This window comes from Schistocerca americana, chromosome 6, assembly GCF_021461395.2.
Source record: "Schistocerca americana isolate TAMUIC-IGC-003095 chromosome 6, iqSchAmer2.1, whole genome shotgun sequence".
Classification (NCBI taxonomy): Eukaryota; Metazoa; Arthropoda; class Insecta; order Orthoptera; family Acrididae; genus Schistocerca; species Schistocerca americana.
Window position 1 is genome coordinate 256,773,528 of NC_060124.1, and position 144,179 is coordinate 256,917,706.

Genomic DNA, 144,179 nt, shown 5'->3' on the forward strand with positions numbered 1-144,179 from the left:
AATGCAATCCAAAAACAAAGGAAGTACGTTACAGTACACTTGCTCGCACACTGCTTGAATACTGCTCAGCAGTGTGGGATCCGAACCATATATGGTTGATAGAAGAGATAGAGAAGATCCAACGGAGAGCAGCGCGTTCCGTTGCAGGGATCTACATCTACATCTACATCTATACTCCGCGAGCCACCTTACGGTGTGTGGCGGAGGGTACTTATTGTACCACTATCTGATCCCCCCTTCCCTGTTCCATTCACGAATTGTGCGTGGAAAGAACGACTGCTTGTAAGTCTCCGTATTTGCTCTAATTTCTCGGATCTTTTCGTTGTGATCATTACGCGAGATATATGTGGGCGGTAGTAATATGTTGCCCATCTCTTCCCGGAATGTGCTCTCTCGTAATTTCGATAATAAACCTCTCCGTATTGCGTAACGCCTTTCTTGAAGTGTCCGCCACTGGAGCTTGTTCAGCATCTCCGTAACGCTCTCGCGCTGACTAAATGTCCCCATGACGAATCGCGCTGCTTTTCGCTGGATCATGTCTATCTCTTCTATTAATCCAACCTGGTAAGGGTCCCATACTGATGAGCAGTACTCAAGAATCGGACGAACAAGCGTTTTGTAAGCTACTTCTTTCGTCGATGAGTCACATTTTCTTAGAATTCTTCCTATGAATCTCAACCTGGCGCCTGCTTTTCCCACTATTTGTTTTATGTGATCATTCCACTTCAGATCGCTCCGGATAGTAACTCCTAAGTATTTTACGGTCGTTACCGCTTCCAATGATTTACCACCTATGGCATAATCGTACTGGAATGGATTTCTGCCCCTATGTATGCGCATTATATTAAATTTATCTACGTTTAGGGAAAGCTGCCAGCTGTCGCACCATGCATTAATCCTCTGCAGGTCCTCCTGGAGTACGTACGAGTCTTCTGCTGTTGCTACTTTCTTGTAGACAACCGTGTCATCTGCAAATAGCCTCACGGAGCTACCGATGTTGTCAACTAAGTCATTTATGTATATTGTAAACAATAAAGGTCCTATCACGCTTCCCTGCGGTACTCCCGAAATTACCTCTACATCTGCAGATTTTGAACCGTTAAGAATGACATGTTGTGTTCTTTCCTCTAGGAAATCCTGAATCCAATCACAAACCTGGTCCGATATTCCGTAAGCTCGTATTTTTTTCACTAAACGTAAGTGCGGAACCGTATCAAATGCCTTCCTGAAGTCCAGGAATACGGCATCAATCTGCTCGCCAGTGTCTACGGCACTGTGAATTTCTTGGACAAATAGGGCGAGCTGAGTTTCACAAGATCTCTGTTTGCGGAATCCATGTTGGTTATGATGAAGGAGATTTGTATTATCTAAGAACGTCATAATACGAGAACACAAAACATGTTCCATTATTCTACAACAGATTGACGTAAGCGAAATAGGCCTATAATTATTCGCATCTGATTTATGACCCTTCTTGAAAATGGGAACGACCTGCGCTTTCTTCCAGTCGCTAGGTACTTTACGTTCTTCCAGCGATCTACGATAAATTGCTGATAGAAAGGGGGCAAGTTCTTTAGCATAATCACTGTAGAATCTTAAGGGTATCTCGTCTGGTCCGGATGCTTTTCCGCTACTAAGTGATAGCAGTTGTTTTTCAATTCCGATATCGTTTATTTCAATATTTTCCATTTTGGCGTCCGTGCGACGGCTGAAGTCAGGAACCGTGTTACGATTTTCCGCAGTGAAACAGTTTCGGAACACTGAATTCAGTATTTCTGCCTTTCTTCGGTCGTCCTCTGTTTCGGTGCCATCGTGGTCAACGAGTGACTGAATAGGGGATTTAGATCCGCTTACCGATTTTACATATGACCAAAACTTTTTAGGGTTCTTGTTTAGATTGTTTGCCAATGTTTTATGTTCGAATTCGTTGAATGCTTCTCTCATTGCTCTCTTTACGCTCTTTTTCGCTTCGTTCAGCTTTTCCTTATCAGCTATGATTCGACTACTCTTAAACCTATGATGAAGCTTTCTTTGTTTCCGTAGTACCTTTCGTACATGATTGTTATACCACGGCGGATCTTTCCCCTCGCTTTGGACCTTAGTCGGTACGAACTTATCTAAGGCGTACTGGACGATGTTTCTGAATTTTTTCCATTTTTGTTCCACATCCTCTTCCTCAGAAATGAACGTTTGATGGTGGTCACTCAGATATTCTGCGATTTGTGCCCTATCACTCTTGTTAAGCAAATATATTTTCCTTCCTTTCTTGGCATTTCTTATTACACTTGTAGTCATTGATGCAACCACTGACTTATGATCACTGATACCCTCTTCTACATTCACGGAGTCGAATAGTTCCGGTCTATTTGTTGCTATGAGGTCTAAAACGTTAGCTTCACGAGTTGGTTCTCTAACTATCTGCTCGAAGTAATTCTCGGACAAGGCAGTCAGGATAATGTCACAAGAGTCTCTGTCCCTGGCTCCAGTTCTGATTGTGTGACTATCCCATTCTATACCTGGTAGATTGAAGTCTCCCCCTATTACAATAGTATGATCACGAAACTTCTTCACGACGTTCTGCAGGTTCTCTCTGAGGCGCTCAACTACTACGGTTGCTGATGCAGGTGGTCTATAGAAGCATCCGACTATCATATCTGACCCACCTTTGATACTTAACTTAACCCAGATTATTTCACATTCGCATTCGCTAATAACTTCACTGGATATTATTGAATTCTTTACTGCTATAAATACTCCTCCACCATTGGCGTTTATCCTATCCTTGCGGTATATATTCCATTCTGTGTCTAGGATTTCGTTACTGTTCACTTCCGGTTTTAACCAACTTTCCGTTCCTAATACTATATGCGCACTATTTCCTTCAATAAGAGATACTAATTCAGGAACCTTGCCCTGGATACTCCTGCAGTTTACCAATATTACGTTGACTTTTCCTGTTTTTGGTCTCTGAGGACGGACGTTCTTTATCATCGATGATAATGTCCTCTCTGGTAAGCCGTCAGGTATTTTATCGTTTCGCCCAAGGGGGGGTCCCTCTAACCTAAAAAACCCCCGTGTGCACGCCACACGTACTCTGCTACCCTAGTAGCTGCTTCCGGTGTGTAGTGCACGCCTGACCTGTCTAGGGGGGCCCTACAGTTCTCCACCCAATAACGGAGGTCGATGAATTTGCAACCATTATAGTCGCAGAGTCGTCTGAGCCTCTGGTTTAGACCCTCCACACGGCTCCAAACCAGAGGACCGCGATCGACTCTGGGCACTATGCTGCAGATATTAAGCTCAGCTTGCACTCCGTGTGCGATGCTGGTTGTCTTCACCAAATCAGCCAGCCGCCGGAAGGAACCAAGGATGGCCTCAGAACCCAAGCGGCAGGCGTCATTCGTTCCGACATGTGCTACTATCTGCAGCCGGTCACACCCAGTGCGTTCAATAGCTGCCGGAAGGGCCTCCTCCACATTACGGACGAGACCCCCCGGCAAGCACACCGAGTGCACACTGGCATTCTTCCCCGACCTACCCGCTATTTTCCTAAGGGGCTCCATAACCCGCCTAACGTTGGAGCTCCCTATAACTAATAGGCCCGCCCTCTGTGACTGTCGGGACCTTGCCGGAGAATCGGCCACTGGCCCAACAGGCGAGGCATCCTGTGGTGGCTCGGAAACGATGTCATCACCACTAGGAAGCACCCCGTACCTGTTGGAAAGGGGTAAGGCAGCTGCCACGCGGCCAGATCCCACCTTCGCCTTTCGGCCAGGCACGCGCGAGCCCACCACTGTCCGCCATTCACCCTGGAGTGATGGCTGACCGGTAAGATGCTCACTGCCGGAAGACGCAGCGACATCAGGGGTTCCATGTGATTCCAAGGCCACCGAAGTAGGCATAGGTCTCACCACAGTTGCCCCAACGCCACTACGAGCCGACGCCTGCGCCTCGAGCTCGATGAGCCTAACAGACAAAGCCTCCACCTGCCCCCGAAGAGTGGCCAATTCTCCTTGCGTCCGCTCACAACAACCACAGTCCCTACACATGGCTATGTTTACCCTACAAGCGAACGGTGTACTCGCCTTATTAGTAGCAGGAAATCGAAGTGCTCGCTCACTGACGGTCTAACCGACACTGAGCTGTTCTAACCAAACAAACAAAAGCCTGTACGATACGAGGGTCGATAGCAACGGCGATACTGTACACTACACTGTTATTAAAATAAACGGTTGTGTCTAGTAGGCACTCAAACACGCAAGAAATTACAAAAATAAAATAGTAACTACCCAGATAACTGAAAAAATAAGTTGTACCTGTTTGAAGCTCGCAAAAATGTGTAACAAGCGAACGGTGTACTCGCCTTATTAGCAGCAGGAAATCGAAGTGCTCGCTCACTGACGGTCTAACTGATAGATAAACTCCAGTGGAAGGCTCTGCAAGTGAGACGCTCAGTAGCTCGGCATGGGATTTTGTTGAAGTTTCTAGAACATACCTTCACCGAGGAGTCAAGCGGTATATTGCTCCTTCCTACGTATATCTCGCGAAGAGACCATGAGGATAAAATCAGAGACATTGGAGCCCACACAGAGCCATACTGACAATCTTTCTTTCCATGAACAATACGAGACTGGAATAGAAGGGAGAACCGATAGAGGTACTCAAAGTACCCACCGCCACACGCTGTTAGGTGGCCTGCGGAGTATGGATGATGTAGATGTAGATGTAGATGTACGGGTTTTTGTTGAACTTTCGAGAGCATACCTTCACCGAGGAGTCAAGCAGAATATTGCTCCCTCCTACGTATGTCTCGCGAAGAGACCATGAGGATAAAATCAGAGAGATTAGAGCTCACACAGAGGCGTATCGACAATCCTTCTTTACACGAAGAATACGAGACTGGAATAGAAGGGAGAACCGATAGAGGTACTCAAGGTACCCTCCGCCACACACAGCCAGGTGGCCTGCGGAGTATGGATGTGGATGACAATATGCCATGTCACCGGCTCACAGTTGTTCACTAATGGTTTGATGGACATTCTGAACAATTCGAGAGCGTGATGTGACCACCTAGATAGCTCGGCGTGAGTCCCATCTATCAATTATGGAGTATAATCGAGAGGTGAGTTGGTGCACAAAATCCTGCACCAGCAACACTGTCGAAATGATGGATGGTTGTTGAGGCAGCGTAATTCAATACACAGGGGACTTCCAACGAGTTCCTGTACTACGCCGGCAAAAGAAGGTCTGACCCGATACTGGGAGGTACCCCAAGACGTTTGTCATCTCAGTCAGTGTATAGCAGTTATGTTAGTCCGGTAACGAACTGCCGCTTTACGCTGCAAGAACACAGTGTGTCCTCTGATATCAGGCGACTGAGCTGACACGCAGGTTGCTGTAGTGTAACGATTGATAACAGCCGGGCGCGCCGTTCATTACCTGGAGCGTAGCTGCGTGACACGGATTACGCCTCGGGGATAACGAGCGCCGAGCTGGCGCACCGCAGGCCCCAACGCCTTTGTCAGACGCGGCGACGGCCATGCCGACACCGACGTCGACGGCGCTTATCGTTAACGAGCGCGACGACCGGCCGCAAGCCGCAGGCCGCCATTAAGGAATTTGGCCCGAGCCAGGAGCTTACGGCAACTACCAGCCCCGTCAGCTGTGGTCCGGCTCACGGCAGCGTAATGTGGTGGGGCGAGATGCGTTACAAACCTCGGGTGGGTCCGTACTTTCCATAGACTCCACTTCCGTTTTATTACGTGTACGACCTGGCGTAGGAATAAGACCGACAGCACACAAAAAAGGACAGTACTAATAATTACTCGACAACAAATCCGATAGACAGAACATAGAATATACACTACTGGCCATTAAAATTGCTACACGACGAAGATGACGTGCTACAGATGCGAAATTTAAAATGCAGGAAGAAGATGCTGTGAAATGCAAATGATTAACTTATCAGAGCATTCACACAAGGCTGGTGCCGGTGGCGACACCTACATCGTGCTGACATGAGGAAAGTTTCCAACCGATTTCTCATACACAAACAACAGTTACCCGGCGTTGCCCGGTGAAACGTTATTGTGATGCCTCGTGTAAGGAGGAGAAATGCGTACCATCAAGTTTCCGACTTTGATAGAGATCAGATTGTACCCAGTCGCGGACCGGTTTATCGTATCACGACATTGCTGCTCGCGTTGGTCGAGATCCAATGACTGTTAGCAGAATTTGGAGTCGGTGGGTTCAGGAGGGTAATACGGAACGCCGTGCTGGATCCCAACGGCCTAGTACACTAGCATTCGAGATGACAGGCATCTTATCCGCGTGGCTGTAACGGATCGTGCAGCCACGTCTTGATCCGCGAGTCAACAGATGGGAACATTTGCAAGACAGCAACCGTCTGCACGAACAGTTCGACGACGTTTGCAGCAGCATGGACTATCAGCTCGGAGACCATGGCTGCGGTTACCCTTGACGCTGCATCGCAGACAGGAGCGCCTGCGATGGTGTACTGAACGACGAACCTGGGAGCACGAATGGCAAAACGTCATATTTTCGGATGAATCCAGGTCCTGTTTACAGCATCATGATAGTCGCATCCGTGTTTGGCGACATTGCGGTGAACGCACATTGGAAGCGTGTGTTCGTCATCGCCATACTGGCGTATCACCCGGTGTGATGGTATGGGGTGCCATTGGTTACACATCTCGGTCACCTCTTGTTCGCATTGACGGCACTTTGAACAGTGGACGTTACATTTCAGATGTGTTACGACCCGTGGCTCTACCCTTCATTCGATCCCCGCAAAACCCTACATTTCCGCAGGATAACGCACGACCGCGTGTTGCAGGTCCTGTACGGGCCTTTCTTGATACAGAAAATGGTCGACTGCTGCCCTGGCTACATTCTCCAGATCTCTCACCAATTGAAAACGTTTGGTCGATGGTGGCCGAGCAACTGGCTCGTCATAATACGCCAGTCACTAATCTTAATGAACTGTGGTATCGTGTTGAAGCTGCATGGGTAGCTGTACCTGTACACGCCATCCAAGCTCTGTTTGACTCAATGCCCAGGCGTATCAAGATCGTTATTACGGCCATATGTGGTTGTCCTGGGTACTGATTGCTCCGGATCTATGCACCCAAATTGCGTGAAAATGTAATCACATGTCAGTTATAGTATAAGATATTTGTCCAATAAATACCCGTTTATCATCAGCATTTCTTCTTGGTACAGCAGTTTTAATGGCCAGTAGTGTACTATATTGTCGGTTATTAAACTTGAATGTCGGTAATTAAAACTGAAACTGTGAAGTATAGTAGATAATCAAATGTTTGTGCGCGTAATTATGCAGTACAACAGGGTGAATATATGAGAAAATTTGTAAGAAATTTGGGAGTATACAGGCTGCGAAATGCAGTACACACAGCCGTCACTTCTGCCAGGAACAACTGCTCTGACTCGTTTGTTCCTTAAACTGATGGTGGAGGGGGGAGCGAAAGGGAACGAATTATTCATAGTAGCTGTAAGAGGACTTCATGCGGAATCAGAAGCGACGAGTGAAAATGTGTAATAGACCTGATTTTTATTTTTATTCTTTCACTTTATGTCTATATTTTTTTAGGGAGCTGGAGAGGCGAAACGACGATTGTCAGGGGGTATGGGGGCGAAATGGGCAGGGGTCGCAACCAGAGGCGTGGCCACAAAGACCCCACCACCTGTGGCGACCGCTGTGTCAAGGTACGAAATGTACAGAGCTTCTGTTGTTACTTTTATTTCTTCTTCTTTCTTCATTTTGGTTATCTAAGAACCACACACCAATTTCTATGCTTCCTTCTTTGTTGTTGTTTCCTTTTCCTCCAGTATTCTTTCATCTTTTCACTATGTATCCTTTTCCTCTCCAATGACCACTTTGACCCTGTCTTCTCCCTCCTCCCTTTCAATCCTTCCATTTTTATCACTTTCTTCCTGAAAATCTCTCTTTCTGTAGCATCTTTTTCACTTATGTTGTTTCTTCCGAAATCTTCAATCCAGGCTATTGTTGACTTCTTGTCACAAAGATATTTAAAAATCTGTTTGGTTAACCTGTTACTGTTCATTCTGTATAAGTTTCCAAAAAGTTGCAGTAGCCTTTTTTGTAGTGTTTCATTTGTGTTGCGATAAACTTCTTCATTGCTTTTTAATTTCCATACCTCTGTATTTTTAGGTGATCCAAGTATTTTTCGAATGATTTTTCTTCTTTTTAAAATTGTTGTATTCTTTATTGTTATTAGCATAGGCATCTCTTTTTTCTCCCAACTGTGTTCAGTTAGGATATAACTTCCCAACCGCTCAAAGCTCGCAAAACATTGGGGTCATTACAAGAAACAGACAATGAAAATGAAAGAATAAAGGAGAAAACAAAGAAAGTTTAGGTGGGAGTTGTAGCACGATCTTCTTCAAGTGCTACTCCCGCACACTGGTCGGAGCTGGGCTGTTACACCGAATCATTTCGAAAAAGGGTGTCGTGAGGTGTCAGGCATATCGAATGTCGGGTACGCTCCAACTGAAAGGGGAGTCGTAAACTACACTGTGTAAGTAATTAGCAAATTGACGGCTGTAGTATGGTGTCAGTTCAAGTGCGATGTCAGCATCAAAAACATGGCACCTAAAATCAGGCTTGTATGGCGTCATGTCTCTGAAGAGGTAAGCAGACGTGAGGTCCTTGAGCCAAGTTATAGCGTGGTGCTTGTTAAGTGGAAAATGTATGTCATTCGGAATGAGAACGAGTTGCGAGCTGACAGTCATCGGCTGGGCACCGAGGTAACATGCCAATACCTGTTGCATGAGTTGCCAGACATCATGCGTCGACGGAGATGTGAGACCAATCTCACTGTGGCAGCGAGTACATAACGGTGATTCCACCAGTCTGTTACGGTGAAGTTGCCGGTTGTCAGGAATTTACCATTAATGAAGCAGATTCGAACCCGGGATCTCCTGCTTGCTCGGCAATTGCATTAACTACTGCGCCATCGCGACACAGTGTTCATCGCAACTGCGCCGACTATCGGTGCGCACGTCTCAGCCAACCCACATTCCCACCGCCTGCCCCCCCCCCCCCCCCTCTCCAACGCATCCGCAGAACCCTTTCACGTACTCCATGCTCGATACTTTGCGATTCTAGCAGGAGGTCGAACATAATTCTGCATCCGCACTTAAGATGGTTGATTCATGATCCATCGAGATGTAGTGCTTAACACAACTGCCTGGTAAGTGGGAGACGCATGTTCGAATCCCAATTCGGCACACATTTCACACATCGCCCCTGATTCTGCATTAAGTCCCGATGCAGCTGAGATCCATGATCCCTTTGATATGCTTTCCTTTCTTCCCCCTCCACCTTTAATGTACGTAATATGTATCGCACCTGCGGTTTCCAAGTGGTGTCTACTTCTTCAGACGTGTTTAAAACAACAGACACCACGCATTCATATAAGTTGTATGAACAGTGAGGTGAAGGGAACTTACATGACTGATAGGAGGTTGTAGTACCCATAACGTCTTTGACTAGTAATCAAAACAACTGGAACTTTGGATTTGAAGGCAGTAACGCTTAATTTTTGAATAAAAATCGTCAGCAATAACACCCAAAGACTTTCTACATGAGAACTCACCGTTGTTCTCCCAACGGCGTTCTCAGAGAGTACGAAGGAGCCGGCAGAGGTCTTGCCCTTGAGGTGTAAAACTGCCCTTAAAAGACGGAAGAATCAGCAGAGATCAACGGCACGAGGGTGTAAAAGGCAATAGAAACCACTGCATTCGAGACACAAAATGTGTATTCATAGGAATGTGGCCTCAAATTGAAAATAATGTCGTGATGATAATTGCCAAATTATTCCAGATTAATCCCCCAATACGATCTCTTGGAGAGGAATGTCAACTGAGAGTTGACCATGAGAACGTGGAATAACGAAAGAAAGGATAACAATCTACGAGTCGGAACATGCAATGTCATAGCTATGAACCCTCTAAGAAAGCCAGAAAATCTGAACTAGGAAACGCATATGCTCAGTCTAGATATAATTTGGGGTCAGAGAAGTAAAATGAAATGAACGTAATGATTTCTGGTCAGATGAATATAGAGTAATATCAAAAGGAGCAGAGTTGCTATAACGATAGGGCGCAAGGTTACTGTGAACAGTTCAGAGATAGGACTAATCTCTTCGGAATTGACAGCAAACCAACGCTGACAATATCGTTTCAAGTGTATATACTGACGTCAAAGCAGAAGATGAACTCATACAAATAATATGGCAGCATGCTGAACTAGTAATTCAATATGTAAAGGAAGTTTTACGGGAAGGAGTAGGAGAAAGTGTGACAGAAGGCTATATGATTTGTGCTAGGAATGAGAGAGGAGAAAGACTAATTGAATTACGCAATAAATTTCTGATCTAGTATCTCAAGATGATGAGATATATGTGGAAAAGGCTAGGAAACAGAGCGAGATTCAAGGTGGATTAAGCTATGCTCAGAAAGACATTATGAAATCAGATAATTGATTGAAAGACGTACTCAAAAGCAGATCACTATTAAGTAATGTTGAAGGGTAGACTGAAGATTAAGAGAACCGTATAGAAGAATCAGTTTGGAAGGAAGTTGGATATTAAAGTACCGACGAGCGATGACACGCTGTTGAAGTTACTTGAAGACGTGGATACTGCGGCAAGGAACACGACAACAGGCAATTCAGTTGAAGAGGATTGTATATCTCTAAAAAGTGCAGTCACACATGTTAGACAAACGTAGGTACAATTGAAAGCAGTACCAAATGTTCATAGAAAGGCAGGAATACAACACGATGAGTCGTAAAAAAATCCTGAAAGAGAAGATCGTCGGAGGTGCCAGAGTCAGCATACAGAAAAGTCAAAATAACCTCCAGTGAAATTAAAAGCGTGGGTGGTATCAATGGAAATTACGCTGTTAAAAACTGAAGAGAGTGTGGATAGGAGGGCAGAGTACATTAAACGCCTCTCTGATGGGGCGGAATTATCTGATGACGTGACAGAAGAAAAAATTGGTGTGATAAGAAAAACATAGGGAATGTAGTATTAGAGTCAGAATGAAGAACTGTTGTGGAGGACAGTTCAATAAGAAGGGAAAAATAACATTGTATAGAAATTTCTAAAATTATTGGGGGAAGTGACAATCAAACGACTGTTCAAACTGGTGCACAGACTGTCTCAGTTTGAATACGTACCACGAGACTTACAGGAAATATCATCCACACAATTCCGAAGACAGAAAGCACGTATAGGTGCCAGAAATATCGCACAATCAACGTAACATCTCATGCCTACAAACTGATGAAATTATTATTGTATAGAAGAATGGAAAAGAAAACTGAGCATATTTTAGATGACGAGCCATTCGACTTAAGTAAAGATAAAGCCACGAGATTGGTAGTTTTGACGTTGCACTTGACATTGAAAGCAAGACTAAAGAAAAGTAAGACACGTTCATTGGATTTGTAGATCTAGAAAAAAATCTTTCGACAGTGCAAAATGGTACAATATTATCGAAATTCATGGAGAAGTAGGAGTAAGTTATAGGAAAAGACGGGTAATGTACGACATGTACAAGATCCAAAAGAGAACAACAAGACAGGAGGACCAAGAACTAAGTATTAGGATTAAAAACAGGAAAAGACACGGCGTAATCATTCGTCTACTTCTACGCCACAGCGTAGAAACAATGGGGGAAATACACACCTGGCCTTTAAAATTGCTACACCACGAAGATGACGTGCTACAGACGCGAAATTTAACCGACAGTAAGAAGAGGGTGTGATACGAAAGTGATTAGCTTTTCAGAGCATTCACACAAGGTTGGCGCCGGTGGCGACACCTACAACGTGCTGACATGAGGAAAATTTCCAACCGATTTCTCATACACAAACAGCGATTCCTTGGTGAAACGTTGTGGCGATGCCTCGTGTAAGGAGGAGAAATGCGTACCATCACGATTCTGACTCTGATAAAGGTGGGATTGCAGCCTATAGCGATTGCGGTTTATGGTATCGCGACATTGCTGCTCGCGTTGGTCGAGATCCAATGACTGTTAGCAGAATATGGAATCGGTGGGTTCAGGAGGGTAATACGGAACGCGTGCTGGATCCCAACGGCCTCGTGTCACTAGCAGTCGAGATGACAGGCATCTTATCCGCATGACTGTAACGGATCGTGCAGCCACATCTCGATCCGTGAGTCAACAGATGGGGACGTTTGCAAGACAACAATCATCTGCACGAACAGTTCGACGACGTTTGCAGCAGCATGGACTATCAGTTCGGAGACCATGGCTGCGGTTACCCTTGACGCTGCATCGCAGACAGGAGCGCCTGCGGTGGTGTACTCAACGACGAACCTGGGTGCACGAATGGCAAAACGTCATTTTTTCGGATGAATCCTGGTTCCGTTTACACCACCATGTTGGTCGCATCCGTGTTTGGCGACATCGCAGTGAACGCACATTGGAAGCGTGTATTCGTCATCGCCATACTGGTGTATCACCCGGCGTCATGGTATAGAGTGCCTTTGGTTACACGTCTCGGTCACCTCTTCTACGAATTAACGGCACTTTGAACAGCGGACGTTACATTTCAGATGTGTTACGACCTGTGGCTCTACCCTTCATTCGATCCCCGCTAAACCCTACATTGCAGCAGGTTAATGCACGACCGCATGTTCACGTCCAGTACGGGCCTTTCTGGATACAACCGGCCGGGGTGGCCGAGCGGTTCTAGGCGCTACAGTCTGGAACCGCGCGACCGCTACGATCGCTAGTTCGAATCCTGCCTTGGGCATGGATGTGTGTGATGTCCTTAGGTTAGTTAGGTTTCAATAGTTCTAAGTCTAGGGGTACTGATGACCTCAGATGTTAAATCCCATAGTGCTTAGAGCCATTTGAACCTAGTACGTCAGAAATGTAGCACCTGTTGTTGAAAATTCCGGCTATGCGAATCAGAAGTGACTGCGTTGTGAGCCATTACCATCGGTGGCATGTGCTGGACCCATGACAGTGACATATGGAATCTGTCAATGCCTGATCTCCTCCGAACCTTGACCTAGGGATGCGTCTATCGTGACTCTGAAGGCAGAACAGAGACTCACCTGAAAAGACGACCCGACCAAATCCTGTGTCCAGTGTTGCTGGTTGTACCAATGTCGGCGCATGTGTCCTTTTTCTGCGTCAAGGGAAGCTGCAATAATGGCCGACATGTTAACAGTCCGTAATGATCTGGGCGTCATCACACTGTCTGTGTGGATACATGTCTTACTGTAAACTGTCTCTCGACTCAACTTACGAGACGTGGCTTTACGATTCTACACGGTAAAGTGGACAATGTGTCTGCCATATCGGGCGCTAATCGCGCGGGGCAGTTACACTGCATGGAGCTGTACCCTTCTGAACCACCGACTTGTAATCATCTGACGACCAACATGAGCAGCAATATTGGTGAATGGGAAACTCCAGCCACGGTAGGCCACGTTCCTATTGCTGTTGAATTCCGACACTTGGTGGTATACATTTCCAGTTATTCCACAGGGAATAACATGATGTTATAGCAAACAAACAACATTCAAATACGAGCTCTGAATGAGAAATTCATTCTCCACAAAATGTAGATGGCGTAATTCCTACCTACGCTCTCCATTTACCCTGAAACGACAAGCATTTGCATATTCAAGCTTTTCATACATTTTATGCTATTATGTCGCTTATCTGCATGTCATCTACATAACGTTTAAATGACAACAGTATACAAGGTGAATATTAAGTACGACGCCCAACTTCATGAGCTGATTACGATCAGGAAAAAAGACAAAAAAGTTATTGCCACAGTTTGTCTGGAGCGGAGTCTAGAACAAATGCTTCAGATGGCTCTAAGCACAATGGGACTTAATATCTGAGGTCATCACTACCCTAGACTTAGATCTACTTAAACCTAACTAACCTAAGGACATCACACACATCCATGCCCGAGACAAGATTCGAACCTGCGACCGTAGCAGCAGCGCGGTTTCAGACTGAAGCGCCTAGAACTGCTCGGTCACAGCGGCCGGCTAGTCTAGAACAAAGCAATTAGTACCGATTCATTACATTACAGTTACATGCTACTCATTTATTATTGAAAAACTCCAAATTTCCAATCTAGATGGCACTGACGAACATTATGATTCTTTCTATCACCAATTGTTAGAATTATGCTAAGTTGAAGTTCAGTGGTCCGTTATTCATTCAGCGAACAAACAAAGATGGTTTTCGTCTAGCGTGAAGCGCGTGGAAACGGTTGAAATGCCACATGGATTTATCTAGCCGCTTACCTCTCTTATCATATCTGGAAATCTACTAATATGGAGTCTGCCTATTGGGCTATATCTGCGGTTCGCAGGATGTCGTGCGAGAAAAAGACACGTGAACAATGAAGTTACAAATCGAGGAATATACCACAGCCACCAATGTATCGTTCCCGTTGGGACAGTGAAAGCATGGTTAAACTAATTACAGCGCATACAGAAGGATTTAAGCAGTGATTCATTCCGTGGTCTACATACATTCTCAAGCTTTCGATGATTTGGACTGTCGTCATCGTCACCAGTTATCTGCAAGCCATTTCGTACTTCGTTTAATAGACCGGTTTATGTCATGGACACCTCAAGAAGTCACCAAATTTCCGCATGGTACCAGAGATTGTGTCCATTATGGTGAAGGCGGGAGGGCATTGTCAGCAATGCTGATTCCCTTAGTTGCAGGATAACTCAAATTATTTCTGTGCAGCCTTTCAGCATCCAACGCCCATGCGTCGCTAAGGGAGTTTCCGCTTTGATGATACAATATTTGTAGGTAGTTTCATGGATTATATTCCACCTGGCACACACACACACGATATATTGTATTCGGCAACAGCAGATTTGTCGAAATCCAGTGTCTGTGCGGTGTTTGGTGGGATCAATCGCACTGAAATCTTTCATATTCACTGAAAAATGCAAGTTCCATCACTTCGACAATGAGCTTTATAAATTCCAGGAACCAGTACCCTGCGCCTTTTATTGCACGCAGCGTCTCTTTCATTTTACTAGGTTGTCGGAAAATGGATGAAATACCGTGTCTGTCCAAACGTTTTAGCTACAAAGAAAGCTATAGGTCAGCCGTGTTGTGATGATAATCTCAATGTATTCGTTTCTTACAGATGGCTCACTTAATATAACCAGTGCGCTGTAGCTCCTATTCCGGAGAACTCTTTCTCCAGAATCTGCAACAAAAACTTTAACTGGAACATCGGCTGCATCCTTCGTGGTGTATGGAAATGGGCACTTGATACTGAAAGGCTGTAATAAGCTGAGTTATCCATCATCCAACGAAATAAGATTCACTGCCATCTTCATCTACCACAAACCTCGACATAATCTCCGGTGGCATGGTGACGTATCGAATTTCGCAATTTCAGATATCTCTGTGACAACTTGGCCAACTAAATAAAATGCCATACAGTCAACGTATAACGATTGACTATGACTACAGAGCTAGTCATCAAAAGCTTGAGATTACATAAAATCTGACAAGGCAATAAGTCAGATAATTTGTCAAAACTCATGGCGCAGTGGTTAGCACACTGGACTCGCATTCGGGAGGACGACGGTTCAATCCCGTCCCCGGCCATCCTGATTTAAGTTTTCCGTGATTTCCCTAAATCGCTTCAGGCAAATGCCGGGATGGTTCCTTTGAAAGGGCACGGCCGATTTCCTTCCCCATCCTTCCCTCACCCGAGCTTGTGCTCCGTCTCTAATGACCTCGTTGTCGACGGGACGTTAAACACTAATCTCCTCCTCCTCCTCCTCAAAAATCATGTTGTACTCTGTGTTCTAGTAGGCACTCGTTTTGGGCTGTGAACCCCTTTGCAGCAAAAATGTTTCTAATGCAAATAAGTTTTGTTAACTGCTTTTCCTCGTTAACTGGGATTTTCGTGACTTAGACACTCAGAGCTCTCCATTTGCGTAAGGAAAGTGACGCAATTCTCTTATAAATCTAAAATATACCGATAGCTATTAAGGATGCCGTTTATCATTGTGCCAAACAAAGTTTCTGACAACTTACTCTGCAGATCGTAGTGCGTTTATGAAAATTAAAGGTTCGTTCTTATATTCCGTATCGTAAGTCACGTGGCGCCTCTATCTGCTTTAACGAAAATTCCATTCAGTACAGGTTGCGAAATATATGGGAGTTTCTAATTGCTTCCTGCGGTCAGAGATAAACGGTAAAATATGTTGCAGTAGCTTTTGCACCTGTCTAAAAAAGAATAAAACATTAGAGTAGTAAATTACGAACTACAACATTTTGTAACAAATCTGTCGGGGTTAAAAAATAGACCAACTGCAATTGCGATTTCGTTGTTTAAATTATGTTACGGGGCAGTCGATTTATTTAATTGGATTCATGGTCATTATGCACATTAAAACTGAGATTGTTTTCCATTCCGTTTTATGATGCGGCTAAGACAAACTCTCAGTGCTGTGAGTAATCACTAAAATCAGCCGTTCTATTTCCATTTTATAATTGCAAAGAACTGATTGCGACCGACGAACACATGAGGAATGAGGTACGTATTGACAAAACAAAAGTGCGTATTTGTGTACGATGAAAGTCAAGTGGTATCACGTATACAATAAATAATAATTGGTAGACCTGGAAAACAGGTAAACCACACTGAAGAGCCAAAGAAAATGGTACATCTGCCTAATATAGTGTAGGACCCCCGCGAGCACGCAGAAGTGCCGCAACACGACGTCGCAAGGACTCCACTAATGTCTGAAGTAATGGTGGAGGGAAATGACCCTATGAATCCTGCTGGGCTGTCCATAAATCCGTAAGAGTACGAGAGGGTGGAAATCTCTTCTGAACAGCTCGTTGCAAGGCATCCCAGATATACTCAATAATGATCATGTCTCCGGGGATTGGTGGCCAGATGGAGTGTTTAAACTCAGAAGAGTGTTCCTAAAGCCACTATGTAGCAATTCTGGGCGTGTAGGGTGTCGCATTGTACTACTGAAATTGTCCAAGTCCGTCGGAATCCACAACTCACATGAATGGATGCAGGTGATCAGACAGGATGCTTACGTACGTGTCACCTGCCAGAGACATATCAGGAATCTCCCACTCCACCTGCTGACCAGCAGGGCCCATAGATTCATGAGGTTGTCTCCATATCCGTACACGTCCATCTGTTCGATACGATTTGAAACGAGACTCGTCCGACCAGGCAACATGTTTCCAGTCATCAAGAGCCCAATGTCCGTGTTGACGGGCCCAGGCGAGGCCTAAATCTTTGTGTCATGCTGTCATCGAGGGTACACGAGTGGGCCTTCGACTCCGAAAGCCCATACTGATGATGTGTCGTTGAATGAATCGCACCCTGAATTTTTTTGGTGGCCCAGCATTGAAATCTGCAGGATTTTGCGCAAGGGTTGCACTTCTGTTACTGTGAACGATTCTCTTCAGTCGTCGTTGGTTCATTTCTTGCAGGCTGTATTTTCGGTCCCAGCGATGTCGGAGATTTGATGTTTCACCGATTTCCTGATATTCACAGAACACTCGTGAAATGGTCGTACGAGAAAATTCCCACTTCATCGATACCTCTGAGATGCTTGTGCCACCGCCCGTGCGCCGACTATAACACCACGTTCAAAGTCACTTAAATCTTGATAACCTGCCATTGTGGCAGAAATAACTGACCTAACAACTGCGCCAGACTCTAGTTGTTTTCTATAGGCGTTGTCCGCCGCAATCACAACAAAAATAAACAGAAGCATTAGTTTTTCATTCGTAAAATAATAACACAGAAAGGCATTCGAGCCTGTATCACTTTAGTACAGCAATAAAATGAGACGTGTTGAAGATGACACAGTTTCTGCAAAGGTAAATATAAGGTTAAAAAGGACAGTAAATAAAATTGGTGTTCCCAGAAGGCTGAGTTACAAAGAAAAGTATTATTTGCAACTTAATAATTGTGAAGTTTTTCCTTACAATTGGACAAAGTCATTATTAGAATGAAATAGCTGACCACTGCCAGTAAGCATGACTCCATGGTAATATGTAGTGGCTTTAGTCCTGCTAATGCTTTAAGTAATGCGGCTGTAATTTAAACGCAATATCAAGCTGAAGTGATGGAAGCTGTCTGAAATATACTCATAGCGTGTTTGATTTCATGCAACTATATGTGGAAGTACTGAATGACAAAGTTATTTTGGACGTATAATATTCCTCAACTGTTGTGTTAACTAAATGTACTTTTCTCACGATAGGTATAATGAGAACTGAATTTTAGTTATAACTGAGGATTCCCTCATTTCGATCTAATAATCACAGCATCTTCTTCAGCGTTAACAGTTTTTACAAGAACTGAAATTTGTGTCTTTACGATGTCACCAACACATAATGAAATGAGTACCAAATCCGTGTATTTTCTCTGTTAACAAGTGAATATGAACTTACGGGTTAATAGGCTGTAGTTGAATCAAATGACGAATACTTTAAAAGCTATTCTTTCCTTTTCCGAAAATAAAAATTAAACGTTATTTTATATGTGAGACTACGTTTTGTTTTTAATTTGCTTGTCAATTTCGCACGCAGAGACAAATCGATTTCAGTGCAACTTAGCACTCAGCTCTTTCTGCTTGATAATGGCTGCAGGTCTTCTGTCGTCGGTTACTCAAACAAACGTTTACAAAACCAGATGTGGGTGGTAACTGACGTTGGCGACTAGGCCTACTCTTACAATCGCATCGCAAGTCCTGTCCAAAGAACTAATTTATAACTCAAAAACGGTATTCTTCACTTGCTTGCTTGCAGCAAAGCCTAACACGTCTTGCCGAAACCACACTCAAAACTTATCAGCTCAAAAGGTTTCTTCCTTGTCTTTACATTTCCACTACATTGCCGCGTACCATCCAGCCACTGGGCTCGAAGTTATTGGTCCTCTTCTTCCCTACATTTATTTTTATATTTTAACTCCACTGCATAAAATTTTGCACGTGCATGTAGATATGGACGTTACAACGAAGGTAACTCTTTTTTCCACATTCCGATGCACATGCTCCAGGCTGTGTTGGTTTTCTGTCGAACATCAACGGAACTTGTGCGCATCGAGCTCTCCATGTGAACGCTTTCATTGGTTTTTGCAGCGCGAATGCATCTGTACCTCATTATTTACAAACTCACCAGTGAGTTACCGATGTCTGAATCAGGGAAAAAGCGTGCAGCTTTTATTGTATTATCTGATTTACTTAAACGCAACAGAGAGAAAGAAGTAAATATTCCAGAATTCAAATCGAGAACAGCTGCCAACATGAGTAACGTTGAAGTAAATATCCTCGGAGTAGTGAAGCAACTTAAATAACTTAATAAAAGCAAGTCTTCTGGTACAGAATGTATACCAATAAGGTTCCTTTCGGACTATGCTGATGCATTAGCTCCATACTTAACAATCATATAGAACCGTCCTCTCGTCAAAAGATCCGTACCCAAAGACGGGAAAGATGCACAGGTCACACCAATATACAAGAAAGGTGGCAGGAGTAATCCACGAAATTACAGGCCCATATCGTTAACGTCGAAACATATTGTGTTAAAACATTATGAATTACCTAGAAGAAAACTGTCTATTGACGCATACTCATCATGGGTTTGGAAAACATAGCTCCTGTGAAACACAACTAGCTCTTTATTCACATGAAGAGTTGAGTGCTATTGACGAGGGATTTCAGATCGATTCCGTATTTCTGGATTTCTAGAAGGCTTTCGACACTGTACAACACGAGCGGCTTGTAGTGAAATTGCGTGCTTATGGAATATCGTCTCAGTTATGTGACTAGATTTGTGATATCCTGTCAGAGAGGTCACAGTTCGTAGAAACTGACGGAAAGTCATCGAGTAAAACAGAAGCGATTGCTAGCGTTCCACAAGGTATGTTATAGGCCCTTTGCTGTTCCTTATCTACACAAACGATTTGGGAGACAATCTGAGCAGCCGTCTTAGGTTCTTTGCAGTTGACGCTGTCGCTTATCGACTAATAAAGTCATCAGAAGATCAATACAAATTGCAAATCGATTTAGAAAAGGTATCTGAATGGTGCGAAAATTGGCAGTTGACCCTAAACAACGAAAAGTGTGAGGTCATCCACATGAGTGCTAAAAGCAATCCATTTAACTTCGGTTACACGATAAATCAGTCAAATATAAAGCCCGTAAATTCAACTAAATACCTAGTAATTACAATTACGAACAACTTAAATTGGAAGGAACACATAGAAAATCTTGTGGGGAGGGCTAACCAAAGACTGCGTTTTATTGGCAGGACACTTAGAAAATCTAACAGCCCTGCTAAGGAGACTGCCTACATTACACTTGTCCGTCCTCTTTTAGAATACTGCTGCGCAGTGTGGGATTCTTTCCAGACAGGACTGACTTAGACATCGAAAAATTTCTAAGAAAGGCAGCACGTATTGTATTATCGCGAAATATGGGGGAGAGTGTCACAGAAATTATACAGCATTTGGTCTGGAAATCATTAAAAGGAAGGCTTTTTCCTTGCGACGCAATCTTCTCACGGAATTCCAATCACCAATATTCTCCTCCTAATGCGAAAATATTTTGTTGACACCGACCTACATAGGGAGAAAAGATCACCACGATAAAATAAGGGAAATCAGAGCTCGCACGGAGAGATATGGGTGTTCGTTCTTTTGGCGTGCTATACGAGATTGGAATAATAGAGAATTGTGAAGGTGGTTCGATGAACCCTCTGCCAGGCACTTAAATGTGATTTGCAGAGTATCCATGTAGATGTAGATGTAGATGAAACACTACTGTATTAAGGATCTGTGCAGAAAAAGAAGATAGGGAGGTGGCGCCTGCCTGTTAACTATATCTGATGTAGACGAAACTAGTAGCAATTACAAAAAAAATGTACGTGTATCTGTATTGATGTTTCGGGTTCCACAAGATGGATTCCTTATCTAACTCCACCGTTCTTCCTGCTCACAACTAAGCTTGAAGAAACAGATGAACAACTGACTGACGAAACCAACGTGCAACTGGAGCGCCAACACACACTTCACAAAATAAAACATTGTGTCGAAACAATCAGCAGTTTGCGCCAAAACTATTTATGCCGAACGTGTTAGGCACAAATTTTTGTAGACGTGGACCCAACCATACACACACATCGTAAGTTAACAAGTCATCCATTTCATGAAACTAGAAATTAAATATATCAAAAGTCCGTTTTCACAATACATCAATATATTTGCAGAAAATCAGATTCATTTTTGCCCCGCCAGACCTCCAAAAATCAAGGGCGGGCATTCCCTTTGTTTGAATTTAAGAAAAGTTAACGTAGTTGTCGCCTTATATGGTTACATCCTGTGAAATAGTAAGGTAAGAGCTATAAATTACAGGAACTAAAGGGTTACATGCAACTTGTACAGCAATTAGACTGCAGAAATCAATCTAACGACGTCAACCGAGGCAGGTGGCGCAGTGGCTACACACTGGACTCTCATTCGGTAGGACGGCGTTTCAAATCCTCATCCATCTATCCCAAAATCGATCCAGGGAAATGCCAGGATAGTTCCTTTGAACGGGCGCTGCCGAATTCCTTTCCCCTCTAATTACATCGATGTCGAAGGAACGTTAAACGCTAATCCTCCTTCCTTCCTTCCATCGAACGATGTGAAATGACGGTAGTAATTGACAAGCGGGAGAGACAGAGTTGTAGCCTATCCCCAATATTTTCCAAACTGTTTATTGAGCAAGTAGTAAAGGAAATCAAAGAGAAACTGGAAAAGACAGTTTCTGTTCAATAAGGGAAACAAAAACTTTACGGTTTGTCGATGACATCATGGAGATAGCAAAGGACAGGGAAGATCGGTTAAACGCAATGGACAGTGTTTCGAAAAGAGGTTATAAGAAGAAAGTGAACTGAAGTCTTTGAAATGTTGCGCTATAGAAGGATGATGATTAAATGGGTACTTCGGATAACTGCACTAAACTGAATTGAGCGGAAAAGAAATGTACGGCAAAATTTGACTGAAAGAGGGGCAGCTTGATGGGGCAAAATCTTGACCATCAAGGTATTTGGTGATGCACGGCAAAGTGGAGGATGAAAATTGTAAAATGAGGCCAAAGTATGAGCCTAGCGAGCTGGTTCAAACGGATGTAGGTTACAGTTACTAAGCAGCGGTGAAGAGGCTTGCATGAGAAAACTAGCATGAAGAGTTTCATTAAACCAACGTTCATCGTCCACAACAACAAGAATAAAATTACACTGTCCAGTCATATTAACGTGACAATTGGTCAAAAGCCAAAATAACGAACTTTGCAGCGCGAACATGCAGGAAGAGAGTTAGGTTCTAAAAGACAGCGACAGGGATGTGGAGCTATGCCAGTTCATGCGCCATTACCATCTACGCAAGGTTTCTCGGTTGAGGATCTATAGTGCTGCGATGCCACTACCCGAATTTACTGTATTATAATAGATCATGCGGCATCGCACTTCCGGAAAGCGGCTCTCACGTGTAATAGGTCTGACTAGACACCCTATGCCTGACATTCACTAGACGGCACATTGTCACATTACAGTGTAAACAGCTCAATCGAGGCGGTAAACAGAGTCTCTATTGTGTTTAAGTCAGGAGTGGGGGGGGGGGGGGGGATTTGTTGACTAGTGAGATACCGCAAAGTCATCCTGGTGCCCTTTGAACCACGCAAGTGCACTGCAAGCTTGTGACATGTTGCATTGTCCAGCTGGTAGATGCCATCACCCTGAGCAAAAAATCAAACAGTATCTAGGGGTGGACATAGTACGTGAAGATATGTGCACACTTGGGTTGAGCCGTTGTGCCTTCCAGACTGAAGAGATAACTAAGAGAAAGCACAAAAACATTTTCCGGACCTTAACGCTCCCTCCTCTGGAATGGACCCTTCCGATGCTTGTTGCCAGGTGATTGTCTTCAGGCGATTCACGCCAGTGGAGCATAAAACGTGATTCATCTGAGAAAGCAACCTGTCACCACTCGGTGGACGTGCAACTGCGATACTGGCATGCAGACTGTAGCCTTTGTCACCAGTCTACAATAGTCAGCATTGGTGCATGGACCAGGCACCTGCTGCAGAGGCCCATACACAACAAAGTTTGCTGAACAGTCATTGAGGAGACACTCTTTATAACCCCTTGGTTCATCTTGATGTTCAGTTGCTCAACTGCTGCACGTCTATTCTCCCACACATATCTCCGCAGCCTTCATCAGTTCTGTCATCTATGGCCAGTAGTACACCACATCTGCACTGACGCTTGTTTCTAATAGCACCATTTTCCATGCACAGTATACTTTAACCATGGCAGCATACTAACAGTTAAAAAATTTAGCCATTTCGAAAATGCTTGCATCCTTGGCCCGAAACCCAATGGTCATGCTCATTCGGATGTAAGACAAATCACTGCATTACCGCATTACGACAATGGCTGCACTTTTTTCCACGTCCACCCGACACACTTTGTATAGGTTCCACCGGTGTTGCTGCCACCTGCCGTGAGTCGTTATTGCACCTTGATGCGGAACATACGTGATGGTCACGTTAATGTGACGAACCATGTAAATTCCTACCCTGCCATCCAGCCCAGCTGAGAACAGAACTGGCAACATTGTCACCCAAATCCCACAAACAAGCAATAATACTATAGTTTGTTCATGAAAAAAATGATAGAAACAGAGATAACTGAATGACACTAAAGCTTCATAGCTTTTTACCTTAACTGTTAATGAACGTAGTGGACTTCTAACATACCTTCTGTAAGTAGGCTGTTTAAGTTTTTATGTTGGTAACTTCACTTAGCGCTCTGTATGGAAATCACTGGCTGTGCTGTGTGCAGTCTGCGGCTGGTTTGCATTGTTGGAATATTCGTTCTTGTAGTAGTGGGCAGTTGGATGAGAACAGCGCATAGCGTTGTGCCGTTTGAGGTGAGCCGCCAGCAGTGGTGGATGTGGGAAGAGAGATGGCAGAGTTTTGAGAGCGGACGATCTGGATGTGTGTCCGTCAGAAAAACGAAATTTCTAAGACTGGATATCATGAACTGATATATATATTATGACTTTTGAACACTATTAAGGTAAATACATTGTTTGTTCTCCATCAAAATCTTTCATTTGCTAACTATGCCTATTAGTAGTTAGTGCCTTCAGTAGTTAGACTCTTTCATTTAGCTGGCAGTATTGGCGCTCGCTGTATTGCAGTAGTTTGAGTAAGGAAGATTTTTGTGAGGTAAGTGGTTCATGAAAGGTATAGGTAATTGTTAGTCAGGGCCATTCTGTTCTAGGGATTTTTGAAAGTCAGATTGCGTTGAGCTGAAAATATTGTTTATCAGTTTAGTGATGATCAGAATAAGTAAAGAGAGAAATGTCTGAGTACGTTCAGTTTTTCTCAGCTGTTTGAAAGTCAAATAACGTAAGGGGCTTACCAGCACAGTAATTCATAAATTTTTCTACGGGGATGTTTCACTTCTTCCTTAAATCACCCTCGCAAATTAAGAAGAACTCAGTTGCAATTTCTTGTAGTCGTGGTCATAGGTAAACCCAGATGGACGATATACACTGACGGTAAAAAATCGTAACACGAAAAAATAATTACGTAGAGCAATGAAATTTCGGGTACATATATGGCTACGTATCATATTTAAGTGATTAACATTGCAAGACCATAGGTTAATGTAAGCGCAAGAAAATGCATTGCAAATGTGGAGTGGATACATTAGTACCGGTGTAACCGTCAAAATATTGAGTGCAAGCACGCAAACGTCCATGCATTGTGTGGTACAGGTGCGGGATGTCAGTTTGTTAGGTGGAGTTCCATGCCTGTTGCTCTTGGTCGGCCAGTAAGGGGGCGGTTCATGCTGGTTGCAGATGAAGCTGGAGTTGTCGTCTAACGATGTCCAAAACATGCTGCATTTGAGACAGATCTTGTGATCAAGCAGACCAAGACAACAGGTCGACGCTCTGGTGGGTTACAACAGCGGTATGTCGGCGAGCGTTATCCTGTTTTAAAACGTCCCTTCGAATGCTGTTCACGAATGGCCGTAGAACAGGTTGAATCACCAGATTAACGTGCAGATTTGCAGTCAGGGTGCGTAGAATAACCACAAGACTGCCTCTGCTGTCATACGATATCGCACCCAGACCATAACCCCTGGAGTAGTATAAAGGCTCCTTTGAAAAAAAATTAAATTTGTTTACTACTACTACTACTACTACTACTACTAGCCTAATTATTGTTTAGCTCTACAGGACCTTAATACTGAAATGTTTCCCACACCACCTTGTATTGTCTTTCTATGTGTGTGAGCAACTGTATGTTCACTGTTGTGTGTAAAATGGTAATACTTACAATGTACACAGGGCGATCTTCCCCCATGAACCATGGACCTTGCCGTTGGTGGGGAGGCTTGCGTGCCTCAGCGATACAGATGGCCGGTACGTACGTGCAACCACAACGTAGGGGTTTCTGTTGAGAGGCAAGACAAACATGTTGTTCCTGAAGAGGGGCAGCAGCCTTTTCAGTAGTTGCAGGGGCAACAGTCTGGATGATTGACTGATCTGGCCTTGTAACATTAACCAAAATGGCCTTGCTGTGCTGGTACTGCGATCGGCTGAAAGCAAGGGGAAACTACAGCCGTAATTTTTCCCGAGGACATGCAGCTTTACTGTATGATTAAATGATGATGGCGACCTCTTGGGTAAAATATTCCGGAGGTAAAATAGTCCCCCATTCGGATCTCCGGGCGGGGACTACTCAAGAGGACGTCGTTATCAGGAGAAAGAAAACTGGCATTCTACGGATCGGAGCGTGGAATGTCAGATCCCCTAATCGGGCAGGTAGGTTAGAAAATTTAAAAAGGGAAATGGATAGGTTAAAGTTAGATATAGTGGGAATTAGTGAACTTCGGTGGCAGGAGGAACAAGACTTTTGGGCAGGTGATTACAGGGTTATAAATACAAAATCAAATAGGGGTAATCCAGGAGTAGGTTTAATAATGAATAGGAAAATAGGAATGCGGGTAAGCTACTACAAACAGCATAGTGAACGCATTATTCTGGCCAAGATAGACACAAAGCCCATGCCTACTACAGTAGTAAAAGTTTATATGCCAACTAGCTCTGCAGATGATGAAGAAATTGATGAAATGTATGACGAGATAAAAGAAATTATTCAGGTAGTGAAGGGAGACGAAAATTTAATAGTTATGGGTGACTGTAATTCGTCAGTAGGAAAAGGGAGAGAAGGAAACATAGTAGGTGAATATGGATTGGGGGGAAGAAATGAAAGAGGAAGCCACCTTGTAGAATTTTGCACAGAGCATAATTTAATCATAGCTAACACTTGGTTCAAGAATCATAAAAGAAGGTTGTATACCTGGAAGAATCCTGGAGATACTAAAAGGTATCAGATAGATTATATAATGGTAAGACAGAGATTTAGGAACCAGGTTTTAAATTGTAAGACATTTCCACTGGCAGTTGTGGATTCTGACCACAATCTATTAGTTATGAACTGCAGATTGAAACTGAAGAAACTGCAAGAAGGTGGGAATTTAAGGAGATGGGACCTGGATAAACTGAAAGAACCAGAGGTTGTAGAGAGTTTCAGGGAGAGCATAAGGGAACAATTGACAGGAATGGGGGAAAGAAATACCGTAGAAGAAGAATGGGTAGCTCTGAGGGATGAAGTAGTGAAGGCAGCAGAGGATCAAGTAGGTAAAAAGACGAGGGCTAATAGAAACCCTTGGGTAACAGAAGAAATATTGAATTTAATTGATGAAAGGAGAAAATATAAAAATGCAGTAAATGAAGCAGGCAAAAAGGAATACAAACGTCTCAAAAATGACATCGGCAGGAAGTGCAAAATGGCTAAGCAGGGATGGCTAGAGGACAAATGTAAGGATGTAGAGGCTTGTCTCACTAGGGGTAAGATAGATACTGCCTACAGGAAAATTAAAGAGACCTTTGGAGAGAAGAGAACCACTTGTATGAATATCAAGAGCTCAGATGGCAACCCAGTTCTAAGCAAAGAAGGGAAGGCAGAAAGGTGGAAGGAGTATATAGAGGGTTTATATAAGGGCGATGTACTCGAGGACAATATTATGGAAATGGAAGAGGATGTAGATGAAGATGAAATGGGAGATAAGATACTGCGTGAAGAGTTTGACAGAGCACTGAAAGACCTGAGTCGAAACAAGGCCCCGGGAATAGACAACATTGCATTAGAACTACTGATGGCCTTGGGAGAGCCAGTCATGACAAAACTCTACCATCTGGTGAGCAAGATGTATGAGACAGGCGAAATACCCACAGACTTCAAGAAGAATATAATAATTCCAATCCCAAAGAAAGCAGGTGTTGACAGATGTGAAAATTACCGAACTATCATTTTAATAAGTCACAGCTGCAAAATACTAACGCGAATTCTTTACAGACGAATGGAAAAACTGGTAGAAGCGGACCTCGGGGAAGATCAGTTTGGATTCCGTAGAAATGTTGGAACACGTGAGGCAATACTAACCTTACGACTTATCTTAGAAGAAAGATTAAGAAAAGGCAAACCCACGTTTCTAGCATTTGTAGACTTAGAGAAAGCTTTTGACAACGTTAACTGGAATACTCTCTTTCAAATTCTGAAGGTGGCAGGGGTAAAATACAAGGAGCGAAAGGCTATTTACAATTTGTACAGAAACCAGATGGCAGTTATAAGAGTCGAGGGACATGAAAGGGAAGCAGTGGTTGGGAAAGGAGTGAGACAGGGTTGTAGCCTCTCCCCGATGTTATTCAATCTGTATATTGAGCAAGCAGTAAAAGAAACAAAAGAAAAATTCGGAGTAGGTATTAAAATTCATGGAGAAGAAGTAAAAACTTTGAGTTTCGCCGATGACATTGTAATTCTGTCAGAGACAGCAAATGACTTGGAAGAGCAGTTGAACGGAATGGACAGTGTCTTGAAAGGAGGATATAAGATGAACATCAACAAAAGCAAAACGAGGATAATGGAATGTAGTCAAATCGGGTGATGCTTAGGGGATTAGATTAGGAAATGAGACACTTAAAGTAGTAAAGGAGTTTTGCTATTTAGGGAGTAAAATAACTGATGATGGTCGAAGTAGAGAGGATATAAAATGTAGACTGGCAATGGCAAGGAAATCGTTTCTGAAGAAGAGAAATTTGTTAACTTCGAGTATAGATTTAAGTGTCAGGAAGTCGTTTCTGAAAGTATTTGTATGGAGTGTAGCCATGTATGGAAGTGAAACATGGACGATAACCAGTTTGGACAAGAAGAGAATAGAAGCTTTCGAAATGTGGTGCTACAGAATAATGCTGAAGATAAGGTGGGTAGATCACGTAACTAATGAGGAGGTATTGAATAGGATTGGGGAGAAGAGAAGTTTGTGGCACAACTTGACTAGAAGAAGGGATCGGTTGGTAGGACATGTTTTGAGGCATCAAGGGATCACAAATTTAGCATTGGAGGGCAGCGTGGAGGGTAAAAATCGTAGAGTGAGACCAAGAGATCAATACACCAAGCAGATTCAGAAGGATGTAGGTTGCGGTAGGTACTGGGAGATGAAGAAGCTTGCGCAGGATAGAGTAGCATGGAGAGCTGCATCAAACCAGTCTCAGGACTGAAGACCACAACAACAACAACACAGGGCGATGTGTGAAACTGATAGTGATTACACGCTTCCGCTGTTGTAGAAATCTGCTCCAGTGCTGCAGATACCGTGTTGAGCTGAAAGTGGTAACCAAAGTATGGAGAAATATTCTTCGGGGCTCTGTTGCATAGCAATCAGATTGTTTTCAGTTCTGAGAAATGTCCAGGTACAATTGCGGATTTGAATGATCCACGAAGTGACTTCTTTTCCGAAGAAAGCTTCGAACTATTTCACTAGAACTGAACGCTCCCGTCGAAACTGTTCTCAAGCTGGTATTTATTATTAAATTACAATAGAAGTATACGCTGGTTGTAGAATAAAACGTACCTTCTTGAAATGAACAATATTTTATTGTTATATTAACTGATTTCTTTCCATATACACATATATTTTACAATGTGACTCAAAATCTCGCAATGGCGTCGATTTTTACATCACAAGAATGGCTCTCCCCTCGTAAAATTACCCTTAACAAGAACAAAAGCTCTACATCCTAAGAATAATTATGTGAGCGCTGATCGCCACAGAGTAATAAACAATATCTTTGTCTCTTTCTCTCTCGCACTGTCACAGCAACTTACGCTGAATGATACAACATATATGCCACTCTTGTGGACTATATCGGTGACTATTTATGACGCTGTATAAATGTCGACTAGAGTATTAATGTCCACGATATTTCTTATGATATTTTGGAATTAGTGAATGACTATCAAAATGGAAATTATGGATTTGCGTGCATATATTGCTGACAAAACCTGTGTTGCTTGAAAATTCCTGGTGCAGCTTATATGCATAGCTTACTAGCTTGCTTTTATTCGTTTGTCGAGGATGGCATGAAATGTGACCAGAAACCCTTGTCATCATCCCTCAAAGCTTCTGTCACACGCCTTGGGATGTCTCAACGGGTAATCTAACCATTCGGCCAAGCCCCACAAAGGAAAACCAAGGAAAACCTCGGGGTAGATTTACCATCCTCGTATTCCTCATTTGCAAAGAAAATTAATTGAATTACAATGGAAAAAGTATTTACAACAGGGATATATTTTTGAGTGAATTTACGCACTGTTCACAAAAGAAACGCAACACTGTTAATCTTCTGTGTCTTGAGGTGAACCGTTGACGCGCTGGTTTACGTCCATCTACGATTCCCTTCTATATGTCATCTCTGGGTTACTGATTGAATTCTATTCCATTTTCACCGTATCCTCTTGGGTATTATGGTTTTCCGCATATGGTTAACATGAATATAAGAGTCAGTGTAAGTTCCGTGGAAAAGGTATTTGATCTATGCGGGGCTGAAATAGAATCTAATCTAAAGTTCTTTCTAATTCTCAGTCCTGAATTCGAAATATTCGGAAGTCGTAAGGTGTTCTTCATTTCTATCAACAACCATAGAATGCACTATACACAAATCCAACTGGTGATGCCGTCTCAACTTACGCTCGTCATCTTTCAGATGGACTTTAACACTTGTTGACGTGCTTGTAACTGATCGGCATTCGCTCAGTTGGTAACTTCGCGAGCAACAATTGACATAACATAATTTACATACACAGGTATGTTACAACAATAGTACAATTATAAAGATAATGTCCATCACAAAAGACTGAAACAAAGTAACAGGCGGTATTTTTTTAAAACTGAGAACAGGTTACCCCTTCCGAACAGCATGACTTCAGCTCAGCCAGTAAAAAAAAAAAAAAAAAAATACAAACATACACTGCCGTTGTCAAACTGACATAAGAAAAAAATATCTTGCCATAGACCAGATTCATTTGAGTTATCAACCCATGGTCATTATGCATTGTGAAACCTGACTGAAGTTACTATCAACTAAATAAAAAAAATTAAAAGAAATCATTCATACTATAGCTAAAAACTCTGCACACTGAAAAGAAAACTTACCGTTATAGTGGAAAACAAATACATAATATCTGCATCTCTCTCGTACATTATGCCTGAAAAGAAAAACTAACTACTAAATTGCAAAAAGGAAGAAACTATCCTAAGTATGATTCATAGGTTTAATGAAAATTGTCTAATCAATATTATTTGATAAAAACAGTATCTTCAATCTTCAGAATCTTCAGATATCATGAAATTCCTTTAACAAATGATGAGGATACATTCCTTTCACCTTTCCATTCTTCACATCCTTCAAAACATAAGTTCCCGAATGGGGTATTTTAGTAATCACAAATGGTCCTTGATACAATAATTGCCATTTTGTGTTCTTCCTCTGTATAAGTGAAGCCTTAGATGAGTTTTTACTAAAACTTGGTCTTTCACTTTATACGTTTTTATTTTTCCAAGTCGATTGTCAAAATATATTTTCCTTTTCCTTGCCTTGTCCATTATGTTGAGTAAGGATTGTTGTACTTTATTTTGTAGGTCTACTTTGTTAATAGCTACTTTAAGAATTGGTCGAATCCAGTCATTCTGTTCCTGTTTTCCAAACATCAGTTCGTATGGGGTGTATTCTGTCGTAGTATGTGGAATATTGTTTACAATTTCCTGAAAATCGTCAAGATAATCGATCCATTTGGGTTGCTGGTTGTGGCAATATGTTCTCATGAACCGGTTTAATTCACAAAAAATTCGTTCCAGGGGATTCGCCGAAGGGTGGTACACTGATGTTAGAATTTGTTTCATACCACAACTGGTTATTGTTTGCCTCCAACGAAATCCAGTGAACATTGACCCATTGTCAAAAAGAATAGCCTCTGGTTTGCCTACCTTGACTATATAATCCTTGACCAGCTTCTTGGCTATGGATGCACCAGGAGCTGATTTTGATAAAGTTTGGCATACTTAGTTAATATATCAAGAAAAGCTACAATATATTTGCATCCTCCCCTTGATGATGGTAGAGGACCACAGATGTCGACCGAAATGAATGACAGCGATTTAGTGGGTATAATAGGATGTAGGAAATCTTTCACACAAAAATTTCCTGGTTTTGCTGGCTGACAAATTTTACATTTCCTTAACTGTCTGTGTACTTTCCTGCGAATATTTGGGAAGTAGCAATATGCTTGAATCTTCTGAGCACACTTAAATACTCCAAAATGTCCCCAAGTGATGTGCGTGTACAAAATTAAGTCATTCTCATTCTTCTCGGGAATACACATATTCCAATTATCTGAATCAAGATGCCCTTTGAAAAATAAGACGGCGGCCTCAACTTCGTACAGTCTCTTCAGATCATCATTTCCAGGCTTTATTAAAGTTTCCGTTATTGAATGCCAACGAGGATCTTCATTCTGTAGTTTTCCCATGTTCTTACACATGTCAAGAAAATGTTTCCTATATATTCTATCAGTCATTATAAGAACTTTAAATTCGCACGGATTGTCCGTGATGTTGATAGTTGACAAATCTCCATCTGGCATTCTAGACAGTGCATCGGCGATGAAATTATCCTTTCCGCTTATGTATTTAATTTCAAACTGAAACTCTTGGAGTGAGAGCGTCCATCTTGCTAGTCTTAGATGCAATAATTTACATGTTTGCAAAAAACTTAACGCTTTTTGGTCACAATATACTGTTGTCTTCGCTCCGTATACGTTATAGTAAAATATCTTAAATGACCAGACTACGGCCAATGCTTCCTTTTCGGTAGTCGTATATGTTCTTTCACAAGCAGTTAAGAGTCGGCTAGCAAAATCTATTGGACAGAAAGTTGATTTTTTATCTATCATCTTTACTTGGAAGAGGCATGAACCTATTCCAATTTCCGAAGAAACTGCCACTAAACCGAATTATTGGCTCTTATGTGGATGATATAATGTTTGTGAATTGACTAAGGCATGTTTTATTGCTTCAAATGCATTCTGGCATTGTTGCGTCCACACCCACGGAGTATTTTTGCGCAACAAGCTGTACAACGGTTCTGAATTAATACTCGTAGAGTGGTCGTGAATGAAATGCCTGAAAAAAGAGACAGCTCCGAGGAAACCTTTTAATTGCCTTTTTGTTGTTGGAACTGCAAAGTTTTTGATTGCCTTTAGTTTCTCGGAGTCCGGTAAGATGCCTTTTTCATTTATAAGAAGACCCAGAAATTTGATTTTATCTCGAGCAAAATGGGACTTTTGCATATTTGCGGTTATGCCTGCTTCCTTAAAACGTTCTAACACTCTTCTCAATAAATCAACGTGCTCCTTCCACGTGGTCGTAGCTATGAGCATGTCGTCCACAAACACAGTTAAATTGCTTCGAAATTCAGGTCCCAATGCGTAATCTAGAGCATTTATAAAACCTCCTGACCTCACGTTTAGCCCGAAAGGTAAAACCTTAAATTGACAGCTTCTACCCGCGTGTACAAACGCCGTGTACTTTTTTGACGGTTCGTCTAGTGCCACCTGCCAAAATGAACTTTTCAGATCTATATATGTCAAGTATTTTATCCTCTCGAACTTTTGAATTAACTCATCGATATTTTCCGGAGGAATTCGCACGGGCACGATAATCTTATTTATCTGCCGTGCGTCTAGCACGAGACGAACTTTACCTCCTTTTTTCGGGAGAACATGAAGCGGACTATAGTAAGGACTCGTCGAAGGTTCGATCAGATCCCATTCAAGCATCTGTTGGACTTCCACATTAACCGCCTTTCGTTGGTGCCACGGTACTGGAAAGACAAAAAAAACACGGCAGAAAATTTGGTGTGGAATCACATGTAAATGGCATGTGTATCTCTTGATTACATCAGGTTTTTCTTGAAAGACTTCATGATATTCCTGTAGAAGATCATATAATTGCTTTCTTTGATGTTGTTGCAAATATTCAGGATCTTGCACCTTTTCGTATACCATGTCTTCAGGTTTTAAGACAAGTTGCAAGTAATTAATTTGGTAATACTGTGCAGGTTTGCTATGTATCCACTTTATTTGCAGCTTTCGTCCCTGACAATACTTTCCATGGGTACTATATTCCCTGAGGAGATTCACTTGAGGTTTCTCGTCCATTATTGTAAAACTGGCACGGCCTAGAGAAAAATCTATATGCCAGTTTCTCTCTCTAAATTCATCTATACCCAGGATACAGTCCTCAACCAATTTTTCTATTACAAGGAACGTGCAATTTATAGCTACTTTTCCTGTATCTAACTGGAGTTGAGTCTGCACTTTAACCTGAGAAGACTTATGACCAGTAGGGCCTACAATTCTACAACACTGAACAGGAAAAATCGGTGGATTTGCTTTCTGAATTATTCTTTAAAATAACTTTCTCAAAAACGACATTTACTGCTGCTCCTGACTCTAAAGTAACTTACACAGTAATGCCTTCAAGTGCCGCCTGAATTTTTTCAACAGGTTCAGTGATATGTTCCTCTTGACAAGGCATCATATCCTGCTGAAGTTCTTCTATTAATAATCGGCCATCATTGTACCGAAAACAATTGATGCTTGAATTTTCGCCCCTCAAACCTTCCTCGACTGCATCTTCGGGGCTTCTGACAGTCGAGTGTAGTTTGACGATTGCCCATTATTAGTAGATGTCTGCTCCGTTACGTCAGTTATTATTGGTGGTTGATTTCTCCATTCATTTGCATTAGCATTTGGTGCCCAACCTGAAGTTTGTGGTTGGTTATGATATTCTTGGGTTGGTGGCTGATATCGGCGTTTTGGCTGATAATTGCCTTCTTGATAGTATCCGTTCCTCTTCTTATTATTCTTCCTCCATTTCCGTTTATATGTTTGTTCACATTGTTGGTAATGAGTACACTGGTCGGGATTTTCGTTACCAAATTTCACGGTTTTCTGGAAATAATTCACCTGTGGGTTTGGTGAATCATGTGCAAAAGGTTTCTTTCCATACTGTTTGTTGTTACTATTGTATTTGTTAGGTTGGTAACTTGGTTGGTTATAGCGCACACGTGATTGTTCGAACAGAATGTCTATTGAATCCAATGTGGCTAGAAAATCTTCCACATGTTGTTCAGGCACATGTAGAAGTTTTTCCTTAACTTCAAGTGGAAGTTTGCCCTTTAGTATTTGAATGATATCCTGCGTCGGGATTGGTTCATTCCAGTATTTGCTTTTATTTATCTACTTCTCGAAATACTTTCTTGAAGATCCATTTTTGAAAGAAAAAGGTTGTGGGTCAAAAACTTCCTTACGTAGTCTTTCTTGTACTCCCTTATTCCAGTATTTGTGCAAGAAAACGCGTTCAAATTGGTCATTATCTTGACACCAATCGGATGCTTCTGACACCCACATCGATCCATCTCCATGTATCAATCCTGCAACATACATAATTTTTTGTTGCTCAGTCCAAATTCGCGGCAATATCCCTTTAAATTGTTTGATAAATACCACGGGATTGATCGACTTCCTTTCGGGAATAAATATCTGGAATTGACGATATTTAAGCATTTGTTCTTCATTCATAGTCACAGGTGTATTCCGGTGGCTACTTCGTGGTGAATGATTATCTTGATAATTTGTTTCTGGTTGATTAAGTGAATATGCACCAATACATGGATATTGTGGCATGGATTCGGTTTCACTGGTTTCATCAGGAATAATGTCTGCTTTTGATAAACTGCAAGTAGCATGTGCCCCTCTAGTATTAACTAGACCCTGCTGGCATTCTGTTACTGTATTTTCTATCTTTGCTTTCCAAGCACGAAATTCATCTCCTATATTCTCCTTAATCTCTTTAACTTATGCTTTATGTTGTTCTTGTGCAGTTTCGTTGTTAACTTGCACGTTAGCAACCGTTTCTTTCAAGGTTTGGTCAACATAATTTTGCACTGTTTCGGTTTGCTCTTTCGCCCAATCTTCAATGTCCTTGAGAGAATGCGATCTTATGTTCATTGAAAAGTTTCTCTATGTGTTTCTCGTCTTCGAGACTGAGAGTATCTATCCTCCGAGTAAGCTGAATGACAGCTTGCTCGTTATCGTGCTTAATTGTATTGACGTCGTGCGCAATAGTGTTCTGTACATGAATAACTTCTTGCACTTGATGATTTAGTGTATCTTGACGACATAAGATGTCTTTGTATTAGGTTGCTAATTCCTGATACTGTTGTTCTTGTGTAACTATGATTTGTGTCTGACTGGCAATCAAGTGACTCTGCTTTGTTTCCAAACTTAGGAATTTTTCAGTAATCTTATCACTAATTTCTTTTAGTTTATTAGATTGCTCCTGAGCCAAATTAAATTGAGCACTCTCCAGTACTTGGAATCTACGATTCATGTCATTTGCATACGTGGATTGCGTGGTTTCCAGTGCTTTAATCCCTTGTGTAATGACACTCAAACTTGACATCAGCTGGGATAACAAATCTGTATTCTCAGCAATTGACGATTCCACTGGGCTTAATGAGGATTGTACCGACACATTTTTCGGTACAATCATTTCGTTTTCGCACGCGTCTGTGTCACAGATGAAATTCATGTTGTTTGTTGGTTGCTGCATAGTTCTCTGGACTTCACTCGACATATGAATGTCGGAACTAGCATCCGTTTGTGTCGATGGCGTGAGCGCATTAATTGCTGCTGGTTGCTCAGCCGTAATCGACATATCGCTAACTACGGCGGTATTAAATTCTGTGGCACTAGTTGACGATGCATTCACACTATTTAATTCATTTTGTGGCTTTGTGATGCGTGCTTGCTTATTGGCTTTGTACATAGATCTACTTGTCACCATGTAAATAAGCAATTGACAGTTTCTCCACTAAATAAGTCCTACAAAAGTGACTATTAAATTTTACGCTCGCGAAAAACGTTAATGTCCTAATGTTGTTAATGTACACTTAACAATGTGACACAAACACAGTGCATAGATAACACATAAAATATTGTCTTACTATATCTACTGAAATACTGGAATTCTAGTAAAAGTAATGTAGCAACTCTATTTATACTTAGAAAATCAATACGTGAAAGGTCACTACAATGCATTAATGCTCAAGAAAGCTAGTAATTCAAATGTTCTGGCCTTTTTGAAGTTTCTGCTCGGCTGATGGGACGGCGTACTCCTTCTCTTCACAAGATACTCCCGCACTTTCCGTTAGCATGCAACGTACAAAGGACCATAATGTAGTTACTCTATAAAACTAGAAATATATACACACAATGAAACATTAATTACTAAATTACTAACGTAACTATATTGCAGGTTCACTAGGAGTGTTGTATCAGGATCGTGTCCTGTCTAACGGTAGACATATATAAAGGCTAATTTGAAAAAAAATTAATTTGTTTACTACTACTAGGCTAATTACTGTTTAGCTCTACAGGACCTTTATGCTGAAATGTTTCCCACACCACCTTGTATTGTTTTTCTATGTGTGTGAGTAACTGTATGTTCACTATTGTGGGTAAATACATACAGCGTACACAGGGCGATGTGTGAAACTGATAGCGATTACACGCTTCCGCTGTTGTAGAAATCTGCTCCAGTGCTGCAGATACCGTGTTGAGCTGAAAGTGGTAACCAAAGTATGGAGGAGTATTCTTCGGGGCTCTGTTGCATAGCAATCAGATTGCTTTCAGTTCTGAGAAATGTCCAGGTACAATTGCGGATTTGAATGATCCACGAAGTGACTTCTTTTCCGAAGAAAGCATCGAACTGTTTCACTAGAACTGAACGCTCCCGTCGGAACTGTTCTCAAGCTGGTATTTATTATTAAATCACTATAGAAGTATACGCTGGTTGTAGAATAACACGTACCTTCTTGAAATGAACAATATTTTATTGTTCTATTAACTGATTTCCTTCCATATACACATATATTTTAGAATGTGACTCAAAATCTCGCAATGGCGTCGATTTTTACATCACAAGAATGGCTCTCCTCTCGTAAAATTACTCTTAACGAGAACAAAAGCTCTATATCCCAAGAATAATTATGTGAGCGTCGATCGCCACAGAGTAATAAACGATATCTTTGTCTCTCTCTCTCTCTCGCACTGTCACAGCAACTTACGCTGCATGATACATCATAGTAGGTCCAGTGCGGCTAGCATGCGGTCAGGTTGCGTGCAGGTCCTCAGCTGGCCTCCTCCTAACCAGCACAGGGCCTTCACTGGCACCGAGGGAAAACCAGCTTTGATCTTAAAATACAACAGACCCCCACCATGTCCTCCAGTGTGCTCTCGCTTGACACCACTGGAGTCGCAAGAGGCGATTGTTTGGGGTCAGTCGAATGCACACTACAGGGCGTCTTGCTCAGAGCTGTCCTTGGCGCAACCGATTTGTAACAGTTATTAGTGTCACTTCTAACAATACCACCACTAGAAAAGTAGGTTGGAAATCAGATTAATAATGTTGCTCACGCAGCATATGTTCGTTTTATCGGGCAACAACAAAGTTATTGACTGAAACTTGAAACTTATTCATTCTCATTCTGGAAAGTTATTGACTGTCGATGGTATCGTCAGAATGGAAATAATAAAGTCACTGTAAAAAAAGTTATTAATTTTGGCATTTATCTTGAATGGATTCCCACGTAGATTTCGTCGAAGTTGTGATGGCTCTTCTTGTTGATTCTAGGGTGATTCCACTATGACTGCTAGAGGGTCCAGATCTGTATTTTAGCAATATTTGAAGACCTAACAAATGCGTTTTTCAGGAAGTTCTTAATGATCAAACAGTGCCAGATCAGAACAATGGTATGGTAGAAATAATTTTTTACTCGGTGTTCACGATCCACATTTTTATTAAACTTCTTGTAAATTCACATATACTTCTTCTTAATTGTCACATCATCACGAAAACAGCTTTGTATCAATTTTCATATATTTAATTTTCACTTTAACCAAACACAAGACTTGACTGTTCTTTTACAAAGCGAAATAACAACTTAACTTCTGCAAAACGAAACAAAGACTGCTCTGTGCACATTCGCGCCGAAACGGTTACAAGTAAGTCAAAGATAATGACAGTCTCACAGAAATGAATACACACAAAAACCATATCACTGTAATATATCGATACATCGGAGTACCTGTACATCAATGAAACCAAATGTGAATATTGTCACAAAGATATGTCTGTTACTTCGCAGAAAAGTAGTACGATACTACTGGTATCGAGAACTGGGGTAGGAGTCCCTTAATGGTCACGTAAATAAAGAACCATTACACACTGCAGTGCTAACTACTCTTGCAGACGGCCGGCCGAAGTGGCCGTGCGGTTAAAGGCGCTGCAGTCTGGAACCGCAAGACCGCTACGGTCGCAGGTTCGAATCCTGCCTCGGGCATGGATGTTTGTGATGTCCTTAGGTTAGTTAGGTTTAACTAGTTCTAAGTTCTAGGGGACTAATGACCTCAGCAGTTGAGTCCCATAGTGCTCAGAGCCATTTGAACCATTTTTTTTCTTGCAGACGCAGTACTATGGGCCAGAGCTGTACACCGAAACACGATGGTCTTGCCTCTCGGTAGAGCCACGTGCCTATCCAGAGTTCGGTCCTGTTGCGACGGTAAACTCTCGTGACCACCGATGCCAGCAGTCATGTAAAGTGACTGCATTCCTGTGAAGACTTTCTGCAGTACTGCACAAGGTGAACCCAGCTTCTCATAACCCTATTCCACGGCCCCAGTAAAATTCACTGAGGCGTTCATAACGGTGTCTTCGTTGCCTTAAAGGAATTCTTGACTAATAACAACTCACTGTGTCGAATCTCAAAGGTGACCAGCGCTCACGATCATTACAGCGTGAGCCGGCCTAGGTAGCCGAGCGGTTCTAGGCGCTACAGTCTGGAACCGCTCGACCGCTAGGGTAGCAGGTTCGAATGCTGCCTCGGGCATGGGTGTGTGTGATGTCCTTAGGATAGTTAGGTTTAAGTAGTTCTAAGTTCTAGGGGACTGATGACCTCAGCAGTTAAGTCCCATAGTGCTCAGAGCCATTTGAACCATTTGAATTACAGCGTGTATTTACAGAAAACATGATTTGCATGATCGTAGTGGCACAACTAGCGCAATTTGTATGCGACTGGCACGAATTCCAATATACATCATCTTTCAGAAGGAGAAACACGCCTACCAACTTCCGTTTGTCACACAATTCCTTCTTGGTGGTGCGATTTTTTTTCCGTCAGTGTATATTCTTTATTACTCTACTGACCATTAAGATTGCTACACCAAGAAGAAATGCAGATGATAAACGGGTATTTATTGGACAAATATATTATACTTGAACTGACATGTGATTACATTTTCACGCAGTTTGGATGCATAGATCCTGAGAAATCAGGACCCAGAACAACCACCTCTGGCCGTAATAACGGCATTCATACGCCTGGGCATTGAGTCAAACAGAGCTTGGATGGCTTGTACAGGCACAGCTGCCCATGCAGCTTCAACACGATACCACAGATCATCAAGAGTAGTGACTGGCGTATTGTGACGAGCCAGCTGCTCGGCCACCATTGACCAGACGTTTTCAGTTGGTGAGAGATCTGGATAATGTGCTGGCCAGGGCAGCAGTCGAACATTATCTGTATCCAGAAAGTTGAAATGGTTCAAAAGGCTCTGGCCGCTATGGGACTTAACTTCTGAAGTCATCAGTCCCCTAGAACTTAGAACCACTTAAATCTAACTAACCTAAGGACATCACACACATCCATGCCCAAGGCAGGATTCGAACCAGCGACCGTAGCGGTCGAGCGGTTCCAGACTGTAGCGCCTAGAACCGCTCGGTCACCCCGGTCGGCTGTATCCAGAAAGGCCCGTACTGGACGTGCAACATGCGGTCGTGCATTATCATGCTGTAATGTAGGGTTTAGCAGGGTTCGAATGAAGGGTAGAGCCACAGGTCGTAACACATCTGAAATGTTAAGTCCACTGTTCAAAGTACCGTCAATGCGAACAAGAGGTGACCGAGACGTGTAACCAATGGCACCCAATACCATCACGCGGCCTGATAAGCCAGAATGGCGATGACCAATACACGTTTCCAATGTGCGTTCACCGTGATGTCACCAAACACGGATGCGACCATCATGATGCCGTAAACAGAACCTGGGTTCATCCGAAAATATGACGTTTTGCCATTCGTGCACCCAGGTTCGTCGTTGAGTACACCATCGCAAGCGCTCCTTTCTGTGATGCAGTGTCAAGGGTAACCGCAGCCATGCTCTCCGAGCTGATAGTCCATGCTGCTGCAAACGTCGTCTAACTCTTCGTGCAGATGGTTGTTGTCTTGCAAAGGTCCCCATCTGTTGACTCAGGGATCGAGACGTGGCTGCACAATCCGTTACAGCCACGCGGATAAGATGCCTGTCATCTCGACTGCTAGTGATACGAGGCCGTTGGGATCCAGCGCGGCGTTCCGAATTACCCTCCTGTACCCACCGATTCGATATTCATTGGATCTCGACACACGCGAGCAGCAATGTCGCGATACGATAAACCGCAATCGCGATAAGCTACAATCCGACCTTTATCAAAGTCGGAAACGTGATGGTACACATTGCTCCTCCTTACACGAGGCATCACAACAACGCGTTACCAGGCAACGCCGGTCAACTGCTGTTTGCGTATGAGAAATCGGTTGGAAACTTTCCTCATGTCAGCAAATTGTAGGAGCCGCCACCGGCGCCAACCTTGTGTGAATGGCCTGAAAAGCTGATCATTTGCATATCATAGTTTATTCCTCATGTCGGTTAAATTTCGCGTCTGTAGCACGTCCTCTTCGTGGTGTAGCAATTTTAATGGCCAGTAGTGCATATGCAGACCGCGTTCTGATTGTAACCATCCGCTTGTCCCATTTGTTAATGCTATCGATTAATTTCCTAAAATAATTAACCTCAGAAAATAGTAAATAAAACTGGAGAAGCTTAGCGTACGTTGCGTTTTATGGCCGCAAATTATTGATGCAGTGGAAAGCGCTGTTAGACATATCACTTTCCCGCTGGCGACATGTAAATGTCCTACTGCGGGTTTACGAGGAAATCCCCTGGCGTTGGCTGGCAAATTCAGTGAAGTGGCGGGGCTCAGCGTGCAGCGTGCAGCATGCAGCATGCAGCATGCAGCTCACGCGCCGGTCGTATACATCGGCAAAGCGCCAGCGCCGATCTGGGCCTGGCGCCGCGCCGGAGCGGCAGTTCGCGCGCGCCGCACGTAGCCCCTAAGTCTGCTGCAGCTATCGGCTGGCGAAAGAGACCAGCAAGTGGCGGCGGTCTGACCAATCGCTGTCCAGATAAGGGCAGCGGTGTCCGGAAGCAAGATTAGCGTTCTGTGGCACAGCTGTTCGGTACCGAATAAACCAACTAGCGACGGAGCCGTTGAATGGCGACATGCGAGCTCTAGTTACCGCTTTCCGTGTTTTATACGGTGGAGCTTAACGTGTTCCAGATTTTATTGCTGTATCTATTGCTCTGGATCAGTATGAAGTACGGAAATCGTTGTAGACCAGTACGAATTACCTAAATTACTGTGAGTTTGTAATTGTATCAATTACGAAATACCTCTTCGCTTATGCACACAGACGTGTGTCACCAGTCTTCTTATGCACAAGGCTAGTGTTCTAGTCACTGTCTGCAAATATTACACGAAAAACTTTCTAACAGAAAAAAAAACCATTCCATCACAACACAGTCTCTAGGCCATCACCGAAACCCTCCAGATTTTAGAGTAAACTGGGCTTGGTAAGAAATGAAAGTGACGGACGGTACAGCTCCAGATGGCCAGACGTTTAGAAAAGTAACATTTTTGGCGGAGGTTCAGTGAAGCATGAACCGTACATGTTAGCATAACTTCCAAGCAGCGACTGACAGTGGAGAGAGTACAGAAAGGTGATCCAAGTGTCCCGAGGTCGACTGTATTTGCAGACATTTATGTCTTTTTTATTTTTATGTTATTTACACCAAAAATGGACCAAAGTAATGGTCAGTATATGTATTTATCAATGTTTTCGTAAAAGGCTTGAAAATGGAAAAAAATAAGGAAAGTTTCGGTTAGCAAATTAATTTCCAGGAATGGATTGCAATTAACTTCGTATACAGACGTTCGTTACTTTTAATATTTTACATTTGTTGAATTACACATGCTCGTACGTTATTCATCGTGCAGTCACGAATAGCAGTAATTTTCTCAACAATTAGCTCAAACTGAATTTTCGCAGTTACAGAGTTGTTTTAAAATTTATATGGAAAATCAGATTAGATTTAATTCATGAAAGGTTCTCTCTCACGGCACAGTTTTGTAGCAAAACACACGTAACGCATCTTTTCGCCAAATATTGGCGAGTACAGCTGGTGATGTAGAGTGGATTGTATTTTGCTCCGGTCTTCTCGGGAAGAGATTACTTTCCTCTCTCCGTGAGATAAGAGCAGTTTTAAATCTTTCTGATTAAATTCTTTTTCTGACGATAAAAGCAGCACTCGTTGGGTACATTTGGGGTGCGTCATTTAAATACTGCGCTGTAGCTATCCTTCTTAATTTAGAAATATCTCGTCGTATAATTGCAGATTCGTTTGTCTTTCTCACGAGGTAATTAACGGAAGAAATTTCTTCTCCCTTACTTTCTTTGTATAGAGCTGTCTTTAGTTACCCAGATTTTGATGAAGCAATGAGGAGATTTCTGTATTTTTTTCAGATATTCATACAGTATTTGTTAAATTCTCGGTCGTAAAGAGCCAGTGCTCTCTTGCAGGCATAGGTAGCGTTTTGGCAATAATTTTACTGAAAGATTTATTGGGCTGTATATGAGTGCCTTTCTTAGTTCATATCCTTTCGTTCCACGAGAACTACTTTGCCTTTACATGGTCCAGCGTTCGGTTGTAAATAGATTGGTACTGGCAGCCCGAAAAGAGAAAATAGTTTATTGTAAGTGGCGCTAAAAGGATATTGGCATCGATGAATGTAGATCCTCGACTTACTTGTTTGATCGTCGTTGATAACTAAATCCTTATACTAATCGACGATACGAGCCCTAGTCTGGTCTCGAAACTTCTCCGCTGCGACAAGGGTTTCCCTAATATTGACAGTCCCTCTGTTGGGTACCAATATGGAAACTGACTCGCGACTCGCAATAGCACATGCCCATTGTTAAAAGTTTCTAGCGGTGACCTTGTAACAGTTCCGCGATTTTATGAATCGATTATACTTCATGTCTGGCAGTCAGCTGTGTTATTTATGTTTATCCTTCCGGGTTCCACCGGTTTAACGTGTTCTTTCCAGCTTTTCAAATCTAGGATGTACTTCCAGCGAGGTGCTTCTCTCCTCTAGATTTGTTGTCATCGATTGAGGATGAGCCACTCTCCGCTTCATCGACTTCTTCGGACCAATCAACTCATCGACGCACAAGAAAGTATGCTTCGCTAAAACTTGCACTACTTTGTTGCGTATTTTACTTCCAGTTCGAATATGTTTTTCGGTTGTTACCGAGTAACTTTCTGATGTAATAGGATCGTTTTCAGCCAAAAGATGTAAACTACAATCCAGCATCGTTTTAAGTCGTTGCTTTGACGCTTCGCTGTGGATGCTGTCACAGTGTGACGTCTGTTTTCGTTCTATCGATGTTCCAGGAATATCAATATTCTTATTTGTACTAGGACTCATTTTCGGTGTAGTCCACATTTTTCACGACATTATCACCGTGTGATCACAAAATTCTCGAATAATTCTCGTTCCTTGGTCGAGAGATAGAAAGCAAACGAGCTCCAAAGCCGTAGCTAGCTTTGCCCCCTACCGGCAATAGGGCGTTCCAGCCTGTTGGCATGCAGCTGGCGAGGGGAGCTCGAAGGTCAGAATACGAAGTACTGTACGCCTTAAGTCCCTTGTTAGAAATTTATTTGCTATCCGAAATTGTCTTTGATTTATGTACTTTTCATGAAGATGTCAGTGATTATAATATACTGAGCATTATTTTGGTCTACTTGCAGTGAAAGTAAGGTAAAAACTTAAACTTAAACATAAACTTTCCACAAACATATGTGACCCCACGACCGTCGGATTACCGATATGTAACCCATCCACTGCACCAACCGCTGCCCTGAAAGTTACGCTAACATAAATTGGTCATGAATTGCCCCACGTGCTCCAAAAATACTATTTTCTGGAACTCCCACTTCTTACGCTTCCCTGCCTGGCCAAGCGCTCCATATACCATAAATGTGAACGAAACCGATAAAGATGAGTGGGTGTCTCCCGTTGTTAGTTGGCCAAGCTGCTAATACGTTGCCAAGACGTCTCTTCAAAGAACATTTCTTGCATGGTGAAGTACGCACTCTGAGAAGAATCCCGAATGTACCGGCGGAAGTAAATCTGAGAACGCGCTTCGCTTGAGAACAGTACGATGCTATGTAGTAAACGACAACAGAAAACGAATCTACAGCCTCAACTGTGCTACAAAATGGCCAAGAGGACGCCACCTTCCAGCAGCCCTTCGTATGTAATGACCAGCTACGGGCGTGGAACTAGACTCTGTGTTTTAAATGAAACTACGTCTTATAGTTTCAAAATTAAGAAATTTCAGCTTTTTATCGAGTTGTCACTTAGACTCCTCAACCTGGGAAATGGATATTTACTCGGAGCATTGTGTCCACACCCAACTCGTAATGCCTCCTCCTCAGATCACCAACTTTTGGTGACTCTATTGGCCTTTGTTCCGAGATAAGCGGTTTCTCTCGAAGAAGACGACGCGTTATTGGCTGCGTCTTTCTCCTTCCTGTATTAGCTTTCATGTGTTCATTTCAGTTTATGTTACTTTTAAGTTTGGTTTACTCATTAAAACACATCTTGCAATAATTATTAACCCTTTCTCGTTATATTTTTCACTTACTTTTTTATATTTTAGTATACATGGATCTGTCTTTCAAACTTTCATGAAGATCTCCTCGTTGTTTCCGCTAATAAGAAGGCATTACGAATGAACCCATTATGTGGCTACGAGAAAAAGCACACAGTCTCCTTTATCTCATGTGTCACAATATTGTGTCATCGTGTGACACTTAATAAGAACGGGAAAAAAATATTTTTCCTGGTATAAAATAACTGTTACAAGTTCGTAACATACGGTTTGTAGGACGCAAGTTAAAAAGTAAGATAACATACAACCAATAAATGAAAGTAACGATATCTATAGGAAGAGAGGTGTTTTGCAGGAGCATGAGCATTAAATAGACAATTAACGAAAGATTACGCCGCGCGGGATTAGCCAAGCGGTCTTGGGCGCTGCAGTCATGGACTGTGTGGCTGGTACGGCTGAGGTTCGAGTCCTTCCTCGGGCATGGGTGTGTGTGTGTGTATTTGTCCCTAGGATAATTTAGGTTAAGTAGTGTGTAAGCTTAGAGACTGATGACCTTAGCAGTTAAGTCCCATAAGATTTCACACACATCTTTTTTTTTTAAAAAAAAAAAAGATTACTGACATGTTTTGTGTGGAATATAATGTACCATTTGCGCTTATAGATCATTTTTCAAGTTAAGTTACCAGTGCGCACTTGTTCCTGTGTTTGAACAGTTAGCCATCCACAGAGGTCACAGTACACTACTGTTGTACGGTACTTCGCTGCTTACTACCTCCACCCGCTGATTCGTATGTGTTACAAAAATGGAACTCAATACTATCCTAAACTCGATTTCTTGCGATGATGTTGTACGGAAGTAGATGGAAAAGATACATCAGGTATTAGTTACAATGTAATTAAAACAACAGGCATTTAATACAATTATCGTCCTTAATTATTTTTCAGCAAAAGCTTGACCAATAGTATTATCAAAAACAAAGCTCATCATGGAAAGCGCAAAGTTACTTAAAGAGTAAGTGATATTCTAAAATGTCGCTCATTTTATCCTCATCTGGTGTGTTTTTACACAGTGAAATTTCATTTTATAATTGTTCAGCGACACTAGTTGGAAACTGCAACATGTCTACGAGACCTATAGCCAAGGTTACTATTAATGTCATATGTATTTAGATTTTATAAGTATGATTAACAGCGACAAGACAGACAGTTTATGTTACTACATACAATATATGATCAAAAGTATCCGGACACCCACAAAAACATACATACTTCATATCAGGTGCATTGTGCTGCCACGTATTGCCAGGTACTCTAAGTCAGTGACCTCAGTGGTCATTAGCCATCGCGAGAGAGCAGCATGGGACACTCCGCGGAACTCACGGACTTCGAACGTGGTCAAGCGATTGGGTGTCACTTGTGTCATACGTCTGTACACGAGATTTTCACACTCCTAAACATCCCTAGGTCCATTGTTTCCGATGTGATAGAGACGTGGAAACGTGAAGAGACACGTACAGCACAAAAGCGTACAGGCAGACCTCGTCTGATGACTGATAGAGACCGACGACACTTGTAGACGGTCGTAATGTGTAATAGGCAGACATCTACCCAGACCACAACACAGGAATTCCGAACAGCATCAGGAATCAGGATCCACTGTAAGTACTATGACAGTTAGGCGGGAGGTGAGAAACCTTGGATATCATGATCGAGCGGCTTCACGGTACACAATGTGCCGATCGGATGGCAGTGTGTGGGTATGGCGAACGTGAACGTCATCTGTCAGCGTGTGTAGTGACAACAGCATAATTCGGAGGCGGTGGTGTTATGGTGTGGTCGTGTTTGTTATTTTGCGCGGCACTATCACTGCACAGGCCTGCATTGATGTTTTAAGCAACTTCTTACCTCCCACTGTTGGAGATCAATTCGGGGATGGCGACTGCATCTTTCAACACGATCGAGCACTTGTTCATAATGCGAGGCCTTCGGTGGAGTAGTTAAACGACAATAACATTCCCGAGTGGACTGGACTGCACAGAGTCCTGAATTGAAACCTATAAAACACTTTTGGGATGTGTTAGAACAACAACTTCGTGCCAGGCCTCACCGACTGACATCGATACCTGTCCTCAGTGCAGCACTCCGTGAAAAATGAGCTGCCATTCCCTAAGAAACCTTCCAGAAACTGATTCAACGTATGCCTGCGGGAGTAGAAGCTGTCATCAAGGCTAAGGGTGAGCCAACACCTTATTTAATTCCAGCATTACCGATGGAAGACGCCACGAACTTGTAAGTCATTTTCAGCTAGGTCTCCAGGTACTTTTAATCACATGGTGTATATGCCGTTGGCTTGTTATATGTAGCAGGCATACCTCTATGTGTTATGTATCTTGCCAAAACATGGAAACTGCAAACCGAGTGAAGAGAAATGCTTAGAGCAATATGTATACGGCCCTGGAGAACAACAGAATCAGGTTGATGTGTTTTTCGCACATTCCTAAATACATCCAGCACTTACGTAACTTGTACATCACCATATGATTCAAATCACCACACATGTGTGTGTGCTGTACATCACCATATGATGCAAATCACCACACATGTGTGTGTGCTGCTTTGCACCACATGGTGATGTACAAGTTACGTAAGTGCTGTATATATTTAGGAATATGCGAAAAATACAATTCTGCAACTTCGCAACAAAATCGCGCGGAATTTTCGACGGCAACAACACACCAAAAATACTTCGCCACAGTGGATTAATAAAAATCGAAAACGGACGATAATGTAAAGTGTATCTTTAAAATCATGTGAACAGCCGTCTGATGATGAACTTGCCAGTTCGAAACCGGTAACAGCGCTATTTACCTAAATAAATAGCAGTATTAATAGTGGCTGGTTGCTGTTTTCTTCTCTGTAAGAATTAACCTACATTAACTGTACACAGCCACGGTCTCAGCATGTCAGTTTTAGACAAAATAGAATCAGGTTGTGTTCCACAGGATGGACAGAAAAGTTAAGTACTGGAAACAGTGAAAGACGTCTGGTTGCAGGCAGCCTGGTGTTTCATTCCTTTTTTTTCACTCAACACACTTTAATCCGTCGATTCAATGGGTATAATTAACCAATAAGTTCCTAAGTATATGCGAAAGAGCGGTATTACACATGGGAGTGAGTGGTGATGGAGAAGACTTCCTTCAACTTCTACTAATTCGAAAGTGCATGCTGAATACATTCTGGTGATTAGCGGCGAGAGGAAACGTGGCCCTTACATTTTCCTCTCGCCTTGGAGTGCCTTCATCGTACGAGGCAGCTAACTGACACTTGGGGATGGGAGTGGGGGGGGGGGGGGGGGAACTTCTCACCTGAAGCTGGTGAGTGGCCGCCCACTGTCGCTTCCACCGCAGCGTGCGTCTTTGACAAAATTAGCCACACTCGGGAAGGAATACACTTGCGTGCTGAGTTCAGCGAAATCGTCCTGCCGTCGCTAGTTCCAATATAAATACAGAGTTTTCTCCGAAAGACAGACCATCCAAGCAAATGTCGTGTTACGTGCAATATTGCGTTAGCCACGGGGTGCATCCACGGACGAGTCTTCTGTACAGGCTTGAACGTAAACACTGAGAAGACAAAAGTTACTGGAAATTTTTGGTTGGATGACGTTTCAAAGGTCGGAACATGGAATCTTCAGGAATGGCAGTGTGGCATTGGGTAGCACTCGCAAGTTGATGGAATAGGAGTTCGGATAGGTTGGAGTTCGCAGTCTTCCAAAAAATCGACGCCGAAACTCCCACAAGACAACTGTTAGTAGGTTTCGGTTTGCGGAAATGAAGTACACAGTTTCAGACTGGCCAAAATGGCAGTTTTGGCGAGCTCACACTGAGAAGGAGCAGGAGAGAAAAGCAACAGCAGAGCGACCATATGAAGGAGCATTAGAAACAGAGGAAACTCTGGACGAGGAGGACAAAATGATGTTGAAGTGTGATCCTAAGTTGTGAATTCGCCGATTTTGAAACCACCACAATATCGACATTCACATGCCATTATAACAGAATATAATTATGTAAAAACTGAATCAATTATCAAGACGGTAAAGTATTTTGGGTGGGAGAAAGCCGTCCATGTGTGAGCAAATCAATCGGTTGAAAATTGGTCTACGGCTAACATTGGGTCCGTTCTGGATGCATATTTTATGAGACGCATCTAGGCTCATAAAAATTGGTCAACCATTGAGTAATTATGTGGGAACAAACATAAAAGAAAACCACGACAAATTGATAGTTGCTTCTGTTTTGCAAGTCGGTTAAAAATGTCCAAAATCTTTCTTCTGATGAAATTTCGTAGTGATAAACTGTCCAGAACAAAGAATTTTATGACACTAATGTATTTGTTTGAAGGGAACGATCACAAAACGACCAGTCCGTAAAGCTTTATGAACTGGACTGTTCCGCAGCTCACGTCGGCAATGCTTGAGTCACTGCATCAACATAACACATCTGCCCACCTTATCTTCATCTTGGGACGTCAAGCTCTGCCCGTCCGAGGGCAGAACCAGGTAGGAGTGATGGAGGAGTTACACCTCCTTAAAGAAAAGTATTGGTCCAACTGATCAGGATGGCATTACCTCATTAACGGTTTCTTGACAGAGTTGCGGTGAAGATTACCACTTAACATGAAGCCTATAGTACCACGAGAACATATAGTAGTATAAGGGGTCTGTTAATTTACAAAACCACCTTTATATGCTTCTCATTCGACAGAAGTTCGTGTGAGCGCGATCTTGTGACTAATGGAAAGGTGGTCGGGCTTAGTTCTGACGGGATGAGAAGCGGTTATAGATGGAATCGAACCAACAGTTTGCCGCAAAGAGTGTGAATATGTAGTTTTGAAAAGTAAATACAGTCGTCACTCCAGAATAGACAGAACTAACTTCAGTAACATTTATAGCAATGGTTTCCTGGTATAAAACAACTGCTAGTCAGTAAGAAAATTGATGTACACGGATAGGAACATATTAGTCATTAAATATCACATGTCTTTGTACAACAAATTTTTTACAGCTGTGAGTTATCACTGAAGTTGCGTGAACTATCCGCTTAGAATTAAGTTAGCCCAAGTATCCGAAAGCCGATTCGTAACGGACTATGAAATAAACATTGTCGTGGAACATTAATATGGTGTATTCAAGTTATTAATACTAGCACTCTCTTGGAATAAAGACATTCATAAATTTATCTACTGTCTGAGATAATTAATGCAATAAACCATATCGCACTAACGTACGCTAATAACATCAGTAAGGAATCCGTATATTATTTGCAGTACGCCACGTAACTACTAGGACAAGAGCTATTCAGTAAGATGTCGGGTCCTGGACCTTTACTTAAGATAATTAGCACTCTTGACTCAATTACACCAACAAGGAAAAAAAATTATTTATTGTATGTTGCTATTATTCCTTATTTCACACTTACATGTTTTGCCCATAATAACTCTGAATGTGTTACTACTTACATCTAGTATTTGAGACCAAGCTTCTAAGTACATATTGATCACAAGAGTAAACACATAAACTTTCAATAAACATTTCACCGTTAATTTACTTATACAATTGCCGTAGCATAGAGGTGCCTTCAAACTGTTGTCTCGTAACTTACTCACTAATCAACACATTCAGTAACTAACGCTACCCGCAGATACGTCAACATAAATAAACAAAATGGCTCTGAGCACTATGGGACTAAACATCTAAGGTCATCAGTCCCCTAGAACTTAGAACTACTTAAACCGAACTAACCTAAGGATATCACAGACATCCATGCCCGAGGCAGGATTCGAACCTGTGACCGTAGCGGTCGCGCGGTTCCAGACTGTAGCGCCTAGAACCGCTCGGCCACTCCGACTGGCATAAATAAACAAGTCCCTTAGTTTGTTATGGCCAGAAAACTACCTTGAAGTCCCTGTCCCATACAGAAATTTTATGTCTTGTAAAATGCTTTGATACCACTTCATTTGACAGAACTTTAAGTGATTTTTCTATTATTAAGTAAACCGAAAATTTTTAACCAACACATGCAGCCCTTTCAACTAAAAAGTACTTTCATACCAACAAAATGACACTTTCTGTTAGACAGTTTCAACTCATTATTTCAACACTTCATTTGATTCAAAGTTCCGACTATTTATGGCGCCGGAATAGGATCATAACAAGGTTAGGACAAAGCAAGGTATGTAATGCACTGCTGCACTTTAACAATTGAATTACAGAAACTTCAGTAAACCCTGGTTCGTTCGGAAATGTACAAATCTAAGATATTATTTTTCCTGGAGGTGTATGTGGAGACGATCCTCTGAGACGGTGATGTAACGCATTATGGCGCAGTCATGTCTCTTTATGTAATGTGATTTACATATTCTTCTTGGAGTGTTTATTATAAATTTAGAGTAAACCAATAAATGCCATAAGGATGCTGCCAATAACCATTTCCTACCAGGGCATTTTAATCCACTTTTATAATCACACTGACCTCACTGAAATCTAGATAAGTTCGCAATTCAGTGCCTCGTCACAGAGTCCTGCCGACAGAATTACTTAGCACTCCAACATATCTCCAACTTTTCATTTCGCGCGTTACCCTTTCCTTTATAGATGTGCTTTCCTCCATCTTTCCTACTGCTTGCAATACTGCAGGACCTATGCATGAGCTATATACGTTAATTAACAACTGGCAAAAACTGTATATTTTACAAAAGGACATATATTTTAAAATAATATTCACAGAAGAATACAGAGTTGCAGAACTTTACACAAACTGAGAAAACTTTCATAGCCATCTTTCAGTCAGTGATGTTAATGGTTACAAGTATTACTTAATCGCTATGTTACGAAAGTGCTACATTCACCAACACAGCAGAAGCAGCAGCCATCTCTGTGTCGGTACACAGAGAAGCTTCATCCTGGAAAAAGACCTAAGTTCGACCAGTAGTGACATTTGTCAGAAATGAAGAAATTGGTACGAGACTGTGTTGCTAAGTATAGGCGGGTTGGGGCGACTATAACTGCTGTTCTAGTGTGAATTGAAACTATTATTTAATCTTCCCCAGTACATGTAGTTCTTTGTAAGACCTGACAACTACACCGAAGCAGCCGTAGGTTTGAGTCAAACACTTCTTTGCACGAAACCAACAACTTTTCAGTTGTTCCTCGTAATTCGTTCCGAGACTCATTTTTACGATGTCAGCGCAGTAATGTTTCTATAAATATGAACTACGAATGAAATATGAAGTGGCATCATCATCATCATGTAACGTAGCCTTAATGAGATTTTTTAGGTTTGAAACTGCTTGTCTGAGCCTCTGATGACGTCTACAGTATTAGGAGACAAACAGTTAGGTAAAGAAACTTGGCTTAGTCAGTGGCCTAATACCTATTTCAGAAAATCTGTCTATGAGGACTTCTGCGGCCTAAAAGCTTACCTTTCTCCTCTTCATGGTACGTCCCAAAATTATTCTGTCATTGGGTTTGTAGGTTAGTGCGACTTTCTGGATTTTGGTGTCAGGCTTCCGGTTTACATTTTCCATCCGTCTTTCCTGGTGTTGCTACACGAAGCGGTACGTTGGTTAGCCGGCCGCGGTGGTCTCGCGGTTAAGGCGCTCAGTCCGGAACCGCGCGACTGCTACGGTCGCAGGTTCGAATCCTGCCTCGGGCATGGATGTGTGTGATGTCCTTAGGTTAGTTAGGTTTAAGTAGTTCTAAGTTCTAGGGGACTGATGACCACAGAAGTCAAGTCTCATAGTGCTCAGAGCCATTTGGTACGTTGGTTATAGTCTGAATTCATGTAGAAGCCCTCCATTTCCTTCTATGTGTAGCCCAAGCATCGCTGCCGTAAGAAACCACAGGTCTTATCAAGGTTTAGTATAGACAGGTGCCAGTGTGTTTTTATACGTAACTAGATGATAAAACTGAGATTGCCTAGATATTCGTTTTGCCAATTTTTATTAGAAACGAAAACAAAAAATGAATTGTGTTTATTGTGTAACAGCGAAAAAATTGATTTCCATATATTCGTGAAAACACCTCTAAAATTATGCAGTAGACCTGGTGTGAGATGATCCCGGACAGATTCTGTACGCTGCGCGCAACGCCTTCGGTGTGTCTACAACGGCAGTTCCAAAATGTCTCGATGGCTGCGCCTCATCATATATCTATAGACACCTATTGTTTTCGCCTACAACCGTTTCTGCCTCGCAGCTGAAAGCTGTCAAAAGCGCTGCCAAATGTGAGAGATTTCCTTAAGCCGCCTCCACTGTCTTAGGAGTAAAGAATAAATGTAATAAAACTTCAAGCATGATGCGACGTTTTTCACACAACTAAGTGTTTATGAAATCATATCTCTTGTACTATGTGTCATACAATGATATATTTGTGTAGGTAAATTCATGAGGATATGTGGATACTGCCTGCAAAAAGTGTTGAGGATGGAGTTGGTAGTAAAGAAGTAATACATTTAAAAGTCATGCATGACGCGGCAGTTGTTCACACACCTCAGTGTTTATGAGGTCATATCTCCTGGTTTATGTGTCAATAAGAAGAGGAAAGATAACATAGCTTCTCTATTAGCACTTACAGTAAAGGGGACACAGTCACACAAGGGATGATCCCTGTGTGTGACAGACATGTCCTTTTAGGTTAAAGACAAAGTTCAGACAGACAATAATCAAGAAAAATAGAATAAAAGAAGCTTCATGTACAGTAAATAGGTATAACGCTGAGGGTAGTATCAATTTACTTCATCAAAATATTAGGAGAATAAAAAATAAAGTTGATGAGCTTTTAGTGTGTTTGATGAACTTAAAAAGAAGAATCAGATTGATATACATTGTCTGTTTGAAAACTATGTAACTTTGGGGGATGGAAAGTCTCACTACAAATTGGTATAATTTCCGCATCTTACATTTGCAGATATACCATGGATAAACGAGGAGCTGCCATTTACACAAAACAAGGCTATTAGTACAAAACTGAAGGAGTAAGATAATTTTATGTCGATAAGCACTTTCAATTTTGTGCATGTGAACAACAGCTAGATAATGTAGTGTACAGGTTCCCATTAGAAGATTGGGAGTTATCCATAAAAACGTTTGACTCCCTATTATGCTGTCTGTCAAACAAAAAGAAGTTATTAATCTGTGGTGATTTAAATGTAAACTTTCTAAGCATTCTGATAGAAAAAGTGAACTAGAAGTGTTATCAATGACATACAACTTAGAATCAGGGATCACTTTCCATACATCTATAGCTCAAGACAGTAGCATTCTAATAGATAATGTATTTGTGCAGCAAGGGGGGTGTAAAGCTAACACGTGCTTTCGATGTGATACATGGATAATCAGATCATGATGCACAACTTATTAACTTACAAAATTTAGCAGGGTGTACACCTCAGAAACCATTAAGTAAAAGTATAAGGCTGGTAAACCTGGTATCTATGGAGCATGTCAGAGAAATTTTAAGAATGTTTATTGGGGAGATGTATATAATGAGCCAAATGCCGATGATAAATGCAACATATTTATTGATAAATTTGTATCCCTTTTTGAACCCAGTTGCCCCTAAAAAATTAGTAGATGTAACACCAAACAGTTTACAAAGAAAACTTGGGACACTACAGGTATTAAAGTGTATTCAGAAGAAAATGAAAATTGCATGGGGCAGCAAGGATTAGTAAATGTCCAGATGTAATTTTACACTATAAAAGTTATTGTAACATACTGAGAAAAGTTGTCAGAAAATAAAAAAATATGTATAGTAGAAATGAAATTAACAACTCAAGCAATAAAATCAAATCTGTGTGGAATGATGTTGAAAGAGAGACAGGAAAAGTAACCACTGAGGTAGATAGTAATACTATTAAAGAGAATGAGACCATCATAACCAACAGTACACAAGTAGCTAATGTATTTAGGAACCATTTATTAAGTGTAGGAGAAAAAATTGGTGGGAACAGTTCAAAAGAAAAAGCCATGTAGTACATGGAAGAATCAGTTTTGAGAAATCGTAGGCCGACTAATTTTCATCAAACAGACTCTCGTGATATAAGGGAAATCACTAAACCTTTGAAAAATAAATGGTCTTTTGGGGGTATATGACATCTTTAATAAGATATTAAAAACAATGTGGAGCAATTACAGCAGATGTTCTTAGTCACATGTGTATGCATTACTAACGCAAGGTATTTTCCCAGACAGCTTAAAATATGCCATTGTCAATCTTCTCTACAAAAAAGGGGATACCATAGATGTCAACAATTATTGGCCAGTATCCTTGCTCACAACATTTTCAAAAATTGACAAGAAACTAATATACTCCAGAGTGTTTAGCCATCTCAGCAGTAGTGGGATACTTAGTAAATCACGCTTTGAATTTCAAAAATGCTGTTATACTGAGACAGCAGTATACAATTTCACTACCCAAATAATAGAGTCTTTAAATAGTAAAATGTCAATAACAGGAATTTTCTGTGACTTATCCAAAGCGTTTGATTGTCTGAATAACCACATTATGCTACAGAAATTACAATTCTGTGGTATAAATGGAACATCTTATGAGTGGTTTAAGTCATACCTAGAGAAGAGGAAGCCAAAATTTTCTTTATATGGTTTATGTGGTTTAAGGAAGTTTCTCATTTCATCTAACAGGGGTGAAATTACATTAGGTATTCCACAGGGTTCGATCGTGAATCCCCTTCTGTGAATGACCGTCCTTCTTATCTGAAACAAGAAGCTAAAATGACACTATTTGTTGATGATACAAGCATCATTTTTAGTCCAGTAAAAGAAACTCCAGTAGTAAATGATACAATAATGCCTTTGGAATAGTTATTGATGGGTTTTCTGCAAAAGAGCTTGCTCTGAACTTTGAAAAAACATAGCACATTCAATTTTCTACTGCAAGGAGTAGAGTTCCTTCAATAAATATAACATATCAACAGAAATTAGTAACCAGGGTAGAGCATACTGAGTTTTCTGGTGTACATATATATGAGAATCTTAATTGGAAAATTCATATTTTGTATCTCCTAAAGCGACTATGTTCAGAATAATCACTAATTTTGAGGATACAGAAATTAGCAACCTTACATACTTTGCATACTTTCACTCTCTGTTATCATATGGAATAATATTTTGGGACAGCTCAACACTTAGGCACAATGTATTCACTGTTCAAAAGAAAGCAGTCCTGAGACAGGTAGTGCTATTTTCATTGTTTTCTACAAGAAGTGTCTAGTAACCACAGTTTAGTCAACTATCAGCCGCCTTTAGTGAATTAGCAGTCTAAAGTTGATTAACTCTCTACAGTAAATTGATTTCTTAGGATGGATAGGATGTGTGACTCTGTGTACGAACGCAGGAGGAGCTGGCCACTGTTCGCGAACAGCTGAGCGTGTTGATGGCCGCGGTCAGCCGTCTTCAGGCTGCTGCCTCGGAATGTAGCGGCAGTGGGGAGTCTGGTGCGTCACATGGTACACCCCAGGTGTTACATGTTTCACCCACTGTCCCTGCTGTCGAGACATCTTCGCGGGTACCGGGCCCGGTTGGGCCACCCTCTCCCCAAGGGGAGTGGCGGGTTCAGTGGCGTTCGCGGCGTACGAAGCGGAGGGTCAGTGTTGAGGCTGGCCGTGTGGCATCGCCCGCTCTGCCTGTCAGTGGACATGTGGCCGCTCCTTCAGCAAGGTCCGAGCAGGCACACGGGGGGAGGGGTTTATTAGTGATTGGGAGCTCCAACGTTAGGCGGGTGATGGTGCCCCTTAGGGAAATAGCGGAAAGGTCGGGGAAGAAGGCCAGTGTTCACTCTGTCTGCTTGCCGGGGGGGGGGGGTCTCATCCGAGATGTGGAGGAGGCCCTGCCGGCGGCGATAGAGAGCACTGGGTGCACCCGACTGCAAATTGTTGCTCATGTCGGCACCAATGACTCCTGCCGTATGGGTTCAGAGGTCATCATCAGTTCATACAGGCGGTTGGCGGTGTTGGTGATAGCGGAAAGCCTCGCTCGCAGGGTGGAATCTGAGCTAACTATTTGTAGTATCGTTCCCAGAACCGATAGCGGTCCTCTGGTTTGGAGCCGAGTGGAAGGCTTAAACCAGAGGCTCAGACGTTTCTGCGGAGATCTGGGGTGCAAATTTCTCGACCCTCGCTATCGGGTGGAGAAATGTAGGGTTCCCCTGAATAGGTCAGGCGTGCACTACACGCAGGAAGCGGCTACAAGGGTAGCGGAATACGTGTGGAGTGCACATGTGGGTTTTTTAGGTTAGAGAATTCCCTCCCTAGGTACGACAAGATGCCTCCTGAGACGCGGCAAGGTAGGAGTAGGCAAAATGCAACAGGGGATAACAATATAAGTGTGCTAATAGTAAACAGCAGGAGCGTCTAGAGAAAGGTCCCAGAACTGCTCTCATTAATAAACGGTTACAATGCCCACATAGTACTAGGGACAGAAAGTTGGCTGAAATCAGAAGTAAACAGTAATGAAATTCTAAACTCAGATTGGAATGTATACTGCAGAGACAGGCTGGACAGTGAAGGGGGAGGCGTGTTTATAGCGATAAAAAGTGCAATGGTATCGAAGGAAGGTGACGGAGATCCGAAATGTGAAATAATTTGGGTGAAGGTCGCGGTTAAAGCAGGCTCAGGAATGGTACTTGGATGTCTCTATAGGCCCCCTGGCTCAGCAGCTGTTGTGGCTGAGCACCTGAAGGATAATTTGGAAAATATTTCGAGTAGATTTCCCCACCATGTTATACTTCTGGGTGGAGATTTTAATTCGCCGGATGTAGACTGGGAGACTCAAACGTTCGCAACGGGTGGTAGGGACAAAGAATACAGTGAAATTTTACTAAGCGCTTTATCTGAAAACTGCCTTGAGCAGTTAAACAGAAAACCGACTCGTGGTGATAACGTGTTAGATATTCTGGTGACAAACAGACCTGAACTATTTGAAACAGTTAACGCAGAACAGGGAATCAGCGATCATAAATCGGTTACTGCATCGATGATATCCGTCGTAAATAGAGATATTAAAAAAGGAAGGAAAATTTTTCTGTTTAGCAAAAGTGACAAAAAGCAGATTTCAGAGTACCTGACGGCTAAACACAGAAGTTTAGTCTCAAGTACAGATAGTGTTGAGGATCATTGGACAAAGTTCAAAAGCATTGTACAATATGCGTTAGATGAGTATGTGCCATGCAAGATCGTAAGAGATGGAAAAGAGCCACCGTGGTACAACAACCCTAGTTAGAAAACTGTTGCGGAAGCAAAGGGAACTTCACAGCAAACTTAACATAGCCAAAGCCTTGCAGACAAACAAAAATTACGCGAAGCGAAATGTAGTGTGAGGAGGGCTATGCGAGAGGCGTTCAATGAATTCGAAAGTAAAGTTCTATGTACTGACTTGGTAGAAAATCCTAAGAAATTTTGATCTTATGTCAAAGTGGTAGGTGGATAAAAAAAAAATGTCCAGACACTCTGTGAAAAAAAGGGTACTGAAACAGAGGATGACAGACTAGAGGCCGAAATACTAAATTGTCTTTTTCCAAAGCTGTTTCACAGAGGAAGACTGCACTATAGTTCCTTCTCTAGATTGTCACACAGATGAGAAAATGGTAGATATCCAAACAGACGACAGAGGGATAGAGAATTAAAATCGCTCAAAAGACGAAAGGCCGTTTGACCTAATGGGATACCAATTACATTTTACACAGAGTACGCGAAGGAACATGCCTCCCTTCTTGCAGCGGTGTACCGTAGGTCTCTAGAAGAGCGTAGCGTTCCGAAGGATTGGAAAAGGGCACAGGTCATGTCCGGTTTCAAGAAGGGACATCGAATAGATGTGCAGAACTATATATCTAACGTCGATCAGTTGTATAATTGTGGAACACGTATTATGTTCGAGTATAATGAGTTTTCTGGAGACTAGAAATCTACTCTGTAGGAATCAGCATGGGTTTTGAAAAAGACGATCGTGTGAAACCCAGCTCGCGCTATTCGTCCACGAGACTCAGAGGGCCATAGAGGCATAGACAAGGGTTCCCAGGTAAATGCCGTGCTTCTTGACTTCCGTAAGGCGTTCGATACAGTTCCCCACAGTCGTTTAATGTTCAAAGTAAGAGCATATGGACTATCAGACCAATTGTGTGATTGGATTGAAGAGTTCCTAGATAACAGAACGCAGCATGTCATTCTCAATGGAGAGAAGTCTTCCGAAGTAAGAGTGATTTCAGGTGTGCCGCAGGGGAGTGTCGGAGGACCGTTGCTATTCACAATATACATAAATGACTTTGTGGATGACATCGGAAGTTCACTGAGGCTTTTTGCGGATGATGCTGTGGTATATCGAGAGGTTGTAACAATGTAAAACTGTACTGAAATGCAAGAGGATCTGCAGCGAATTGACGCTCGGTGCAGGAAATCGCAATTGAATCTCAATGTAGACAAGTGTAATGTGCTGCGAATACATAGAAAGAAAGATCCCTTAACATTTAGCTGCAATATAGCAGATCAGCAACTGGAAGCAGTTAATTCCATACATTATCTGGGAGTACGCATTAGGATTTATTTAAAATGGAATGATCATATAAAATTGATCGTCGGTAAAGCAGATGCCAGACTGAGATTTATTGGAAGAATCATAAGGAAATGCAATCCGAAAACAAAGGAAGTAGGATACAGTACGCTTGTTCGCCCACTGCTTGAATACTGCTCAGCAGTGTGGGATCCGTACCAGATAGGGTTGACAGAAGAGATAGAGAAGATCCAACGGAGAGCAGCGCGCTTCGGATCATTTAGTAATCCGAAAGCGTTACGGAGATGACAGATAAACTCCAGTTCAAGACTCTGCAGGAGAGACGCTCATTAGCTATGTATGGGCTTTCGTTAAAGTTTCGAGAACATACGTTCATCCAGGAGTCAAGCAGTATATTGCTCCCTCCTACGTATATCTCGCGAAGAGACCATGAGGATAAAATCAGAGAGATTAGGGCCCACACAGAGGCATACCTACAATCCTTCTTTCCACCAACAATGCGAGACTGGAATGGAAGGGAGAACCGATAGAGGTACTCAAGGTACCCTCCGCCACACACCGTCAGGTGGCTTGCGGAGTATGGATGTAGATGTAGATATGAAGTGTGGGGCTCATAGTCGCACATCTCATATGCATCTCTTTAAAAGTTTAGGAATTCTTACAACAGCCCCACAGTACATTTACTCAGTAATGAAATTTCTTCTCAACAACATGGACCAGTTTAAGAACAACAGTGGCTTTCTTGATTATAATACCAGAAGAAAGAAAGACTTACACTATCCACTGCTCTACATATCTTTGTCACAGAAAGGGATAAAATATGCTGCTGTAGGACTTTTCAGCAAATTACCAGATGAAAAAAAATTTCTGACAGACAGCAGTAACAGTTTTAAATATAAATTAAAATCATCTCTCCTTGACAACTCCTTGTAAGCCATGTATAAATTTGGAATAGGAATAAATAGCCGTACAGCTATAATGTATGCATATTGGGTCATTTAATGGAATGGGGTAGATAATAAAAATTTTAAGTTTAAGGAAAAATATTCATGTGTGTATTTCTTTTGCACTTAACACGATCCAACTCATAACAATTACCATCAGATTGATCAATGGAACACATGACTTGCTAACTAACTAACTAACTAACGTGATATAATTTTGTAGTTACTTTAACAGCATATGTGGATACTCCCCACAAAACGTGTTGCGAATAGAGTCAGTAGCATAGAAGTAATAAATTTAATCGTCATGCATAATGCCGCAGTTTTTCACGGATTTTAGTGTTTGACGTCGTATTTCCTGAACTATATGTGTTACCATGATATAATTTTGTAAGTGCATATATAGATATTATCTGCAAAATCTATTGCAAGCAGAGGTAGTAGCACAGAAGTATTAAATTTATACGTATTGCAGGATGCAGTAGTTTTACACATCTCATTGTTTATAACGTCATACCTCGTGCACTGCGATAGGTAGGTGGTTTTTATCCCGACCTCCCAAGCGGTCGTTGTCTGACAGTACGGGATACGTGTACCAGGTTTGGCAGATTTTGGTCCTTGGGTTTAGGAGATGTAGAACATACACACATCCGAGCACCTGCATACTTCCATTATTATAATATGTAACGGTATTTTTTTGATTTTTTTCCCTATAGACTTACTAAAGCACCCATTTTTCTGTTACGCATACATCAGACAAAACTGAAATATTTAAATTCCTTCATTCTTTCTAAAATTTAGTTATTTTTACACATTGTACTCCATCTAATGTCTTTTCTAAAGAATATCATTACTTTGGTTTTGTCAGGAGATATTTTCATACCCTATTTATCTAAACTATAGTGAATCGCATTCACTATAGCTTTCGAGACAGGAATTTGAGCCAGACGGGTATTGAATGCTATGGATTAACGACAGTCACTGGTGGAACCCGTCCGAGACCGGATTAATGCTCAATAAAACAAGAAGAAGATTTACATAACTCACTTTATTGCTATCTAAAGAGTTCCTGTAGTTATTATTAGAACACCGAATTTAACCACAGCTGTATGAGTGGAACTGATAGCATAATATGTTCATTAACGTTATATTCGGGCCACCATGCTATTTAGAAACTTGAAAACGGTTAGCTTGTGACTGTCCGCTGAAACTAATCGTTTATCCTGTAAAATGACTCGTTCGAGATCGTTTATTTAGAAAAATTAATTCAAATGATATGTGGAATATGTATTTAAGTGACAATATGAAATGATACCAAACGTCATAAAGCCACAAATTAATTTTATGGGGAAAAGTAAATATTTCTTACTGTCTATTTCCCTGCCCACACGGCCGTATTTAACATTTTACATTTCAAATGTTATTGATTTTGAAGTCACAAAACTCCATCGCCAGGTGGAAGCATGCCATAAAAAATGTAAATGTTTTTTTTCTGGTTCTGTCAGTGAGGATCAGACGTAGCGCCTTGTTCCGGGTCTGAAGTTGGACGAAAGCAGATTGCTTCATTCAGAAAATGAGCCACGATTCTAGCCTGACGTGTTCGCAGTTCCTAATAGTGATAGCTGCGATCCGAAGGTGTTAGCGTCTTACGAGCTATGAAATTCTACGTAGTGAAAACAATTTATGAATGACACAAAACTGTACCTCCTGTGAATATTACGTTCTTTAGTGATCACTGTTATTGTAATACGTTTAGTTATTAGTTTGTACAGACGAAGTTCGGAGATCATCCATCGTCACTTTCGGACTCGTGTACAAGCAGCTCTGAACAGACGTGATAGCTTCGCAGAATTATTAGTCAAACTTGACAGTGGACTGCTGAAAAGCAAACCCGATCGAATGAGGAAGACAATCGCGCAGAATTCCGGAGTTTATGAGTAAACTGTAGCTTTTAAATTAACTAAATTCCGCATGGCGTGTTACACAAGTCGTGGCCGCGAACTGAACATTCTAAGTGACCTAATTGCATAATATTAGATGGAACATTCTGTCACAGAAAATTCGTTCGGTAAGCTTTCCGGTAAAAGGTTCGATTAAATTAGCACGGACTTGGCGGTGTTTTGTAAACTGTCTCTCCCTTCATAGCCCACTTAAAAGGGTACTAGAAAACGTTTGACGCGACATGTAGAAACGTGTATTATTACTGGTTAGTGGTTCTATTACAGCTTCTCCAGTAGAGAAAGGTTATTAGTTTTCTAACAGGGCAGGCGTGTAGACTGCACTGCAGAAGATGATATCATTATAATACACTCCTGGAAATGGAAAAAAGAAGACATTGACACCGGTGTGTCAGACCCACCATACTTGCTCCGGACACTGCGAGAAGGCTGTACAAGCAATGATAACACGCACGGCACAGCGGACACACCAGGAACCGCGGTGTTGGCCGTCGAATGGCGCTACCTGCGCAGCATTTGTGCACCGCCGCCGTCAGTGTCAGCCAGTTTGCCGTGGCATACGGAGCTCCATCGCAGTCTTTAACACTGGTAGCATGCCGCGACAGCGTGGACGTGAACCGTATGTGCAGTTGACGGACTTTGAGCGAGGGCGTATAGTGGGCACGCGGGAGGCCGGGTGGACGTACCGCCGAATTGCTCAACACGTGGGGCGTGAGGTCTCCACAGCACATCGATGTTGTCGCCAGTGGTCGGCGGGAGGTGCACGTGCCCGTCGACCTGGGACCGGACCGCAGCGACGCACGGATGCACGCCAAGACCGTAGGATCCTACGCAGTGCCGTAGGGGACCGCACCGCCACTTCCCAGCAAATTAGGGACACTGTTGCTCCTGGGGTATCGGCGAGGACCATTCTCAACCGTCTCCATGAAGCTGGGCTACGGTCCCGCACACCGTTAGGCCGTCTTCCGCTCACGCCCCAACATCGTGCAGCCCGCCTCCAGTGGTGTCGCGACAGGCGTGAATGGAGGGACGAATGGAGACGTGCCGTCTTCAGCGATGAGAGTCGCTTCTGCCTTGGTGCCAATGATGGTCGTATGCGTGTTTGGCGCCGTGCAGGTGAGCGCCACAATCAGGACTGCATACGACCGAGGCACACAGGGCCAACACCCGGCATCATGGTGTGGGGAGCGATCTCCTACACTGGCCGTACACCACTGGTGATCGTCGAGGGGAAACTGAATAGTGCACGGTACATCCAAACCGTCATCGAACCCATCGTTCTACCATTCCTAGACCGGCAAGGGAACTTGCTGTTCCAACAGGACAATGCACGTCCGCATGTATCCCGTGCCACCCAACGCGCTCTAGAAGGTGTAAGTCAACTACCCTGGCCAGCAACATCTCCGGATCTGTCCCCCATTGAGCATGTTTGGGACTGGATGAAGCGTCGTCTCACGCGGTCTGCACGTCCAGCACGAACGCTGGTCCAACTGAGGTGCCAGGTGGAAATGGCATGGCAAGCCGTTCCACAGGACTACATCCAGCATCTCTACGATCGTCTCCATGGGAGAATAGCAGCCTGCATTGCTGCGAAAGGTGGATATACACTATACTAGTGCCGACATTGTGCATGCTCTATTGCCTGTGTCTATGTGCCTGTGGTTCTGTCAGTGTGATCATGTGATGTATCTGACCCCAGGAATGTGTCAATAAAGTTTCCCCTTCCTGGGACAATGAATTCACGGTGTTCTTATTTCAATTTCCAGGAGTGTATAAGTGAAACTGATTGCCGTTGACGATCAATAAACTGCGCCATCGCAAGCCGTATACGTAAATGAAACCTCAACGTAGAATCAGTCTCCTCAAGTTCTCCATCTGGTGATAGGTGTTGTGCATGAATGTCGACTCTTGCATCATCGTTCCTGACGAAGGAGACTTACGCTTACAAATCTGTGATATTTAAAAAAAAAATAAAAAAAAAAACATTAAGCAGAGCTGCGTTGATAGAGAAATAAAAAGAAGGATGATATTATCTTCAGCTGACGGGTGTACCATATCCCATCCTTATGGAAATTTCGAAATTAGTATTTCGATTCCCAGACGAGGCACCTAATTGAACGTGCAACTATCGATTCACGTCCGTCTACATACTGCTAACACGCGTCCGGACAGTATCTCATCACATTCCATGTCGTTGAAGAGCTTCCAAGTGCCTCAAAAAGCATATTTCCAGTTTACGATTCGTGTTTCAGAGATGTAATTACCAGAACTGGGAGTGAAACAGTAGTTCGGAGATGGCTTATTGCATCATATGCACAGCCGACGTCATGCAGGGGCAAAAAATGGTTCAAATGGCTCTGAGCACTATGGGACTCAACTGCTGAGGTCATTAGTCCCCTAGAACTTAGAACTAGTTAAACCTAACTAACCTAAGGACATCACAAACATCCATGCCCGAGGCAGGATTCGAACCTGCGACCGTAGCGGTCTTGCGGTGCCAGACTGCAGCGCCTTTAACCGCACGGCCACTTCGGCCGGCCAGGCAGGGGCACAAGAAAGTGTGTGCATAAGTTTGTGTGTATGGATGTTTTACTTATTTATTTATTTATTTTTTGTGGTAAGTTCCTATGGGACCAAAGCGCTGAGGTCATCGGTTCCTAGTCTTACAGACTATTTAATCTAACTTAACTTACGCTAAGGACAGCACACATATCCATGCCCGAGGGAGGGCTCGAACCTCCAACGGAGGGAGCCGCGCGAACCATGGCAAGGCACCTTTGACAGCACCGCTGCCCAGAGCGGCGTCGTAAAGCTAAGAAGTTTTCTTTCTTTTTTTTGTGTACCTATAGACGACTCAACGCGTGTGCCTTTCGGTAATGGGTCTCCTTTACTCGAAGCGCACTCCAAGGAAGAAAGAAAAACACGACACACCACGAAGGAATTGTCCAAATGGAATGAAAATCGGTACATGAGATGTACATGTACAGAAACACAAATTGCTGCAACTTCAGAAAAAATGGATTAGCTCTTCAATAGCAAGAGCTTCACAAACTGAGCAAGTCAATATCGCGTTGGCCCACCTCCAGCTTCTATGCAAGTAGTTATTCGGCTTGGCATTGATTTATAGAGGTGCTGGATGTTTTCCTGAGGGATGTCGTGCCAAATTCTGCCAAGTGGCGCATTAGATCGTCAAAACTCCGAGCTGGTTCGAGGGCCCCTGTCCTTAATGCACCAAACTTTCAGTTGGGGATGATACGGCGCCCTTTCTGGCCAAGGCCTGGCTTAGCAAGCACGAAGACAATCAGTAGTAACTTTGCCGTGTGCACGCGCGCATTATCTTGCTGAAATGTAAGCCAAGGATGGTTTTTCATGGAGGACAACAAAACGAGGTGCACAATATCACTGACTGACCGCTGTGCTGTGAGTGTGCAGCCAACGACAACCCAAAGGGGTACTGATATGAAAATAAATAGCACCATAGACCATTACTCGTAGCTGTCATAACATACGGGGGGCGACTGTCTGGTTGATATCCCACCGCTGTCTGGAGCGTCTACAGAAACGTCCTCAGCCTGGAATCTCATTGACGAAGTAGAACTGTCTTCATTGATGAGCTCCACTTCTGAGTCCCGATGACCAGTGAAGACGTGACTGGGGACGACCCAGACAGTGTGGAGATACCAACCCGACTGTCGCCGGTCATATGGCCCAACAACCAGGTGTGTTGGCCTAGGAGGCCATTCATTTTCATAGCAGGACCTCTCTAGTTTTCATCTGCGACAGCCTTACAGCACAATGGTACGTCGACGAAATTCTACTCCATGTTTCATTTCCCTTCATGGAAATCCATCCACCCGCATACTGTGAGCGTTTTCATTGCTTGTCTCCGTGCTTCTCAGATCATACCCTGGCCAGCAAGACCACCACATCCGTGTCCAACGGAGAACATTTGGAGCATTATTGGCAGCGCCCTTGAACCAGCTCGTCATTTTGACGCATTAAGGTGCCAATTGGACAGAATTTGCTACGATATCGCTCAAGGGGACATGCTAAGAGAATAATTGCTTGCATAAGGGGCAGAGGTGAACCAACGCGTTATTCACTTGCTCAGTTTGTGAAGTTCTTCCGCTCAACGAATCATCCAATTTTTCTGAAACTAAAATCATTTGTTTGCTTGTACATGGACATCACACGTACAGATCTCGGTCCCATTAGGAAAATTCCTTCGTGGTGCGTCCTGTTATTGTCCTAGGGGGTGATAATTCTACTACAACTTCCGTATAAATGAGTGCAATAAAGAAACAGATGTTTCAGAGCATTGGAGTAATGCATAAAATGAATGAAAATTACATCTTTATGATTACGTTGTGTAGTGGCACCACAGTTTAAGATAGGGAAGTTAGATTTGGTGCGATATTTCAGAGTGCACAAGTTACATCCAGGTGCGGGTCAGTTTGCAGTAAGTTATGGTGACCAGCGATTGCGAAGAGGAATGGAGGCCGCAGGGGCCATCGAAACGCTGTAAAGCGTAAATGCAGCGGTTCGTATGTCGCAAGTGACAGGAAGAAGGAGCCCACTGGCGCAACCGGGGTATGGGGCATACGTGACTCAGAGCAATGCGTTAGCGAAACAGAGGCGTGCAGCCGAGTATAAATAGGCGTTGTTTTCTAATGAGATTCATTCAAGTGTGGCACCTCTCCTGGACAGCGCCCCAGTCCATGGCAGGTCATTGGTTCGAACCTCTAAGGCAGACGCGGGGTCCGCAACCAGCCAGCGGCGGGCCACTCTTCGGCTCGCCACCGCAGGCAGTCGTTTCGTCTCCCGATACACGTCGGAGACTAACAAGGCGAGGGCCACAGGTTCAGACGCCGTAACGGGGCGGTCGTTGCCGCCACGTTCCCAGCTACGCCAGCCGAGGAGGAAGCAGCAGCGCGGCTGGTCTACAGTTCCCGGCGGAGCAGCGCAGAGTCAACGAGGATGGTGGCCGCTGAGTCGGCTGCTGGAACAGCCATCCTGACGTAATCGGAACTCTAAAGCTGGCGAACAAGGCGGGCACGACACAATGTTGCGTTGCACAGGCCGCTGGGGGTAGTCCGTGAGCAATGCGGGGCCTGTAATATGGACCAAGGTGAACGAAGTTCTGTAGTGGAAATGAAAAAATCATTTGAAAAGCTCAGCCGAGTTTTAATACGGCAACTCCTGGTACCCATCCACTAAATTTGGTGTCAATTCGCCGCATTTGGCGTCTGATACCACTACAGTTGGAACAAATGCAATTTCTTAGCTCTGTGTGCAGCCTTCCTTAATCTTGCGATCTCTCTACCTGTCTGATGACATATTTTCAGGGTTGCAGACGATCTGATGACTCCATCATTCCACGTAATATTTCTATGTCTAATCTCTTTCTCTCAGTTGTATGTCACAGATCGAGGTCTTATTAGCGTTTGCGGCATGGATTCAAACTAGATAATTTTACAGAACAGAATATGGAAGCTAGCGTGAGGAACAATGCCCGTGCCGACCAGAACAGGTGTTCTACACCACTGCATGTAGGCTTGCCCTGAAACACATCAGCGCAGCCGTAGTTCAATGTACCTAACAGGCGAGAAAACATTGAGTTTCATTACATATTTTCTTTTTCTATATTTCTTTAATTACAGCGTGTCGAAACTGAAAGTTTTCAACGTTACCAGCAGTCTTTTCGGTGCTCCCCATCTTTTCTTAGGGAAAGAAGTTAACGTAGCTTTAAAATTTTGCTTATGTTACAATACGAGAGATTTCTTCAGAATGCTGCTATCAAAGCGAATGTGTTTAGTACATATACAGTTACTGTAATAGGTAGTTGACATTTTGCATTTATTAATTCATTTAAGATTATGTGACTGCAGTTACGATGCAAAATTTCGGGTCAGCTTCAATTGATAAAATCGCAACAACATTCGAGTAACATCCATATATTTGGGCCAACACAATATTTTTTCAGAAAACACTGCTAATCCTGGAGAGTGAAACAACTATTCTGTTACCGTGGGAAAACGTAAGCTCTCTAGGAAGATATTATATTGGCTTTTACCGTTCAAATGAAATATAATATTAGTCAGTAAGCAAGGAAAACGATAGTGCGAACGCTGAGTGGGAAGATATGCAGATAGCGATTATAGGAGCTGCTGTCACAGGATTATGGATACTGGATCAGTTAACGGTAGAACAATGAGGAAACTAATAATGCATAAAACTGGCTATGTAGTATTCGGTTATCTGCAACAAACAGGAAGGCTACACAGTATAGGCTATAGAATTTGTATCTGTACAAAACGGAAAGATAATTGATAGTATATGTATATATATATATATATATATATATATATATATATATATATATATATATTAATCCATATGACTGAGCGAGATGACTCAGTGGTTAGTGCACTGGAATTCGTATTCAGGAGGACCAAGGCTCAAATTCTCATCCGGCCACCCGGATTTAGGTTCTCCACGATTTATCTGAATCGCTCCAGCCAAGTGCTGGGATGGTTCCTGTGGAAGGACACGCCCATTTCCTTTCTCATTCTGCTAACATTCCGATCTTGTGCTCTGCCTTTGATGGCCTCAATGTCGATGGGACGTTAAACATTAATATTCCTTCCTTGCTTCTTCATGCATATCACAGTGCCTTTGAAGTACTTTACATCAGTACCAACGAATTAGTAAAGAGATAACAAACAAGATTAGAATTTAATCACCGTGTGAGATCTGAGTACAGCGCTCGGTGGGAGAAGGAAGTGTTACGATAAGACTACATTTATTCAGCGCTAGCGACCCGCTCCAGCTTTGCACTAAGGATATATGGCCGGACGCCATGTCTAGCGTAGTGGTAATAAATTGTATACACAAACTTTCCTCGTTAACCGCCTTTCTAACAGCGAAAGTCGTACCAAAATTCCTACAGTACTTACTGGAATTAGCATTCACATTCCCGACACGAAAATTCAGCAAGCGACTTTAATTTATAATGATACGATACACAAAAGTGAAAAGTCGTAATAAAGCTACTAGTTTCGATTGTTCATACTCTCATCATTTGGCTGTCCAAGTCTGAATCATGAAGCCAGCGTACTTACGCATATGGCTTGATTATTTAAACACATTAATGAATAAATTTAACGATCGACATGCCTATAACGTCTTCTATCTTACAAGACTTATAGCTGACATTAAGATACGGTGTTAGCGTCAGGTGATTAAAGGCAGAGCTCCAGCTGTGACTAAGAAAGGACAGGAAAGTCATCGTCCCCGTACTTTTCAAATGAATCACCTCGGCATTTGCTTTAGTCGATTTAGGGAAAAGGCAGGAAACGTAAATCTTCATAACCAGACGGAGACTGGAATCTGCGTCCTCCAGAGCGTATGGCCGGAGTGCTGACTGACCATTACGTGATTCTGCCGCTCTAAGCAAGAAACAGACTGCTGCGACAGGGTTCGGTCGCGGCAGCTGAAATATGGTGGCAGCAATATCAAGAAAACTCTCTGCAATGCATGAGTTAGCAGTTGCGTCAAGAGATTTCGAGAAACCCATGAGAAGAACGTCTTACGTGAAAGATGTCACAGCACCAGAGGAGATATCAGACTTTTTATATTTTCGTAAAACGGACTGCATGTTTTATTTTATTAGTTGATATTAATAATGACCTTGGACTAGTACTAATAAAATGACAGCTGAAATCTAGACAGGGCGAAGTACCTATAAATGAACTACATGAAGTTAATTACTATTTAGAAAGTTGATGCACTGGAAAGCCGAGGTCACAGCTTCAGAAGTAGTTTAGTGAAGGTAGAAAAGAGGAACTAGGATTGAAGAGGGCAGAAAAGAGGCAGCCATGGATTACACAAAACATGCAGGGATTAATACACTACTGGCCATTAAAATTGCTACACCAAATAGATATGCAGATGATAAACGGGTATTCAATGGACAAATTTATTACACTAGAACTGCCATGTTATTACATTTTCACGCAATTTGGGTGCATAGATCCTGAGAAATCAGTACCCTGAACAACCACCTCTGGCAGTAATAACGGCCCTGATACGCCTGGGCATTGAGTCAAACAGAGCCTGGATGGCGTGTACAGGTACAGCTGCCCATACAGCTTCAACACGATACAAAAGTTCATCAAGAGTAGTGACTGGCGTATTATGACGAGCCAGTTGCTCAGCCACCATTGACCAGGCGTTTTCAGTTGGTGGGAGATCTGGAGAATGTGCTGGCCAGGGCAGTAGGCGAACATTTTCTGTATCCAGAAAGGCCCGTACAGGACCTGAAACATGCGGTCGTGCATTATCCTGCTGAAATGTAGGGTTTCGCAGGGATCGAATGAAGGGTACAGACACGGGTCGTAACACATCTGAAATGTAACGTCCACTGTTCAAAGTGCCGTCAGTGCAAACAAGAGGTGACCGAGACGTGTAACCAATGGCACCCCATACCATCACATCGAATGAGACGCCAGTATGGCGATGACGAACACATCTCGACTGCTAGTGACACGAGGCCGTTGGGATCCAGCACGGCGTTCCGTATTACGCTCCTGAACCCACCGATTCCATATTCTGCTAACAGTCATTGGGTCTCGACCAACGCGAGCAGCAGTGTCGCGACACGATAAACTGCAATCGCTATAGGCTACAATGCGACCCGTATCAAAGTTGGAAACGTGATGGTACGCATTTCTCCTCCTTACACGAGGCATCACAACAACGTTTCACCAGGCAAAGCCGGTGAACTGCTGTTTGTGTATGAGACATCGGTTGGAAACTTTCCTCATGTCAGCACGTTGTAGGTGTCGCCACCAGCGCCAACCTTGTGTGAATGCTCTGAAAAGCTAATCATTTGCATGTCACAGCATCTTCTTTCTGTCGGTTAAATTTCGCGTCTGTAGCACATCATATTCATGGCGCAGTAATTTTAATGGACCGTAGTGTAACAGTATTATACTTTAGTCAGAAATGAAATTATCCCGACATGCAAAATAAGCTAAATAATAATATTTGGGTCACTTACCTCTTGAGACAATTACAAATAGGAAGCTGGGTAACTCAGCTTATGTACTCAGATAAAAAATAATTTTAGCGGATCCAGAGCAAGCAGTACAAGACGTGAGGATGAAAATATATTGAAAGAAGGAAATAAGATGACAAGAATGGATGGGAAAAAATTAACGCTATTGAAAATTTGGCTATAGTACAAGATGGTAAGGGTAATTACTATCTTTATACATGAATCTCAAATTCTTTGCACCAATTTGTGTGGAACATAACGAATGTCAGTGGAACTCTTAATAGCATTATTGGTTGGAACTACTGTGACAATTTGAAATGAGCCTGAAACTATGGCCAAAGTCATGGCCATATATATGAGTTAACCTTGCTTTGGATTTTAATAAAATACATAATTTCAGCCAAAAGAAGTGAGCAATTATCAGGAAATGAGTCGAAAGTTTGTGAATCTCGGTAAGACTTCCACGTCTCGCAATGCTGTGTTCGCATAATCCCAAAACCGTTTTGTACATAACTGTGTTCTTATTAGGTGATGTTGACTGGGGAACACACAAGGGTAAGGACATAGAGTCATCTTTGCTACCATGTCGCTACACCACGGTCCTCCCCGAGCCTGCTTTACAGCAGACGAGTCATTCGCTGTATTATGTAACAGAAACAGTTCATTTAAATCGAATCCCCCCAAAATTAAAGAGAAGTCCTTAGTTGTTAAATTACCTATGCTCTTACCTTGTTACTAGCATTTTAATTAAATTCTCTTTACCCTCATGTAATGTTTAGAACAGAAATGTACTCCACACTTAATGAAGATCGTCTTTCTTTCTTTGTTTGTTGTGCAACCAAACTCGTTTAATTTGCGGGGCAGCTTTCTAAACTGATACAGAGAACCTCATGTTTATGCCTCGCGGGTAACGAATATATTCTCAAAATTCGCAGAGGAGAAGCAATTGTAATGAATGCAGCATTTTTCTGCCTCAGGCTGTTATTTATTTAAATGAAAGGGAAGTTTAAATAAATAACAGGCAGAATGGGAAAAATGCCACATTCATTCAATTAGTATATCACTGTGGTACCCTCGACGAAGGAGAGAAACAATTGTGAACTCAAAGAAAAATCAAAGTGGAGATATCATCATTTTACATTACATCAGCCGAGAAAGAATGAATACTTCAGAGAGCGTAGCAAATATTCCTCGCTTTGAGATAAAATATTGTTTGCATTTATCGTAACAGATCATATTTTGACAGATTTATCGAAAACGGAGGCCGATATACTCTACTACGGTCTGCAGCCAAATAAGGCAAAAATATAGCGCAATAAATTTTGTAATATTGTTATTGAATTGTTTTAGTCACACATAACGCCTGTCATACATCACTTAGAGAAATTGTATACGACACCTTCCCTCGGTTAATGCTGTTTATTTTGTTTGCACACGCCCCCGCCCTGCTGGGTGCGATTTTGTTCTCCTTGTCAGAGTTTTATGATGCAATGTATTAAAGAAAAAGACGTTAATGCCGTCGAGGCGGAAGCGTTGTATGGAATAATGGTTGTCCCTTCAAAACGCCAGAGCAATAATTACATGCATGTGTAAAAAGTAGCAGCTGAATAAGAGGTCATTCTAAATTAAGCTCGACCGCGTCCACTTGATTACTCATTTTCCTGTGGGGGGGATCGTAACAATAGTAATAGAATTTTTCTTTCTTTGGTTTCTTCTGCAAAAAGAGACGCTTTACCACAAAATACGTAACAGCCAGTTCCGTGTGTCTGTTGTTTACTCTTAGGCACTATAAAACGCATTATGTTGTTCAACAATGCCTTTTATTCTATCTTTTCAGCCTTATTAATCTTCCTGGGCCTACTTTTCGGCTATCCGTTTCTTTTCAAACATTATTATACATCTATATAATTTAATTTCAATAACAAATCAATCCCCCCATGAACCTTGCCGTTGGTGGGGAGGCTTGCGTGCCTCAGCGATACAGATGGCCGTACCGTACGTGCAACCACAACGGAGGGGTATCTGTTGAGAGGCCAGACAAACATGTGGTTCCTGAAGAGGAGCAGCAGCCTTTTCAGTAGTTGCAGGGGCAACAGTCTAGATGATTGACTGATCTGGCCTTGTAACATTAACCAAAATGGCCTTGCTGTGCTGGTACTGCGAACGGCTGAAAGCAAGGGGAAACTACAGCCGTAACTTTTCCCGAGGACATGCAGCTTTACTGTATGATTAAATGATGATGGCGTCCTCTTGGGTAAAATGTTCCAGAGGTAAAATAGTCCCCCATTCGGATCTCCGGGCGGGGACTACTCAAGAGAACGTCGTTATCAGGAGAAAGAAAACTAGCGTTCTACGGATCGGAGCGTGGAATATCAGATCACTTAATCGGGCAGGTGGGTTAGAAAATTTAAAAAGGGAAATGGATAGGTTAAAGTTAGATACAGTGGGAATTAGTGAAGTTCGGTGGCAGGAGGAACAAGGCTTTTGGTCAAGTAATTACAGGGTTATAAATACAAAATCAAATAGGGGTAATGCAGCAGTAGGTTTAATAATGAATAAAAAAATAGGAGTGCGGGTTAGCTACTACAAACAGCATAGTGAACGCGTTATTGTGGCCAAGATAGACACAAAGCCCATGCCTACTACAGTAGTAAAAGTTTATATGCCAACTAGCTCTGCAGATGATGAAGAAATAGATGAAATGTATGACGAGATAAAAGAAATTATTCAGGTAGTGAAGGGAGACGAAAATTTAATAGTCATGGGTGACTGTAATTCGTCAGTAGGAAAAGGGAGAGAAGGAAACATAGAAGGTGAATATGGATTGAGGAGAAGAAATGAAAGAGGAAGCCGTCTGGTAGAATTTTGCACAGAGCATAACTTAATCATAGCTAACACTTGGTTCAAGAATCATAAAAGAAGGTTGTATACCTGGAAGAATCCTGGAGATACTAAAAGGTATCAGATAGATTATATAATGGTAAGACAGAGATTTAGGAGCCAGGTTTTTAAATTGTAAGACATTTCCAGGGGCAGATGTGGTTTCTGACCACAATCTATTGGTTATGAACTGCCGGTTGAAACTGAAGAAGCTGCAAAAAGGTGGGAATTTAAGGAGATGGGACATGGATAAACTGAAAGAGCCAGAGGTTGTAGAGAGTTTCAGGGAGAGCATAAGGGAACAATTGACAGGAATGGGGGAAAGAAATACAGTAGAAGAAGAATGGGTAGCTCTGAGGGATGAAGTAGTGAAGGCAGCAGACGATCAAGTAGGTAAAAAGACGAGGGCTAGTAGAAATCCTTGGGTAAAAGAAGAAATATTGAATTTAATTGATGAAAGGAGAAAACATAAAAACGCAGTAAATGAAGCAGGCAAAAAGGAATACAAACGTCTCAAAAATGAGATCGACAGGAAGTGCAAAATGGCTAAACAGGGAAGGCTAGAGGACAAATGGAAGGATGTAGAGGCTTATCTCACTAGGGGTAAGATAGATACTGCCTACAGGAAAATTTAAGAGACCTTTGGAGAAAGGAGAACCACTTGCATGAATATCAAGAGCTGTGATGGAAACCCAGTTCTAAGCAAAGAAGGGAAAGCAGAAAGGTGGAAGGAATATACAGAGGGCCTATACTAGGGCGATGTACTGGAGGACAATATTGTGGAAATGGAAGAGGATGTAGATGAAGATGAAATGGGGGATACGATATTGCGTGAAGAGTTTGACAGAGCACTGAAAGACCTGAGTCGAAACAAGGCCCCCGGAGTAGACAACATTCCATTACAACTACTGACAACCTTGGGAGAGCCAGTCCTGACAAAACTCTGCCATCTGGTGAGCAAGATGTATGAGACAGGCGAAATACCCTCAGACTTCAAGAAGAGTATAATAATTCCAATCCCAAAGAAAGCAGGTGTTGACAGAAGTGAAAATTACCGAACTACCAGTTTAATAAGTCACAACTGCAAAACACTAACGCGCATTCTTTACAGACGAATGGAAAAACTGGTAGAAGCGGACCTCGGGGAAGATCAGTTTGGATTCCGTAGAAATGTTGGAACACGTGAGGGAATACTAACCTTACGAATTATCTTAGCAGAAAGATTAAGAAAAGGCAAACCTACGTTTCTAGCATTTGCAGACTTAGAGAAAGCTTTTGACAACGTTAACTGGAATACTCTCTTTCAAATTCTGAAGGTGGCGGGGGTAAAATACAGGGAGCGAAAGGCTATTTACAATTTGTACAGAAACCAGATGGCAGTTATAAGAGTCGAGGGGCATGAAAGGGAAGCAGTGGTTGGGAAAGGGGTGACACAGGGTTGTAGCCTCTCCCCGATGTTATTCAATCTGTATATTGAGCAAGCAGTAAAGGAAACAAAAGAAAAATTCGGAGTAGGTATTAAAATTCATAGAGAAGAAGTAAAAACTTTGGGGTTCGCCGATGACATTGTAATTCTGTCAGAGACAGCAAAGGACTTGGAAGAGCAGTTGAACGGAATGGACAGTGTCTTGAAAGGAGGATATAAGATGAACATCAACAAAAGCAAAACGAGGATAATGGAATGTAGTCAAATTAAATCGGGTGATGCTGAGGGAATTAGATTAGGAAATGAGACGCTTAAAGTAGTAAAGGAGTTTTGCTATTTAGGGAGTAAAATAACTGATGATGCTCGAAGTAGAGACTGGCAATGGCAAGGAAATCGTTTCTGAAGAAGAGAAATTTGTTAACATCGAGTATAGATTCAAGTGTCAGGAAGTCGTTTCTGAAAGTATTTGTATGGAGTGTAGTCATGTATGGAAGTGAAACATGGACGATAACTAATTTGGACAAGAAGAGAATAGAAGCTTTCGAAATGTGGTGCTACAGAAGAATGCTGAAGATTAGGTAGGTAGATCACGTAACTAATGAGGAGGAATTGAATAGGATTGGGGAGAAGAGAAGTTTGTGGCACAACTTGACTAGAAGAAGGGATCGGTTGGTAGGACTCGTTTTGAGGCATCAAGGGATCACAAATTTAGCATTGGAGGGCAGCGTGAAGGGTAAAAATCGTAGAGGGAGACCAAGAGATGAATACACTAAGCAGATTCAGAAGGATGTAGGTTGTAGTAGGTACTGGGAGATGAAGAAGCTTGCACAGGATAGAGTAGCATGGAGAGCTGCATCAAACCAGTCTCAGGACTTAAGACCACAACAACAACAACAACAACAAATCAATTTCTAGTAACCTGGTCATCAACTTAGGGCATGTTAAAGTGCGCGTCCTTTACGACGGCGGCCGAGTTTAGGTTCGTTCTGCGCATCTGACGTCACAAAACACAGTCAGCTAATGAACAGAAAACGACGTTGCCAAAGCTCGACTGCAGTGCAGAGCTCGGACGAGAATCTTCAGTTTTAGAAACGTTCAGTCATAAATAGTGTAATAGAGCAAAAGCAATGGCAATGCCTCGATAGCAGATTTTCTTTTTTAGAAACTTTGGAAAAAGCATTCTTTATACCAATTGCTTCATATTCTCTTAATTAATTAAACCAAACAAGCAATAAGCCTCCTGATTCAGGCGATAGCAAGGAAAGGTGTTTGTATCATTCTTACGAACCGCTTTTTCCCAATAAAGAACAGGGGTAATTGTTTATTTCCTATTGTACTTCGACGAAACGTGAGTAATTCGTAGTCATACCAACAGTGTTTGTCGGTATAGTGCGTGCTATTTTAGAGTCCTCCAGGAGTTCTACTGAATGAGGAGCTACGTTAAGATGTTAGGCTGCCAAGCGAAAAGTTCTGGGATCAAATCTTGTTCGGAATTTAATATTTTCTTTATTTAAAAACAATATCGAAGTGTCTTACTTCATGAATTTTACTCGTTTGAATGAAATTTTTTGAAATTTCTAATGCTTTGTCTCTTCATTATACCTATAATAGGTTTTCGGTTTTTCTAATTTTGTCCTCGAATATTTCTTTTCACAGCAATTAAAAACAATGAAGAGGCACACATACAATATTCATGTTATCTGTTTTGTTTGTATATCTTCTCTTCCGCAGTCGCTGTTTTATTCATACTGAGATATATTTTTTTGCGACAGTATTAAAAGTATCATTTAGGGCAGAATTTGAAATATATTCCTCTTCTGCAACTGTAATAAGGGTCTTATTTAGATCAGACGCGTTTTCCTCTTTTGAAGAATCTTCAGTGGACAGTATTTTGTCTCCTCCATTGCCAAGTAACCTTTCGTAGTTTTGTGCTGCGGTAACACAATATTCAACCTTTGTGTCGGCTGATCAATGTTTTAGCAAATAAATGCTGTTTGTGTGTGTCACACATAAAAATTATATTTGACATAGCGCAAAGCACTTCACTGATACACAGTATATTCAAGTCCTGATGTTTTTGTAAGTCCACAGTTTTGTTTAACGTATTTTGTCTACTTCCTTTTGATTGATTGAAGTGCTTTAAAATAAAGCCAAACGCGCCCGGTGTAACTAAAACTTTTATTACTGTCGCGAAAGACGGAATATTTCTCAATATTACATACAATACCTATCTGGTACTTAAATTAAATGAGATATTGTTATACAGTAAATTTTATATGAAATTTAGGTATATTGTCCACATTTCATTCTCAACATTGTGACAACTAAAATCGACCATACGGAAAGTATACGCTATGGAATTTTACCTCTGCAAACTCTTCAAAATATCGTGCAATGGCTTACTACATATAATGCTGCACAATAACTGCGTAGAACATCGAAACAAAATTAAGTCACTTATGGGAGAGGGGGGGAGGTATCAGTCAAGAAGATGTGTAAAAATCAAATTTTTGTGCCAAATATTTTTTGTGAAATCGAATGATAAGTGTGTCAAAGCAGTCGGAACAACATGTGTCTGCACAGGCGAGCAGTGCAGTGATGACAAAATAGCGCACAGCGCGGAATGCGGGGAGCACGTCTCTGTAGCAGCGAAAGGGCTAATGCGGCCGCGGTGGCTTTACTTCATAAACTGCGCGCTCCCCCTAAACGTAAGTTTGCGAACTATACTATACCATGGCGCTGCTTCTCTTGGCGCGTGCGTCGTTTGCAACTGGCAACGCAGCAATCTCCCGCGTCTGGGCGGGCATGCGCGTGCCGCCAAGATAAAAGAATTGAACTATAGTGTGATTCCTCTTGCCAGACTACTTGTCTTACAGGCACTTTGCTCGGGACTGGTTTACCTGTGTATAGTCGACCCCAAGGCGGGCATGGGGAGGCTATGTTGGCAGGAAGCTCGTTGATGGCGGAGTGAGATTGGATGCCAGGGTGATGAGGCCCAGGAAGAAGCAGATGTAAGAATTAGCACTTTATTTACAACTCATACACTAGTTCTGTGGTGTGGTGGGAGGTGTTCACGCCCCTGCCCCACAGGAATGAGCCTGTATACGGTCAACTCGCAGCTATGATCCATCCACTTGGCTGAAACGTATGCTGATACCCTACTTCAATGACTCTGCACTCGCCGTTGGCCTGTTGCTATGTTGCGTGAGACACAGCACCAACGTCAGAAGTGCATACTGGAATCATGTACAGTGCGACGGGGCCGAAAATAATAATAAAGAAAAAGTGAGGTTGCAAAGTTCACACGAATGTGTCTGTATACAAACGTTGGTTAAAAAATGTTATAGCGAATTTTGGCTCTCACGTGAGTCTCAGGGGATGATTTCCACACTTGGTGCATTAGTGGACTTCCACACCCGCGCATTTGTTATAGTTTTGAATTAATTATTCACTCTGACATAAGTACAGTTTATACTAGGGAACGAGAATTAGGCGATTACTACATCAAAATCAGTTTTTCACGACACAGTTCAATTACTATTTATTGGCATTGTCCTTTTCTTTCACACAACGAAATTATCACTGGCGAGACGGTTTACAGTTTTACTTTAATAATAATTTGACTGCGAGCCCCAAATAGCAGTAATAATCGAAAGTTATTCAATCAAATCGAACAGAACCACAAGTCCCACTGTCCTCTTTGTTCTAACAGTTTTGGCGCGAAATCACAGAGCGTCACATGTTCACTTACGACGATGTATACCCAGTAAATCGCACTCACACAAATAATCGTAACACTTCCAGTTCACCAAATATATGCTTGCACACTTCCACTATTAAACAATACTCTTTGTCGAAATAAATCGGAACGAAAAAGAATTCTCAAACGCCCACATGGGCCACCATCAAGTGGGGCTTGCTCGCCACCCACCCTCCAAAACGACTGACCTACGACTGACCTCTGGCCAAGAGGCTCCGACGTCAACCCCCTGTTTATGCAAGTACCAATCTCACCAGTTAAGGTTACAAATTTTGATACATACATCACAGGAATAAGTGCACCATCGGAACCACGCTAAAAAGTAAATCTTATTTACTATGTTACATTAATTTCTAGAGTCATTCTATCGACCGCAAATCAAGTTTTAATTTTTGCAAAGTTTCGCCACGTAGCGCAGATTTTTTTGTTTACATTTATGTTGCAAAGTTTTAACATAGAACTGCATATAGCACCGTTTTTAGACGTAATCTATAGCGATCTACACTTTGCGCTGCTCAAAATATTCATATCTATAATAATTAATTAATTATGGGCGATAAATATTAATAATAATTTGCGAACAATGAAAACTATTCCAAGTGTATAGTATAACTTAACTAGTTTAAAATACGTGTGATGCTACCTAAAATATAATATACTACCGTTCTTTACGTCATGAATTACTATTGAGTTTTATAAACAATTTTCCCACAAAGTTTGTTTATTGCTCTTTATAGGCTTAATTATTTATGAATCCTAACATATGACTACGGCACTCGATCCGCTATGACGAAACGTTTTTAATGAGGGCTCACTCATCAAAAAAGGGCTCTGAGCACTATGGGACTTAACATCTATGGTCATCAGTCCCCTAGAACTTAGAACTACGGAAACCTAACTAAACTAAGGACATCACACAGCACCCAGTCATCACGAGGCAGAGAAAATCCCTGACCCCGCCGGGAATCGAACGCGGGAACCCGGGCGTGGGAAGCGAGAACGCTACCGCACGACCACGAGCTGCGGACGCTCACTCATCCCTGTAAGTTGTTATTTACTATTTTTATTAATCTTTCAGTATTCGTGATATTAACCGATTTTGAGGTTACTATAACTTTTGCGTCTCGTGACTTGATATAAAGATCGATCGTTCAGAAGATGCATATTTCTGACCACAATCTACTGCCGCATCACTCATCACCGTAAGTTACATAGTTTTCGCGTAATGCGCGAAAAACCAAACAATGCCCCAAGCTGCAGGCCACGTGGGGACGGAGGTGTCCCACTGACCGTTGCAAATCTCGCGCAGGTGCGCCACGCGCTTCCGCGAGTCACGCACCATGTAGCGCGCTCGTTCTCCACAGAGCAATCCTTGCGTACTACAAATATTCATCTAGTGACGGGTGTTTGTACTGTCACAGCAGGTAGCGCCTCTTCGATGAATGACCACAACCAGGTGGTTAAGGCGAGTGGCAAGAGGCGCGCCCACCTAATTGTCGGAAGATGGCTGCTGCACCCAGTATGCGACACACTGCCTTCTAGAAGCACTCTGGCTGATGATGAAATGGATTGCCTTGTAGGCACTAGTTCAGTGGGTGGACTTACTGCCTGAAGCTGGTAACTGAGTGGGGACTACAACCTGCGGCTGTGGCTGATGGCTCCATGGCGTCTCCTCATCTGGAGCTGCCCTTGTGACCTGGTGGCACTGCTGGATTGTGAATGAATTTTCTACAAAATTAGTGGTTATGTACATCACATGTCAAAACACTTGTGTTGCTAATACACCAGTCCTGGTCACATGATCAACAACACCACTGAAATCTCGTCGATGTCAAGCTAAGCTGACAGAGGCTGGCCCATCTCAGAGTAATTTCACATGCTTCTTGCCTTAACCCAAACGCTGGAATGCCACACTAACCAGCCACGTGCAGCTAACGCGAGGTGAGCACCTTCTCAAAATTTTACTCTTAACCTGTTAGCAGTGCATCATCCACAACACGGAGAACACGAGGTCACTTGGGGATTCCTTAGGACCGATTCCCCACCGTCTCTCACATTTACAACACACATTCCCATTACAAAACATCTGTGTGTACAATTTTCTAAGTTCAGAGTCTGCACTTGGCTTCACCTCTGACATGATAAATACTTCCTTATGCTTTTTAGTTGCTTACATCTAGCTCACGTTACAGTCCACTAGTTTATTTAGATCTTTCATGACTTGACGCTTCTAGGCCTCTCTCATTCTGCCAAAACGTGTGTCCTTTACATTTAGCAGCCATTCACAGCTTACTGTGCGGCCTTATATCCTTTTACAAAACGTCATATTCACTTTCACACTCTTATGAACCAAGTACCTTGGGATCTGTATTGACGCTGAGTTGTTCTGCCTGGTTGCCCTCGACTGCAAATTGAAGAAGGCTATGCAAAGCAGAGTTAGAATTACTGCGGCTCTGGGTATCACGATATTCAAGATCACATTAACTCGTCATTGCCCTTCCCAAAATTGTTTGACATGCTGCATTAACTGCTCTGCAGAGTTTCTCCCTTTTTGGGTGGCTATTGATTTGTTCAGGGAGTGGATCACGTATGAATTCCACTGTAGTTCATTAAGTTTGGGTTCTACATCTACATGATTACTCTGCAATTCACATTTAAGTGCTTGGCACAGGGTTCATCGAACCAAAATCATACTATCTCTCTACCATTCCACTCCCGAACAGCGCGCAGGAAAAACAAACACCTAAACCTTTCTGTTCGAGCTCTGATTCCTCTTATTTTATTTTGATGATCATTCCTATCTATGTAGGTTGGGCTCAACAAAATATTTTCGCATTCGGAAGAGAAAGTTGGTGACTGAAATTTCATAAATATATCTCGCCGCGACGAAAAACGTCTTTGCTTTAATGACTTCCATCCCAACTCGCGTATCGTATCTGCCACAGTCTCTCCCCTATTACGTGATAATACAAAACGAGCTGCCCATTTTTGCACCCTTTCGATGTCCTCCGTCAATCCCACCTGGTAAGAATCCCACACCGCGCAGCAATATTCTAACAGAGGACGAACGACTGTAGTGTAAGCTGTCTCTTTAGTGGACTTGTTGCATCTTCTAAGTGTCCTGCCAATGAAACGCAACCTTTGGCTCGCCTTCCCCACAATATTATCTATGCGGTCTTTCCAACTGAAGTTGTACGTAATTTTAACACCCAGGTACTTAGTTGAATTGACGGCCTTGAGAACTGTACTATTTATCGAGTAATCGAATTACAACGGAATTCTTTTGGAACTCATGTGGATCACCTCATACTTCTCGTTATTTAGCGTCAACTGCCACCTGCCACACCATACAGCAATCTTTTCTAAATCGCTTTGCAACTGATACTGGTCTTCGGATGACCTTACTAGACGGTAAATTACAGCATCATCTGCGAACAACCTAAGAGAACTGCTCAGATTGTCACCCAGGTCATTTATATAGATCAGTAACAGCAGAAGTCCCAGGACGCTTCCCTGGGGAACACCTGATATCACTTTAGTTTTACTCGATGATTTGCCGTCTATTACTACCAACTGCGACCTGCCTGACAGGAAATCACGAATCCAGTCGCACAACTGAGACGATACGCCATATGCCCGCAGCTTGATTAGAAGTCGCTTGTGAGGAACGGTGTCAAAAGCTTTCCAGAAATCTAGAAATACGGAACCAACTTGAGATCCCCTGTCGATAGCGGCCATTACTTTGTGCGTTGCACAAGAACGATGTTTTCTGAAACCATGCTCATTACGTATCAATAGATCGTTCCCTTCGAGGTGATTCCAAATGTTTGAATACAGTAAATGCTCCAAAACCCTACTACAAACCGACGTCAATGATATAGGTCTCTAGTTCGATGGATTACTCCTACTACATTTCTTAAACACTGGTGCGACCTGCGCAATTTTCCAATCTGTAGGTACAGATCTATCGGTGAGCGAGCGGTTGTATATGATTGCTAAGTAGGGAGCTATTGTATCAGCGTAATCTGAAAGGAACCTAATCGGTATTCGATCTGGACCTGAAGACTTTCCCGTATCAAGCGATTTGAGTTGCTTCGCAACCCCTAAGGGATCTATTTCTAAGAAACTCATGCTAGCAGCTGTTCGCGTTTCAAGTTCTGGAATATTCCATTCGTCTTCCCTGGTGAAGGAATTTTGGAAAACTGCGTTCAATATCTCCGCTTTAGCGGCACAGTCGTCGGTAACAGTACCATCGGCACTGCGCAGCGAAGGTATTGACTGGGTCTTGGCGCTTGTGTTCTTTACATACGATCAGAATTTCTTCGGATTTTCTACTAAATTTCGAGACAATGTTTCATTTGGAACCTATTAAATGCATCTCGCATTGAAGTCCGTGCCAAATTTCACGCGTCTGTAAATTTTAGCCAATCTTCGGGATTTCGCGTTCTTCTGAACTTCGCATGCTTTTTCCGTTGCCTCTGCAACAGCGTCCGGACCTGTTTTGTTTACCGTGGGGGATCAGTTCCATCTCTTACCAGTTTATGAGGTATGAATCTCTCAATTGCTGTTGCTACTATATCTTTGAATTTGAGCCACATCTCGTCTATATTTGCATAGTCAGTTCGGAAGGATTGGCGATTGTCTCTTAGGAAGGCTTCTAGTGACACTCTATCCGCTTTTTTAAATAAAATTATTTTGCGTTTGTTTCTGGTGGATTTGGAAGAAACGGGATTGAGCCTAGCTACAACGACCTTGTGATCACTACTCCCTGTATCAGTCATGATGCTCTCTGTTAGCTCTGGATTGTTCTGCTTAGGGATTATGTGCAGTGGCTCGTCCAACCTGTACAGCTGAGGCTGTGTGATGCCTAAGTGGGTAACGTCTGTCATCGTGGCTTGTAGAAAGAAAGTAGGTCCTCTTGTGGTGCATGCTGTCCCATTACTCAACAGTCCGCTGTTTTTCGGTTCCCTTCTCGTCCCCATTAACATACCTTGCTCATAGGAACTCATTATTACTGCCTCGCTGTCATACGTGAAATAAATCCAATGCCGATCTGGCTGCCAGAAACACTGCCTAGGTTCCACGAAATAACTACGACAATGCTGACCCCTGTTCTGCCCATGAATAACTACACTGTGCATGCCGTTGTGCTCATCTGAATCACATGAGCTAGACGTACTGTAAATTTCCCCTTCTGGTGCTGATGCAGGTCTTCCTCTGTCATCACTGCAAGACTGTCTCCCTATTCATATATTAGCAACACACCACCTGCCCCCACCTCTAGAAATTTCCTTATGTCTCCGAATTCCACTGGATATGAGCGTACGGTGTAGCACTTACACTGGTAATGTCTGCCCAACACTGGGATCCTAACTGGCATGTACGATCGTGCCTGATCTGCCTTCATTCCAACCATGATAACATGATAACAGAAAGGTAGGTTGTGCCCAATAGGCACTGCTATGAATCCTAGCTCTTAAGGAAGTTCTCTCTGCACTTTCCTCAACCTCGACAGGCACTGTTCCGTTGAAAACAAGATGGGACTCTGCTAGTCATCTCCTCTCTTACATTACAGACGCTGTCCACTGGCGATTTTAATAGTCTTGTCATGATGACTCTTGCATACAGTACCTCCATTCGTGCTTGCATCCCAGTTGATAGGGCTCTCTGATGCCTTCACGTAGTCCATCACCTCACTTATCAGTTTCTGCAGCGTACGTGTGTTATTTAACATTCTGCTCTCCAACCCCGTTATCTCAGTGGTATGCGACTTCACCACTGACTTACTGTCTTCGGCCAACGCCCGTGTACACGGTCTTGTTTGGTTCCCTTATGTCATCGGCATCTGCTGTTCCAAACACAGTCTTCAGTGTCCATCCAACATTTCTTCCGCTGTTGTAGTGAAAGCAGCATCACATTCACTACTTGCTTCATCTGTCCTAGCAACCGTTCATACACTTTACGCAAACTTCCAGAATGCTGCACTGTTCTTGGCTACCAGAAAACACTTCCTTCTACTTTCTTATATCATTCTAGAATTCCCAGTTATCACGCAGTGAACTCAGAGATTGTAGATGACTAGTACTCACCACAGCCTATTGTCTTGCAAAGAGATCTCCTACCTTCAAATGTTGGTTCCACACTACTCCCACTCCATTACAGGCGAAGAAATACAGCAACACATTGACTAGCATCCTTCCCATTCTCATTCTTACTGTTCAGGACAGCGACTACCATCACTACCACTTCCTTGAGCTCGGTGCAGGTGACACGTCTTGCATAGCTTCATTTAAACTGTCCAATGTACTCCTCCAATTCCCCTTTTTGCTTTTTCCTCTGGTTCCACTCTTACTATCGCAGGAGTATACTCTGGAGGGTAACTGAATGGTAGGAGTGTCTAACATATACTATTCTCGACCTCAGCAGCAACTGTTGATTAACATCAGCTGGTGATGTTTCTGTTACCTGATAACAGGCTGTTACCTAGTAAATAATTTCATCATCTTGCCTTTTGGTGTATAAGGACTACACAACACTAACTACAGTATACTGTGATTTGGCTTCACATGCATTTGACGGCTACCTCCAGTCTCTCCAATGCCTTGATTTTCACCCTCTGTACTCGCTCCCCTACATCTCTCACTGTCCTCACGAACTCACAGATGTCTGCATCCTTGCCTGTTTTTGTCTTAATATTATCAAATGGTCAATGAATTTTTCTCCTGCTCGCTACCTCGTACTGTGACGACTCTGCACTGGTGTGGACCTTTGAATTGTAGGCAGGCACTACAAATGAAGGTACATGTCCCAATCATTGTGGTAAGAGTTCACATAGTAGCTCAGTATCAACCAAGCTGTCCGACGAACCTGTTGAGTCCTTCTGTTTGACTGAGGACTCGTCGACTAGTTTTAATTTCTTCACATGTGAGAACGATATACTTCCTACATCAAATGTGACATGATGTTTGTCCCCTGATCCATTTCTGCTACTTCAAACTTCAGTATGCATCTACTGACCATTGTCTGTGTGACTGTAATCAGTTACTAGTTCTGCATAGATATCATCTCGACATATCGATACAAATGATTACTCATCGTCAGCATAAAACCATTCCTCACTGGAGTACAGTTAAATGGTCCTAATACATCCACCACAAATAATCTCAAACGGTTCTGAAGCTTCTGCCAGTCTCTGTAATGATACATGCTTACAACTGACGTACCTTTGCTGCACACAATTCACACAATTCCTCACATACTGATCCACATCTCCTTTTGTTCCTTTCTACCTGTATTTTTTTTACTACCTATGGTTTGTTCCTCTCTTTCCTCCATGACCAGATGGTATTTGATCATGCAATTCATTCAGAATTTCTTCCTTCAGATTATCCAGTGTCACCGCTCATATCCATAGACTGTCACAAATCCTGAACTGTCGTTGCATCTTGTATTATTTGCTGTCACTGTCAGCATTCTGTGCCACTTGTTATTCAGTAAGGTCCTTCCCCAGTACTTGTGTTGCTGTTAATATCCTGCGTAACGCACATACATTGCCATGTTTCTTTCCTAGCTTGTGAACTATTTCATAGTCAAACTCACTGGGTCTTAATCCATAACAAACATTTCAGAGCAGTATGATCAGTTGCCGCTTTAAACTTTTTCCTGTAAAGATAATACCAAAACTATGTCATTCCACATACTAGGGTAAGGACTTCTCTTTCTGTGGTGGAAAGGTTTCTTTCAGCCCTACTATATTGTCTCAATGCAATGAAAATACAGCGCTCCTCAGCATTGATCTACTGACTGAGAACACACCCAAGAGCATGATTAGGTGATTTGCATTGCAAATGGCATTGTATCACTGAAACCACTCATGAACTTTTCTGTAATAGATCAAGAGTCCCAAAAATGACTGTAGTTCATTATTCATCTTTGGCACTGGATATTCTCACATTTCCTACATTAGTCTTTGTTCCGTTCTCACCTCATCATTGCTATTGACATGCCCTAAGTAACTCACTTCCTCCAATGGCAAATGACAATTTTCTGTAACAGCATCAGATGTGCAGTTTGCAATCTCTTCAATACTTCTCTATATTCTTCTGTGTCCCTTGAGAACACAATTATATCATCCAGGTCTGCTAAACGCTGGCGAGACTTCAACCCCTTCAACACTCCATCCAACAACTGTGAAGACGTGGCAGGAACACTTTTCAATCCAAACAGCAGCAGTGGCAAAGCTGTCTTTGGCCAGTCCTCTGGAAACACTTCCAGCTGATGGTATCCACTTCTTAATTTCATGATAGAGAAATACTTGCACTGCCCTTAGTTGTTGTGATGGTAGATGTGGGGTATGCGTCTGTTACATACAGTCTTACTACTAAGATGGTGGTAATCATGGCAAAATCTTTATTTCTTGGAATTGTCTGTAGACATTTTTGGCACATTCACAATTTCTGCTGCTGTTCAACAAACTCCTACAAAATTTGTTGCACATACTTAAGTATTCTGAATGGTTTGTGGTACACTAGTGCGTCTTTACCTGTTTGAAATATGTGTTACATAACAAGTGTTACAGGCAATAGATCCTTAAGAAAAAACAAATCCTCAAATTCCATGAACTGCTCCTCCATCAGTGTCCTCCAAAATCACATTAGACGCTCCACTTTCTTATGTAGTGCTGCATAAGCAGCATCCTGTGTCTGCATATGGATTACACGTTGTGTGCAGCAGTCCTCCTCCTCAGGAAAATCCAGTCTTATTATCAACATTGCCTTTGGCGAAGAGTTCTCGGGCTTCCTGCCTGGTGGCGGTGTCTTCAAACTGCGACGTTTCGACGAGTGACATATTCGTCATCTTCTGGCGAAGTGCCGAGACTTTGCGGATGCCGGTCCCTTTATACCTGCGGCGTGCCCCCCACCACCTGGCCGCGTGAGCCTGGGTCCAGAGGAGCCGGCGGGTGGGATGGAGGGGGAAGCGGGTGCGCCGTTCGTGTCTCCGTCAGAGCATTCCGGTCGCGTCTCATGAGCTGGACGGTCCCTGGTGCGTTCCTGGCGTATTGCGGCTAATGCTGAATTCCAGGCTGCGCTCAGTTGATAGCCTTCGTCCCTGTTCACAAGATTCTCGTGGACCCGTATTTCTATTGATTCTTTAATGACGCTGTCCCAATAGCTCCCCGCTCGGCACAGCACCCTGGTGTTCCCGAAATCAAAGGTGTGGTTTTCTTTGATGCTATGTTCAGCTGTAGCAGATATCTCTATCTGCAAAAGTCGGACATGTCTGGTGTGCTCCTCGCACCTTTTCGAGACGCAGCGCTGCGTTTGTCCAATGTTCTGTACACCACATTCGCAGGCAATGCTGTATATACCAGGTGTGTTGAGTTTGAGTGGGTCTTTAGCTGAGCCCAGCAGCTGTTTCGTCTTCGGCGGTGGTCGGAAGACGGTATTTATGTTTGATTTTCTCAGTAGCCTCCCGATTTTGGCTGATATGGGCCCCAAATATGGAAGAATACGCAATACGCCAGGAACGCACCAAGAACCGTCCAGCTCACTCGACGCTACCGGAATGCTCTGACGGAGACACGAACGGCGCACCCGCTTCCCCCTCCACCCCGGCCGCCGGTTCCTCTGGACCCAGCCTCCCGCGGCCAGGTGGTGGGGGCACGCCGCAGGTATAAAGGGACCGGCATCCAGAAAGTCTCGGCACTTCGCCAGAAGATGACGAGTATGTCACTCGTCGAAACGTCGCAGTTTGAAGACACCGCCACCCGGCTGGAAGCCCGAGAACTCTTCGCCAGCTGTATACGCCGGGAAAGCATACATTCACATTAACATTGCCTTTGTCAACCATACTTCTCTGGAACCAAATTTCTCAATATTGGTGGGTACTACCTTCTTTCTGTCCTCCTCCCATACCTGTATTCCATGATGCTGCTCAAGATCCATACCACAATTACTCTACTGCAACTGGCAGCACTGCTTCTATACATGCCCTGTAACCCCGTAACTGTAACATATGCTGTCTGCTTTGCTCGGCGTCAGGCCCACAGTTATGTTGAGTGAACCACTGCACTAAAAGCGGCACATACTGGAATCTTGGAAAGGTAACCCCTCTTTGATGACTAACCTCACCCAGGCAGCCAAGGCGAATGGCAAGGGTCGTACTCATTGTGTCTGCTGAAGGTGGCTGCTGTGCATGGAGTGTGACCCACTGCCTCCTGGCAGGAGCTCGGTTGCTTCTGCAGTAAATCGTCAGGCCGACTGTGCTTTGGCAAACACCAGTGGATGGACTTAGTGTAGGGAGCACGTACCCTGGCAGGCCTTCAATCCTATGAATGCGGCTGGAGGCTCCATGTCGCCTACTCGTCTGCCATAGATCTGATTTCTAGTGGTACTGCTGGTCTGTGACTGAATCTTCTACAAAATCAAAAGTTATTTGTACCAGATAGCAGCATATTACCTGTGCTAATGCACCACTCCCAGTCACATACTCGGTAACATCACCAAAGTCTCAATGTTGGATACATCGCCTTGCCTGCACTGGGTTTTAATGCTGCCCTGGTTTAATTTACATAGATGGAGGGTAGCCTAGGTCGCAATAATTTCACATGCCTGTTGTCTAAACTTAACCTGTGTTGAATGGAATTTTAACACTTTTTAATTTCTCTGACCTCATTGATGCCTCACCAAACTACATACGGTGGTGTGAGGTAGGTGATCAGCAACTAACAGATGAAGCTTCCGGCCCCACTCTGTCTACCTCGCCACCAGCCGCCGAGTCCACCGCTTCCCTGCTGCATCTGTCAGTAACCAAATATAGTGTACTGGCCAGCTCAGTGCAGCCTCTCATTTTGACCACAGTTCCTTACAGACAGCCATGGCAAGCTAGCGCTCGCCACTCTGTCTGCAGCTCCACTCTCCGACTCAGCTCCCTCTGCTTTCCCTCTATGAAACACAGCTGTCAGCTATAAAGGGCATCTGCTTAGCTTGTGCCTCTGGAAAATATCTGAAAAACTACAGCTCGACCCCTAAGTAACTAAGTCGATACTCTGACGCACCTCACATGCTTGTTCATATTAGAACATATTACAGTATTCTTTTTCGCACTAAGAGCCATGATGATCTTGTTGGCATAAAAGCATTCAGCTGAAGTACTGCCTGCCTGACCAAATAAGAGAAGCTCTGAGAATGGGAAGAGGAAATGTACTGCCTGCCTGACCAAATAAGAGAAGCTCTGAGAATGGGAAGAGGAAATGTAACGAATATTCGAGAGTCGGGGAGGTAAGTGATGTTATTTTAGTGACTACTCTATCGACTAAAATTTAAAAACGACTCAGCGTTATGATGTTACACGCCCTCTGGCCTTGATTCATGCACTGAATTGGTTGGGGAGGACGTCGTGAAGCCGTTTAATCCTCTTCCGAGACAAGCTGGTCCTCTGTTGTTGTCTCTGGACCTCGAGATCCTAGATATAGCTGCTAGGATGAAGTTGACGTCCAAGCTGGTACCACACATGTTCTGTTGGACACAAATCTGGGGATGTTGCTGGCCACGGGAATACTTGAGTATCACGGAGGTGTCTCATAAAGTCGTGTGCTGTGTGTGGAGGAGCATTGTACTACTGGAAAATGGGACGACAGTGTTGAAACAGGAGACATAACACTTGACGATGCAGGATGTCCATGACGTCCCACTGTGCCGTCAGAGATCCCTCAGTCACTACCAGCAGTGACTTGAAGTCTTATCCGATTGCTGCTGACACCATAGTGAACGGAGTAACACCGCTGTGCCTCTCCAACACATTAGAAGAATGGGAAGTATGCCAAGATCGCCAGCATACTCGCCAAACGATGACCATCTGAGGTACCGTAGAACAAAACTGCGATTCATAAATAAATAAAATGTTGCACAGTTGATAAGTAGTCCTTGCTTCCCGTTGGTGGCACAACTTGAAACAGAACCGTTTGTGATATGGTGCTAATGGCAGCCTACGCATAGGACGGTATTCGCTTTTCTTGAGCCAAAGCTGTGGGAATATTCAGAATGTTGCAGGGAGTCCATTATTTGCTTTTGGGTGGTAGGTCCTGATGTGAAGGGATTGCGATTTGTTTGGTGCACTATGTGGCGATCTTCCGTATAGTGGTCAGACATGATCGACCAGAAATTTGATGATGAAAATGCCTGCCCCCCGATTTCCTTACATTTTCATACAGTCCAATATCAGGCCACTGTCACAGTTGAATGCTCCACAGATCTGGAAATTTGCACTATTCGACCAGCGTGCTAAGTGTGGACCCATAATGAGGATCCTAACAACCTCTTTCATGTGCTGATAACGCTGTATCATGCGTGTAGCCTGTATCGCTATGTCCTTCACAGTAACACTGTCCTCACCTCTTTCACCGTCTTAGCGCTCTTAATCGTGAGACAGGCGTCGCACGTGTCTGCGTCCTGCTATCTTCAGTTTATGTCTTGCTGTCATTGGCAACTGTCTTGATTTTGCTATTGTGACTCTTCTTGTTCCATTTATTCCTTCTCCGAGAAGGTTTTTACTTCTGTTCATTTCTTCTGCTTCAAGAAATGGCCACTGGTATGTTTCTGAACTATTCTTCTGTTTGTGTAGCTGCTGCTACAGGGCACAGATCTTGGCACGTGCGACTACTGAACTCGACTTTCGTTCCTTTCATTGTTCGTTAAGTTGCACTGTTTCAGGTGCAGTCGTGTTTCCTCTCTGGTTTTTCATCTCCGACATTAATTGTAATGCATGTGGTTTCGTTTCTTATTCTTCTCTTTGCTCTGATTCTACTTACCGTTGTACAAAATATAAGGTAGCTATGCAGTCTCTTTGCAACATAACTACGTAATTTTGACACTCAAAAACTAACGTCACGCCCAATCTTCAGATGTCTTTTGTTGGAAATAACAATATTGTATATTGTCCAATGAAATGAATAAGCTTCTATTAGTACTACTACTTAGACGAGGATAGTGAATATCTGTTAAAACTTGAGGTCTCTGAAACATTGTTTCTCTGTTATTTTAGTTCACATATCTTTAAAATGTTAGGGCACACACTGTCTTGAACCAATCATTCATTAACGTAAATTTTTGTTCACGTATAAGGAAATAACAATGGAGTCAAATAGTTTCATTTGTTTATGCATTTTTGCCAACGAAGAGAAATGCCCAACAACTTTCAAACTTCATTATTAGTTTTCTGCAGCGGAATGGTTTGAAAACATACCCGTCCTTATAGCAATACAAAAATATTATGTTAATGAATAGAAATTAATCTTATGAAATTTAAATCAGAATTCCGGATTATGTTACTTCATTTTAACTCGTACTTCATTGCATATTTGAATTACGATTACTCAGGACTGTATTATCCTTCACCACTAATTTTGCCTATCATGAATTTCTTACTGATGTTTCACAAGTAATAAGGAACACAGCAACGCCCCTCCAACGTCAGTTTAAAGTAGATGTTACAAACCTGTACACATACTACTGAACACAGTAACATATAACAACTGAAAAGCCAACACACAAAAGAAATTAAATAAATTATTTGAAGATTATGGAGTTAAATCATACTTCGTGAACTCTTTCAAGACGTGTTGTTGAAAAATTCGAATTGAAATGTGGTATGTTAGTTGATTTTGTTATTCAACATCGCATCGATTATACATGGCATCCGAATTTTTTGTGTGAAAAATCTTCAAGCTATATAAATAAAACAATATTTAATAACATTCTACACCTTTAATCCTCATATCTATATATTTATTTCTCACATAGTCACCCTGGTGACGAAGACTTTTCTCCCAACGGGAGACTTGTTTGTTGATATCGTCACTGTTGACGTAGCCACAACATCACCTCTGCTTGTACTGCTTCTCCTCTATAAAAGTCAAGTCCTCGAATGTGTCTTCAACTTAAGGAAACGCATGACAATCAGACGGGGCCAAATCTGAGCCGTGTGAAGGATGATCGATGACCGTGAACACAAGGCGACGGATAGTGTCACACGTCGCAGCGCTCGTGTGTGGCCTGGCGTAATCGTGCTGAAGAAGATGGTGAGCCATGTATCGACGAACACCCCGAATTTGAAACTCTGCTACAGCAAGCAGTTTCACACGCACCGACATAGCCACATTACATACCGCCATGTTACACATTACAATTCAGAGACGTCTAGGGGCAAAGGTCTGCAAGTACGTAGACATGAAGAATAAAGATATAGAGTGTTAAGGACGATTGTATTAATTACAATTTCTTAAGAGTTTTCACATAAAAAAATCCGGGGCATTAGTTCCCAACAATCTCTGGTATTACGGACAAGGCGCCGGATCTTCATAAAGATATATTAATTCAAGATAAATAGAATTTAACACAAATTACTCTCCGACATATATTAGCAAAATTAATATTTTCTCAGATCCGTCTTCTGTTATCGCAAAGAAGTTTGCCAGAAACCGGTTGCGCTATGAACACGACCTCTTGTCCATCTGTGCTCCTTGGGTATGCAGATTAGACTGATGCTAAATCCATCACCCCAGATCATATAAAATGATAGATGACACCCATGAAAGTAATACGTTAGTTGAATAAATCAAATGCAGCGCACGTCGGAAAACGTTATTCGATAAGTTCCTGAGCACGTCACGGGTCTCGCCTATGCCTTAGGTTTGGGGGGACCTGGGCATTTGAACAGAATAATTTACAGGTGGCTGAGTGTTATATTTTGATCTGATAAAACAATATTTATTCAAACAGTGCGTGAAAATTAATCAGGACATACAAATTGCGAGGCCATAAAACGATTTGAGGATGAATTTACATTATAAAAATAGAACAATGATTATAAAATGTATGGTCTTTGGGGTTGCCACCAGCAAGTTCCTGAGCACGTCAGGGGTCTCGCCTATCCCTTAGGTTTGGGGGGACCTGGGCATTTGAACACAATAATTTACAGGTGGCTGAGTGTTATATTTTGATCTGATCAAACAATATTTATTCAAACAGTGCGTGAAAATTAATCAGGACATACAAATTGCGAGGCCATAAAACGATTTAAGGATGAATTTACATTATAAAAATAGAACAATGATTATAAAATGTATGGTCTTTGGGGTTGCCACCAGCATTATGGTGGACAATTACGGTTGAGATGCCGCCCAAGCACTTGAAACGACACGAATTACGATTTCAATGGTAATTGCAAAGCTTCAAAATTACAAAAAAAGGTATAAATTAGAATAGAGCATGCAACAGATCAATGACTAAAGGGAGAATTAGAAAGAAACGTCACAAGGCGTGTGAGCTCCAATGACTTACTTCGATAGGGAAACAAATATAAATGGTTACGAGAAAAATCCCCTTTGAAGCAGGAATTAGATCGCATATCAGTGCGTGAAGCGCTTGGATCAAGTTAGGAAGTCTCAAAAAGAGAAACTCGGAATGAACTCCTCTTCTCTCAGTGTATCGCCATTTCCGCAGTCGGGAGTGTGCAATATAAATGCGATCTTACAGTGACTGCCATTGAGGTGGTTGCCGACAAGTCGCGGTGCTCTGAACTGCGGCAGCTGCCAACAGTTGTTGCGCTGTGCATAAGTGATGCTGTAAGGTGGATATAATTTTGCACCTTACAAGCACTCATTCACATACTTTGACGTGATCTACAAACACAGTTAGGTATCGTGTGATAGGTTGTACATCGTATGTATAAATACACTCCTGGAAATGGAAAAAAGAACACATTGACACCGGTGTGTCAGACCCACCATACTTGCTCCGGACACTGCGAGAGGGCTGTACAAGCAATGATCACACGCACGGCACAGCGGACACACCAGGAACCGCGGTGTTGGCCGTCGAATGGCGCTAGCTGCGCAGCATTTGTGCACCGCCGCCGTCAGTGTCAGCCAGTTTGCCGTGGCATACGGAGCTCCATCGCAGTCTTTAACACTGGTAGCATGCCGCGGCAGCGTGGACGTGAACCGTATGTGCAGTTGACGGACTTTGAGCGAGGGCGTATAGTGGGCATGCGGGAGGCCGGGTGGACGTACCGCCGAATTGCTCAACACGTGGGGCGTGAGGTCTCCACAGTGGTACATCGATGTTGTCGCCAGTGGTCGGCGGAAGGTGCACGTGCCCGTCGACCTGGGACCGGACCGCAGCGACGCACGGATGCACGCCAAGACCGTAGGATCCTACGCAGTGCCGTAGGGGACCACACCGCCACTTCCCAGCAAATTAGGGACATTGTTGCTCCTGGGGTATCGGCGAGGACCATTCGCAACCGTCTCCATGAAGCTGGGCTACGGTCCCGCACACCGTTAGGCCGTCTTCCGCTCACGCCCCAACATCGTGCAGCCCGCCTCCAGTGGTGTCGCGACAGGCGTGAATGGAGGGACGAATGGAGACGTGTCGTCTTCAGCGATGAGAGTCGCTTCTGCCGTGGTGCCAATGATGCTCGTATGCGTGTTTGGCGCCGTGCAGGTGAGCGCCACAATCAGGACTGCATACGACCGAGGCACACAGGGCCAACACCCGGCATCATGGTGTGGGGAGCGATCTCCTACACTGGCCGTACACCACTGGTGATCGTCGAGGGGACACTGAATAGTGCACGGTACATCCAAACCGTCATTGAACCCATCGTTCTACCATTCCTAGACCGGCAAGGGAACTTGCTGTTCCAACAGGACAATGCACGTCCGCATGTATCCCGTGCCACCCAACGTGCTCTAGAAGGTGTAAGTGAACTACCCTGGCCAGCAAGATCTCCGGATCTGTCCCCCATTGAGCATGTTTGGGACTGGATGAAGCGTCGTCTCACGCGGTCTGCACGTCCGGCACGAACGCTGGTCCAACTGAGGCGCCAGGTGGAAATGGCATGGCAAGCCGTTCCACAGGACTACATCCAGCATCTCTACGATCGTCTCCATGGGAGAATAGCAGCCTGCATTGCTGCGAAAGGTGGATATACACTGTACTAGTGCCGACATTGTGCATGCTCTGTTTCCTGTGTCTATGTGCCTGTGGTTCTGTCAGTGTGATCATGTGATGTATCTGACCCCAGGAATGTGTCAATAAAGTTTCCCCTTCCTGGGACAATGAATTCACGGTGTTCTTATTTCAATTTCCAGGAGTGTACATAAAGGAGACTGACATTGTCACTTACGTCTTTTAAGTAATTGTTAACGCTTATTGCATGAAAGGTGGCGGAGTGTCTTTAACGGCGTAATGAATGATTGCCTGTACTAGTAGAGGTTGGAACGCCAGAGGAAATGAAACGGCAGGCGGAACTTAAGCCCTGGATGGAACGCCCACACAGGTGTGTTGATCCTGCTTAAACACAGGAAGTAGCAAGACGGACGTCGTACCGCCTAAGCGCCGCAGCACAATAGAGTCACAATAGGCCGATATTCTAGCCGAACCGGAAGGATTATACTTCGGAAACTACGAAAATCTCGGACGCAGTTTGTACAGGAAAGCGAACAAAAACTGCTTGTTGGAGAAATGTTAGAAGTAATGCCAATGAGAGACCACGTAGAGAAGTTTATTCTTACTGAACCTAATCTCTTAATTTTCACATTAAACAGACCTGCAACTTTTTTGTGGGAGATCACTCTCTAAAAAGATGAGTGATGGCTCAGACCAATAAGACAAAAAACTAACGTTTCCTCCCATTCGAAAGGTGACACTTGTTGTCCCATTCTGGCTAATTTTGAAGTCACCATCGAATCAATGTTGTAGTACTTCACGTGGCAGAGCTCGGGTCCCTAAACTCCAGGTCTTGGCGACAGAGTGATGTGGCATTGAAATTTGAAAGCGGGTGTAAAAAGTGCTTGTTTTCTCTGCCACGACCTACACAAAATCTTATCTTCAGACTAGACCACCGGGATGCTCTCACGTGAGCAGCATCTTGCCACTGGCCAGCTAGTTCAGTGAGGGCAATATGGTATAGAAGGAACTCTGATTTAAAGAAACACAGAGATCCCCCACAGGACCAGCGATTGCTTTTGCGCAGCACTGCTAGTTACAGGCTACGGCACGTCAGCCAGTAGTCTGACCAGATTCAGCAAAAAAAGTCTTTCTTCCTCGATAGGCCGGTGCCCAGATCACCCAGCCCACAATAGCCCTTTCAGACCTGATTTTTTTCAAGTGGGAGGAATATTTTTATTTATGTGGTAATGCCATTATGCAATTTTTAATGATTTTAAATGCAATACTGATACGAAAATATGTACCCATTTTCGAAACACTCTTCGTACAGTTGGCTTCAATTTATGGACTAAAATAACTAACTGCGAAATACTATCTGTTGTAATAAATATTAAAATGATCATTCAATAATTACCAGGCATAAAACAAAAACAGAGTTAAATTACACAGTGGAAATAGCGAACCAATCACATCCATGTATTCTGGTGTTCACGAGCTCTTGCACACTCTCGCGAGAAGCTGTACACTGCTACTTTGACTTGCTGATATTCTCATAGCGATGCCCAACAATTGGCAGCACTTGCGCGTGATGAGAAGCTTTAACATTCACAAATGTGTACCTCAGGTTGCCATCGAGAGAAAAGACTTCTTTTGCAGATAAGACACAGTAAAATTTAATGTGCGCAAATGTGGCCAGAGCGTCTCAAAGAGACAGCGGGAAAGCGGTAGTGGCCACCGGGAGAGTGCATCACAGGTGTTCGTGTTATATCCTAGCCAGTAATGCCACCTGAGCCCGCTGCCAAAAGGTTGGCAGCATCAAAGTCCGGACGCCGTCCGCATAAGCAGCGCCAGCGAGACAGGAAATCGCCGCAAGTCTGCGCGCGCCACCGCTGGCTTCTGGTTTCTTAAGCGCTGGAGTCGCGAGCGCTAGGACAGTTCTGTATTCGCCGCTCAGTTGTATACTCGCCACCGAATTATGTACTTGCTAGTCAGTTGTGTGTTCATCGCAGCAGAGTTGTTGTTTGTCGTCAGCCGACGCTGACCTAGCCGCTCCGACTCGAACTAGACAGATTTCTGTAGACACCGAGTTCACTACTGTGTTTCCGTATCTTCGTTAATAAAGATAAGTACCGACTTTTATTTAATCAGAGTGTTTGGGTTTTCATCTTTCTGTTCACTGTTCCAGCGGACCGGTCGGCCCGCTATTAAAAGTGTGGCGGTGACTTCGTAAGCCGTTTCTACAGCGAATTGTTTGTCGCTACGAACGCCGCCACAAAACTGGCGACGAGGACTTCCGAACTCGCGTGCAGGGCTGGTTCAACTTGTTTCTGGTTATACTAATTATAGCGATAAAATTTTGGGGGCTGGTTTAATTTGTGTTCACTATGTCTGCCTAATTACAACAGTTGATCTTGTTACAGAGTCAGCAAATACAAAGTTTGGTGGCAGCAATCGCCAAACAAGCGGCTAATCCTCCAACACAAAAGGAACAAGCACAGGCAGCACCACCTTTCCGTGCTTTTGATGCATCAAGAGAAGAATGGCGAGAATATTTCGCGCAGTTGCAGGCGCACATGACAGTCTACAAAATCACGGGTACTGAGCGGCAGCTTTATTTAATTTCCACTGCAGGCGTGGAAGTCTATCGACTACTTTGTAAGTTGTTCCCGGAATCCAAGCCAGAAGCTTTAGACTATGACGCTGTTGTTAACAAGCTTGCTGAGTATTTCGAGTCACGAGTTCATGTGGCAGCAGCCAGATTCAAGTTCTTCAGACTGAAGAAACTGCCACATCAATCTAATAAGCAGTGGTTAACAGATTTACGGGGCCTCACCCGTCAGTGCCGATTTAGTTGTGTGTGTGGAGCTTCCTACAGTGATGTCATGTTACGAGACGCTATTACTCAAAACATTGCAGATTCTCGTATTCGTGCTGCTATCTTAAAGTTGCCTGACCCGTCATTAGAGACTGTGATGAACATCATTGAAGCCCAAGATACTTTTGACTATGCTGAGTGTGAGTTAGATCAGCCATGTATTTCTCAAATTGCCTGTGCTAAGCAAGTCATGTCACGCCTGCGGCCCCACCGGCAGAGTCAGACTGTAAACACTAGCCGGCCGCGTCATGTTAAACACATTCGTCAGCCGCGTGTGCAAAATGATAGAGTTAAGTCTTGCCCTAAGTGTGTTCTTGTTCATCCTCGTGAACGTTGCCCGTTAAGAAACGCGGTTTGTCACTTTTGTCAAAGGAAAGGACACATCCAGACTGTTTGTTTGCGTAAACGCAAGAACAATTCTAGTGCTGCCCAGCCCATGGATATTCATGTTCTTCAAAGCCAGCCCGCCCAGAAGGTCGCGTTTAAAGGCTCTTCCACGGTTCGTGTGGGTAATAAACTTGTTCGCAATAAGCCACCCACCCAGCCCTCTGCTATGCGACCCAAGCGTAATTCAAACGCTGTAAAAAGTAATGTACAGACTGCAAGTGAAGCGGGAGTTGTTGCTCCACCCGCCCAACCCACGAGTTGTCGTAAGCAGCGAACACGCGCTAAACGCGCTGATTTTGTGTCTTCCGCCTCCACTGCACCGATCCAGAGACAGTGTAATAAACTATTTGTGAAGCTACGCATCCAGGATAAGACCTTCAATTTTCAATTAGACACTGGTGCGTCTGTGACTCTCATAAATAGTGCTACGTATGCGGCTATCGGCCGCCCTAAACTTTCAGCGGCAAAACATTCTTTGGCTACTTATAGTGGAGAACAAATTCCTGCGTTAGGTGTATGTAGCGTGCCAGCCACATTCCGTGGCAATACAAAAACAGTTTCATTCACAGTGCTCCGCGCTACAGACAGTGTAAACATTTTCGGATTAGACTGTTTTGACTTGTTTGGCCTGTCTATCCAAGACAATGTGTTGCAAATTAATTCTGTTGTTGTTCCTCAAGACAGCATAACCGATTTGTGTAAACAATACAGTGACATATTTAAAGACGAACTAGGTTGTGCTGCGAACTTTGCCGCTCACATTACGTTAAAAGATAATGCTCAGCCTCGATTTTTTCGTGCTCGTCCAGTGCCTCACGCCCTCCAGGCACCTGTAGCAGATGAACTTCGTCGTTGGCAAAACAACGGTGTTATTCAACCCGTTTCAGCGAGCCAGTCGGCTTCTCCCTTAGTTATTATAAAGAAACCGTCTGGCAAGTTACGTTTGTGTGCTGATTTTAAGTCGACAGTTAATCCTCAGACTGTCATTGATTCTTTTCCTTTGCCTAGACCGGACGAGCTGATGGATAAGTTAGGGGAAGCTCGTTTCTTTTCCAAAATTGATCTCCGTGAAGCATATTTGCAATTGCCCCTCGACGAGCAATCACAACAGTATTTTGTCATAAACACGTCGTTGGGGTGTTCCGTTTTCTGCGTTTGCCTTTTGGTTGTGCGTCAGCTCCAGCTGTTTTTCAGCGTTTTTTGTCACAACTTCTGGCTAATGTGCCATCGTGTTGCAACTATTTAGACGATATTGTTGTGTCCGGTCGGACGCCTGCTGAACATTTCCGTAATTTGGAGTGTTTGTTTACAGTGTTGTCTCAGGCAGGCCTACGTTGCAACATCGATAAATGTTCATTTTTCCTTACGGAGATGGAGTATCTGGGACATGTTATTAATGCTCAAGGCATTCATCCCTCCCAGTCACATTTAGCAGCTATTCGTGATTTGCCCGCCCCTCGCAATCTGCAGGAATTGCAAGCAGTTCTTGGCAAATTGACATATTATATTCGGTTTATACCTAATGCATCACAGATTGCTGCTCCGTTGCATCGTCTCCGCCGTAAGAATGTTTCGTTTGTGTGGTCAGCTGATTGCCAATCAGCCTTTCAGCAGCTTAAAGAGGCTTTATTGAATGATCGTTGTCTGGTCCATTACGACCCTAACAAGCCTCTGGTGTTAGCTTGTGATGCCTCTTCTTTCGGCCTCGGTGCTGTGTTGTCTCACCGAGTCGGTAACACCGAACGTCCTATTGCGTTCGCATCTAAATTGCTAAACAAAGCTCAGTGTAATTATAGCCAATTGGACAAGGAAGCGTTGGCTATTGTGTTCGGTGTCACAAAATTCCATCACTACCTCTATGGTAGACCATTCTATTTAGTAACAGATCACAAGCCCCTGACGTCACTGTTTCATCCCTCTAAACCAGTTCCTCAACGGACGGCTCAGAGACAACAACGTTGGGCTCTTTTGTTATCACAATCGCCCTACAGCTCAGCATGCAAACGCTGACGCGCTTTCTAGATTGCCGATTGCTGCGGATGATGTCTTCGATTCCTCTGACGACTCTTGCCATCAGATTGACGCCGATGAGCATCAGTGCCTCCGGGATTTTCCGGTTTTTATACTGTTCAGGGTGCTACTGGGGTGCACAGGAGGCATCAGAACCAGTTGCGCCGCGCTGGCCGCCCGGATTCTGCCGCTCGTTCTTTGTCCACAGATTTGGTCCGCGGCGGGTTCCAGCCGCGCCTTCCGACTTCGCTGCCGCCCCCAGGGCAGCAGCAGCAGCCGTCGCCGCTACCACGCCGACAGCCCGTCCCGTTGATGCCTCCCGCGCAGCTTCATCCGGGAGCGCCCCAGGTGGTCGCTCCGGAGCCTGTGGTCCCTCTTCAGTCGCCACCGCCTTCGGAGCTGATGGACGTCGACCCGTCAGCCGGGCCGCCTTCCCAAGCGGTGGCTGTGCAGCCTGTCCTGCAGCCGCTTTCCTTGGGCACCCCCAAGGAGTCTGACGCCGCAGCGCCTTGTCCGGCGCCCACTCAGCAGCCGTCGACGCAGCGTCAGGAGACGCTGCCTCTCTTCGTGGGTCCCGACGCCCCGTCGCGTCCAGTACCAGAAGCTGCGCCCGTGGTCACAGGCGTGCACCCTGACCTCGGTTTTCAGTCGGTGTTTCCCGAGGCCCCGCGCAGCCAATTCTGGGGTGCGGACCGGGGACTGCCACCGACAACAGTCTCCGCCCCGGTCTCTTCTGATACGCCTGCGGCCAGACCCCTCCCCCGCCGTCGACGCTCGCCACGTCATTATTCAACGACGGTGCGGCGATTTGGGGGGGAGGAGTGTTATATCCTAGCCAGTAATGCCACCCGAGCCCGCTGCCAAAAGGTTGGCAGCATCAAAGTCCGGACGCCGTCCGCATAAGCAGCGCCAGCGAGACAGGAAATCGCCGCAAGTCTGCGCGCGCCACCGCTGGCTTCTGGTTTCTTAAGCGCTGGAGTCGCGAGCGCTAGGACAGTTCTGTATTCGCCGCTCAGTTGTATACTCGCCACCGAATTGTGTACTTGCTAGTCAGTTGTGTGTTCATCGCAGCAGAGTTGTTGTTTGTCGTCAGCCGACGCTGACCTAGCCGCTCCGACTCGAACTAGACAGATTTCTGTAGACACCGAGTTCACTACTGTGTTTCTGTATCTTCGTTAATAAAGATAAGTACCGACGTTTATTTAATCAGAGTGTTTGGGTTTTCATCTTTCTGTTCACTGTTCCAGCGGACCGGTCGGCCCGCTATTAAAAGTGTGGCGGTGACTTCGTAAGCCGTTTCTACAGCGAATTGTTTGTCGCTACGAACGCCGCCACAAAAGTTCGGGTCGCAGCCGCTCAGCTTGTGACGTGACGTTCCTCCCGACTACAGGAACTGTTCGGTTGCGACGGCTACGCTGAGACACAGCAAGTTCACCTGCCAGATATCATGTGAATGTGTAGTACGCAAATTAATTAGAAATATTCCATTAGAAGGAAATCGTAACCTTTGTATTCATCAGGTATGTTTCATTTGAGTATCATATTTCGTATAATACGAACAAGGAAATTGGAAAAATCTAGCTATACCTCGAGTGATTTACTGGAATAAGTAAGTAAACTAAAAACTCGGGAAGAAAACTGTCAATTGACACACAGTCAACATGGGTTTAGAAAACATCGCTCCTGTGAAACACAACTAGCTATTTATTACATGAAGTGTTGAGTGCTATTGACAAGTGATTTCAGAATGATCCCGTATTCCTAGATTTCCGGAAGGCTTTTGTCACTGTACCACAGAAGCAGTTGCAGCGAAATTGCGTTATTATGGAATATCGTCTTAGTTATGTAACTGGATTTGTGGTTTCCTGTCAGACAGGTCACAGTTCGTAGTAAAGTGTGAGGTCATCCACATGAGTGCTAAAAGGAATCCGTTAAACTTCGGTTACACAACAAATCACTCTAATCTAAAAGCCGTAAATTCAGCTAAATATCTAGGTATTACAATTACGAACAACTTAAATTGGAAGTAACACATAGAAAATGTTGAAGGCAAGGGTAACCAATGACTGCGTTTTATTGGCAGGAGTCGTAGAAAATGTAACAGACCTACTAAGGAGACTGCCTACGCTACGCTTTTCCGTCCTCTTTTAGAATACTGCTGCGCGGTGTGGGATCCTTACCAATAGGACTGACGGAGTACATCGAAAAAGTTCAAAGAAAGGCAGCACGTTTTATATTATCGCGAAATATGGGATAGAGTTTCAATGAAATGATGTAGGATTTGGGCTGGAAATCATTTTTAAAAAGGCGTTTTTCTTTGGAGACGGAATCTTCTCACGAAATTCCAATCAACAACTTTCTCCTCCGAATTCGAAAATATTTTGTTAACGACGACGTGCATAGGGAGAAACGATCTCTATGATAAAATAAAAGGAAATCATAGGTCGTACGGAACGATATAGGTGTTCATTCATTGCGCACGCTATACGAGATTGGAATAATAGAGAATTGTGAAGTTGGTTCTATGAACCCTCTGCCAGGCACTTAAATGTTATTTGCAGAGTATCTATCTAGATGTAGAAGCAGATGTAGATGTAGATGGGTCCAGTCTGATGCATTTCAGTGTAAATGATTAGAGCTGCAATTCTGTGCGACAGGTAGAACAACTAATAGAGTGCGTTAGTGTTGCTCGTGTTTAGTGTTGTTACGAGGAGCGTGAACAGTGCAAGATGTTGAGTGTTCGCTATGAAGGACACGAACAGGCCTACTCATGTGAGACAGCGTTATCAGTACCTAACAGAGTTTGAAAGAGTAGTTCTCCATTTGCCCAGCTGATCGAATCATGTAATCCACAGACTTGTGAGATATTGGGACGTTACAGCGGCCCGATGTTGGACTGTGTGGGAGCATCAGGATGGGAACTTGTGGACAGGCATAATCGTAAGGTTCCAGTCGACCACGTCTGACCGCCATAAATGAGGATCGCTGTACTGTGCAAGAAACACATTGAAACTGCTTCACATGTGTGTCTGCTCTCCACGAACAAATGATGGAGTCCCTGCTATATTTTGTGTCATCTCGGACAATTGGATGTAGAGTAGCAGCAGCCGGACTACCGAGTTACCATTAACAGCACGACACGAACGGCTGCGTTTGGCGTAGTGCGTGGACCGCGAAACATGGAGTGCTGGTAGATGACATCGCTTTGTGTTGAGTGATGAATCACGGATTTGCGCTATCCTGACGTCCTGCTTCACTGAGTATGGTGGCTGTCTGGAGAGAGGTACCAGCACTGACGTCACTGTGTGGCGGCCATCGGTTATTGCTACAGGTCATGAATGGTAGTGACTGATGGAACTCTAGCAACACAATGGCGTGTCACGGACATCATGTGACCTCTTTCATCAGTATTATAGGGTTATTATTCAACAGACAATACTCTTACACGAATCACAACTCGCTCTATAAGATGTTTACGCATATGTCTCCAAAGGAACATGTGTGAGACCAGCTAGGACGTCAATTCCGTCCTAATGCCAGTTTCTTTGATATGAGATACCAGTTCACTAGTCGTGGACCAGATTAATTCACAAGAAGTGACACCTACTTTATGACACAATTCTCAACCGAATGACAGCCAGCAGAGAGGAGGCAACGTCGTAGTGATAATTTACGTCATATTGTCAACTTATTTGTAAATGTGACTCCATTTTATTATTACTGAAATATCATTTACCCACTCAATCCATGAAATTTGTTTTCGTTCGGCGTTTTCGCGACCCCCTCCCCCCACCTCCTCGTCTCCTTTCTCGGTGCTGTAGTTTTTTGTCAGGCGTTGTACTTCTATTTGCAACAGCTCCTAAACCTTGTTTTGTTCTTCATATAGTCCAACAGCTGTTTTATATTAATGTCGCCGCCTGAAATGGCAGAGCGGTTCTAGGCGCTTCAGTCTGGAACCGCGCGACCGCTACGGCCATGGATGCCTTGGGCATGGGTGTGTGATGTCCTTAGATTAATTAGGTTTAAGTAGTTCTAAGTTCTAGGGTACTGATGACCTCAGAAGTTCAGTCCTATAGTGCTCAGACCCATCTGAACCATTTGAGCCAATATTAATGTCACTTGCGCGAAGACTACGTAGATGAATTTCTGCAACAGTTCTGGATACAGGTTACCAGCGGTCACCAAAAGCTTCGTGCACTAATTTCAGGTGTCAGAGTCAACATTTTCCTAAGAGACATTCGTCTCTTTTATTTCATTATTATCTCTTTTATTGTATGTTTGCCAGTCTACTATTTCTTTGTTTCTCTTTATATCCCTATTGTGATGTGTCCTGTTTTCGTTTTATATAGCTTCTTTGCCCTGGTATTTTCTTAAGTTTATTTAGTCGATCTTATTTCATTACTGAACTTAACCTTCCAGATCTCCAACATTTGTTCTGCCTTGATCTTCTCCCAGCCGGGATTCACCTGTTTTATGTCAGACGTTAAATAGGATGTTACCTATTTTATGTCGAATTTTACCAGTTTTGTGTCGGTTTTTGGGTCCTTCGTTAATTTATCCCCAGTTACACTTGATTTTTCGGAAATTTCTCCTGCTTTTCTTCAAAAACTTTGTGGTCACCTCTTAAAATCACACCGTACCGTCCAGCTGAATATTTCTTAACCGTACAAACTTTCCATCGTATTCTTACTTGTAACACATTTCTTAACGCCTTTCTATGTGTTGCGTGGACGTTCTTCCGTGGTTACTCAGCACAGTAAGCTACTCATGTGTTGCTTCAATATTAAAATTCCAAGCCTTGTAATTCTAATTCAATCTGAGCTTCTGTTTTAGCATCTTGAACTCGATGACTGCGTATATTTAATCTAAATCCAGAAATTTCGGTTTTCGCCTTACGCCACTGTAAAGTAGTTTAGCGACGACCACTAATATGTACTGAAGCCAGACGTTCCACAGTCTAAGGATACACGTATTACACAATGCTTGCATGAACCAATAAGAACTGATTATTGGCAAAAACCACGTAAAATGTAACTCCTTGTAAAACTAAACACGAATGTTGATACAGGATTATCAACACAGTTCACGCCCAGACACAGAATATGACGCATTGACAATGCTGTTTGACTTTTAAATAGCACCAGGAGATGGGAGAGCTTACGAAAGCGCAAGGTAAAGGGGGAGAGTTAATCGGAAGGAACACCACTGAATATCCAACATGTGCATGAACTGAAAACCACATGCTATACAGCTTCAAAGTAGAACAAAGCACAGCTTGTAGCTCCGAATTTTCAATGGACAAATGTTTTTGTCATGTGTTATCTACATTGCCTAACAACCAGAATACAATGACCATGGGTAGGGAATGGATGGATTTTCAGTTACGTCGTCTCAGCCACAGGGTCACTAGGAGAAATGCATCAGAGTCCGCTTACCTGGATTGCAGAAAATACCTAAAAAAAGGAAAAAAAGGAGAGGCTAATGAGACACGCCTATGCAGTGTAACCCCTGAGAAAATGTGGCATAGGTGCAAGTAACAAGCTTCTCCACGAAATCAAGTGAAAAGAGGCACGGACACGAGATAGAATTAGTAAAAGTTTAGGGTAACGAAATCGCGGAATCGAAATGCGTCAGAAACTCAACATGATTGACAAGCGGGATTGCTACTTAGTTTATCCATGGTGGTTGTGAACAAACTTCGAGTTACAGTACCTAACACCGTTTCCGAGGAACGTAACTCGGAATCATAAAAGAAATGAGGGTGCAAATCGCTTGCAAACATAGTCGCTTGAATGTGCAAGCGCCTAGCACAGAAACGGATTCAAAGCACTATGTTTTCTGAAGCAACTGAAAATGAGAACAAAGACCCTGTGTATTATAAATGAAGTTTGCTTGTGAAAGTCAACGAGAAAAAAGACATGACCTGAACGTCGTAATGGATCCTGGCCATAGGAATGCAACTAAAATAGTTGGGGCTTTCTGTAGACTCACCATTATACCGAAAGTAACGACGGTTGTGGGTCGAATGCTTCCTTACCAGTCCTAACACAAATTGTAAATTACTGTCTGCCGCTACGAGGTAGCCATGCTGAAGGGTGAGACCAGAATGCCTTTGTCCTTGAAACCACGATGGAAATGCAACTCACTACCCCGACTAGCTTTCTTGTTGATTGCCGCGGGATAAAGCTTTTGCCTCCTGGTAAGATACAGCAGCAATTACTTGCTATCGCAAAGCTGAGTCGCTTTCGCCGACTGAGGCGACTAGTGACTGTCTGTGGATCAACCAGCGACTTAGCCGAGCACGGTGCAATTCGGAAGTGTATGAAAGGCACTCTTTAAGAAACAGCTACGTTTCAAATATTTACATGAAGGGACACAGCAACTGCCAAGCCGGGCACAGGACATGCGCCCTATAATAGAAAATGTTTCATGATTACGTCTCCATTGGCAGGGTATTAAAGGTTACTCTCGCTTTCGGATCTCTCGGAACGGAATGCCTAGAGTAAGTTGACCATGAGAAAAATATACAATAACGAACGAGAAAGTAACATTCTAAAGGTCGCAGCATGCAATATCAGAGTGTTGAACGTAGCGGACGAGCTAGAAAATCTGTAAAGGAAAATGCAAAGCCTCAATGTTGATGTATTGGGAGCTAGTGACGTGAAATAGAAAGTGCATAAGAATTCCTTGCAAAACGAATATCGATTAATATCAACAGCAACACAGCACGGCATTACGAGTGCAGTACTCATTGTGAATATAAAAGTAGGGCTGAGAGTGTGTTATTACGAACATTTCAATGACAAGGAAATAACACCGCCAACAGTAGTTCGGGTATTCATGCCGACATTAGAGGCAGAAGAAGAAGAAGAGATTCTTAGACGATGATACTGAACGACTAATTTGACATATAAAAGAAGACCATAACCTAATAAGATTGGGGGAGCGGAACACGGTAATAGGGGAAATAACTGAAGAAAGAGGTACAGGACAAGTTGGGTTTGGTAGCACGAATGAGAGAGGAGAAATGTTTACTGAGTTCTCCAAAAATTTCAGTTAGTAACAGCAAATACACTGTTCCAAAGATACAAGTTGAGGATGTATGCTTGGACAATGCTGGAGACACTGAAAAAATACAACTGGGTTACATCATGGCGACACAGAAATTTCGAAATTCGATACTGGATTTGAAAGCATACCCAGGAGCAGATACAGACATGTATCACAATTTATTAACAATAAGGAGTAGGCTGAAGTTGAAAAGAATAGTCACAAAGAATCAACGATGAAGGAAGTGGTATACTTAAGTACTAAGGAATGACGAGATGCACCTGAAGCTTTCAGTGGCTGTAGGTACTGCGATGATAATACTTCGGTAGACGTTTCATTTGAAAAGGCTTGAAAATCTCTGAATAGGGCAGTCAAAGAAGGTACAAGAAAAACTGCTGCGAAGAGACGTTGGAAAACAGAAGAAATACCTCCACTGACCGACGAAAGAAGGAACTCCATAAACGTTCAGGGAAACTCAGGGATATTGATATAAAAGTAACATACGAACGAAATAAACAGGACGTGCTGGGAAGCCAAGGCGAAGTGGGTGCAATAAAACATGAAGAAATCGAAAAAGAAATGATAGTTGGATGGACTGATTCAGCTTATAGAAAAGTAAAGATACCCTTTTGTGAAATTAATAGCAAGGGTGACAACGCTAACAGTGCAGTGTGAATTCCATGGTTAAGTGCAGAAGAGGCGGCAAGGGGCTGGAAAAAATAAATTGAAGGCTTCTACGAGTATGAGGATTTGTCCGACGATGTGATTCAAGAGGAAATGGGAGTCGATACTGGAAACAGAGGGGCGGCATTAAATCCAGAATATATCAGAGCTTTAGAAAACTTGTGATCAAGTACGGCAGGAGGCATAAATAACATTCTTTCGGAAGCGACAACAAAACGACTATTCAAGTTGGTGTATAGAACCCGTGAGACTGGCGACATATCATCAGACATTCGGAAAAATGTCATCAACACTACCGGATGATCAGTATAAAGATTCATGTATCCACGCTGCTGGCAAGAATAATATGCAGAAGAAAGAAAAATGAAAGTGAAGATCTGTTAGATGGCGATCAGTTTTCATTTCGGATAGTGAAAAACACCAGAGCCCATGTTGCTGACTTTGAGACTGATAATATTAGCAAGACTTAAGAAAAATCGTGAGACATTGATAGGATTTCTCCACTTGGATAAAAAAGGATTGGACAGTGTAAAACGGTACAACGTGTTCAAAACTCTGAGAAAAAGAGGGGTATACCACAGAGAGAGGCAATAATGTATTATTTGTACTACACTACTGGCCATTAAAACAGCTACATCACGAAGATGACGTGCTACAGACGCGAAATTTAACCGACAGGAAGAAGATGCTGCGATATGCAAATGATTAGCTTTTCAGAGCATTCACACAAGTTTGGCGCCGGTGGTGACACCGACAACGTGCTGACATGAGGAACGTTTCCAACCGATTCCTCATACGCAAACAGCAGTTGACCGACGTTGCCTGGCGAAAGGTTGTTGTGATGCCTCGTGTAAGGAGTATAAATGCGTACCTATCGCGATTGCGGTTTGTCGTATGGCGACACTGCTGCTGGCTTTGGTCGAGATCCAATGACTGTTAGCAGAATATGGAATCGGTGGGTTCAGGAGGGTAATACGGAACGCCGTGCTGGATCCCTACGGCCTCGTATCACTAGCAGTCGAGATGACAGGCATCTTATTCGCATGGCTGTAACGCATCGTGCAGCCACGTCTCGATCCATGAGTCAACAGCTGGCGACGTTTGCGAGATAACAACCATCTGCACGAACAGCTAGACGACGTTTGCAGCAGCATGGACTATCGGCCCGGAGACCATGGCTGCGGTTACCCTTGACGCTGCATCACAGACAGGAGCGCCTGCGATGGTGTACTCAACGACGAACCTGGGTGCACGAATGCCAAAACGTCATTTTTTCGGATGAATCCAGGTTCTGTTCACAGCATCATGATGGTCGCAACCGTGTGTGGCGACATCGCGGTGAACGCACATTGGATACTTTTATTCGTCATCGCCATACTGGCGTATCACCCGGCGTGATGGTATAGGGTGCCGTTGGTTACACGTCTCGGTCACCTCTTGTGCGCATTGACGGCACTTTGAACAGTGGAACTTACATTTCAGATATGTTACGACCCGTGTCTCTACCCTTCATTTGATCCCTGCGAAACCCTACATTTCAGCAGGATAATGGACGACCGCATGTTGCAGGTCCTGTACGGGCGTTTCTGGATACAGAAAATGTTCTACTGCTGCTTTAACCACCACATTCTCCAGATCTCTCACCAGTTGAAAACGGCTGGTTTACGGTGGCCGAGCAACTGATTCGTCACAATACGCCAGTCACTACTCTTGATGAACTGTGGTATCGTGTTGAAGCTGCATGGGCAGCTGTACCTGTACACGCCATCCAAGCTCTGTTTGACTCAATGCCCAGGCGTATCAAGGCCGTTATTACGGCCAGAGGTGGTTGTTCTGGGTACTGATTTCTCAGGATCTGTGCACTCAAATTGCGTGAAAATGTAATCACATGTCACTTCTAGTATATTTGTCCAATGAATACCCTTTTATCATCTGCATTTCTTCTTGGTGTAGCAATTTTAATGTACAATAGTGTAGTTACGCTATGGTGACAATTTTTCCACTTAGTTACACACTTACTACCATTTTCACGTCCATATTTAAGTTTCATGAAGTTTAGCTGCATATTTTACTATTACAATGCGCACTCGTGAAATACAATGTGTTTACATACAAACATAATTGATGACGTTGGGAACGAGATTTACTCTGATATCATCGGGAGAGGGATTTGTGGCGTGCCTCATCGAACCAGTCAGTAAGTGACAAGTAAATAAATAAATGAATAAAACATCAGCGTTTGGTATACATACCATTTGCATAATGGATCAAAATACAACGCCTCGTTACCATAATATTTCTTAAGATTGACATATAATGATGGACTCGTCCTAAGTATAATAGTATACAACAAATGGCAATGATTCTCTGGTTTGCGGAGTCTTGACATGCAGTCGCAACGCACTGGTCAACAGCAAGTATGTTTCATGTGAGCATTGCGTATGTGTGTCTCTTGAGAAATGCTCCACTTTGATACCTACCGTTGGGTGCCACTAAACAGCTTGATACAGTCTTAAAGCTGTAATTACGGCTGTAGAATTTACAACAAATATACGCAGTGAATCGCGAAAATGTCATTCACATACAGAATGAACCTGTGAATGCACAACAATTACAGTAATAAATATTTCCATCGGCGAGAATTACTGGTTGTGTCGGCAAGCGTATGTGTGTCACGTCGTGGTAAGCCAATTATAACACCATCCCTCCCTCCCACCCTCTCTCTGTATCTCTCTCTCTTTCTTTCCCTCTCTGTCTCTCTCTTTTACATCCAGCTTGACGCTCGGGTAATTAAAAAGGAGAATACTGATAGAAGCAAATCGTACGTCGCCAGCCTGTCTTCCGAACGTGTGCCTGATAGTGAGACGCCGTAATCTTGCTGCAGTTAATACTCCTGCTGCTTTGATAGTAAACGAAGGTTGCTCTGAAATCACGTGATCAGTTTTAGTAATAGATACTACTGATAAAAAATTCCCATTGCCTAGTCACACATTCAAAATAATAAATTAGATTCAGCCATTGCTTTTACTATCTGTTTAACTTGAAACACATGGTGAAACATTTTTCTCCAAGAAACTGCTGACAATCATTATCGCTTTTTCAGACACATTTGGTTTCTTCAGGGTACGACAGACACCGTTTAACCTCTCTCGCTGCGTACACCATATTCTAATGTCTACTTTCGCTCTCCTATCCTAGTAAATTTTAACTACTGGCACTCAAAAATTGAATCGGTAACTGGTACTAGTGTTCAGTTGTCGAAACGGATCATGCTACCGCAGTGGGGCCGTGATAAATGAGCGTGCGATTCGACCGTGGCTTGGCGCGATCGATATTCAACGATTGACGGACTACGAGAAAACTTTATTATGTTATCGACAGCAGCAGAGAGATGCCCTGGGTAGTGGTGGTCGGTGAGAGGTTCAAATCCTCGGATGTGTGTGTTTTGCATTATCGACGTCGGCCATTCTACTGTGTTGTACAAACTGCGCGCTAGCACGACGGCTCCGGGAAACAAATGTGCCATGGTGGCTATTGTTACCGCAAACCCACCCCATCCCCTGCTCCTCGCGCCGCTGGCCTGGGGCCATTTGGGGAAGCAAAAGGACGGAATTTACATGGCGGGCAGCGAACCGTGAAACGACGTCACAAATTTCTCCGAATCTCGGGGTCCCGCACGGCGCGTTGTAGGCACGTCCTCAAGGTCTGTCTTTTTGTGCGCAGATATGGGACAGCGCGTCGCAGCACACAGAAGCTCAGTTTCTTCCTCGTGGAAAAGAGGACAAAGTTGTGTGGCTGTCTTGAAGTTACAGCGGGCTGCGCAGCGAACCTTCACAAACAACGAATTGTCAGGTTCGAAAAGTGAGGTTAGGTACAAGCAGGTTGAACAGCGTCTAGCAGTTGTGAAAGTAGTGTATAACTGTCTTCAGGAACGAGAAATCTGAATTACCATATGACAGAAGAGTTACCGTAAAAAATTTTCAACTTTCCTTGTTTCTTCAGCAACATGGGCTGTGGAGCAGGGGATTGTGGGGAAGCAAATATATTTTAGCAATGACACAGTTTATCAATAATAGCTCCTATAGCCACAATCACAAACAGTAAGCAAAATATTCCAAAAATGACTACAGTAATTATAAAAACCCTAACTGGTTCTCATTTCATAAACTCCTTAATAGTGCTAAATCTTTGAATGAAATGCCAGCACCTATAGATCAAATATAGTAGAACTGACTCTCACTTCAAAAGTACATAAAAAATTTCATAATTCGTAACTGTGTTCTGGCTCGAAAGTCCCGAAATGCTCAATTACAGACCAAACAAACGATCAAAACACTGAAAGTATAACCTAAGATGCATAACAGTACCATCGTAATCCGTAAAGCACATAGGCTATATAAATCTCATGGTGCAAGGGCATGGGATGGTACATATATAAAATGGCTGGACACAATAATTACAAGACCTGAGGCCCTTTCACATTGCACACACATTTATCAAGTAACATTGTAGAATAATATCAAGCAAGAAGCTCATGACGTGAAACTAAAACAATTAAACACCAAATCAGGAAAGGCGTTGCGATTCTTAAGCCTAAGAATTTGGCAATTTAGTAGACGCCCAGTAAACCCCCGATTCATTAAACAATCTAATTCCCATTTATAAAATAGCTTCCAAAGTCGGATTACTTTACAAAAGAGTTAATATGTTATATGTTTCACTTGAAGCGTGTAAGCGTGAAAAAGTTTAGCGAAGGTTTGAAATTATGCTTACAATTTGTTGGAAGTCGCTAAGTGTTTTCACTATGAATGACTGGATTATAAATTTCCGGTTAATTTGTGCTCCAGTTTAAACAAAGGCAAATTTTTCACGCATCTCAGTGTATACGGCTTCATGCAATGTTATGGCTTCGCAGATGCATTCGTGATAGATGTAGATACTGTCTGCAAAGTGAGTTGCGAATGTAGTTAGTAGTAAGAAGTAATCAATTACAAGGTGATGCATGACGTTCATTCGTGATAGATGTAGATACTGTCTGCAAAGTGAGTTGCGAATGTAGTTAGTAGTAAGAAGTAGTCAATTACAAGGTGATGCATGACGTTCGAATATTACTGAGTGCCATTTTAAGCATCTGGCTTTCATGCCTCTAAATGTTTACGTCATATCTCATGTGCTGTCTGTCGTGCAATGAAAATTTGGCAGGTGTAGTCAGTGATAAATGAAACTATCGTCTGCAACGAGTATTGGGAATAGAGTTAGTAGTAAAGAAGTAATAAATTAAGACGTCTCACGTGATACTGAAGTTTATGCAGAAGCTAATTTTTCACGCATGTTTATGACATCTCATCTGCTGAAATATGGGCCATACCACAATATAATTTTGCACGTGTTTCAGAGGTATACGGGAATACTGTGTGTAAACTGTGATGCGACCTGAGTCAGTAGCAAATAAGTAATAAATTAAAACGTCATATCCGATGCTGAAATTTTACTGATTGAACAGCTGGAAAAGAAGTGAGTGATAGCCTTTTTCCTTGTCATTATTTTGTGTGGAGTATCAGGGAGATAAAATTTCGCGAAGGTTGCAAAAAATGTTCAAATGTGTGTGAAATCTTATGGGACTTAACTGCTAAGGTCATCAGTCCCTAAACTTACGCACTACTTAACCTAAATTATCCTAAGAACAAACACACACACCCATGCCCGACGGAGGACTCGAACCTCTGCCGGGACTAGCCGCACAGTCCATGACTGCAGCACCTTAGACCGCAAGGCTAATCCCACGCGGCGCGAAGGTTGCCAATTTTGTGTAAAGTTTGTTCTCAGCGGCAAAGTTCTCTCATTCTCCAATACTGGATGAATGAAGTATGGGAATTTGCGTGTCATCAGCTACGCTGCCTGAAGAAAAACACACAACTTGTAACTGTAATATTTGTCTTATCGTATTAAACTTTTAATACAAGCTTATGCCTCTTAATGAATATGATAGCATTTTAAATGTGTATATTGAGTCAGTAATTATTCGAAGTACCGAAAATCGGTATCATGAAAACCCTTTACGTAGGCAACTCTCAACTGGTATTCGTTGTGGGTTCCAGGATAATCGCTTAGTCATATAATTGTTTTAGGATTTCCTCTATAAATCTGCCACAAACTTCCCCAAAAACTAGTTGCCGAGGCACCCATCAGTGTATGCAACGTAACTCTGTGCTAGAGGTAGTGCATTTGCTGCCGCCTGTGAGTAGATAGTCACTAGTATGGCGCACATGTCAAGGATACCACTAGGACAGTTTTAAACGAAACAGATGATTGAATACAGAGTATTTTCTGCTTAGGCTGTTATTTGTTTGATCTTTATTTATTTTCAGAACTGGTTTCGGCTTATTATACCTCTTTCCAGTGATTAAATTTGCCGAGTCCCTCAATTTGTAATTTCTTTACATTCTTTATTCCTACTGGATTATGAAATGAAATTATACTTGATTTTTTGGACATTTGAATTTTGTAAATCAATACAAATAAAGGCACACAGATTGTGAAGATGCTGACGATTTAGTAACTTATAAAATTAAAAAATAATTGCTAGAAAGTGGTGTCACAGGCCGAAATCGGTTGTGGAAAGGTAGAAAGATAAAATAAATAACAGCTTAAGTATAAAAGATGCTGCATTCATTCAATAAATATTTGGCAGTGGTACGCTCTACGATTAAGATAAATAATAGCAAGAAGACAAAGGAATGCATAACTTGCATTAAAGCACTGTCGCTGCACACTGTATGGTTTGAGAGTTTCCTTGGGTAGCCCTGTGCACGGGGCACCCAGCACTATGCGCAGTTGCCTACGTGGGCTTCAGATACTGACTTTGCGGAAACCACGACAACACTGGCTGGTGCATCATCCGTGCATTCAGCTCCGATATCTGTGTGTTGTCAGTCGTTGGCCGATATTCGTCTTTTGAAGTCCTCGCTCCAAGTTGTGGCTGTTCCGCTGCTCCCAACAAGATCCCTTCACTGTTGTCGCGGTCGCTCGCTTGTTTGCTGGTGGCGTTGTACGCAGCCTTCAGGTGATCCCCGCGTCCTCATGCAGCGGTGAGCAAACACCTTCAGCATTCGCAACACCTGCTGAGTGGCATGGGACTTCAATTAAGACGCGCGGTGCTGGCAGACTATTTTATTGAACATCGACCTCTCAGTAGAAGTTTCTTTAGCATGAATTCATTTCTTCCCCTTCCACTTTCGTACTAAGCTTGTTAGGGAGTCTGTTCTGCAAGTATTTGTTTGGACTGTAGTGTTATATGGAAATGAGACATAGACGATCAACAGTACAGACAACAGATCAATAGGAATATTGTGTTCCAGAACAGTGTAGAAGATCAAGTACATGGACTGGATTACGAATGAAGAGGTTCTGTATCAAAGCGGAAGGATAAAAGGTTTTAAGGCACAACGTGAATAAATGCAAGAATTGGTTGCTAGTACAACTGAGGCATCAAAAAATAGCTAACTTAGTGATTGAGGTAGGTGTGGTGTTTAAAACTCGGGGAAGAGTGAAAAGGGAGGTAACGGGGTACAGCAAAGAAAATAAAAGAACAATTGAGGTTCTCGATCCGTCTACGAAGAGGTGATTTGAGACGGCCTTGAAGCTCTAAATGGGGAAGCCATATGGCCGTCTCCCTTCAGCCGAACCATCGTGCGATTTCTGGTTCTGTGAGCATTAGTATTCACTCCCAAGCTCACATACTATTGTTGAGGTGTGACGTCAGACGTTGGGTGAGGTGCACGGATATTTTCATTTATTAACATTTCTTAAACATAGCCGGCCGCGGTTGCCGAGCAGTTCAAGGCGCTTCAGTCCAGAACCGCGCGACTGCTACGGTCGCAGTTTCAAATCCTGCCTCGGCATAGATGTGTGTGATGTCCTTAGGTTAGATAGATTTAAGTAGTTCTAAATTATTTTGATAAATAATCAGCATTGGCGGCCGAAGACTTCCGGCATAAGAAGTCAGCCTCATTCTGCCAACGGCCTTGTCAAAGAGGGCGGAGGAGCGGATCGAGGTTCAGGGCACTCTCTTGTCCTAGGGGTGGGAAACTGCCCCTAAAGGCGGAAGAAGCAGCAATGATCAACGACATGAGGATGCAGAAGGCAATGGAAACCACTGCATTAAAGACACGTAACGTGTATACACAGGACATGTGGCCTGTAGTTGAAGAAGTGTCATGAAGATCTCTCCATTGGCAAAAGATTCCAGAATAATCACCCATTCGGATCTCCAGGAGGGGACTGCCAAGGGGGAGGTTACCATGAGAAAAAGATTGATTAATCAACGAAAGGATAACGTTCTACGAGTCGGGGCGTGGAATGTCAGAAGCTTGAACGTGATAGGGAAACTATAAAATCTGAAAAGGGAAATGCAAAGGCTCACTCTAGATATAGTAGGGGTCAGTGAAGTGAAGTGGAAGGAAGACAAGGATCTCTGGTCAGATGAGTATCGGGTAATATCAACAGCAGCAGAAAATGGTATAACAGGTGTAGGGTTCGTTATGAATAGGAAGGTAGGGCAGAGGGTGTGTTACTGTGAACAGTTCAATGACCGGGTTGTTCTAATCAGAATCGACAGCAGACCAACACCGACAACGATAGTTCAGGTATACATGCCGACGTCGCAAGCTGAAGATGAACAGATAGAGAAAGTGTATGAGGATATTGAAAGGGTAATGCAGTATGTAAAGGGGGACGAAAATCTAATAGTCATGGGCGACTGGAATGCAGTTGTAGGGGAAGGAGTAGAAGAAAAGGTTACAGGAGAATATGGGCTTGGGACAAGGATTGAAAGAGGAGAAAGACTAATTGAGTTCTGTAACAAGTTTCAGCTAGTAATAACGAATACCCTGTTCAAGAATCACAAGAGGAGGAGGTATACTTGGAAAAAGCCGGGAGATACGGCAAGATTTCAATTAGATTACATCATGGTCAGACAGAGATTCCGAAATCAGATACTGGATTGTAAGGCGTACCCAGGAGCAGATATAGACTCAGATCACAATATAGTAGTGGTAAAGAGTAGGCTGATGATCAAGACATTAGTCAGGAAGAATCAATACGCAAAGAAGTGGGATACGGAAGTACTAAGGAATGACGAGATACGTTTGAAGATCTCTAACGCTATAGATACAGCAATAAAGAATAGCGCAGTAGGCAGTACAGTTGAAGAGGAATGGACAACTCTAAAAAGGGCAATCACAGAAGTTGGGAAGGAAAACATAGGTACAAAGAAGGTAACTGCGAAGAAATCATGGGTAACAGAAGAAATACTTCAGTTCATTGATGAAAGGAGGAAGTACAAACATGTTCCGGGAAAATCAGGAATACAGAAATACAAGTCGCTGAGGAATGAAATAAATAGGAAGTGCAGGGAAGCTAGGACGAAATGGCTGCAGGAAAAATGTGAAGACATGGAAAAATATATGATTGTCGGAAGGACAGACTCAGCATACAGGAAAGTCAAAACAACCTTTGGTGACATTAAAAGCAACGGTGGTAACATTAAGAGTGCAACGGGAATTCCACTGTTAAATGCAGAGGACAGAGCAGATAGGTGGAAACAATACATTGAAAGCCTCTATGAGGGTGAAGATTTGTCTGATGTGATAGAAGAAGAAACAGGAGTCGATTTAGAAGAGATAGGGGATCCAGTATCAGAATAGGAATTTAAAAGAGCTTTGGAGGACTTATGGTCAAATAAGGCAGAAGGGATGGATAACATTGCATCAGAATTTCTAAAATCATTGGGGGAAGTGGCAACAAAACAACTATTCACGTTGGTGTGTAGAATATATGAGTCTGGCGACATACCATATGACTTTCGGAAAAGCATCATCCACACAATTCCGAAGACGGCAAGAGCTGTCAAGTGCGAGAATTATCACACAATCAGCTTAACAGCTCATGCGTCGAAGCTGCTTACAAGAATAATATACAGGAGAATGGAAAAGAAAATTTAGAATGCGCTAGGTGACGATCAGTTTGGCTTGAGGAAAAGTAAAGGGACGAGAGAGGCAATTCTGACGTTACGGCTACTAATGGAAGCAAGGCTAAAGAAAAATCAGGACACTTTCATAGGATTTGTCGACCTGGAAAAAGCGTTCGACAATATAGAATGGTGCAAGCTGTTCGAGATTCTGAAAAAAGTAGGAGTAAGCTATAGGGAGCGACGGGTCATATACAATATTTACAACAACCAAGAGGGAATAATAAGAGTGGACGATCAAGAACGAAGTGCTCGTATTAAGAAGGGTGTAAGACAAGGCTGTAGCCTTTCGCCCCTACTCTTCAATCTGTACATCGAGGAAGCAATGATGGAAATAAAAGAAAGGTTCAGGAGTGGAATTAAAATACAAGGTGAAAGGATATCAATGATACGATTCGCTGATGACATTGCTATCCTGAGTGAAAGTGAAGAAGAATTAAATGATCTGCTGAACGGAATGAACAGTCTAATGAGTACACAGTATGGTTTGAGAGTAAATCGGGGGAAGACGAAGGTAATGAGAAGTAGTAGAAATGAGAACAGCGAGAAACTTAACATCAGCATTGATGGTCACGAAGTCAAAGAAGTTAAGGAATTCTGCTACCTAGGCAGTAAAATAACCAATGACGGACGGAGCAAGAAGGACATCAAAAGCAGACCCGCTATGGCAAAAAGGGCATTTCTGGACAAGAGAAGTCTACTAATGTCAAATACTGGCCTAAATTTGAGGAAGAAATTTCTGAGGATGTACGTCAGGTGTACAGCATTGTATGGTAGTGAAACATGGACTGTGGGAAAACCGGAACAGAAGAGAATCGAAGCATTTGAGATGTGGTGGTATAGACGAATGTTGAAAATAAGGTGGACTGATAAGGTAAGGAATGAGGAGGTTCTGGGCAGAATCGGAGAGGAAAGGAAGATGTGGAAAACACTTATAAGGCGAAGGGACAGGATGATAGGACATCTGCTAAGACATGAGCGAATGACTTCCATGGTACTAGAGGGAGCTGTAGAGGGCAAAAACTGTAGAGGAAGACAGAGATTGGAATACGTCAAGAAAATAATTGAGGACGTAGGTTGCAAGTGCTACTCTGAGATGAAGAGGTTAGCACAGGAAAGGAATTCGTGGCGGGCCGCATCAAACCAGATAGTAGACTGACGACCAAAAAAAAATTTAGATCAAAATTGTGTACAACTGTTGTCTGTAAAGTCGTGTGAGTGGCACTAAATTGCGTATCATTTATCAGATTTTACACAGCTGTTACTTCAGATGGAAGCACTTTTCTCTAGCAAAGGGAACATTTAGTCACAAAATACAACCCGTGCACAACATTGACCTATGTATCCTATTAAAATATGTCATGTAAATCGTCCGACATAATTAGGCTTCATACATCAGCAAATAAGAAATTCGTATTACGTAACGTGCTGTGAGCACTATTTTTAAAGATTCAATCTGAGTTGAATCCTGTCTTTTAAAGCAGATGCGGGACCACCAGTGCACATTTACATCCATTCATTTATATCTGACACCAACTATGTTTGTAAAACTTATCGATTCAATACTGCCGTGGAGATATTTTTGCTAAGATGGCGGCAGACATACGATAGTCAATTTGTCTGTTGTTTTTCTCGATTCCTTTGATATCAAGTTAATATATTTACATAAAAGTCTTTGAACCTTTTGGTCTCTATTCTTTAGCATTTAAAATTATGCTCAATGAAAATGTTTCATATTTTTTATACCAGCTATTAGTAAACTCCGGTGTAAGTTACTAGCGCTAATGGCTGCGCTCCTAATTGCGGAGCTGAAAATTAACACTTAAAACATTAATTAGATTGGATTACAATTGAAATAAATATAAATCCACGTCTAGACAATAGCGACTCTATTTTGCTAATAATAATTAACAATATAGTTACAGGCTTCCTCTTGACAGATCACACATGTCTCACGTCCGAACTGTTCATCGGTTAGCACAGGAAGAAGAATTGAACCACAAGTATCACAGATAACAAAAAAGATTATATTTGTCGTTGTCTATGAATGTAGTTCTCTGATAATAGTTTTAATGCACACAGAAATTAAATTATTACAGAAGTAATGATATAATTAACGTCATTTTTACACGATACAGTCTTTTTCATACGTAGTATCGATAATATTTGTTGAAGTTTGTACACTTACTTCATTTTACCATCTTCTGGCTAGAACATTGTGTCGTGGATACTACAGTACAAATAACAATTCATAAGACTGGATGACTACAGTCTGGGTAATTTGCACTCCGTTTTAAGGAAGCCTACTCTGTCCAGTCACATTAATGTGACCCCACGTCAAAAGCCTAATAATCTAATTTTGAGAGCTTAGTGCTGCGGGACGTGCAGGTTCTGGAAGGTACCGACAAGGACCAGCTGTGCTAGACTTCTTGGTTTGGCATCCAAGTCACAAACAGCACATTAGAGGTCGTCTCACAGATTCTCGATTTGCTTTAACACTTAGGAGTTTGGTGGCTAAGGGTGTAAGATAAAATCATACTGCAGCTCTACAGTCCTCGCATGTATGGTGCGAGCTGCGTGACACGTTACACTCCCCTGCTGTTAGGTGCCATCGAGCTGAGGAAAAGCACACTCCATGTAGAGGTAAACATGTTGTATAAGTATACTTATATTGATCCATTGTGCATTACAGAATGACAAGATCACCCATGGAATTCCACGAAAACTTTCTCCGTACCATAATTCTCGATCCTCCGACCTGAATTCTTTCGACGATTGTTGTATGGTGTTTACTTTCTCTCCGGTGAGGCATAAAACAAGATTAATCTGAAAAGGCCACCTGTCGCCACTCAGTAGACATTCTGTTGTGTTATCGGCGTCCAAATTCCAGTCTTCGTCGCTGATGAACGGCAGTCGAACCAGGCGCCTGCTAAGGAGGCCCATACACGGCAACGTTCGCTGAACGGTCATTGACTAGACACTATTGGTAATACCTTCGTTCACCTGGGCGGTCAGTTGCTCAACAGTTGTACGTACATTCGCCCGAATATATCTTTGCAGCAGTCGTTCACTACTCGTGTCACCTATGGCCCGTGGGGCATGAGAATTGCCTCGGTCCCGGATTTGGCTACCGCAGCTTTGCCACGCATGGCATTCTTCAACCAAAGCTGCACACTACCACCTTCGTAAATGCTTCCATCCTTGGCCAGAAAGTCAATGATTAAGGCCTTTTGGACGATGCATAAATCACTTCGTTTCCTCATTACTGCACTGTTGCCCGCGTCAACTGATATGCTTTACATACCGTCCACAGCTATTGCTGCCACCTGCAGTCTGTGGCGTTGAATGTGGGCGGAAGCTCAGATTAATGTAACTTGACTGTGTAGCTTTTCATGCATCTCAGTGTTTTTACGTCAAATTCCATGAACTGTGTTTCATACAATGATATAATTTTGGAGTTATATTCAGTGGTATATGTGCATACAGTCCGCGAAATGTGTTGCGAATAGAGTTAGTAGTAAGGCAGTAATAAATTAATACATAATGGCAATTGCTGGCAAATTTAATGGGATATGTAGACACTATCTGAAAAGTGTTGCAAATACAGTTAGAAGTAAAGAAGTAAATAATTAAATTTTTTTGCATGATGTGGCACTTTTACTACGAGGGTGAGTCAAATGAAAACCCTAAATTTGTAATATCAAATCGAAATTTCGCGCCGTTATCCTGTAAGTTGGTAAGCGTGCTACAAACAGCGTGCAGAATGGCCTGTAGCTGGCAGCATAGTGCAGATGCACACATACCGTGGCAGTATCAGAGTATAAAAATGGCAACCCCACATGCGACTTGCACCAGGGAGGAACAGGTTTCTGTTATTCGGTTTTTGAGTAGTGAAGGTGTGAAACCTATTGAAATTCATCGACGAATGAAGGTTCAGTACGGTGATGCATGTTTTCACAGCAGCAAGTCTATGAATGGAGTAGGAAGTTCGCAAATGGTGTGACATCAATGGGGGATGCTCCTCGTCCAGGTCAGGCACAACGAGTTGTGACCCTACAGAACATTGCAGCAGTTGAAGCCATAGTGAAGGAAAACCGCCAAGTGACACTGAATGACATTGCAGCACATTTATGCCGGTTGCTGTCAGCAGGTGTTCTTTTGCAACATGACAATGCAAGGCCACACACTGCCTGCACAACAGTTGCAACAATCACAGACCTGCATTTTGAGCGCTACGGTCGCAGGTTCGAATCCTGCCTCGACCATGGATGTGTGTGATGTAACATACAACACATATAATACATTGTTTACATTAATTACAGGAAGAAACTATCGACGAAAAATTTTTTGAGCACTCATAGTGGCTTCTTTGTCTTGGATTTTACTGACACACACACACAATCTGTTAGAAGGAACAAGTCCTTTGTTTTCATTCTTGAACTCGAGGGTAAGTTAAGGTTTACCTTACGTTACGTATTCTTCATACGCAAGGACATGCATCAGCATGCAGAGAATACACCTGTAGGCGCTCCACTGAAGCTTGGGAAGGGAATTTTATAGCTTCTACTTAGGGTAATGGCAACGACTACGTGTATGCTACGGTTTTTACGTATAAAATCTGAAAATGCACGAAATAATCAATTATATGCAGCATAACCCTAATATGTACAGTGTTTTGTGCTTAAGCACGTTCTGGTGTACTTGCAAATCATTACCATTACTACGTACAGTGTTTCATAATAGCGGCACGCCCTTGTGTCCGTATATCATCTTCAATTAAAGTGCGCTTATAGGTGTCTTGTGTTATCACGAGAAAAAATGTACAAACATTTTAATGCAACGGTTCTCATGAAAATCTATGTACACGAATAATCCGACTTTTATAGCTTCAGTGCAGCATAAAATTCTGTATGACGTTTTTGTTCCTAATTCATTTTATAGACGATTCCTTTGCTTACAGGTCGTCGATCAAACTACTTACCTGTTTCTCGTATAGCGGCGATATCATTTTCATTCTTTGTGACTGTGAATCGTGATATGTATGAAAGATCTAATTTTGAAATGATTTATGATTTCATGTTTCAAGTGTGTAAAGTAAGTCATACCTTCCTTCTGCATACATGAGTTAAGCACCGTTAAAGTTGCACTGTGTATAAGGTTTTTCGTATTTTCTCGTAAACTCGTAGAGTCTTACAGTTTTAATTAAGTTGTTTCTAGACGTTAGGTATACATGTTTATACGAGACTGTCTTAGAGTTTAATTTTCTTTATACACTTCTATGTTGTTTAGGTTCCGTACATGTAGAGCTTCTTTCGCCTTTCACATATTCATACATACGTTTATACACACAAAAAATTTCTACCACTATAATATACACTTTGCTGGTGGAGCCCTTTTTCGGTACCCTGCACAATTTCCTCAATATTGCAAAAAATAATTCAGGGTGTGCTGAGCATCGTCCCCTCATACTAATAATACTTACAACCAAATATTTCTTCTTACGTACATAACTGCCTCTCGGTCCATTAATGCGCAATCATTCCATATTTTCCTCCTGTACACTTTAGCTTTCGTACATGTACCCTCGTGGATAGCTTATATATTCTACAAAGTTGTTTGGTGAGTGCTTTAGGTGTTTCCTAACGTTAATTTGTTTCTCTTTCTATAAAGCCTAGGTATTTGTTTTGAGGGCGCTTCAGTTCATTACTCACGTTGCATAGATCTGTTTGTTATTTTCCTATTTTAAAGCTTATGTCATTCTCTTCCTAAGTCACAAAAATTCACGCGTTTATCTTCTTGTTCATTCTGAAAATCGCTCGCTACTGTGCAATGTAAATGTATGCGTTATCTCTTTGCTTTCCTCTTTGCTGCTAGCCCTATATGTAATTGTGTGTTGTTCTCGTGTACATAGCCTTTCTTCCGGTTATATATCTGCATTTTTTTTTTCTATTGTGCTATTTTCTTTCTCCTTTCATACAAGCTAAGATTTTACTGAATATAATATAATATTACAATACCGTCCAAGACCAGTATGTACTTGTATGTTCAGTTTTATTACGTAGTACCAGTTTATAATTAAATTTTCTAAGCTACTATTTACAAGACTTAGGTACCCTTTTCTTTCTTGTTTTTGAGTGACTTTCGTCACTGTGTCTCATAGTAAGCGTGGTCTCAAAAGTTTTTAACATTCCGCGCATGCGCGCTTATGTACCACGACTGGACTGTAGGCGCGGGGAAAACTCTGCATTGTTGGTAAACATTATTCGTGATAGCCGCCATCGTGTAATACGAGTCACGGATCGTCTGGACTCGACCGCGCATGCGCCTTCGCGTTTCTTATACACTCAGCTGATCGGACAGGGCAGGGGGAAGATTTCTCCCCGGCTCACTACCTACAGCGCGGCCAATGCCCTCGTCTTCCCATGCAGCTATCGCATGCTCATCAGCTGAGCGTTGGATTGCAACTTCGACGCGTGGTTTGTTGCTCGTCTCAACCGAACAACTCTGACCTTCGCGCTAATTTGTCTTTGTTCCTCTCTCTTAAATAACTGAGTTAGACTAAAAAAGTACCGTATGGTTTATTTTATAGTGTTAAGACTCACAGTAACACATGTTTCATTAGGTGTGGTTAACTATGCGTTGTTTAGCTGGCATATGCCCCTAGTTGGTTACCAGTTTCGATGTTTAATTGAAACTTCAGTTATGTTTTCCAGTTTAATGCATGTTTTACACTAACTGACTGTCTTTTTCAATGTACTTCTTAAACTTCGAATACCGGACATAGTTCTTTTTTTTCGTGTTCACAAGTTTCTTAGGTTAATGAAAGCAATTTTATTATGTGATCCAAAGTTGTATAATTTCAGTTTTGCTAAAATAACATATAACCTTTAATGAAAAAATTCCTTGATATCCTTGTGGGGGTATAACCCTTTCACCTTGCCCGTTCGTGTGTTACCTAACAGATAACATCCTGGGTGAAGTTTGTCTATTATAATGAAATGGCCACCATACAACAACTGCCAATTTTCGTTTAATGCCTTAATTTCAGAGGATTTTGGGTGGGTACGTAATAGTACTTCCTGTCCAATGTTAAATTCTGTAACCTTTCTTATCTTTTTGTTGAACTGTTTTCTGCTTATTTCTGCTTGTTCTTCCATCTGTAGTAATGTTTGACGTACCTTTTCGTCTAGTGTTATTTCCTTTGTGGCTAATTTAGGTAAAGGTTTAGCCCATTCGTCAAGTTCTGTGCCTTGAAACATTAACTCTGTAGGTGTAAAGCCTGTTGAAGTATGAATTAAATTATTTACAATATGCTGAAATGTGGCTATGTATTCTACCCATTTTGTCTGTTTATTTGGTATATAAGTTCTTATAAAGCGATTAAATTCTTTAAAATTTCTCTCAATTGGGCTCGATTCTGGGTGAAATTTGGCTACTAATATATGTTTTAAGATTTTAGACTCGAGAAATGTTCTCCATTTATTACTAGTGAAGTTTATTGCATTATCAGTTAATATAATTTTCGGTTTTCCCACTAGTGGTATGCAGTCTACCATCATGCGTTTGATTATGGATCCCGACAGTACTGCTTTTATAGCATACGTTTTTAAGTACTTTGTGAAGACATCATAAAATGCGATAACATATTTAACTCCTCTCCTAGCTCGTGGATATGGTCCTGCTGCGTCAATGGAAACTAGTTCTCTAGGTATAGTTGGAATGATAGGGTGTAATACGTCCAAACAAGATCTATTGAGATGTTTAACCTTCTGGCATATTGTACAGTTATTTGTTATTTGTTCAATCCTGCGTCTGAGACTCGGGAAGTAACAATACGTTGATATTTTTGCTGTACATTTTGATACCCCGTAGTGTCCCCATACTCTGTGTGTGTGTCTTATCAAATTGTCTATGTATTCGTCCAGGATGCATACACACCAGGTGTTGGATTGTGGATTGCGCCTGTAGAAAAGAACATCGTTTGACAGTGTGTAATATTGTTTCAATGTACTATTGTCATCTGCCTGCAATTTTTGTATAACTTGTCTCCATCTATTGTCTTCCTTTTGTAGTTTGCTCATGTCTTTACACTTATTTCTGTAATATTGTTGAAATGTGCCATCATGCATCAGAAAAACTCTAAAATCGGAAGTCTGCTCGATCAATTCATTGAAGTCGCTCAAGCCTTGTAGCAAGCGCGAGAATGCTTCGGTAATTACATTCTGTTCACCCTTGATGTAAACTATCTCGAAATCAAATTCCTGGAGGAATAAACACAAACGTGCAACCCATTTGTGCAACAATTTACATGTGAGTAAAAACGATCATGCTTGATGGTCACAAAACACTCGTGTATGCCTTCCCCAGAGATACTATTGGAACCTGCGGAAAGCCCACACTACAGCTAACGCTTCAAGTTCAGTTGCCGAATAGGTTCTTTTACATCCCGTTAACGTTCTACTGGCAAAATTAATTATGTTTACTTTCTGTTCTTTATTATCATTTACTAATTGGAACAGACACGAGCCTAGTCCCTGACATGAGGCGTCCGTGCTCAAACAAAAGTTGTAGTTCATGTTAGGATGCTTCAAAATGGGTGCGTTCATGAGTGCCTGTTTGATTTTTACGAAATCTTCATCCCATTTTTCTGTCCACAACCACGTGTGGTTTTTCCTTAAAAGGTTGAGTAGGGAATCACTATGCAGTAACTGTTTGGGCACGAATTTTCGAAAAAAATGACGTGACGCCCAGGAAAGCTTTCAATTATTTACGTGTTTCTGGTGAGGGGAAATATTATATGGCATCAAGCTTTTTTTGTATCTGGTAAAATTACGCCTGGTGAAATAATGTGGCCTAAAAATTTTATTCGATCCCTTCCGAATTCGGACTTCTTAAAATTTGCTGTGACGTCATATTCTCCGAACTTTTGGAACACCTTGTATACCAATTCTACATGCTCTTGTCAGGTCTCTGAGGCTATGAAGAGATCGTCTACATACAACGTCACTTTGCTAATCAGTTCTGGATCCAATATTCTTTCTAAAGCCTCTATAAATACCCCAGCACTGACGTTGAGTCCAAATGGCGGTACTTGGAACTGATAGCTTCTGCCAGCATGAATGGACGCAGTGAATTTTCTGCTATCACTATGTAGGACTATTTTCCAATACGAAGCCTTCACTTCAACGGATGTTAAATACTTCACTCCATGAAATTTAAGCAATTGATCATCTAAGTTTCCGGCCTAGTACGTTTTGGTACGATGATCGTATTAATTTCCCGAGCATCAAGTACTAATCTGACTGATCCGTCAGGTTTGCTGACAGCTAGGATGGGACTGGAGTACGGTGAATGCGAAGGTTCTATTACCTTCCACAGAACCATTCTATCTATTTATTTGCGAACCGCTTCCTTCTTTGCCCATGGTATCGCATATGATTTATGGCAGTACGTTTTATGTGGGTAGACTTCCATTTTGTATTCATAATTTTTGATTATTGTCAGCTGTTTTCTAAAAATGTCTCGGTTTTCATAAATAAGATCTGCTAGTTCATTTTGTTGAGTTTCAGAAAGACATGTGGATTCTCCTACCTTCTCGTGGGCTGCCTGTTCGTTAATTATTTCCGTGTCTAATTGTTCGGGGAAAGGAATATCTATCAATAACACTTGTGGATAAACTAGTTTTACTTCAGCTTGTTTCCGTAACTGGCCATTACGCTCTATTGTTGACTTTACAAGATTGACCTTCACACTACGACTGCCCACTCGGAAATAGCAAAGTCCACTGCCTATGTCGATGTTTACTGTATACTGCCGGGAAATTTCCATACCTAAAATACAATTGACGATTATTTGTCAACGATTAAGAGTGTACAGTTTATCGTGACATCGCTAATGGTAACAGGTATTTGCGTCTGCCACTTAATACTTTTTGACTTATTACCTACAGCTGTAAAGATTTTACAATTTTCCGTTGGCAACACTGGTACTTTTAATGCTTTCGAAACTTCGTTAAATAAACTGTTAGAAATAATATTCGCAGATGCACCTGTATCTAAAATTACGTTGGTAATTATAGTTCCTATCTCTGCTCTTATTACAGCCTGCACAAGGTCACTTACATTGTTCAGTGCTCTCATCTCTTCTTCACATAGATCTTCTTCTACGGTAGCATCCTGATCATATCTTAAAAATAATCGTTTAAGATGTAATGTGTGCTTGTTTGTGCCCCCTGTTGTCAAATCGGTCGGCCGGTGGGGGCTCATTCCGACCGATCGTTGCTTACGGGGGGGGGGGGGGGGGGGACAACGGCGTTGCTTGATTACTGTCCGTTACCTCTACGAAGTGTACTGAGTGGTTATTCAGTCGCCAATTAGTTTCCGGACCGCTGCGTGCAACATTGCGGTCGCCCGTCGCTATTTCTCCTTGGTCGGTCATTCCTATTACTGTAAGTATTGTAATTTTCATTTGTGTACCGCCTTTCATAACGCGGACCTTACCAATCATTCAATCATTCACGTGATTTCTATCATTTCCATACCGGCGTGGACCGTAATCTATTATATCTTCTGTCTTCACATCTCTGTCGTGCCGAATGCCTCCGATTTCCGTAATTCCAGTTTCCATTATTTGGCCTTGTCGCATACGGATGCCAACGGTGTGGGTTTTGCCCACTGCCATTAAAATGATTCCCGTTACCGTTGTTTTGATTGGTTACGGAGTGTTCATTGCGATTACTTGTGCTCGGCACTTCTTCATATATTAGATCAATTCAGTCAAGCACGGAAAGAAAGTATTCAAGGTCGTTCTCCGGTATGTTTACCAATTTTTCGCGTAAGTTCGCGGGTAGTATGCTTTTCAGAACATCTACGTGCGGTATTGGATTGTTCCAATAGCACGTCTTATTCAAGTACTTTTCGAAATACTTCCTAAGCCCACCGTTTTTTAAGTTGAACGGTTGTGGGTTGAATATCTCACGTCGCAGTCTTTCTTGGACCCCAGTAGACCAATATTTCTCCAAGAAATCCCGTTCAAATTACTCGTAGGTGATGCACTGTTCAGCCATGTCTGTGGCCCACAAAAGTGCGTCGCTTTGTGTGAAGCCTACTACATATCTAATCTTTTGTGCCTCAGTCCAGTTTGTTAGTAAGACATTTTTGAATGCTCTTGCGAATACGACTGGATGGGTTTTTCTGGATTCTGTGGAGAAAACTGGAAACTGTCTACGTTGTAACAGGCTCTCATCGACTAGAATCGTCGAGATGCAAGGAGGCACGCCTACTGCCTGTTGCAGCACCGCGTTTAGTAAATAGCCATTATTTGCCTGCGCCGGTGCGTGCGCATACGCCAGACTGGGCGCGTGTTGTTCTGCGTTATTGACATCGCAATCTGGCACGGGCGAATAAGTGTCGCTCTGTCTGTTGCCTGATGTAGGCAAGTCATTTGAAACATTGTCTACCAGCAATTTCCTTGCGTATTCTGTCTTCGGCTACTTTGATTTCATTACCTAATTTTTCAAAAAGTTTTGTTTCCCGGTCAGTTATTGATTCATTTACATTACCGGTTTCTAAAGTTTCATTTATTTTGATAGTGTCTGCCTTGATACGTCCAGTCTCCTGTTTCAGAAGACCGACTTCTTCGTTAACTTTATTAACTTGGTCAAGTATTTCTTCACATGCGGACTGTACTCAGGTTAAATTTCATTGAATATCCTGTACGTTTTCATGTATTTCTTTTTGTACCGTTTGTGTTTGATTGTGTGTTTCTACGATTTCTGGCAGTTGCTGTTCCTGTTTGTTTGTAAGATCTGACAATTTCTTTTCTACATCATTTGCCAATACGTTGTATACACTATTGACTGTTTTGATGTCTTTGTCTTCGATCATTTGATCGATTTCATTGGTGAATTTATTTAAGCGTTGATCGAAATGTTTGTGCATATTTTCAAATTGCGTGTTTACACTTGAAGACTGCTGTTGGAACCCAATTTCCATGTTTGACAATTTTGTGTTTGTCACTTTGTGGCTGATTTCTAGATTCGACACTTTTGTTGATCGTTGTGTTGTGGCTGATTTCTAGATTCGACAGTTTTGTGTTCGTTGTGTTGTGACTGATCTTTAAATCAGAAAATTCCTCGGTCATGTTTGACATCAGACCATATAATGCCTCAAGCGTAACTGACGAAGCCTGTGTATTTATATTTATGCCGTTATTTGTAACCATGGCTACTCTACCACGGTCTGATTGAATCGAAACCGGGCTAGGTTCACTGATTTCAAGCGAAATATACTCATCTGATCTGGTAATCGATGCTTCATCGACTGTGCACAAGGTTTCATTTGCAAGTGGTTCGTTATTGTCAATCCCTGTGGAGTGCAATTGAATTGTATTTACTTTTGCATTATGTTGTGCTGAAAAACTAATTGCGTCATCATTTACGTCACTATTGTCAGAATCGGTGACGTGTCCATGAACATTTGTCAAATTAAAATTCGCGATTGTTATTTGTTGCGCGTCGGAAAGTTACAAGATGGCGCACTAGGTCTTCTAATTCTGCTATTGTTTAACATAAGGAAGTAATTATCAAAGTGTAATTGTGTGTTGCCACCAACCCTATCAGGATTTTAACATGGAAAGGGAAAGGTTCTGCTTTAAGTGGAGCTAAGCCAAGGTGCAGCCGCTGCACGCGTTTGCGCTTTTCCTACCTTAATTCCGCCTGAGCTGCGTCACTCACGATTACGTTAGTTTTGTAAATCCTTTTTCTTGTTCCTTCTGATTATTGTGTAATCCGTTTGTGCAATTAATTTGTTTCACCTTATTCGTCATTTTCCATGTGCGCCATGTAACAGAGAAACAGTAATTAGTACAAGCATATTTGTAGTACAACAATCAAGTACTTACTCTTTGTTCCACCAGCACTGTCCCTGTCAGCGGTCGCTAGTGAGGCTTGATAAATTAAAAAGTTAAATTTATTGATTTTTTTGAAAAGAGGAAAAAATTACGGATATGGAACTGTAAGTTTCGAATTTTTGACAGGCTTTTTTATTAATTGTATTGGCCGGCTTGAATGCGGACGAATTCAGTGCTGCGTGAAATTTGCCAGTAATATAATTTACAATTCTGATTAATTACATTTTTGAACTCTACGTCACTGTTGATTTAATCAGAGTTTTCACCTTAGACGTAGAATTAGTTCTTCTGAAACAATATTAATTCATTACTCGCCATCGGTGTTCTTCTCTTTGTTGACCGTATGTATCTTCCTGAGTCGACATCGGTTCACTTCACGAGGACGGTGGAAACCAAGGAACACAATGCTACGTCGCTTTAAATAATTCTCGTAAAACTTAGATACTTCGCACTATTTTTTATTTACAACACAGTAAGACTTGCTCTGCTCGTCGCACAAACCATAAATACTAACAAGATGGCTGCCTTGCAGCACACACCAAAAATTACGTCCATCCCCTACAAGTTAACAATCGAAAAGTGTCTCTTAACTCCTCTTTGGAGTATGAAACAAAAGAGAATCCAATATGAACATTACAGAGATTATATTCTACATCCCTCGCAATTTAATCTTCGGCGCTGCCTTAAACGTATTGTATATCTCTGCGTCGGAATGTGTCATTACAGCGCTAAATATGTTTTTTGACTGCGCAACAACCGTTAAATGTTCCACATATTATTGCGTACGGTCGTCCGCGTCGCCACTCGCACTTTCAGTGTCATTTTCACTGTGAGTGCCGTACTATCCGTAGAATAATATGCTGTGCCGTGGTCTTCAATTCTGAGTGCGGTGCATGTGCGTTTATTCTCCAAGAACCGATGCTGTGGCAGATCATTCACCTTTCATACAGCCCGGGAAGGATCTTCTCCGTCGTATCCACATTTTCAGTGGGGTACACACTGCACATCAACACCCGACGTCAAGGTCAGTGATGCTTGCACAATTGTAGTTTGCTGATTAGTATATCAGACGTTGCGTAGCACAGCATCACAAAAAATGATTCGCAGCACTATTGCACACGTGTTTGTGTACCACTATATGTTTCGTCGTGAACTTTGGTGTGATAATCGCTTTTAGTCCTTCAGGTTTTTTTTCCTTTTAGATAGTTCTTCAAGATCGTCATTTACATATGGCTCGATACACACACAAAATTCACATAAATATTTTGACATAACAATGCATATTACAATGGCTTACATCTAAGGCTGACACTCCACCCATTACTTGCATCAAACATAGAGAATTCTTAAATACTAAAACATTACAAAATTCCTTTTTCAATTACAGTTACTGGTTAGTATAGTTTGTTAGCTCCAAAAAAGTTTTCTTCGTACATAAATACAAAATATCCATTAGATTCTGTTGCCACATACGCATTTAATGCATCCACATTTTATTTTCCGGTCATGCATGCATCAGCTTTGAGAGTTTCATATTTTCGGAGTAACATGGAAAAGCATTTACATCATGAATCTAAATTACGCGTTGCTATCCTAAGTACGCTTTGGCGCCGCCTCTTGTACTGAAGAAGGAATAAAGAATTCTACTCTACTGGTTTATGGATTACTAAGGAAATGCTGTTCGCCCTTTGTTATATCACTTGTCAGGGAACTCCTGTTTTACGTGTAGCTTTGAGTTCGTAACGTAAAAGTCTTTGCATCACTTCGTACTTATCTCTTACAATTATGGGGAAATGACATTGTTTACGTCCATATTTAATGCAATAAAAGTTCATTAGTATTATATGAGTTCATATGCCTCCGTGTTTATGTGCATTTTGTAGTCAGTATGTACAGGAAACATGTTTCGTGATTGTACTGCGACGATGTATATTCATATTCTTCATTTGCTTGATGACCTAAATATACACATAGACATACTAATAACTTAGTCATTTCTTTCAGGTGCGGCCCGTTTATTCATTTGGTACCTATAGCACCCGTCAGAAATCTCTTTTTCTGCGCCGTGTCGATGCACTGGTCGCAGCAGTACAAAAAAACTTATAACTAACTTAAAAACTAATTGCGTTTCATAGCTCATAAGCTGCTCATATACTCGGTCATCACCTTCGCTGGCAGAGGTTTTTTCATAGTTCATTCTCATTTGTTCATTTATATATTCACTTGCATTTTTATTCCTCTTATTCCTTTACCATGTTAAGAAAGTTATTTTGACATTTCCTACGGTATCCCATCCTTTTGTTAGCTAACAAGTCCTGTATGTTTCATTGTAATGATTCCTTTTAATTCTAGTTACAATGGATATATATTTGAGTATTGACGCAACTTCGCATGTTGATATACTACATATAGATGTTAGTGTTATTATTTACTTTGAAATTGGGCTTAATACTTGTGCAGCTTCACGTTTCTATTTGGTTGTACCGCGAATTAGCCTGTTGCGCTTGTGCAAGGTCAATGTCTCTTACCTAGTACTAACGCAAACATGCATTGTTGAGCGCGCACAGCTGACTCGTACGCTGATCCAGTTTGCATTTCGCTTCGCGTGAAGCTGTGTTTTGTCACTCCTTCCGAAACAAATATTTGTCTTTGCTTGCAAAACAAGAAAATTACACTACTCGTGAAAAGCTTTTAAGTCTTTGTGGGGGGTGGAGATCTTTGTCTCTACCTGTTCTTTCATATACCAACCTATAAGTTCTCGGATAAGGTATTTTTGCAATAATATATGGCCCTGAGTATAGTAATTGCCATTTTTTGTCCAACTTACCGATCTTTGTCGATCTGGGATGTGTTCTCAAGAGGACTCGTTGCCCTTCGAAAAAATTGTACCTCTTTTTAACTTTTGTTGTATATTCTTTCTGTATTTTGCTCTATTTTCTAGTGTAATTACTGCTTGTTTGATTGTATCCTGTAAAGTTAACTCTTTAGTAGGAAATTTTGGTATGGGTGATTCCCATTCGTCAGTTTGCTTTGTGTTAAACATAAGTTCATTAGGAGTGAAACCTGTGGTAGAGTGGGGGAGATTGTGTACTATTTGCATAAATGGAGTCACGTATTCAATCCATCGTGAATGTTTATTATGAGAGTATGTCCTTATAAATCTACTGAATTCTTTAAACACCCTCTCCACGGGACTTGCATCTGGGTGGAAAGAACTTACCAAGATGTGTTTAATGCCCTGTGTACTCATGAATTGTTTCCATTTTCTTCCTACGAAATGGGCTGCATTGTCTGTTAATGACTTTGGGTTTCCCTACTCTTTGTAAATAATCCTCTTCAGTTCTCCTTATGATGCTACTGGCTGTAGTGGTTTTGATAGCATAAAGTTTGATGTAGTTTGTGGAAATATCATAAAGAGCTATTAAATATCTGACACCATATTTGGTCTAGGATATGGCCCTGCGATATCCAGAGAAACCATTTCCAGTAGAGCTTTGGTTAGTATGGGATGTACTTCTGTAAACTTTTACATACTGTATGGTTTTGTTCTTTGGCAAATAGCACACTTTTTTAATATTTGTGAAACACGTCGTCGTAAATTAGGAAAGTAACAAAGTTTGGAAATCTTGTCTGTACATTTTGTTACTCCGTAGTGCCCCCATACTTCGTGTGTGTGTTTGATAAATTCGTCGATATTTTCCTCTGGAAGGCATACATACCAATGGTTAGAACTTTCGTGCTTCCTGTGGAACAAAACGCCTTCGAATAACTGATACCATTTACTTACCTTGTGGTTGGCATTCCGGTTAAGATTTAGTATTACCTTTTTCCACCTGTTGTCTTGCTGCTGTATTATTCCCATCTGTTTATAAATTTTTTTGTAGTCTGATTATTGTGTACTACTTCGCATCAGTAATGTACGGATTTCTGAATCGTGTTCAGACAGTTCACTGAACTCGTCTAGTCCCTGATAATGCATCTTCAATAACATTGTGACTGCCCTTTATGTATATTATTTCAAAATTGAATTCCTGCAGGTACAAACACCACCTCGCTAGTCTTCGGTGTAACAGTTAACATGTTAAGAGACAAGAGAATGATTGGTGATCACAATAGACTTTAGTGTTTTTGCCCCAAAGAAAATACTTATATTTCTTGAACCTCCAAATTACTGCTACACTTTCCAGTTCTGATATGGAATATGATCTTTCTGCCTCTGATAAAGTTCTGCTGGCAAAGCTAATGGATACGGTTTTTTCTTCTTCTTCTTCTTGTATCTGGAACAAACATCCCCCCAGCCCTTGAGACGAGGCGTCCGTGCTTAAACAAAAGTTCTTAGACATGTCAGAATGACTCAAAATGTTTGCTGATATTAATGCATTTTTAATTTTGGTAAAGTCCTCTTGGCATCTCTCGTCCCATAGCCAAAGCTTATTCTTTCTCGACAGGTTAAGTAGGCATCGCTATTCATAAGCTGTTGTGGTATAAATTTTCGGAAAAAGGAAGTTAGTCCTAGATATGCTTTCAATTGTTTTGTGTTCCTTTGGGGTGGGCAATTACGTATGGCATCTAGTTTCTTTGGGTCTGGTAATATACCCTGTTCTGATACGATATGTCCTAAAAATTTTACTTGTTCTTTGCCAAAGTTAGATTTCTTTAGATTTGCTGTACTCCGTACTTTGTAAATCTCTAAAATACCTTTTCTATTATACTGATGTATCCTGCCCAAATTGATGTGGCTATTAACATATCGTCAACATAAATGGTAACTTTACTGAGCAATTCAGGTCCTAAGACCTTGTCCAAGGCTGATGTAAATACGCCTGCGTTAACGTTTAAGCCAAAGAACTTGAAATTCATAACTCCTGCCACTGCAGACAGATGCTGTGTATTTTCTATTCTCCTACTGTAACGTTATTTGCCAGTAAGATTTCTTTAGGTCAAGGCTGCTGAAATATTTGGTGTTATGAAATTTTAGCAATTGTTCATCTAAATTATCTGGTTTTGTTCTTACTGGTACTAGAATTTTGTTTATGCCTCTAACGTCTGAAATTAGTCGTACTGATCCATCAGGTTTGTTAACAGGTAATATTGGGCTGCAACATGGAGAAAATGGTGGCTGTATGATTCCCCATACGTACATTCTATTAATTTCCTGTTTAGCTGCTTTACGCTTTCCCACGGTATAGGGTAAGACATAACGGAAAATGTTTCATGAGGATAGACATTAAGTTTATGTTCATAATCTTTCATTACGCCTGGATTCTTATTAAAAACACTTGCATGTTTAAAAAGTAAGTCAGAAAGCTCTTGTCGTTGTGTAGCATCTAGAATATTTTATTCGTTCAATTTTTGTTCTACTAATTCCTGGCTAACTTCAGTGACGGACTCATGTTCGTTATCACATTTGTTCACAAAATACACGGTAGGATATGAATACTGTACAGTGACATGGGGTTCTGGGTTTACCTTCTCATACCTCTCCGGTGTGGTAATTACGCTGATAGAAAACCTTTGGTCCTTCACAAAGAAATGGCACTTCCATTACCTATGTCTATTTGAGTTTTGTAGGTTCTAAATGTGTCCATACCTATCAAGCTGTTGACTATAAGTTTGTCTACTATTAAAAAATTACACTGCACAGAAAATTGTTCAATATTCACGGTGATAAGAGCTTGGTGTTTTACTAATTTGGTTTTGCCGCCTGCAGCGGTTTGTACTTTGCAGTTTTGCACTGGCAGAACAGGAAATTTATTCCATCTTTTTAATTCAGTGGAAAATGCTTCAGACATTAAATTAGTCGTGGGCCCTGTATCAAGTATTAACTGTGTGTCTGTATAAAATATTTTCAGTCTGCCTACTGCCTGCACATGTTCCTCCAGTGTATTTTTCGCCGATTTTAATTCATGTTGCTATAGATCGTCCTTTGTGTCTCATTGTTCATCGAATCGTACGAAACATGATTGCAAATCTGGTGTTCCCCCATAGCTTATGAGGTCTATAGTACGGGCTCAACTACGACTGATTCGGGTTTTCCTATGGTGTAGTATGATCTACTTCGGTACACGGAACAGGTTCTGTCAGTTGTACTGTGTGACTGTTTCTCCAGCGTGTATCATTTCCAGTTCGCAACATGCCTTCTCGTGTGTACGTATGGATGTTGTGAAATGTTGCCGTACTGTGATTTTGCTACGCAAAGGTTGGCTGCGGTACGGCGTGTTGTATGTTATTCTCGTTGCCGTGCTCCGGCCACCGATGCGGCTGGCTGTTTTCATTTGCACGCGGTGCGTAATTTTGAGAGGAGGGATTGAAATTAGCTTGTGGTTCGTAATAGTTCCTGTTATACGGAAATTTTTGTTTAAATCTCTTGTTCCCACCCATTTCCATTCCCGTATACATTACCGCGGGTAATGTATCCTTGCGGTTGAGCGCACAAGCCTTGCTGTGTGTACATGTCTGGCTTTTCGTATTGACCATTCAAGTTACGTTTTGCGGTGTTTGGCTGTCTGACGCCCTATTTGATACTATTGTCTCTTCATATATTAGTTCGATTGAATCTAAAATGGATAGAAAGTATTCTGTGTCGTGTTCAGGTGTAGTAATTAATTTTTCACGAATTTGTGGTGGCAAACAACTTTTTAAAATTTTAAAAACATCCATATGAGAAATAGGATTCGTCCAATAATGTGTTTTGTTGAGATACTTCTCAAAATATCTTCGCAAGCTACCATATTTGCCATTAAAAGGGGCGGGGTTAAGAATCCCTCGCCTAAGTCTTTCCTGTACGGCTTTTGACCAATATTTGTCAAGGAACGCCCGTTCAAATTGTAAACATGTGGTACAACGCTCAGCTTCCTCGGTCGCCCACAAAAGTACATCGCCTTGCGTATACCCAACAACATACCTGATTTTTTGTGCTTCCGTCCAATTTCTAGGAAACATGTCGCAAAGTACTAATAAACACAACAGGACTGATCTTCTTACATTCGCTCGCGAATGTTGGAAACTGAGTGTGTCTTAATAGACCTTCGTCAGCAAATATAGTGCACAAGCTGTGGTTGCATAGCTGTCATAATTATTTACATTTCTCGCAGGTACTGGTTCTGGTGTCATGCCACGTAAACTTACACTTTGTGGTCTGTCATTACTATTGGCGTTGTTTGTAGTGATTGCAACGATCCGTGTAAATACATTACTTTGGTTTGCTGTGGCTGGCACTTTGTTAACCAAGTTGTCTTAAAGTAGAAAGAGCAATAATTTTCTTCAAATCAAATTCAAAATTACAAAATGTGTACAACTTGTGTCTCTGTATCAGTTTCACCTAAGTAGTTGCGTATCTGGTGCTCTGTAGCTTGCAGATTGGTGTTCACTTTGTAGATAATGTCATTTCCCTTTTGCTGAATAACCTTCTCAACTAGATCACTAATTAATTTACATTCCTTCACTACCTTTTCCGCTGCGGTACTGGTTTTATCTAACGTACCTGCTTCAGCTTGTGAAATTACGTCAGATAAACTTTCATTAATTTAGTCTCTTTCCTCTTTGGCACAGACTGATTCGATTTCAAATGACGTTACTTTTAAAGTGAGTTCATCTATTGCTGCTGGTATATTTTCGTAATCCTGGTGCAGTTCGTTTGCTACGGTAGAGATGTTCTTTACTGTGGAAGTTAATTGTGTTTGTGTAGCTTCCAGGTTCGTGTGTGTGTGTCTTTCATCGCTTTTATTTGCTGCTCTACTATATCATTCTGCTCGTTAAATGTCACATTCATCTCCTCTTAAAACTTGTTTTTGTTCTTGTTTTATGTGATTTATCTCATGTGTCACTACGGTAAGTTTTTGTGACAAACTGTCAAATTTTGTTTTTATGTCTGTTCGCCAATCAGTGTTTATATTTTTTATTTCTGCACGCAAACTCGAGTTTGTATATTGTATGCTTGCACGCAAATTGGTTCAACTGGTGTTCATACTATCCAGTTTTTGAAGTATCGCGGCAAATGCGGCATTTTGGTTGCCATTTAATGTACTTTGGGTGTTGACAACTTTGCTCTGCAAATGAATATTTGAACTTCGTGTGATGGGTGACGGTAAAGTGTCGTCAAAAATCATGTTATCTTCCCTTTCTATGTTTTCCTGTGCGAATAGAATGTTGTTCGCGGAGATATGTGATGCAGTGTCATCTATCGTCATCAACGTATCATCAAAGTTCGAGCTCGCCGGCCGGTGTGGCCGTGCGGTTCTAGGTACTTCAGTCTGGAACCCCGTGATCGCTACGGTCGCAGGTTCGAACCCTGCCTCGGGGATGGATGTGTGTGAAGTCCTTAGGTTAGTTAGGTTTAAGTTGTTCTAAGTTTTAGGGGACTGATGACCTCAGATGTTAAGTCCCATAGTGCTCAGAGCCATTTGAAAAACAAGTTAGGGCCCTGTGTAAGCTCACTAGCACTTCTCATTTCGGTCATGCTCATCTCTGAACTATTTAATACCACCAGTTGTGGAAGACTTCAGATGTTCTATCCTGAGATTGTACGCCATCTTGGCTCACTGCGCTTTCGCCATTTCCAACAATAATGGGAACAGATTTTTGTGCCATCATGTCTGAATATTACAAGTAAAGTTTTTGGAAAACAGAAAGTTGAAATATATTATTTTCTGAATTTAAAGATACGATTTACGTGTCGTCAAGCGTTATTTAGCTACTTTTATGAAGCACAAAATGTTAGGCTATGACACAGAAACTTTATATTTTTCTCTCTCTACTCATTACTTAAAATTTCTGAAAAATTCACTACAATGTATTAAGGAAAGGAAATTAAGGAAAGATACTTCTAATTATTGAGCAGGAGACGCTACCAAACATAGCTAAGCAAGCGGTTGCGTAGGGTCCTACCTTTGCTGCGATGAAACAAACATGGTATTTCCAAAATTTTCCACAAATTCCGGTTTCTTTTTGCTTCCTTTCTGAATTGGTTTTCTCCACAAGAAATTTTGGTTCTCGTTATTTTGCTCCCGGTCGTGGTGTTGCACATGAAAATTTGAAAATACATAGTACAAGCAAAAACAAATCTCATGCACTGTCATAAACAATTTTGGATAATTTACACAACTGGTTTCATGTCTTTCTCAATGTCCTCACACGGTCGCCAGTTGTGCAAATTTATGTACATATGCTTATATATAGCAATGATAATAAAAAAAGGTATATAAATAAAGAGATTGATAGAAATCAATTATTTTAAATTAATGCCCAAACTTTGGATTTTTTATAATTTCTTTGTTTTGAGTCTGTTTTAATGTGAACTTACTTCTGATGTTATTGGTTATAATCATCTTCTTCCACCATGAATGTTTATCTGTTGACCGTGTCTATAGCAGTTCTTAATCGGGCTTCTTCCGAAGGCAGGCCGCTTGTGGACCTGACATTGAGATGATGCACGGAAGAAAAGAAAACTTTCGTGGTTTTGCACAAATGATAATTATTATTCAAACAACACAAATGGCTACGACACACATCTTACAAAAATACGTCTTCTCCACTCGATAACTAAAGATAGTCTCTCTATTAAGGGACATAAAGATTGAATCGAATTTTATATCATTTGTTATCCATCTTCAGGTGTAGCAAAATATATCTTTATCGGCGCATACAACGGCCTTATGTACCTATACACGGGATTTATGTGAATACTGTTTTTAGTTTTGAATTGCTAGCTGTTTGTTATTATAAATTTGTTTAAAGGATACTACATACATTTTAAAATAGCCTCAGCCATTTTAAACTTTTGTCGCATATTGATATCGAGCTTGAGTTGAAACATTTAATTGATTAGGGCTCAAAGACAATGTTTTGTAATAACTGTTTGGTAAGAATTGTTGTTAATATATTTGTTTCAAGGGATGTTTGAATTCATGTTATCCCAGCACCTTTCCGCTCCTTCACGGCAACTACCATAACAATAACACAGACCTTGCTGGGCTGGAAACCCGAACTAGTTCGTCAGGATGTAGACTGGGGACCTGTGTAGCGCCGGTAGATGTAATACACTGAAGAGCCTAAGAAACTGGTACACCTGCCTAATATCGTGCAAGACCCCCTCTAGCACGCAGACGTGCGGCAATACGATGTTTTAAGGACTCGACTAATGTCTGAAGTAGTGCTAGGGGGAACTGACACCATTGATCCTGCAGGGCTGTCCATAAATCCGTAAGAGCACGAGGGGGTGGAGTCTCTTCTGAACAGCACGTTGCAAGGCATCTCCGATAAGCTCAATGATGTTCATGTCTGGGAAGTTTGGTGGCTAGCGGAAGTTTTTAAACTCAGAAGAGTGCTGGAATGGCCCAATTCCGTCGGTACGTGAATGGATGCTGGTGATCAGACGGGATGCTTACGTATGTGTCACCTGTCAGAGTCGTATCTAGACGTATTAGGGCTATCCTCTCATATCACTCCAACTTCACACGCCTCACACATTACAGAGCCTCCAGGTTCCATGTATTCACGAGGCTGTCTCGACACCCGTACACGTCCATCCGCTCGATAGAATTTGAAACGAGACTCGTCCGGCTGGACAACATGTTTCCAGTCATCAACAGTCCATTGTCAGTGTTGATGGGCCCAGACGAGTCAAAAATGGTTCAAATGGCTCTGAGCACTATGGGACTTAACATCTTAGGTCATCAGTCCCCTAGAACTTAGAACTACTTAAACCGAACTAACCTAAGGACATCACACAACACCCAGCCATCACGAGGCAGAGAAAATCCCTGACCCCGCCGGGAATCGAACCCGGGAACCCGGGCGTGGGAAGCGAGAACGCTACCGCACGACCACGAGATGCGTGCAATTCCAGACGAGTCGTAAGGCTTTGTGTCGTGCAGTCAGCCAGGGTAAACGAATGGGCCTTCGGCTCGAAACACCGTATCGACTATGTTTCGTTCAATGGTTCGCACGTTGACACTTGTTGATAGCCCAGCACTGCAATATCTAGCAATTTGCGGAAGGGTTGCACTTGTCACGTAGGTCGATTCTCTTTAGTCGTCGTTGGTCCCGTTCTTGCAGCGATCTCGAGATTTGATGTTTTACTCGATTCCTGATATTCACTGAACACTCGTGAAATGGTCGTACAGGAAAATCCCACTTCATTGCTACCTCGGAGATGCTGTGTTCCATCGCTCGTGCGAC

General features: G+C 42.4%; 1 protein-coding gene across 1 annotated transcript; it reads left to right on the plus strand.

The window, feature by feature from the left end:
• Positions 1-7,677: 7,677 nt before the first annotated feature.
• Positions 7,678-113,869, plus strand: LOC124620080 (pollen-specific leucine-rich repeat extensin-like protein 1). Its single transcript, XM_047146747.1, has 3 exons — positions 7,678-7,746; positions 102,455-102,955; positions 113,789-113,869. The coding sequence occupies exons 1-3, from the start codon at positions 7,678-7,680 to the stop codon at positions 113,867-113,869; spliced, it is 651 nt and encodes a 216-aa protein (XP_047002703.1).
• The last annotated feature ends 30,310 nt before the right edge of the window (positions 113,870-144,179 follow it).

Coding starts and splice junctions, on each gene's coding strand:
- LOC124620080 (XM_047146747.1), top strand. CDS start 7,678: ATGGGCAGGGGTCGCAACCAGAGGCGTGGCCACAAAGACCCCACCACC. Junction 7,747..102,454: donor GTGGCGACCGCTGTGTCAAG/GTACGAAATGTA, acceptor TATACTGTTCAG/GGTGCTACTGGGGTGCACAG. Junction 102,956..113,788: donor CTGCGCCCGTGGTCACAGGC/GTGCACCCTGAC, acceptor TTTTGTGCGCAG/ATATGGGACAGCGCGTCGCA.